Source organism: Lemur catta, chromosome 12 (genome assembly GCF_020740605.2).
Source record: "Lemur catta isolate mLemCat1 chromosome 12, mLemCat1.pri, whole genome shotgun sequence".
In the NCBI taxonomy this organism is placed as follows: domain Eukaryota; kingdom Metazoa; phylum Chordata; class Mammalia; order Primates; family Lemuridae; genus Lemur; species Lemur catta.
Window position 1 is genome coordinate 40,586,191 of NC_059139.1, and position 144,179 is coordinate 40,730,369.

The 144,179-nt window shown below is 39.2% G+C and overlaps 1 protein-coding gene, 1 non-coding gene and 1 pseudogene across 3 annotated transcripts; 2 read left to right on the forward strand and 1 right to left on the reverse strand.

Annotated features, from left to right (window-relative positions):
* Positions 1-3,999: 3,999 nt before the first annotated feature.
* Positions 4,000-101,502, forward strand: LOC123648650 (regulator of G protein signaling 7 binding protein). Of its 2 annotated transcripts, XM_045566589.1 has the most exons (6): positions 4,052-4,260; positions 5,186-5,352; positions 70,104-70,234; positions 87,412-87,559; positions 90,675-90,745; positions 99,211-101,502. In XM_045566589.1, exons 1-6 carry the CDS (start codon positions 4,096-4,098, stop codon positions 99,300-99,302), a joined length of 774 nt encoding a protein of 257 aa, XP_045422545.1. In that variant the 5' UTR covers positions 4,052-4,095; the 3' UTR covers positions 99,303-101,502. The 2 variants fall into 2 exon arrangements, with proteins under 2 accessions (XP_045422546.1, XP_045422545.1); XM_045566590.1 differs by lacking the exon at positions 99,211-101,502 and having other exon boundaries at positions 4,000-4,260; positions 90,677-90,749.
* LOC123648723 lies at positions 12,386-12,447 on the reverse strand. Its single transcript, XR_006738744.1, has one exon. It is a non-coding gene; the product is annotated as a U7 small nuclear RNA (small nuclear RNA).
* Positions 67,913-68,012, forward strand: LOC123648709 (annotated as a pseudogene).
* Positions 101,503-144,179: the final 42,677 nt, after the last annotated feature.

Below are 144,179 nucleotides of genomic sequence, written 5' to 3' on the forward strand. Positions count from 1 at the left end.
AGTGTTTATATTCTGTTTCTTACAGAGGGGCCCCCAAATTGTATAAACTTCAGGACCAACAGTACCTAGATCTGCCCCTGATAAAAACACTAAAAAATATTTGTGAAATTCGTAACTAAATGTTCCCAACATATTCCTTCCTGTTTTTAGTGGAAATAAATCATTTATTAGATAGTTTATTCACTAAATTCTTCACAATAACTTAATTTCTTATTTTGTGACACTGAAAGAAAATAACTTAACATGCCCTTTAGGTCTCCCCAACTTTAAGAACCCAGTATCTTAAGGTATTTTTCTCTGCCTCTGTCACAGACCCACTCAGATAAGACCCTTATTTATTTATTTATTTATTTATTTTACCTCCTTGAACTTTATTCCCAGATGAAACCTGCCACTCAGTGTCACCTTTCATGAGAGGCCAAGTTCGAGGTGATCATCTCGGGGTCCCACTGTAGTTCTTTATAGAACCAATATGAAGAATATTCGGGTGAATCTAGGATGTGACTCTTGTCAAAGCCATATACCTGTAGGGGACCCACTGTGAGGGATGCACCAAAATTGGGTCTGAGCATCCAGAAAATGTGCCCTTGTAGTTGAAATTTCCAACTACACTTTACCCTTCTACTTGGCAGTCAGACAGCCTCAGGAATGTAAATTCATGCCATTTCGAATGTGGGGGAAGGTGAGGGAACTAAGCCTGCCTGCTGCTATTCTGATTGCAGCATTTGTCACTGGGAGAGACAGCTCTGGGATTGATGCTTTTTCTCCCCTCTCAGGAAAATGGCTTGGGCTGTGTATCAGGGAAGGCCAAGGGGCACCTACAAATTACAATTTCCACTTTAATCCCCCAGCAGGTTTCCGAGTCTATAGTCCTTCAGATGTAGCATTACATTTGACCTATTTTATTCCTCCTTTTCCCCCACTCCCAGCTTCTGCAAGAAATATGGCATAGAAACAGGGCAGTGCAATTGTGTTGCTTTTTTCCTTTTAATTTGTTGAAATTGTCTCTAGGCAGAAGAAGAGGGTGGGTAGTAACCAGATGGTTGTAGCTGGAGTAGAAACCTACTACTGAGGAGCTTTGAGATGCTCAAATCTGGTGGAAGTCGCTATTTCCCTGAAGGGAAAGGAGATGAAACAATAGGCTAGAGCAGTGGCCAAAGATTTCCGGCAGACTGACCTCCAGTGTCCTGTTCTCTCCACCCTACATCCACATCCACACATGTAAAAGTCAGCCTCTTTTTCTTTAATTCTCCAAAGTACCACCAGCCATGGACTATAGCAGACTTTTCTTGAAAGTTGGGCAGAAGATGCGAGGATAAGCTAGTGGTCATGAAAGAGGTTTATAACACAGGACTTAAACCATTTTACCCATCCTTCTTTAAAGCCCCTTAGCCAGTTACCTTCCTCCTCACCATCCCTACCGTCCTCACCACTCACCAAATCCCAGGCACCTGATGTATCCCTTAGCCTCTTTGTCTCCCTACACATATGAAGTAGAGAGAAAATTGAGACTGAGGGAAAGAGGAACAGTCAGGGAGCTGGCTAAGGATTAAGGTCTGATATTTGGAGAGATTTAGCCAACAGGAGAGTCCTTTCATCCATGTCTCTGGGCTTTCTAAACAACTCGAGGGTAGCAGCACACAGAGGCCTGGGAGTAGGGGCTGATGCTTCCCTCCCCCAGTCCTTGATAGGTAAAACTGACTCTCAATCTTTTGTGGATTGCTATGGAAATGCAGTTGAATGTATATTCAGGTATCCACCTGTTAGTGGTTTTTTTCCTCCCTAACCAAATACAAGGTGTCTTTTCCAACACCACTTCTCCAATTCTCTGATATCAGCTATGTGTCCTACAATTCAGTTCACTCCAGCACTAACTACCTGGAGTTAACATCAGACTTATAGGTTTAAGGGCTCAGTCCCACAAGCCCAGTCACAAGCATGGGGTCCCCAGGTTACCCACCCTTCTATCCAACTTGGTTACAAATTTGAGGGTTCCTACAGCCACCCTCTCAGGTTTGAAAATTTTCTAGAATGACTCACAGAACTCAGAAAAGAGCTTTACTTACTATTACCAGTTTATTATAAAGAATACAACGTAGGAATCATCAAATGGAAGAGATACACAGGGCAATGTATAGAGAAGGGGTATGCCATCCTTCCAGTTCCTAGATGTCTTCCCCAGCCAGAAGCTCCCCAGACACCATCATTGTTTAGAGGTTTCTATGGAGATTTCTTTATGTAGGCATGATTGAGTAAATAATTGGCCACTGGTGATTAACTCAATCACTAGCCCCTCCCCCTTCCCCAGAAGTTTGAGGGTGGGGCTGAAAGTTCCAAACTTTTAATCAAGGCTTGGTCTTTGTGGTGACAAGATACTCCTATCATCCTTATCACTCAGGTAATTTCCAAGGGTTTTAGGAGCTCTGTACCAGGAACTGGGAACAAAGACCAAACATCTCTCTTATCATAGCACCCCATTATATTTACCTATCTTATAAAAAAGTTATTGGGCCACGCTCCTTAGGGTATTAGCCTTCCTGGCTATTTCTAGCTCTCCCTTTCTGTGTACTCTTCATATCCCTTTAAGAGATTGACCGGGAACCTCTGATTTGTTCTTCATTAGGCTTTTCGACACGTAACTGGTTCCCCTGTGGCAGACCACTTTATTGCTCCCCTCGAAACAAATCATTCGTGCGGAACAAGCATTCTCAGAGCATTAGAGTTAAACACCTATACCATTCCCTCTTCCTCCCAGAAGGATCTTAGCAGGATGTCAGTGGTGAGGGTGAACTTAAACGGCTGAGGACCTCACCCTTACCCTTTTCATGCAAGCATTCTCCCTACTTTACTGGCCCACCTGTCTTGACCTATGGGTTACTGATACCTGACAAAGGAGAAGACGGTCATTTTGAGCACCTGGGGAGGCCTGTTGGAGCTTTCTTGTTCAAATCTCTACTGGGAAACTCTCAGAGCTAGGTCCTGAGACCCTGAAATGCAAAACCAAGAGCTTTACTAGTTGAATGGGATGGGGATGAGGGCCAGTCTGAGTGAATGCCTCTGTGCATTTTGCCTAACTCCCCTTCCCCCCGTTAAACCAAGACAAAACAAAAACAACCCAAGAAAACAAAGCTTTCCTTTTAGGTTATCGAGAGATCTCCTTTTTGAAGCAAAAATCTCACTCCCTACTGTGGCCCCAGACAGTCTCGGTCTTAGATGGTGAGGGCCTCAAGCCCACATTGGTTTATTGAAATCCGTGTTTAGGTCCCAGCATGTGGCAATGTGCTCCACTGTGATGACACTTTTCGTTTCTAATAATAGAGCAGATGAAGTAATATTGCAATTGATGTTCCCAGGGATTTGATTGGATAAGTGCATAAACTGTGGATGGAGAAGAAGATTGTATGGACGGATCACATTAGTATTCCCGTCCTATCAATGTGCGGGCCAGAGAACAACGTCAGCCGGACCGATTCCTTGCGTCTGCCAGTCCCACCACGGATTCATCTGGGATCCTCAAACAGACAAGCCCTTAGAGACGCGGGATCAAGGCAGCCGATTAGAGCCAATTGCCTGCTTCGGGGACGGCCAGCCCTTCCAGGCCTGGCGACAGTGGAGGGAGGGGAAAGACCAACCGAGCACTGCTGAGGGAAGACACTGAAGCAAGAGCGACACCCCTTTCCGCCCCCCACCTTGCAGCGCAGGCTTTGAAAGCTGCTCCCCCACCTGAATGGAAACTCGGAACCGCCGGGCGGCGCGTTCCTTCTCGCCCAGCCTTGCGATCCATGCCGAGAGGAAAGCGGTGCGAGCCCGCGCCAGCGCCCAGCTCCCGGGACAGGGCCGGCAATGCTGCTGAGCAGAACTTGATCGCGCCCCTTCCTCGCTGCTAGTGGAAGCGATGCTGCACGGCACAGCCAGCGCTTCCCCGGCTCTCCTTCAAGCTGAAGGTTACCGACCCGCGCAGCCAGTCCCAACCCTGTGAACCGCGCGCCTCGCGTCCCGGCTCCGGCTGCTTGGCGGCGGCGCGCAGGGCAACGACCGGGCCGCCCGCGCCGGGGCGCACTGCACCAGCGGCTTCGGCTTGGTGGATGTGTATGCATGAGTTCTGCACCGAATGGGCGCAAAAAGCGCCCCAGCCGGTCCACCCGCTCCTCGATCTTCCAGATCAGCAAGCCCCCGCTGCAGAGCGGGGATTGGGAGCGCAGGGGCAGCGGCTCCGAGAGCGCTCACAAAACCCAGCGAGCCCTGGACGACTGCAAGATGGTGGGTAAAAACTGCGCCTCTTTTTCGTTTTTTATTTTGAGAGGGGGTGGAGGGAGTCGTGTATGTTAATCATTTGCATGAGTGCCAGCCACTCCCCCACCCTCAGCTCCTCCATGCCGATCACGTGCACATGCACTATTTTTAAATCTGCAGTCCCCCAGATTCGGGGTGACACCCGGGTCGTAATGGCCCTGCGGAGAGAAGTGCCACAGCAAGGGTCGCGGGGGTCAGCGGCTGTAGGTTGTACCTCGGTCCTCTCGAAGGAGAATGGTGGATGCGAAAGACACGATGAACTGGCTCGCTCACCAGGGAGGGACGGAATGGGGAGGTGGAGGTGCTGTTTTGTGGGGAGACAGTAGCAAACAAACCAAAACAGAGAGCACGGGGTGCTGCGGAGGGGACGAAGGTTCCAGCGAGAGGCTGTGGCTGGTCTTCCAGTCAGGCTCCAGAGCAGGAGAGGTTCAGTGGCCCGGCAGGAGGTGAATGGTTTGCCTATTCCACCCCACCTTTGGTCTGCCCCCCACCCGCGCCCCTGCAACTTCAAATCCACATCCTAGCAGACGGGAGCGTCTGTGGGAGAGTTCCCAGCACCATTCTCTGTTGGCCTGGGAGTGGCATGATCACTCTCCAAATATGCTCTTGCTCTTCAGAAAGAGTCTGAATGGGTGGGGGCAAGAAGGTCTGGAAATAGAGCTTCCATGACCAGGCTTGCCGATGAAAAATAAACACATGCTTTGGACACAGAGGCTTGCCATGTTTGTGCTGTAAGCTTTAAACCATCACTAGGCTCCTCGGCTGAAGATTTGGGGAGCTGGAGATTTGCGGAGGTGGCTCAGGGGTCAGTGAAGGGCCCTGTTTATGTACAACGAAATAGGAAACTTTCTGATGATAAATGTTTGGTGACAGAAACTCGCTTCTTTTCCAGCTTGTCCAAGAGTTCAACACGCAAGTGGCCCTGTACCGAGAGTTGGTCATTTCTATTGGGGACGTCTCAGTCAGCTGCCCCTCACTAAGAGCGGAAATGCACAAGACAAGAACCAAAGGCTGTGAAATGGCCCGTCAGGCACACCAAAAACTGGCTGCCATCTCAGGGTAGGAGACTCTTGGCATTATGTGGTTAATTCATATACATGATGCATGGATGCTGATAGAATTTTATGTGGCCAAGACCTCAGAGATGATCTGTCCAAATTTGAGATTTTAACCATCACCCTGAGGTCGGTATTCTCCAGAGAGCTATATTCAAACTATACACCACACCATAATTTGAAGGTTGTGAGATTCGTGTGTGTGTGTGTGTGTGTGTGTGTATGTATGTGTAGACACACACACACACACATATGATTTATGTATGATCTGGAATCGTTCAGTGATTTTTTTAAAAAAGTAATTTCTAATATACTGAGCACATACTGGAATTTGGAGCTCAAGATTTGGGGGGATGTTTGGGCATCAAACTGAAATTAAATCATCATGCCTCAAGATTATTTTGTCATCTGCTGCTGAACAAAAGGCCTGTGCTGTAGAGAGAAAATCTTTGCTAAATCCCAGATTTACTATTTATACCACGAGATAAATTCCTATGATATTGCCTAAAATAAAATCCCTAAAATAAAGTCTTGGATATAAATTACTTTCTTCACTGTAGTGATATGGAAGGGTAAGTTTAAACATAAGAAAAATTTTTTGCAGGTTGGGGAAATTCACAAATCTTGGTAAACCTAAACTGCTTTTGTCCCCCCATTTTTTAAATTATGTTTATGGATTCCTAAGCCTATGTTAGGTAATATACAGTGAGTGAAAACTTCTCTCCCGGGACCCCACCTACTCCTTCTTGATCTCTCAATATCTGGAGAAAAGTTAGCCATGGATTTGTTATCAGTTCCTATTTTCAAGATAAGTACTTAGAACAAGGAAACACAGAAATCCTTCTACAAATACATTAAGTGTTTGGTTCAATCTGGATATAGCCTTTATCTGTTTATCTGTGTGAGTGTGGCCTTATCACAATAATAGTTCAAATTATTCAGACTCACCTGATAATGTTGCAGATTGATCACATGTAGGAATTGCGTATTATTTACCTATTTGAAAGAATCACTCTTTGCCATCTTTAACGCCAATAATATATATAGTGACTATTTCTGGTATATAAAGATTAGAAAGCCATATGTTGCCTCTCAATAATTAGTTTATGTTTCACAACAGGCATTTTATACCATGAAAAAGATACTATACTAGTCTCCTTGAAGAGAGGGATAAACAAGATATGTTATGAACCTACTTTATTTAGTAAATATTGAGAAACCTTATCCTTTTCTGTTTTAACTATTACACTGTACTTGACAGGAAGAGAATCTGGAAAGTGCAGGGGAATTAAGTGTGTCAGGAGTTTGGGGAAGAAATGTAGCTGTGATAAATCCCAGACAAGGGGAGAAAAAACAATAAGAAACATGAAAGGGAGTAGTGGTGAATTTAAAAGTATAGAGAAATAATGATTCAGAAGGAAAAGCCGGTTTAGGACCGGAAATTTTATGCTCAGGGCTAAGGAGTAGCATCTCTATAAACTGTGTTCAAGAGTGTAGGGTGGGATTATATTTAGGATCCCTTAAATTGGAACTCAAAAGGAGAACATGTTCCAATCAGAGAAAGTGGACTGAAGAAATGAACGAGGAGTTCAGTTCAGTCTACTTTGCTACACACATGAAATTCAGATTCTTCTAAAGGTTCATGGAAGAAAGGGTCTGAAATTATTGGCTAAAAGTTGAGTTTTGAGGTGGACTTTTTTTTTCTTTTTTTGAGACAGGGGTCTCACTGTTTTGCCCAGGCTGGTCTTGAACTCCTGGGCTCAAGCAGTCCTCCCATCTCAGCCTCCCGAGTAGCTGGGACTACAGGTGTTTACCACCATACCGGGCCTGAGATAGAGTTTGTTTACTCAGGGGTTTGCAGCCCTTTGTTTCTTGCTTATGTGTTGTCTGAGGGTTGATATTATGGGGCAATTTTATAAGAATTAATGGGGAAATAAGGTATTCTCAGAGCCTTGCAACGGGAAGGCCAATTCCATAAAATGTTCTAGGATAGAATTTGACCCACTTTCTCCCTTAAAATAATAATTAAATGCAGTTTAATGTTCTTTATAAAAAATGACAGCAATATCATTGAAGGAAATCCCTTTAGTTTCTCACCATCTGGGCTCCATTAATGAAGGATGTGATTCCCTTTGGCGGAATTCCGTTTCTGATACTGCTTGTTATGTGGGTTCTCATTTCAAGCTTGATGTGAAGACTGGTAAGGAGGCTGGCAGATTCACTTTACAGTTTGGAGCAGGGGTGAGAAAAGCAAAGGCTTTGGGGAATTTAGAGAGAAGGACTGGATTTCTTAAGTGCCCACTCTGTGCCATCAGAATCTAGTTATTTCATGGAATAGTCCTCTGAGGGAGGAATCATTATCTTTATTCTACAAATAGGTCTCAGAGAGATTAAGGAACTTGCTCAAAGTCACACAGCTAAGAAGAGGCACAGCTTTGCTTCAGCCTCATGTTTGCACTGCTTCTGAAATTCATGCTCTTTCCTCTATATAACAGCACCATTCAAAAACGTGTCATGTAAAAAGGAACAAAGTACTGATACGTGCTAAAATATGAATGAACTTTTAAAAGGGTATGCTAACTGAAAGAAGCCAGTCACGGAATGCCACATATTATATGATTCCATTTATATGAAATGCCCAGAAAAAACAAATCTATGGAGACAGAAAGTGGATTAGTGATTGCCTGGGGCCGGAGGTGGGAACAGGTAGCGACTGCAGAGGAGCTCGAGGAATCATTTTGGGGTGATGGAATTGTTCCAAAATTGGACTGTAGTGATGGCTGTACAACTCTGTATATTTATTAAAAATCATCAAATTGCACACTAAAAATGAGTGAATGTTATGATACATAAAGTATACCCCAACAAATTTTTTAAAAGGTATTATCACCATCACTATGATTAACACTTGATCTTTTGTTGGCTTTATTATTTTCTATACATGCAGCTTTGATTGAAGGGTAAGAGCTATAGGAATGACAGAAAAATAAGACTTGGCTGTCTACGCATGCATCAACATGCCGCCTCATAGCTATCATCTAAGCACCAATGCTCTGTGTAGGAACACAAGTGGGGGAAAGGCAGGACTTGGAGTAAGTGAATTCACTCATTTTTTATCAGTTCAGACTGACTCTTCCTTGTCTCCCAGCTGGCTTTGGAGCCAGAGGAGGGAGAGAGATTTGAAAGGGGACAGGGTAAAAGGAATATGAGGCAAGATAGAGAGGAAGAGAACAAACAATGAGTTAAATGAAATGAGCTGCAAATGCTACATCCCTTTCATCCCTAACCAGTTGAAATCCTCAAGGAATGGTGTTGATCACAAGAGAAGGAAACTCAGACTGTGTTCTTCACTAACTGGCCGTGGGTAAGAAGGCCATTGTCACCAACACGATCAAAACACTTTTTCAAATTGTGTTTAGATCAGCAGAGTTCAGGCACAGCCTTTTCTTTCAAAGGCATTAGATAGCTGTCGCTGGTCAGATCTAGCCAGGTGAATCCAATGTCTTCTCTGACTGGCTTCATTCTGCAAAGTTATCACACCTTTACCACTCTGATCCTCTCCTAGATATTAAGGCTAAGAGGGGTCTTAAAGATCACTTGTCAGAGTTGTCCCCAAACTTTTTTTTGCAGCAAATCTTCCCTTCAATCTAAGTGAAGAGAGCCGTATTTATAAGGAAGGTCAAAGTGGCATTGCTCTGCACTGCTAGGGGGGAAGGGTGTGTGTGTGTGTGTGTGTGTGTGTGTGTGTGTGTGTGTGTGTGTGTGTGCGTGTGTGTGTGTGTGTGTGTGTGTGTCCCCGTGTGTATATCAGGAGTAGACAGCAGCCTGGGCCCTATCTGCTTGGACTTCCTTTCCCAAATGACTTCTGAGACACCTTCAAAGCATCCCTAGGGCTCCCTGGTACTTTATATTTGAGGAGTCTGAGATTCAGAGGATTTAAATGACCTTGGAGGCAACTTGGTGGAGTACACGTGCAGATATTGGAGTCAGACAGACTGGGGCTGAATATCATCATCAATGACCTTGATGGAATTACTTAACTCTCTGAATCACAATTTCTTCATCTGTAAACTAGTTGTCATGCCTGATCGTGAGGCAGTTGAGAGGATTAAGTGGGCTAGGTATCTGAAGCAGGGGGCACATGCCCAGTCTGTGGGATGGCACTCTGGGCACTCTGCCAGTCAGAGGCTGCTCTGAGACTGGAACCTGGGTCTCCTGCTCCCTGGTGTAATGCCTGTTGTATCAGCCACACCACCTAAGAATGAAGAGCCAGAAGCACAGCACACAAGATAGGGATGATTCAGAGGGGCTGACATCGTCAGGCATCTTCTGGAGTGAATGCCATGGCTGGCGTGCTGGTGGCTCAGACTCCCTTTCCTGTGCTGCTTCTGTGATGTGCGTGTTGGACTGGATCTTTCTCACACTGCTGCCTTCAGTTAGTGGCCGCTGAATAGAGTCAAAGTGTAGAAGGGTTGACTCCAAATCGTAAAAATGAGGTTTAAGCACAATAAACATGAGAGACAGCAGTGTGATGGGAAAGAGCATTGACTTTAAATCACATTATACCTGAATAAAAGCCTGGCTTTACCATTTCCTAAGGACACATATTCAAATTCATACACAGACTGCATATGAATGTGCTAAGTGGCAGTCTGGGACGGTGGTTAAGTACATAGACTTTGGGGCTAGACAGGCAGTGCTGCTATTCACAGGTAGTGTGAAATTGGGAAAAGATATTGTCTCTCTCTGCCTCAGTTTCTTAATCAGCAAAATGGGGTTAATAAATAATGGAACCAAATCATATGGTATTGTGAAGATTTAAATACTTAGAAGATTCTCTGGAATACATTAAATGCTGTTATTAAGGGGTTAGTGTTGGTAAAATCAAGACATTTAAAAATTCAGATTGTCAACATGCATTTATATTAAAAAGATATTAATCCATCAAATATTTTTCAAATAAATATTTTGGCTAGAATAAATTTCTTTTTATCTTCGTTTCTTATACTATGTTCTGAGAAATTTTCCAGGTTGAAGTTTCCCAGATAGCTATCAAAAGGCCTGTTTTTGAAAACCTTAAAAATGATGTGGAGATATGAAGGTTCAAGAGTAGTTGAGAAATATTTTCTCTGTATAAATTAGCCTAGATTCTTCATAAATCGTATAATATGTACAAAATTTTTTGGCCTAGTTCTGGTATAGGCTGTGTGATATTGGATAAGTCTGTCAAATTCCCTGCACACCTAAAGGAGGTTGCACCGAAAGACTTCTGAGTCTCCTGGTTTCATTATTTCAGTATTCCTTGTTAATTCATGTAGAATCACGTAGACTTTGTTTACAGAATTGAGCTACGAAAAAATAAGCACTATTCAAGAAGCTTGATGATTGAATTCCAGAAATAATGTCGGAATCTGAGCATAGCACATTGACAAGAAGAATCTAAATTTCCTAATGGCCTTCTGGAACAGTGTAATGTGCATCCTAGAGATCCACAACCACAGATTGCAGGATTTTCCCTCCAGCCATGATTTTCCTGACCAGCAGGCCTATGTTTCCTTTTGTTGCCTCTGTCTTTCTGTCTCTCCTCCTCCTCCTCCTTCTTTGGGGGTGTAGGGGGAGGTAAGGGTTGTTTTTGGCTTTGTTTGATTTCTATTTAATTTTTTTGCTCTGTCTTTTCCAGTCCCACTTCTAGGTGGTTGCTTGTCCATACCCTTGTTCTGTTTGCTAGGAAGCTGGGAGATGGAAGGAGAATAGAGAACCACAGCTTAGTCAATACTTTGGCTGAGATGGCAGCAAAGCCGTGGCAGGGGGTAGAGTGTGGAAAAAGAGCTTGGAGACCACGGAAGCAGCTCTCACACGATGGGGGAGGTCTTATGTGAGCAGGGACAGCCTCTGCTGTCAGGACAAGGGACCCATGGATGGCAGATAAGTCAGGCCGCCCACTCTGTGCTTTATTTTTCCTCCCTATTACAGGTATTTTGCTTTAAAATTTTTAACTTTCTCTAGTCAAATAGTGAAAGTTATGTCCATGCCAAAAGAATATGCTATCCATAAAGGTAACAGCGGAAGAACAATTTTACATTAGTTTGCTTCGGCTGTCATCACAAAGTACCACAAACTGCATGGCTTAAACAACAGAAATGTATTGTCTCACAGTTCTGGAGGCTGGAAGTCTAAGATCAAGGTGTCAGCAGGGCTGGGCGCGGTGGCTCACGCCTGTAATCCTAGCACTCTGGAAGGCTGAGGCGGGTGGATCGCTCGAGGTCAGGAGTTCGAGAGCAGCCTGAGCAAGAGCGAGACCCCGTCTCTACTAAAAATAGAAAGAAATTAGCTGGCCAACTAAAAATATATATAGAAAAAATTAGCCGGGCATGGTGGCACATGCCTGTAGTCCCAGCTACTCGGTAGGCTGAGGCAGGAGGATCTCTTGAGCCCAGGAGTTTGAGGTTGCTGTGAGCTAGGCTGACGCCATGGCACTCACTCTAGCCCGGGCAACAGAGTGAGACTCTGTCTCAAAAAAAAAAAAAAAAAGGTGTCAGCAGAGCTGGTTCCCTCTGAGGGCTGTGAGGGAAAATCTGCTCCCTGCTTCTCCCCCAGCTGCTAGTGGTTTGCTGACAATCTTTTGTGTCCTTGGCTTGGTGAAGCATCTCTGCCTTCAACTTCACATGGCATTTCCCTTGTTTGTGTGTCCTTGTCCAAATTTCCCCTTTTTGCAAGGACACCAGTCATACTGGATTAGGGGCCCACGCCACTCTAGTATGACCTCACCCTAGCTTAACTAGTTATACGTGCAATGACCCTGTTTCCAAAAAACGTCACATTCTGAGGTACTGGGGGTTAGGACTTCAACATGTGAATTTGGAGGGGATATAATTCAAACCATAACAAATTCCCTTGGCCCACCTGCAGTAAAATGTATACTTTGGGTTGTTTTGCCCAAAGTGGAGGTGGGCAGTGAAGATGGAGTTTTGTCTAGAACTGTACCCTCTCTATACTTTCCTCTTTTCTTTTTTTTTTTTTTTTAAGTTTTCTTTGGGGAGGGGTTTCCAGTGAAAACCAGAAAACCTGCTAGACAAATTCTACAAGAGCTGTAACACTCTCTACACTTTCACACATTGAAGTCCCAGTGTATTTGCAAGATTTTAGCTCCTATTAGGGGTGGAGTTTGTGAACATAAAATAGAATGTTTTCTGAATGAAATGGATTGCTCACAAAGGCACTGAGTCTCCAATATGGTTAGCAATTTATTCTAAACCAGTTACCAGTATCTGAAGGTGGAACAAAATTCTACCTGCAGGAGAGATAACTGGGGAAAGTAGATGAGGTATCTGACAATCCACATGGGGCACTCACTTTCCCTGATGTGCATGGGAGAATTGAGCAGGTGGTGGTCCCTCAGTGGTACTGATACTGTTACTTAAGGACCATTATGCATACTCTGGAGCAAGTGACAAGGTTCTGACTAGCACCAGATTAAAAAAGGGTGCTATTATTAACAACTAGACTAAATGTGATATAGAATTTAGACAAGTGTTCTCCCATTGCCTGTTGAAGTTTAGCCTTTTCATGTTTTGAACAGATTTAATGACTTTCACCTTGTTAGAGTCTTCTCAATAGATGTTCTAATTAGAGAGAAAATTCAATCTGAAATGAACTTTTGGAAAATTCATTGTCACTTTAATATTTATACTCTGAAGTGCAAGAGAGCAAGGCTGTGTTTCATTCATCTTTGCACCCTAACTAGCAAGCTCCGTGATGATATATGTGTCTTGTTTGTTCATTAAGTTTACTTGGTATTTTAAAATCTATTCTTAAAAGAAACTGTGTCTTGATACAGACTTTAGTAAGAATTGAGAGATTAGATTAGTTTATGTCTTATGACATTTTTATTATATTTAACTGCTATTATTTTCTGTTCTATAACTCTAAAACCAATATGCTGGTTTTTAAATAACAGAAGACTTGAAGAGCATACCTATGATCAATTTCTGAGGCATAGAAATAATCTGTTCATTATTACAACAGATCAGCAGGCAGTGTGTATTTTAGAATTACTCATAAAGTAATTATGTTTACTTTAGGTTATTTAATAAAATATCACCATAACATCTTTCTGCTTGGTGGCTTTATATTGAATAGTTAAATAATCATTTACCATTGAGAGCAGTTTTTAGAACTATTCTTTAACCTTCTCATCCCAGAAAGATATTTATATAAAGCACAGCTCCAGAGCAATAACTATGCTGCCTGTTTCTTGATTTCCTTTGCTTTACAAGACAGGACTAAAGAAAAAGAGTAAAACCTCATGAAAAACATTTAACTGCTTGCCTATATACGTGCATGTATACACATATATACATACCTACATACACACACACATAAATACTAAACTTATTTGTGAAATTGACTCTTATTAGGATAAAGCATTTGAGCCTTTAAATAGAACTTATTTAGCAAATAAATGTTTCTGACCTAATGGGAGACTCTAGGTACAATCAGGTTAACAAAAATCAATTTAACATTTGTAGCTGTAGATACAGAGTAAATAATCTACACCAATCTGACGGAGTTGGAGCAAAACGGAGAAATACACACTAACCCAGGGGAAGCCAAACTGATCGTGTATTCGTCAGTCACTGAGAATACCTTGAATCCTCCCACCCTGTACCCCATCAGTTGGTAATCAGGTCTGCAGCATTTTATCTGTTTCAGTGTCTATTGTGTCTCTGGGTTTTTTTCCCATTTATGTGGCCACCCTCTTAGTTCACGGTGTGTATCCCCTCAGGCCATCAGCGATTGCAGTGCCTCCCAATTGGTCTCCTTGCCTTCAATCTCTGGCCTCTCCTCTTCAATTTATTCACTAGATCCAGACTAATCCTCCTAAAACACTCCTCTGATCTTGTCACTTCTTTAAAACGTCCAAAGATTCCCCACTGCTTAAAGCAATGTTTCCTCAAATAGCCTGCCCGAATCAGAGTCACCTGACTGGGGTACCCTCAGACCTAAAGCACCAAAACCTCTGGGGGCGTGAGGCCTGGAAATCCACATTTTTAATAAGCACCATCATGTCCCTCGAGAGATTCTTGAACATGCAAAAAATGGGCCTATTGACCTAAAACCGTGATTCTCAACCTGGGCTGCACAGGGAATCACCTGGGAAGCCTAAAAATGTGCTGGTGCTTGAGTTCCATCCCTAGAGTTTCTGATTTAATTGGCCTGGGATACAGCCTGGGTATTGGGATATTTTTAAAAGCTTCCCAAGTGAGCATCTGTATCAAAAAGGATTATATTTGGCTACATTTAACAGAAAATTCAAAGTATCAGTTGCTTAAAGACGCCAGGGTTTATTCTCTCCCAGAACAAAAGCCCTAGAATGGGCAGTTCAGAACTGGTGTGATGGCTCCATGAGACTACAGTTCTGTCACCTATTCTCAGGTTGTGGCTTCCATCCTCAACCTGGCTTAACAATGCAAGATTAGTGCAGGAGCTCAGTCCAGGTTCCAGGCTAGGAAAAGGAAGAGAGGAGGAAGGGCAAAAGGCCACCCTGCCCAGTGAGGTCAGCTCTTGTTAAGCAATTCCAAACAAAACCTCTTCCAGAACTGCATCACATGGTCACCTAACTGCAAGCAAGCCTGGGGAATGTTTGTTTTTTTTGTTTTGTTTTGTTTTTGTCTCATTGCCACCTTAAATAAAATGAAGACTTTATTACTAAGGGAAAGGCTGAGAATAGATATTGGAAAACAACCCACAATCTCTATCATGCTACCCAACCTATCTTCCTGGACTTATCTTTTACCACCTAACTTTTAAATTTTCCACTTCCTTAAACTGCTCTACTTTTTATCCTTTAAGTGTATATAACAGGATGAGCCTATCCTATTTTTCTACGTATATAGTTTCTACATGCAAAGGTATACTCGTTAGCCAGGAAAAGAAATGATTTACTGCCCTAAATGAAAAGGTCTTACTTGTAGTCTCATCATAATCTTCCATGCTCCTCACACTGAAAACTGGAATAGAGGAAAGGGTCCCAAAAGGATTAAGAAAAAGATGTTGCTGCTTTTAAACTCATTCGTGAAAAAGACATGAAGTTCAGAAACCACTTGGGAGGGAAAGAAGTTAGGAGAGGTGCCTTTGAAAGGACTTGAGTATGATTTTCACAAGACAGGATGTGAAATGGGATAGGTCCTACAAGGAGTTATAGGCAGTGACACTCAAGAAGCCAATTTTTCCAAAATCTACCTGAGATTGAGTGGGACTCTTTTAAAAATTTTTTAAATATTCTTCAAATAAAGCAAAAAAAAAATTTCATCAGGGAGTTAAAATCTGATGAGCTGTTATGAATAAAAGGTGGAAAAGCAGCTGGACAATTCAGGAGACAGGGAGAGCTTTCTGGATATGAGTATAAAACTGCAAAATGATCTATGGTCAAGATTATAATGAGCTCATTAAGGGAAATTGAACTTGAAACTCATTATCCCATATAAACAATGTCACATATAGTAGGTCATAGACAGTATTTAACCCATAATTCACAAAATTATAAACCTTTTCAACATATATGACAATATTATCTATGGAAAAATATATTCATATACAACTTCCCAAGTTGTCTTTCTATCTGGGAACCTATTCAAAGTGCTCTTCTAGATACTGGAGCTAGAACAGCTCTGAATAAAACAGAGAAGGCCCCTGCATCCCTGATGTGTGTGTTGGGGTCGGGGGTGTGACTGAGAAGAAACAAGCAAGAGAGAACATTTCAGATGGTGATAACTGCAGTGGAAAAAATGAAACAGGATGACATTATTAAAGAATGATGTATACAGTGTGGGTAGTGATTTTCAGTTAGGGTGGTCAGAAAGACCCTCTGAGAAGGTGACATTCTAACCTGACATCTGACTTTGAGAAGGGACCAGCCATGTGATGATTTGAGAGAGAAGCATTTCAGGCAGAGGCAACAGCAAGTGTACAGGTCCTAAGAGTGAACCGAACTTGGCGTGTCTGAGGAACAGAATGAAGGCTAGATTATCAGTTTGGAGTTGGCTTCAGCAGCAGGTAATACAGGCCAGATATCAGTGACTCAAACACATGAGAGTTAATTTTTCTCACATAATTAAACACCCAGGGGTAAGGGGTGGCAAGCGTCGGCTCATGATTCAAGAATATCACAACTGAGATTTCTGTAGTTCTCTTCTTAGTAGCTGAGGAAACCTTAAAAACCCTCAAATTGGCTGCGTGCTGGCTGAACAGATCCTTGTTCTGAAATGCGTCCAGGGGAGGAGAGAGACTCTAAGTAGAAATAATAGTTTGTTGCAGTAGAAGGGAAGAAAAGCCAGTCCTGGGACCAGTCCAAGAAAGAAAGGGTCTGTCCGAGCAAACAGGCCTTTCCCTCAAGGTCTCAGGATTGCTGCTGCAGCTCCAGAGATTGTGTCCATGTTCCAGGCAAGTAGGAAGAGCAGAGAGCAAAGACATAAGCCAATTAAGTGCATCCCTTTGTAAAGGACTTTTTCAGAAACCTTACACAGCAAATTGCATGAATGTCTCATTGGCCAGAATCATGCCATGTGGCTTCTCTGACTGTAAGTTTTATGATCTGATTTACACATCTCTCTCTCCATACCAGCTGTCTAGTAGAACAAAAATTTCCTAATCTATAAGCCAAAGTGATGCTTCCTGAGGCCTAGGACAGGATCTCTAGCAAGACCGGGGAGATAGGAAAAGTAGGAAGCTTGGATGTAAGAAGTGAGGGAAGGGGTGCTGGAGTAGGAGAAAGAAGTGAAAGGTGGATCCATCAGCATCTTTCCCTCTTTTCTGCCCATTTCCTTCTTAGTTCATTTGTTCCTTCATTTATTCATTAAACATCAGGCACCTATGATGAGCCAGGCATTGTGCCAGGCTCCAGAAGTATAAAGATGAATAAACACAGCCCTTGCCCCTGAGGAGCTTATCACCTCGCATCTGTATAGACATGGGCATGTCACCAAATCATTGCAGAACAATGTGATCCATTCTGCAGTAGAAATGGGCAGAGGACAGAGGAGAGGCATAAAGGAGGCAGCAAGCAGCTGTGCTTGAGTGGTGTAGCCAGGGAAAAAGTCTTCATAAAGGGAATGATGCCTTGGGCTGAGCTTTGAAGAACAAATAGCAGCAATAACCTTTCTCTTTTATTTGTGTAGCCTCGGGCCTCCTGCCATAAGTAAACCTCAGGAGACACTTTTTGTATCTGTCCTGAACCAAAGGGAAACAAATAGTAGGTGTTAAGAACCTACTATGTGCTGTACCCTTTGCCCATATTACTTCATGGTTAAATGAGTTCATCTGAAATAACACTTACCAGTGAGATAATATTTTTAAAGGCTGTCATGTTGACAGAGGAGTGCATTTACCTGCAAATAACAGAGCATAGCCTGTTCATAGAGTAGCTTCATCATAGAGCCAACTATGTAAGTGGGTGGGACCTGAGATCATTTCACCAGTTCAAGAATGCCGGACTGAGGTTCTTGCAATTCTTTTGACTTTTCCCTGTTGTTCCAAGATGGTGATCCTATCCAGAGCAAATGAGGCTCCAGGGCCATCTTGCTAGGTGAGGCTCACTTGGGAGCTTTCCAGAGCACCCAAAACATTAGGTATTTTTTTTTAAGTCTCCGTTCTGTGGTAATCTGGGGTTCTGAAAAGTTGAGGTATTTGGTTAAGATATTTGGTGGGGCTGGGGTTGGAATGCTGGTCCCTGGTGCCAGAGTCTTTATTCTTGCTGCTATACTGGGCTGTTTCCTCAGATAGACCCTTTCTCTTTTGGACTGGTCCCAGGACTGGCTTCTCTTCCCTTCTACTGCCACAAACTATTATTTCTACTCATAGTCTCTCTCCTGGACACTCTTCAGAACAAGGATCTGTTCAGCCAGCACACAGCCGATTTGAGGGTTTTTAAGGTTTCCTCAGCTACCAAGAAGAGGAAAAGAGGCAGGGAGGAAAAAATAACAAAATTATGGCCTTGCTGAAGCCGTCAATGGATCATAAATGGATCTTGGCTCTACATTCTTGAAGCCTCAGCACTTTTCCCTAGACCCTGAATTTTTCAGACTTTCTTCCCCTATGTCATGTCTACTCAAATTCCTCCATCCTCAGGCACTTTCTTTCTTGGTTATTTGATTATGCAAGTCCCAGAAACGACACTGTGAGATCAGACTTTGACCCAGGTCTGGGTGGACTGAATGCTGGGTGTTTCAAGAACTGGCCTACTTTTTCCCAGAGGAGGACATTTTAGCAGGAGCAGGACACTCAGTCACCACAACGACATTGGCCACTCAGCTCCACTCCAAGACACCAATGAGCATAGGAAGGGAGGGTGGGAAAGGGCACCAAGTGCTGGAGAGATTCGAAGGAGAGACAGGAGCTTCCCACTGGGTGACAGGAGCACTCGTAATAAAGTAACATTGAGGCTGGGTGAAAAGATGGGAAGAACTCACAGAAAATGAGATTGGGAAGAGATTATCAGACCAACCTCAAAAACACTATTTCTTAAAACACTGAAATCCCTTGTCAATAAACCCACAAGAGCTCCTGCTCTCCCAGCAAATGGAGTTTAAAATCATAACGGTAATTATCTAAATTGTCTCCCTCATGGGATTTCTAGTTTTCAGCCAAAATGACTGATTGTTAGAGCTTCAGGCTCTGAGGTTTAGACTCTTTTATTCCCTTAGAGGGTCTAATTTTGAAGTGTTCATTTTGACTTGGAATTTTTATTTTCATTCTTGCCATCCGCTCACTGAGCTGAGGAAGTATGTGAACCTGGTGGATTTTTTTTTTTTGTCTCTCAGATATTCATTATCAGTAAACAGATAATTTCTGATTTTTCATCTTCAACATCATATTCCTATTTTTCCATTATTGTGAACATTTCTATTTGTCTTAGAATTAAGGAAGAAATCATCCTCCCTTATGCTCACCAAAATATTTCTGATATAGTTTAGGTAGAAATAGAAATTTATTCCCAAAATGGTCCCTGATGTGTAATAAGCACTTAATGTTTCTTGAACTGTATACCACAAACACTTTGGGTTTTTTGTCATTATTTCTGTTTAAAAAAAAAATAAAGTATTCTACTCTTGACTGCCCTATCCCGCTGTAACAAAAGGCAGGTGGGGGCTGGATAATTTTCCTTGGAGTAAGAAATGAGTAATTGGAAGGCAAGTCAAGATCAATCACCTTAATACTTTTATTCCTGTTCTCAGTAGCACTTTATCCACTTTTACAAAAATCTATTTATTTTGGTGTTGTGATAATCCTCACCTGGGTCCTGCTCAAAGATAGTGGCCAGTGTGGCAAGACTTTCCCTATGAGGACCACAACAGACTCTTGATCCTCTAGTGAGCTAGACAAGTCAAATGTCAATGGTCAGAATCTTTCTGTGACTGTGATTTGGGGATGTCCAGTTTGGGTGAGTACAGCTGTCCCCTCTATAGGAGAAAGAAAATCTCACTCTACTGAAGGGTAAGTGGAAGGTCTCTCCACACTTGGTCAGTTCCCTTGACCACAGCAGATGGCCAAAACCGCAGAATTCATCATTTTCAAAGAGCGTAGCCATGGGGAGGTCCCCTGTGGACATCTGAGAAGCCCGCGTACACAGCAAGAAGGGAGAGTTGAAGTAGCCCCTGCCAGTCAGCACAGTCAGGAGCCAGAACATCATTCAACCCTCACCTCACTGCAAGGGGAAGAACACAATTTGAAGGAGATTGCTGTATCTCCCAAACTGGGTGACTCCCATGAACAGTTTTCCACCATAAGCCACATTTTCTTACTATCTGAAGTTTGAGCTTGAATAGCTGCATCTGTTTGAGTACTGTATCATCGCTGAATAATAAGGAAACTGCTCAGATTATTTTAGGCCACAGCATGCTCCATAATGCAGAATCACTCAGCAAATGTTCCTTCCATAAAACAAGCCATATCAACTGTTTTTATATTCATAGATTCAATCTTTTGTTTTCTGAGCATGAGATATGTTTTAAGCTACCAAGTCTGTTCTGACTCAGAGTGGTTTAAATTATTCTCTAAATTTTAGTATTAGGTTATTGTACAGATGCTGTTGTAGATCTAATGTGAAAATGTGAAGCGAGTTCAGATATCCGTTTAGATGTAATCTTTCCAAAAGAAATGTGATCACAGTTCATTCTGGGAAAGTCTTGCTTCACGCTTCAGCATTCTAAAGGCATTCTCCAACTTCTGAAAAGGAAATTCTGTGGGATGTGAGGGGGAAAGAGGCAGGGAAAGAAAATGATTCAGCTGGAAAAGAGGAAAGAAAATGGGGAAGGAGGGTGAATTGGTTCTTTGGGAACCATGCTGACTAAGGAGTGGGTACTGCCAAGAGATAGAGGAATGAAGTTGAAGGAAAATAAAGGGTACTCTGCAGTCACAGGGTTAGTGTTTGGAGGCAGTGTGTAATTCATGGCGTCCAAACTGAGGTCCAAAGCGGTAGGCAGAGTGAAAAGTGAAGTGGACAAGGTAGGGTGGTGGCAAGTGAGGAGCTCATGCCTGCGGATCTGAAGCAAGAGGCTGCCACCCTGGCTTCACTGATTGCTGATTCCCAAGGAGAAATATGGGCCAAATGTGCCATTTTCGAAGGGCTTTTTTCTTGCTTAAGAGAATCCACAAATTCACATTTGTGAGTGAAATATCACCATTTTTATGTTGGCCAACAGAAAAAGTGGCCCTCAGCCATTGTTGTCTCCCTCTGTTAATTATCACCTGCTTGTTCACTCAGAATATTTGCAGACTGTTGGATGTGAATAATTAGAGAAACGCCTGGCTGTTTTATCACTTTGAGTTTATATTAGTAACTGTGACCTTTATCACCTTCTTAATTCCTTTGTTGCTTTCAGAATGGCATACTATGGAGTGTTAAAACTTGTCAATACCTGTCACCTCATTAAAAAAAAAAAAAAACCCTGCCAAATATAGGGGGAAAAAAAGGGAAATATGGTTTGTCTTTGAATTATTAGTTAGTAAAGCCCAAACCAATTTAATTAACCTTAGGAACATGTTAAACATTTCTGGAATTGAACATAAGAAATGATAATATTTGTACATTTGTTCTGAAGTCAAGTTACTTGAAAGACCCTCTCTTTTGCCAAGAAGACACATGCAAATTATCATATAGCTCACATAGTACTCTCTTGCATCAAACAGGAACCATTAATCTTATTTTGATCAAGATAAATAGCCTGTCAGGTATAGAACAGAGTCTGAGGTCTGCGTGCATGCTAAATATCAGGCATACATACTTTACTTTATCTAATTGAGGTACTAAGGGGGAGGAAATTTCTTAACCTGATTTCTTGTTATTTACATGACTTAATAACTGGCAGAATTTAACTGAAAGAGAACTCTGTATACAAAATAATGACAAATGTCAATCTACACAAAAGAATTATGGCCATTTCTAGATAGCTATTTCTGAATTCCTAGCAGAGTGTTCATTCTATGGTCAGTCTTTTCTGCTTACAAGTCCAGAACCTACAGCAAACATTCTCTTTCTACTGCTTGATTTTTCCCTATTTTCAGACTCAAGGTTCAATGTAGCCCAGTGGATCCTCTATTCTTCTCTTGCTCTTCCCTCTTCTATCCCCTCCCTGTTCCCATAAATTAGGTGAAATGACACTAAGGTGAAGGGGGTTAGGGCTAGCAAGGCATAGATGTTACCTATGGATGGGAAACAATGTATAGAGAGGAAATTTGTGCATTTGGAGAGAAGAGGGATCAAGTGACTGACCTGTAAGTTCATGAAAACGCTAAGATTCAGGAATTCTATGATAATCTAACATTTTCTTGATAGCTCCTTCTAGTTATAGATTTAGCACTAACACTTTAAACATCAGTACTGTATTGCTAATGCAATTACACCTGGGCTTATTGAGGTGAGTAGGGCCCCCAGTAGTAACCTTTCAGGTTCTTTAAAAATGTTTATTATGGTTTGTTTTCTGTTAGTCTCCAAAGAGATAGTGGACATGAGCCCACCAATCAGTCTGCAGCCAAAGGCATTGCACAGCAACCGCCACCCTGCTTTCTCTGTCCTGCTGCCTTGAGGTGCTCTGAGAACTCTCCCAGTCCCCAGAGTGTTGCCGGATTCCGTGCTAAAGTGGGAGAATGACCTCCTTGCCAGCTATGCTGTACTTGGTCAGCTGGGGCTTGGAAAAGCTCTGCTCACAAACTGTTGATGTATTTCTTACAGCTTCTGCCTCTACTCCATCTCCCAGAGAAGTCTGAGTTTATTCTAGGTTCCGGGTGGTACACAGATCCCATTCAACTCGCCAGAATCCTCTGCCTTCTTCTTGGGTCTACTTCCTCCCTCTTCTAGGGATAAAAGAAATGCCCCCAAGCATATCCATGGATGCAAACACTGGTGTTGGAGGGGGGGGATGGGATGGCAAAAGATGAAGAGATAAAGGAGGTGTCCTTGATATGGGAGCATCGCCACCCTAGCTCAGCAGTGCAAGCCAAGTAACCAACTGAAAGAACAGCTAGTAGGGCTGTACTCCTTCTCAGGTGTTCTCATGAAGTCCCTCCATCCGCCCTCCCGTTGCAGGGGCTTTTGGGCCTTCAATTTTAGAACTAAGAGGGTGCTGTACAAGTCCTTGATTTCTTGGAACTTTAGAGGCCCCTGAGAGACACACTTACCCTTTACTGAATAAAGAGAATCCACTGTCACTATGAATATTTCAATGCTTTAGAGCTGGGGATCCCCAGCTCCCGAGCCTCAGTCCATTATGGATCCCATGGCCTGTTAGGAAATGGGCCACTCATCACCGCCTGAGCTCCGTACCACACTCCCCCCAACCCACAACATCCCACCCCCCCATCCCCAGTCTGTGGAAAAATCATCTTCCATGAAACTGGTCCCTGGTGCTAAAAAGGTTGGCGACCACTGCTACAGGATGCAAAGTGTGCCCACAAATAGTATGTCATTTAATCCTTTCCACGTCTCTATGAGCTGGGAATTATTGTCTCTATTTTACATATGAAGAAACTGAAGCTCTGAGAGGTGAGGTGACTCACCTCAGCCACACAACCTGGGAACAAGAGAGTTGGAATGAGGAGCCAGGTCTCCCGACTTGCAGCCCACAGCCTTGGCCACTACACCACAGGTGCCCCTCTCCAGTCACCCTGTTATTTGTCTAAGGAATTTCTGAGTAAACAGAGCTGAGACCAAGCAGATTCTTCTCTCTCTTGCAAAGGGACACCCATCTCCTCCAATTTTATTCCCTCATTTACCTTCTGCAGCTGGTGTTCTGATGTGTATGCAGATCTGATAAATCCAGATCACTGCAGGGACAGCAGGGAGTCCCCAGGAGCAAACCCACCATAAGGGAGAAGGAATCTAGCACTTTGCTGTGGTTTCTGAGAGTGGTGCTCTGGGTAGAACACGGCACCTAAACTCTTCCCAACCAGGGCCCTGGGATGGAACCTGTGGGTGTGAATTGAATACTGAATTACTAAACCCTAGAGCTTTGCTGTCCAATTAACTTGGACTCCAGACACTTCTCCGAGTAAATGGGAGACACAGCAAGCAATTTCTTTCTAACTTGCAGTCTCTGGCCTGGAAAAGTGGTGGGTGAGCTCCATTTTCCCTAGCCTCAGGGTACAATCGATTCCTAACTCCACTGCAACAAGAAAGATACAATGGCAGTGACGGCCAAGTTCCAGTCTGATTGACACCTCTGTAGGACAGTTGGGGCCTGGGGCAGCAGATGCTTACGCCACCTTACCATGCCAGTGAGCAACTAATGGGACTATTTAGACACCTACCAGTATTTTATAGATATATAACCCTGGCGTTCCTAGAGATGCCCGAAGAGGCCGGCTACAGCCAAGCGGCTGGGGGCTCAGAGCCATTGAGATCTGCCGGCCAATGCTAACGGGCTCTGTAGCTGTGAGTACCAGTGAGAAAAGCCCGGGCCACTCCAATTTCCCTCAAGCTGCAGCTCCTCCTTTGCCCTCCTGCCCTTCCTTTGTACCAGCTCTAAAGCAAACATTCAGAGCTCTCTAAAACCTGAGCAGTTACTGGAATAGACACTTGTCTTCCAATGTATTCTTCCAAATACACACTTGAAACTTCTCTTTCAAGACCAAATACCCCGCAAAAATTGACTAGAAAGTGACCAGAGTAACTTACTCAGATGTGGTTAGCTCAAGAAAGAATCATTGTAGGATATTTTGAGAAGTTCTATTAAACCATTCTCTCTTTAACTTGCAGATGCTAATGCCAAGAGGGTCCTAGGACAGCTGTCTTGATTCCAGCAGCGGCTGGTGTAGGGCAGTAGTCCTTAACCTGCAGCACACTAAAGCCCTCAGGGGAGTTTTTAAAAATACTGATACCTGGGCCCCACCCCAGATCAACTAAATCAGAATGTCTGGGGTGAGGTGAGGACATAGTACTGTTTTTAAATCTCTGCAGTTGATTTGAGAACCTGCAGTAGGGGTTGAACACCACTGGTACAGAGGAAAGAGGCCAGGACTGGCAATCAGAAGATCCCATTTCGAGTCTCTGCCAAGCTTTTCAACTGGGTAATTTTGATCAATTCCCTGATCACTCTGGGCTATAGTTTTCATATCACTTCTAAATTTCCTTTAGGCTGCAAAAATTTGTATGTACCTTACAGCATTGCTTATAACAGTAAAATAAAGAAGAATGATCTAAATACCCAATAGAGGATTAATTAAATAAATAATGTATACCCAGGTGCTAGAATACAATACAAACACTTAAAATGATGTTAAGTGAAATAGCAGATTATAAAGCCGTTTTATTCTATAACCTCCTTTTTGAAACAAAATGAAAAAATTATGTAAAGATGTATATAATTGCAAGGATACACACCAAAATCTTTATAAATTTTTCTTTCTTGATAAGTGACTTTTTCTTCTTTTCACATATATTTTTCCTAAATATTCTGTATTAAATATTAAGGGAAAAAATCTATTCATGTATGTCAAGCCTTGAATAGCAGTCTTAAATTCAATTGTGGAAAATCTCAAAAGCAGTTATATCTACTTGGAAAGTTTTAGCTTTTGGATATATTAGGCAGCTATATGCAAAAACCTGCTGCTTTGCTTGTCCTCTAGATTACCTACAAAAATACACTAACCTTAGACTTCTTCATCTTCCTGATTTGGAGACTGAAGATCTAGGGAGAAGACTGAGAAGGTATTTCTCCTGCAGTTCTTGTTCTGGGTCCTGGCGGGGCTGCCCTTGTTTCATTGGAAAGAATGAGAGAGGAAGCAGGAGTGAGAAGGTCAGGAGGCCAGGGAGCCAGGAGAGAAAGCTCTCGATCTGTTTTTCTTCCCTAAAGTATCCTGTCATATTTTTTGCCTGGTCTATTGGTAGTTATGAAGATAAAATGAGAGATATCAGTGAAAGGGACTAGGACACATTTAGACACACATTTTAGGCTCAGTAAATTTCCACTCACTCACATATGACATAACAGCTACCTAACAAACCTCAAGGAATTATCACCTGCAACCCTCAGTTTCTGCCCTTGAAAAAGTGAGGATAATAAAGGCACCAACTTCACTGGGTTGCTGTGTAAGTTGCAAATAAAATGATGTGATGTAAGTAAAGCACTAAACAAAACATCGAACACATAATAAGTGTTCAGTATGGGCCAACTATCATTATTACAGCATATTCTAGTATTCCTTAACAAAAATACGTGCACTGATAACTTTCTCTGTAATCCAGAAAAAGAGAATTGTACAAACTTGTAGCTTATAACTTTAACAATTTAGTGTGGGAATGATAATAATAGCTTAGGAGATTATATTTTGATTAGAAAAATGAATTTTTTTGCCATTTGAATACTAAAAAAAAGATTATTTCAATTGTTCAAAAATAGTACCTCTGAGGTCTGACACCAAGAATAGAATATTTCATTTCAGAAAGAATGCTTTAGAGAAATGATGAGCCCCTGATAAAGGCAATTACACTAGAAAATGGGTTTAAGGCAAGTATTTTTCTGTTACAAAATTGATTAGGCCTTTAGAAATGTTTTCAGAACGACACAGTATGTGCACCTAATATAATGAATGTGCCTTGACTTTGTTGTCAGGCTTAAGGTTCAAGAGAACCAGAATTGAGCAGAGAAATAAGGAAAAGAAACTCACAGGTATGACTTGTTTCCATTCACAGGCTTTACTGAAATAAACAGGTTATGAGAACAACATAGACCAGTGGTTCCCAAACTTGTGATGCCCATTGGAATCACCTGGGGAGCTTCAAAACAATGCTAGTGCCTGGGTCCCCCCCCTCTGAGATTCGGATTTACTTGGTTTGGGACGTGGCCTGGGCTCCAGAAGTTTTTTAATACCCCCATGTGATTCTGGCATGCAGACAAGTTTAAGAACCACCGGCATAGACAAGGGATCCACTTGAACAAGCATAGCCCCCCAAAAGGGATGTCTTCCTTCCTCTTTCATCCAAGACTAATGACCAGATTTCAGACCATAATCCTTGCTGTGCCAGCAATGTGCTACTCCCATTTTCTGCATCTCTGCCTCAGTTTTCACAACCTTCCTTTAGCTGTATGCCTGCATCACATGACCAGAAAACTTCCATTTATGGCTACTTAAGAGCCTCCATGGGCAGGATTTTAACTCTATACTAAGTGACATCAATAAACCAGGAAAACATGTTTCACTCACATTAATTTTAGACAGAAGCCAAAGTGTTTGGATGGCAGCTTTGAAGGATCACCAGGCAAAGGAGCTATCGCCTGAACTGCTCTCTGTGCACATGCCTATCAGTAGGAAAGTGAGATAGTTGGGTCAAATATAAACTCAGCTTTTGAATTGAGAAACAAAGTCATCTACTCATCTTTTCAACATAGTTTAAGCTTTCTTGCTTACATTGGAAGTAATGACATAAGGTCTTTTTTAAAACTAGAATCTGAAGCCAAAGTATTTCATCTCCTAGGCTCTATCTGAAAAAGAAACTAGGAAATGTATAATGGATGTGGAGTGTGTGCAAAATGAGATTATATAGAAGAGATTTTGTTAGCCTGGAATGATAAAAATAGCTTCAAGATTTAAAAGTGCTTTCATGATAAAAATAATCTCACATTGTCCTTGAAACATACCTGTGTGATATTTTTATTCTTGTGTTCGAGGTGAGAAAATGAAGGCTCATGGAGATTAAGTATCTTGCCCAAGGTTGTATAATAAATAGTAGGGTCAGTGCTTGAACTTATATCCTCCTGATTCAAAGGCCCTAGACTTTCCACTGTGCCACAACTGGAAGAACACAAATGTGTCTAAATGTGGTTCAAATTTATTAAATAATTTATAATTTTTTGCTTTTCCTTTCATTTTATTCATAACTTCCAGGAATAGGCTCCACACTGTTATTGATCAGTAATTGAGGAGATGTATCAATTAGGGTATTTTTCCTTGCAAGCAAGAGCAGCTGGCTGTAGATGTATTAAGCAAATAAGAGGATTTATTTTAAGGTTATGGAGGGATCATACAATTAAATGGGGGAACAGGAGAAAAGGGCTTGGAAAATGAACACGAACCAAGGAGACTACCCAAGCTACGTAGCAGAAACTGGCTGGCCAGGATGTCATCCTAGCCAACGTCGCTGATGGATGCTACTACCCCAAATGAACCCGAACCATCCCTTCCTCTTGGGTTTTACTTTTCTCTGTGAAGCACATGAAAGTACACGCACTCTCCAGCTTCAAAGCTCTGGTAGGAATGCCCCGCTGGTCACATGCAGCATTCTGGCTGCAGAGATAGGGGGAGACAGGTTCTCCTCATTTTACTTTCCACAGTGGACATTGTGAACCCTCAATGCAATCAGTAATGGGGAATCTCTCAACAGGAAGAAGGGTTGAATGTTAGAGAGCCAAAGAAATGTCTCCTGCAGAACAACACTGGTTTAAAAAGATATATCGACATTCTTCTATTTTTCTACAGTATTAGAAAATCTCATAAAGGAGGCTTCCAAGGAAAATGGCAAGCTATTATAGAAAGAAGAATACTTTATTCATTCTTTTAATTTAAAAAAAATGGGTGGTTAATAACATAAAGTCATTGGGGACATCAGTCAGTTTGCACATGAGAAGAAAACAAAACTCCGCAAATGGGGAGTTCATTATTTGCCACCTCCCAAATTAGGGGGTCTGTGGGATTATACTCTCACTAGTTTTCCAGTCCAGCTCCTGTGCATGACAAAGTCACCCCATGCAATAGGGTCACAGCTACTCTAGGCCAGAGTCTGGAACATCCTCCTTGTTCATTTGTTCATTCATTTGCTTGTTCAGCCTACATTTATTTTGTACTTTTCTGTGTGCTAGGCGCTGAGATTTTTAGTACCTGGTTCTGGGAATGAGAAGATAAAAATTCATAGATCCTGATAAAAATTTCTTGTTTGTGCATGTTTGTAGTGGGCTTGTCCTTGCATAATGTTGAGTGTATGTTGCTATACAAGAATTAGCAATAATCTAATTTTTCAGGGATTTAGGTAATTTAGAGAACCTTTTTATCAATAATGTTGGCGTAGCAGATTTACTAATATGTTCAGACAGTGTTAAAATTTGTCATCATCTTGGAAGTTCACCTGCTCTAACCTTTAGTTTCCTACCTGCTAGAGTTGTCTCTCTCTTTTGCTATGTGCATACAAGCACAACTAAAGAATAAAAATTGCTCATTGCCTATCAAGAAGTGCTATTTTTAGAGAGAATCTTAGGTCTTGAAAGATTTTGTTTCATAAATCTTTTTGGCATGCTTACTGTCTTTCAGAAAATGAAAAGGAAGGAGCTCACCAAAAACAGATTTATAAAGTTAGGCTAATTTAGGTGACGAAAACTGAACCGGAGCCATATATGGGAAGAGCTGAACAATGAATTAATATTATCGTTGCTTAAATCTTTTTCTAAACAGTGCAAGTACCACAGTTTGTTGTAATATTTTTCCTGGAGCTGTACCTGGGTTGTAGCAGCTCAGTGTCTGTTTTCATAAACCCAAATAGAAAGAGCTCCCGAGAACAATGAGGCTTAAACTGAAAAGCACAGCGAGGCAGAATGGGCTTTAGAAAGAGCATTTATTTATTCTTAGGAGAAATTGTGTAAATACCTTTTCAAGTGTCAGAATAATAACCTTTTGTTTCTGGAAGTTGACTGTAGGAGCATCTATGATTGCTTTTTTAGGTATTTGAAAGGCCATTTCCATTTAAAAACAATAAGTAAAAAGAATGATGATCTAGTCTCCTACTTCACAGAGAAAGTAAAAGCATCGGCTGCTCAAATGCCTCTATAAATAATGAAACAAAGTTTCTCTAAATTCTTCAATTCCTGGGGGCTACTGTTACACTTAGTACCCAAGTACAATGACATGAGCCCCCAGCCCACATTCTTTGGGAAGCCTGGTGCTCCCCACCCACCACATCACCCTTGCCAGGCCATTCTGCTTGGTGTATTTGGGTAGCAGGGTGCTTGGTCCATACCCACTGCTGAGTCAGCCCATGCTGCAGCCCGAATCCCTCATGTTCCCACACTGCCCCCTCCAATATTGTTCTTGGCTCTGTGCCTCTGGCCCTCTTACCTCACAGTTTCATCGATATACACACTGATTGAAAGCTGGACTGCCACTCTTGTGCCTTCATTTCCCAGAGCTACTGCTCACACAAGGCTGTTGTTACCAGCCAACCTAGCTTCCTACCCAAGCGTCCTCTGGATGCTAATGCTGAGAACTCTTCCATCTGGGGATCTGGCCCAGGTGAGAACCATACCAGTTTCTGATTGAACCACATATGCAGCCCCGCCAGTTCTTTCCCGTTGAGTAGACCATCACGCCCCATCTGCAATCAGTTCTCTTCTCATTGCTTCTGAAATGACATCACACTTGTTGCTCTCTGGCTGTATCAGGCCTTCTCAGCTTTAGAGAAACTGATGTGGGTGGTGATACTGAAACTGGACCAGATGAGTTAGGCCTTTTCAACCCTGGCTGTATTAATGACTAAGGAGCTGTGGAAACCTCTAATCCTAGGTTTTCAGATAAATGCCTCTATTTTCCAGATTCTCTGAGCTTTGGAAACCGTATTTCATGAGTTCCAAAAATATCCCCTAGAACAGGCATTCTTAACTTTGGCTGCATATTAGAATCAGCTGGAAAGTTTTTAAACCCCCTGATGCTCAGGCTACAACCCACGTCAATTACGTGAGTATCTCTGAGGGCAGGGCCCAAGCTCCACAGGGGATTCCAGTGGACAACCAACCTTGGAAACCACTGCTCTAGGAAGTGTCAGGATGAGGAGTAAACATAAAAACCATCACCTGATGTTGCTTCTTCAATAAATGAACTTAGGTACCTACAAGAGACCTGGATTTTAAGAACAATTTCATATACATTCAGAGCTTTATGCCACTTTGTATTTAGACACATTGAAGTAAAACTCTGCTAGAAGTTTGGTGGTTCATCCAATCTCCCCCATGTCTATTTCTAAGCTACAAATTATTCATTCAACAAAGATTTATTGAGCACCCACTCGTGTACCAGGCATGGGGTAGGGGAGAGGTACCCCAGGAAATAAAGCAGATGTGACTTGTCCTCATGGAATTTATATCTGCCACAGGAAACATATGATAAATAAAAAACAAATAAAAAACCAGATAATTACAAAAGTGGAATGTGCACAAAGACAGCAATATAAAAGCATAACAGGAGAGCAAGCGTGCTGAGTCTGGGGGCAGAGGAAAAAGCAAGGGCAGCTGACTTAGGTAGCTGGGGGAGACATCTGAGGTGAGACCCGGACAGTAAAAGGAGCTAGCCAAGCGAAGATCTGGGGCAGAGCATGCCAGGCAGAAGGAGTGAGCACAAAGACCCTGAGGCAGGAACAAACTTGGCTACTTCCAGAACCTGACAGACTGGAGTGTGGTGAGAGGCGGGAGAGCAGGACAAGACAAGGTCAGGAGGGAGTTAGCAACCAGCCTGGAAGGGCCTTGCTAGGTCACTGGGAAGAGTGGATTTGATTTAAAATGCTGTGAAAAGTCACTGGAGGATGAGAGTTGTTTTTAAAGTGTGTAAGAAAAGACTGTACAGGGCAAGAGAGGACTCAGTTGCTCAGGTGATAGTGGCTTATTTTAGAAGTATTCTTTTAGAAGTAAGGCCAGCAGGACTTGCAGATCAGTTGAGGGTTGGAGGGGAAGTGAGGGGGATGAGGGAAAGGGAAGAATCAAAAACAAGCCCTTCTTTCTGGCCTGAGCAACTGACTTGCTGGTGGTGCCATGTTACGAAACAGGGAGGTCTAGGTGAGGCACCCTTTGGGGGATGAGAGAGCAAAAATCAAAAGCTGTGTTTGAACATAATAACTTGGCAATTCCTTTACGCATCCATTAATATCCATTAGAAGCTAATGTCCATTAGGATAAGTCTGGAGCTCAGAGGAAAGGTCAGGGCTGTAAATTTAAATTTGGAAGGCATTGGCATGAAGGTGGCATTTAAAACTTTGGGACTGAATGAGTTCATTCAGGGAGATAATGTAGATCGAAAACAGAGGAGAGCTAAGGACTGAGCACTGAGGTACTCTTAAAGTTTAGGAAGCAGAGAAAGATCCAGGAAAGGAGACTGAGGAGGGGCCTGGGATATAACGTCATAGGGCCCTGGAAATCAAGAGAAAAATTGTCTCAAGATGGGAAGGTGTGACACTTGTGTCAAATGCTGCTGAAATATCCAATAAGATGAGGACAGAGGTTCTTAGTGACCTTGCCATGAGCAGCCAGAGGAGCACTGGAGACAGAAGTGCAGATCAGAGTGTTGAAGAGACAGTGAGACATGAGGAAGTAGACACAACGGCCACTGACCCACCTACTAAGAAGTTTTGCCGTTCTTGGAAGTATGTACTCATTCCCTATCCTGATTTAGACCTCAGAATAGACAGATCTATTACAATGGGCACATTTTTCTTGTCATAGCAAAGGGGACACATTAGATTCCTAATCTCAGCTCGAATGTCACATATTCGGTGCACCCCCTGGTTGACATAGTAGACAGAAAAAGCTTGAATGAATGCTTAGGGTAGGACTGGCTCTGCTCTCACCCCAAGCATGAATAACTGCTGGAAAGATGCTTCCTGCTAGCCTTACCTCCCCAGCTAACCATCATAATCGAAGAGCAAAATGGCTATAAGTTAAGAAAGATTTATTACTAAATGACAGGAAAGGCTATCCAGCAGATAGCGCTTTAATCTTAAATAGCACAAAGTAACAATTCCTCATATTCCTAATCATTTCATATTAAAACCTGAATAAATTCATATGGCTTTTGGCTGAACTAGATTTTCACTTTCCTTCCAGAGCAGACAGGAAGACATACATCTTCCTTTATGGAGATTAAATAGTCCTGCCAGTACCTTTTAGAAGAAGCAACTGAATGTGTTGGAGCAGTTACTATCAGAGAAATAGCTTAATAACAGTTTTGCAAAAGATACAAATCTATTTTTTTAGAAGAGAGTCTTGGAAATCAAAATGGATAAAACAAAAAGGTCTCAAAAAAGACTTAGTTATCTGGGGTGTCCATGTTGACAAGCCCTTAGGGGTACAATTGTGATTGAAGTAAATTACTCTACAGGTGCCAATTTAAGTCTGTATTTTGCAGAGAAAGATAATTTGTAACTCTCAAAGTCAAAATACAATTGTCTTGCCCTGCATAGCAAAGCTTTCATAATTGGAGTCTGGAAGTCTCTTTGGATAGGTAATATCCTCATTAAACATCAAGGAACAGCCAAAAAGTAGCTCATGATCTTGGGGTAGGGCAGAGTTTGAAGACAGAAGCCTGTAGCCATAGCAGTAAAAGGAAGATATTTCTGATTTCTGTGGGCAAACTTCAGTTGGGAGCACGAAGTTGGTGAGCATGGTGAGGAAGTAGAGAGCATATCGGAAATTCTGAGATAGATCAGAGAAACCCAGTGGGCAACAGATATCCCAGATGAGGGGAGCATGAAGAAAAAGAAAGTGTTATTAACTAGGGCCATTGTATTATGTTCTTACTGGTGTTTATTGCAGTGCACATTTGCAATAAAAAACCCAAATACCTTTAGTAATAATAGTAGTAGTTGTTGTGGGGTGCATTCTTTATCCTAGTTGCACATATTCCTGCAATTCAGCTTTGTGTGCGTATCACTTTACTTTTCAAAACAAAATGTATATAAAGCATACATGGTGTCTGTGAACCAATAACACTGAATACCTACATTTCAGGTACTATAGGTATTCTTTTAACTGACCTACACTTAACTGAGTCACTGGATTATGAGAAACTCTCTATTCCCTCTGTAAAACCTATTGACTAATGCCCTGGTTAGCAAACTACTTCTACTACCAGCCGTGGACTTCGGCCCCACCAGTTGAGTTGTATACTTATCCAGAATCAGTTATGTTGGTTTTCAAACCTGTGTATGCTGTAATTTCGGTTAGGTAATTTGATGAACTATGAGAGTAAAAAGAGAGCTGTTAGTATAAAAAGTAATTTGATGCACTAATAAGAAAAAAATTGCTATCAAATTTGGTGTGGACAAGATAACTGTAAAAGACTATGAAAAATAATCATAAAATTCTAGAAGGAATCTGAACTTGGTATGCATACAAGGATCTTTAAGATTTTGCTGTGCTTTAAAGAAATTGAAACTGGAAATTGGAGATGATGATGTATTATGGGTGTTGTTTTTGTGAGATGAAGAACTCCAATCAATGGATCCATACTCAAAGAGAAGACCTTAGTCTACCACTAGAAGACTGTAGGTGAATATACAATTATGTGTCTCAGCTTAAAATAACAGTTTAAGATATATAGTGATAGCTGACTTATTAACCACCCAATTATCAGTCTCAGCAACACTGGCTAGGAGAGTTTCTGCTGTACCAGCTAGGGATGTTCATTTTGGACTCTCCAAGCTTTACCTCTTCCTAGAAGCTTGGCTAAAATCATTAATATTCAAGAGAGATAGCCTAGGAATATCAGTTTCCCTAAGTTCTATCCCTGGATGAAGACAGAACCCTAGAAAGCTACATCACAGACCGTTTTGCTCTTGATTATGATGGAAATACCTTCACAGATATATGATTTTAGTATTAGGCTCTTGACTTTTATTGAGGATCCATGAAAGAGACTGTCATATGAAGAATATCTCTGCTTGCTCTGCTATGCTGCTATAAACTTTCCATTACTCTATCCAAAGCCTGGTACATAAAGAACCACAGGATAAACTCTGTGTTAAATGCCTGCAGGCAGCTGCAATGGGGACACTGGGAAGAGTGGGAAAGAGAGACAGGAAAGAGAGAGGAAAGAAACTGTAACTTTAGACAGGACTAATGCCTCAATATTTCACTTAATGGTATAAGTAACTTCCCATATTTTTAAACTTAAGACCATGTATAGTGTGTTATAGAATATAATAATGTATCCAATCTTTTATCACTAATTTATTTTCATTTTTCAATTATAAATAACACTGTCAAATAATCCTACATAAAATTTTATAAATATTTTTGCTTCTTTCCTTTGTATAAATCTCTAAAAGTGTAATACAGGTCAAAGAGTATTACTATATTGACCTCCAAAAAGATTATACTAATTTACTTTCTTTAGTTCAGGTACTCTAGGAAAAGAAACGCAAGATATTTGTTGGAGGGAGCACTTGTAAAGGATGAAGGAGAGAGGGAGCAGTAATAGGATGGGCGAGCGTTCATCAGGACTGACACTTGTGAAAGAAGAGGGGGAAGGAAGGAGGATGAGGTCCCAATTGCAAAGAGCAGTGCAGCACCAAAAAAGCTTCAGCCAGGCCGATGGCAGCCCCTGAGCAAAGACTACCTGCTAGAGGAGTCCAGCATTGGGCAGAAGTGGCTCGGTTCTAGTGGCCTCGCCATGTGTGGTCATTGGCTGGTAGCTCTGGAGAGCTTGGCATTGGCATGAACACTTTGGTGGGTCCCCAAAGTGCAGCAGCTATAGGCAGGGAGCCCTGTACGCCCGACAAAATGTTCTTTCCTCCATGGCTGCCACATTCACTTCCCACCAGCAGTAGAGACGACAGTGACTGCCTTCCAGCATCCTGGTCATTATCGTAGGATATTCTCATCATTCTTAAGCACAGCCAATGTAATACACAGAAAATTCTGTCTCATTTTAAAAGAATATATTTTGAGTTTCCTGGATTAGTAATATAGTGTACTTATATTCATTGACATTTTATATATCTACATTTGGCAATTACTGATCACTTTTGCCCTTTTCCTATGGTAGCATTAATGTTTTTTCAGTGATTATTAACACTTAATATGCCAAATCTTCCTCTGTCAAATGTATTGCAAATATATTTCCCCAGTTTGTGTTTTGTCTACCAGTCCTTTCTCTACTGGTTCTTCTTTTGATTTATTTAATTTATTTAATTTATTTACTTATTTGCCTAGAAAGAGCATCCCTAAGTAAAAATCAGTAATAGTTTCATATACTTCCTGTTCTAGTTTTTAAAGGATTTCCCTGCCTTTTTTGTTCTAGTATATAATCTGTGATAAGAATTCTTAATTTCCAAATATTAACAAATTTTCACAGCATTATTTTTAAAAAAATAATCTATCCTCTCTGTTCTGCTATGCCATGTTTACCAGCTTCTTATTTCTCATATGTACTTGCTGTGCTAACCAAAGAGTTGAAAGTTCAAATAGACTCATGAGTATCATACAGCTTGCCCAATACCAGACTTTATGAATGACGCAAAGGATACTGGCAAGAACCCAGCACGGATGAGGCAGTCCTTTCCCAAGAAGCCAGAATCCATCAGACACAGCTTCCCAAAACTGTCCCCTTCTCCTGCATTAGGATATGTTCGGGTTTCAGAGCAACAGCTGAGTTCTGAACAATTTATGTGAACAGGTTGCTCTGAAAAAAATGGCTATTTTTGTTTTGGGCTTCCCAGTTTTTTTTTCTGTTTCTTTTTCTTTCTTTTTCTTTTTAAGAGACAAGGTGTCACTCTGTCACCCAGGCTAGAGTGAAATTGGCACTGATCATAGCTCACTGCAGCCTCGGCTCAAGTGATCCTCCTTCCTCAGACTCCCAAGTAGCTGGGACTATAAGTTCAAGCCACCACACCAGCGCATTGGGGTTGCCAGTTTTATACTCCTTTAGTTAGACAGAAAATGCTTACATGACTACCTCACAATCTTCAGCCAGCCATGCCCCATAAATCCATAAAGTGCTGCTTTATTTACTATACACAATCTAGACACACCAAGTCTATGCTGCCCAAAAGTATTAATTTAGGTAGGGACTCCTGGTATCTTTCCTAGTAAATATTGTTAGCATATTTACAAGGAGCCTGGCTGAAGTCACTCATTTTCCCCAAGTAAGGGGAAGGGAGTCTCAGGGCTGCTGTTAAACTTTTACATTTCCTGTGGACATCGATTGCTTTATCAATAAAAGGAAACATACATGATTTTCTTTTGCATCCATTTCATGTCTCTTCCAGCACCATGAATTGAATGATCTGAGTTCTACGTTTGGAATTCATCAGCATTTTATGGCAGCACATTTTCATCACAAGAATTAATGAATAAATAAACACAAAGTTATTAAGTACATGATGTTTGTCTCTCTTATAAGCAGCACACATCATCTCCTCTTGGCCTCATACAGCTCTGTGAAGTCAGTGTTGGGGTGGAACTCCTTACCCCATTCCAGAAATTTTCTTCCATGTGGAAGTAGCCTCATTAATGTCGTATTATATTGGAAGTCATGTGAACCATAACTGGAGGCATATCTTCATTTTGTAAATGGTACAACATTAATAGTTTATATTTAAATGCAAATGCTTAGAGTACATATGATATATGCAGGAAAATATGCAATTCTTTCAATAGAGCATGTCTTGATTGTAGAAATTCTTCTTTAGTGTGAAAAATACTCAAAACCTTTAGAATTCTAAATTAAGCAAAGGATTTGATTTTATATTCTATTCACTTTGTGCAAGAAGCATTAGTGTAAAAGTACTAGACTACTGAGGACAGTCAACATATATCAGAAAAATGCATTGAAAATAATCATCATTTTACAGCCACAACTAGGGTAATGACAGTATTTCACAAAACATTGCCCTCTGAACAAGAAAAATAGTGGAGGAATTAATCTGATGACACATACAGAAGATTTAAGTTAGGAAAGACCTCTGCTGGTAAAACATGACCATATTATCTATATTTTGTGTATTGATTACTTAGCCAGATTGTTGGGAGCTTTCTTTTAGTAGTGTCAGCAAAGACAGAATCAGAGGTAGAACATTTCACTCTAAATTAGACAAAATTCTTTTAGTTGCAAGTACAGAAACTAATGCTGAACTGAGGCCAAAAAGAGAATTAATTGGCACAGAATTTCATGAAAATGTTGAAACCAAATATGGGAAAGATAGAGAGTTGGGTGACCTTCAGGAATAACTGAATCCAGAACTTAACCAACACGAGGATTCTCTGAGTGACAGTTCGGTCCCTCTCACTCAAGACAGCTCCCTCCACCTGCAGAGAAAGTTAAAAAAAAAAAAAATTCCAGAAAAGGAACAGATTTGGTCCCATCTCTGGACTAATCAGTTGGAGGCAGGGGAGCTGGTACTATGATTGACACAACTTAGGTCTGGAGTCCACCTCTAACCAATCACCTGTGGCTAGGGAAGCAGGGTTATGGAAGAAAACAACAAGTCTGCAGGAGCTTTGTGAGTGAAGCAGGGAGTGGTAGTGTTCCCAGGGGATGCTATACCCAGACAAAGGTGGAGGGTGAGTAGGGCAGAAGCAAAGGGTGTCTATTCTATCTTCCTTGTAAAGAACAAAAAGAATGGGGAAGGGCAGATGCCATTAAAACATGGTCTTCAATCACTAACTTTCAATACTGAGTTCTAGTTTCTGTGACCAAAATAAAGTCCCTTGTATCTCTATACTATGGTAGATTTTGAGTATTTTAAAAAACATTTGAATAGAGTTCCCTTTCCAGAAATGCCAAAAAGATGATGCTTTAGACAACTTTTCATTTACTGATGTCTGTTTATTAACAGTTATACATATAAGTGCACTAATGATGTTTGATATATAGTACTTTAGAAATGGTTGGCTTATTTTTCATTCATTCAACAAATGCTGAGCCAATGTGTCAGCTGCTGTATTAGGCACTGAGGCACAGAAGTGAACAAGACACAGTCCCTGCCTTCAGCAAGCTTACACTGCAGAGGGGAAAGAGAAGCAAACAAGCAATAATAATTCAATATGATACATGTCATCCTAGGGATAAGTATAGGGTGTACTGGGATCTCACAGGAATGGTACTTAATGCAGGGTAGGGATTTTAGCGAGCATTTCCCAAAGAAAGTGATGTAGATATCTAAGATGAGACTTTAAGAATGTATAAGAGTTGGTAAGGAGAAAGAAGTCGAGAAAAGTGTGACAACCAGAAGAACATGTACAAAGGCCGTGGGATGACAGAAATCATGGCAAATTCTAGCACTGAAAGTAATTTTAATCCAAAGCTGTAGTGTAGTAATCAATGAGCAGAAGACTAGGCTGGTGAGGCCAGCAAGAGCCATGTTGTAAGACATATTAAAGAGCTGGCTTTTATCCTGATGGCAATGGGGAGCCATTGAGCAGTTTTAAGCTAAGGAGTAACATGATCAAATTTGCATCTTAGAAAGTTACTGTGGAGAATTGGAAAGGGGCAAAACTTAGGAGGATGCTGGTATAATTTATGCAGGCTGTGATGTGAACCTGAACTCCATTAGTATAGTGAGACTAGAAAGAAGGAGAGGAAATTAAGTATAATTCAGAAGATAAAATCAAAGTGGTTAATTGCATCTGAGAAAAGAAAGAGGGGAATAAAAATAATTCATAAAATTCTGACTTGGTCATCTGAATGTATGGGGATGCCATTCACTGAGGTAGGGCATACAAGAGGAGAAGATCTGGGATCAGGATAATAATACTGAATTTGGATATTTGTGGGAAATCAAAGTGGAGATGCCCAATAAACTGCCCGGTAAGTGAATCTAGACTTCAATAAAGTAATCTGGGCTGGAAGTAAATGCGACAAGTATTCATGGAAGTGACGGGAATGGGTGAGGTGGGTCAGGGAGAGTACGTCATATGAGATGAGGTACCCTGTGACAGAACCCTGAGGCACACCAAGATGAAAGAATGAACAGAGGTAAGCCCAGGAGACTAAGAAGCAGCACCCTGAGAGGCAGGAGTGAAACCAACAGCAAAACCAAGATAGGCAGCATCACAGAAACAAGGAGGAGAGACTTTCAAAGAGGAGCAAGAGGTCAAGAGTGTGAAATGCTCCAAACAGGTGATAAAATAACTGAAAATTGTCCATTAGATTTAATAGCAAGGACGTTAGGGACTCTGGAAAGGACTGTTTCAGAGGAGGGAAGGGGACAGCGGTTGAAGAAAGATTGCAAGATGAGAAACAAAGAAAGTGAACACAGACATCTTGGAAAGAACTTTGTAAAGGAAAGGACAGAGATAGGCAGATACTGGGAAGAGTCAGACACAGAGATAAGAATTTTTTTAAGATGGAGGAACTTGAATATATTTATTCCAACTTTCATGCAATTAAAACCATCAGCAGCAGAAGTTATTTTCTCTTATGAAATAAGCAGGATATACAGACAGCAAAGTGAGTTAATGCACTAACCTAAGTATACAGTTCATTCCTACATGTGTATGCGCTGTGTGACCACCACCCAGATCAAGAGCTAGAACCTTTCCAGCACCGCTGAAGGTTCCCTCATGCCTCTTCCTCATCACCCTCACCCCCAAGAGATAAAAAACAGTCACTCTTCTGATGTCCCTTACCACAGATTAGTTTTGTCAGCTCTTAAATTTCATGTGAATAAAATTATTCAGGATTTCTGTGAGATTCATCCATGTGTTGCAAGTAGCAGTTTTTTTTCTTTATTACTGTATAATATTTCATTGCATGAATGTGCTACAGTTTAACCATTTTTCTATTGAATGATGTTTCTAGTTTGGGGCTATTAAAAATAAAGCTGCTATGAACATTTCTTGTATATATCTTTTGGTGGGCATAGGTTTTCCATTTTCTTGGGTAAATGCCTAGGAACAAAATTCTGGATCATATGGCAGGTATATATTTAACTTGAGTAAAAAACAGCTTTTTAAAGGGGTAGTATCCATTGCACTCCCAAAAATTCTTCTTACCAAAGCTTGGTGTTTGTTGTCTGTCTTTTTAATTTTAGCTCTCTGGTAAGGAGACAGTTTGAAAGTCAGGTTTTCTGAGATTGTAAACCACAGCTTCTCATTTGGTACTTATAAAAATTTCAAAGCTTTCTACCTTAAGCATTTCCCATCATTGGCTACTGCCCTTCAGTAAACCAAATCTAATATTAAAAACAGGTAAACATAATTCAGGATGGTTTACAAGAAAGAAGTAATTTAATTCTCCTTTACAGTTAGCTAAATTATAACATAATGATCAGGAAAATCCTGTCAGAGTCTCCCCCCTAATTATGAATATGTAGGAAATATTACTATCCAATATATTAGTAAGAAGCAAGTGGCTTCTATGATGATGGAAATTCCTCACTGATACATCCATTCCAATTTACATTCTGTGTAAGCAGTGAGTTTAGAAGTAGTGGCTCTGTTTCCTCTCCTCATTTTCATTTTAATGCACTACATTTGAAATCATCATTCACTGTGATAAGAATTATGGACTTACTTTGCTAGTGGAACTTTTGGGGAAAAATAATGAAATAGAATAAATTATTGACATAAAATTGAATACTGATTATTTTATATTTTGACTCACAGTCTTTCTCTCTTTAATGTAGTTTGTATTTGATGCAATATCCTGACAAAGAAAATACATGACATACTCAGATAATGTTATCTATATGATTTATTGTTGTATTACATAAATATTTGTTCATGCTAATATTATGCATAATATTGCTTGTAAACATCAGCACTTAATAAATTATTTAATTCTCACAAGTATCACTGTGAATATATTTAGAAATCTGTTCACACATTTCATCAAAATAAGGTAGGTTACGGATGTAAGTGTAAAATCTGAAGTAATAAAATACTAGAAAATATTATTACATTTATGTAACTGGTGGGAAAGGCCTTCCTAAAAATAATACCAAAAACAGTGACCATAAAGAAAATGTTTGACACATTTGTCTACATAATAATTTAAGATTTTGGTATATAAATTAAGTAACACCACATAGAAACATAAATTCAGGATTCGAAATATTTTACTAGACAACTGACCTGCTCTCTTAAAAAAAAAACAGTCAAAGTCAAAAGTCCCTTGACTTTTCTTTCCTAATTACCCTAATTACTTCCCAAAGGCCTCATCTCCAAATACTACCACATTGGGGGGTTGAGGTTTCAATATATGAATTTGTGGGGGGCCACAAACATTCAGTCACAAACATTCCATCCTTGGCCTCCCAAAATTCATGTCTTTCTTTCATACAAAATACATTCATTCCATCCCAACAGCTCCAAAAGTCTTAACTCATTCCACATTAACTCTAAACTTTTTGAAGTACAAAAATCTCATCAAATATTATCTAAATCAGATATGGGTGCGATTCAAGGTACAATTCATCCTAAGGCAAAATTCCTCTCTAGCTATGAACCTGTGAAAAAAACAAGTTATGTGCTTCCAAAATACAATAGTGGAACAAGAATAGGATAGACATTCCCATTTCAAAAGGGAGAAATAGCAAAGGAGAACGGTGACAAGTCCCAATCAACTCCAAAATTTAGCAAAAAAATTCTATTGATCTTAAAGCTGGAGGACAATCCTCTTTGGTTCAATGCTCTGCCCTCCAGGCCCACTGGGGAAGCAGAGTCACCCCCATGGCTCTAGGTGGGGGTCCTGCCCTCATGGCTCTGCCAAGCCATCCTGCCCCCAAGGCTTCAAGCAGAGGCCATCTGGCCTGTTAAAACCAAGGCAGTGGCCCTGATAATCTCTGAATCACCTTCAGAGTCATTTTCCTTCTTCTTGAAGAATAGTGCACACAGCTGAATAGTTCTATCATCCCTTCCTGTCGAATCTGAGAAGTCTGACAGCCTTCCTTCATTTTGTCCTGTCTCCATACCTGTCTGTTCAAACTCGAGTGTTTCTGCTCATATAATCCCGTCAATAAACTCTTTATCGAGAGTCCAGCCACACCCTGGGGATGCTCTTTGGAACTAGCTTTCTCATTTTTTGCAATATGGGTAGACTGAGAATTTTTTTTCAAATCCTCAAGTTATGGTTCCTTTTTGCTTAACAATTCTTTCTTTGGTTCATCTCTCTCCTTTCACATTTTACTATAAGCACACAGAAGAGCCAAATCACTCTTTCGACACTTGGAAATCTCCTCAGCTAAATATCCAATTTCATCACTTGCAAGTTCTACCTTTCCAAAATTCAAGAACACAGTTCAGCCAAGTTCTTTGTCATTTTATAACACGGGATCCATCTTTACTCCAGTTTGCAAAACATGTTCCTCATTTCCATCTGAGACCTCACCACAGTCACCCCTAACATCTATATGTCTGGCGTGCACCTCAAAACTCTTCCAGCTTCTACCCATTAACCCAGTTCCAAAGCCACTTCCACATGTTTTGGTACTTGTGGCAGCAGTGTGCTCTGACTGCCATAACAAAATATGACAGACCAAGTGGCTTCAACAACAGAAATTTATTTTTTCACAGTTCTGAAAGCTGGGCATCCAAGATCGGGATGGTAGCATAGCTGAGAGCCAGGGCTCTCTTCCTGGCTTGCAGATGGCCACCTTTTCACTGTGTCCTCACTGGGTGGTGAGAAAAAGAGAAGAAGCTCTCTGGTGTCTCTTTTTGTAAAGGCATCAATCCCCTCCAACCAGGGCCCCACTCTCATGACCTCAGCTAACCCTCATGTAGCCTTGAAGGCTCTATCTCCAAATACCATCATGTTGTGGGGTAGGGCTTCAACATATGAATTTGGTGGAGGAAGATGTAAACATTTATTTTATAACACAGAACATTCCTCACTTTGTAAAACAAATGCATTTTTAAATATATAAAAAATGAAGTGTTCTAAATTATAAAAATAGTAGTTTCTAAAGTCTTTAACCCTGAATAAAATCATAGCAGCAATTTCCCAAATTGAATGCTGACTGAACTGGTATTTTATTTCACTGAAACCCCGGTTTCTGTATAGGGCTTTCTGATTATTTGTCACTCTTGTTCAAGAACGTGTCCCCTTCTGCCAACACATTATTAAAACGAACAAAGATTACTCTCTATAGAAGCATTCTGTTTCTTAGGAATGGATATAGGCGTCAGCCTGTATTAGGCCGATTGAGTGTGCTTCAATTTGTTTTTAGACATCAAGTATTTAGAAAAAGTATTTCAGAACAGCACTTGACTAAGGGATTTTTCCATGCAGCTTCTGATCTTTTTTAGGTCAGCAAAATACAATATGTTTTTCTACATTTTGTTGAAGTATTGCATCTTTTTTTTCTTTTTAAGAAACAGGGTCTCACTCTTGTTGCCCGAACTAGAGTGCAGTGGCATCATCGTAGCTCACTGCAGTCTCAAACTCCTGGGCTCAAGCCATGCTCCTGCCTCAGCCTCCCAAGTAGCTGGGACTACAAGGGCACACTACTGCACCTGGCTAATTTTTCTATATTTAGTAGAAACAGGGTCTTGTTCTTGCTCAGGGTGGTCTCCAGCTCCTGAGCTTAAGCGATGCTCCTGCCTCTGCCTTCTACAGCGCTAGGATTACAGCCATGAGCCACCAAGCCTGGCCTGTATCTTTCTTTCATTATGTGTTAAGCAGTTATTAATATTTAATTAGTTAGTCTGTTATACATTAATATTCTATTCTTTGTAGTTAAACTAATATCTTTTACTTTTTAAATTTTAAGATATTTTTTTCAGTTGTTCCAATTCAGTACCATCTGGTTCATATATAGTTTCCTTTAAAAATATATTTGTTTGCCTGAAATCCTCACAGGAAGCTTACCAGTCAGTATACCAAAATCAGAACCAGGCAAACTTACAAACTTAATGTTTGATATTTTACAAACTTGATTAGATTTTGGATTAGAATCTGGATATGTGCCTTTATCAAATATTTTTGAGAAATTAAAACATCTTGTCATTTTTTACCTATAGAATTAATTTTTCCTATTTTCAAGGTGCATTCTACAATGAATTTCCTCCAACACTCAATAAAATATGCCTTTGATGATCACAGAAAGTTGATAATGTGGTCTAATGTAAACAGTCTAGAAAAATTTACCCCCTAAATAACATTTCCTAAAATGATATTTTAAAATGTACATATTAGGAAAATTTCCTTTTCTTCTTATTTTAAGAAATGGTTGCTAGTTTTTCTTCTACCAATTCTGATTACTTCTTCCACAGTCAGTAATAGTTTCTGACTATCATTCCAAAATGTATTCAGTTTTTAGACTATATTAACTACTTCTGACATTTTCTTGATTATTTAGCCTATCAAGTAGAATGTATCCTATTGCACTTGAGAGATTTTTTTCTTTTTCTTTTCCTTTTTTCTTTGTCTTTGTACTAATTTCTCAACAAAGCAGAATTTTTCATTACTTTTGCAAAACAAAAATTTTAAAATATAACTGACCCAATCTACCTAATATATCTTCATTTTTAATTGCCTCTGTTCATGAAACAATTGTCTGACCTGATTCAACCTAATATGGAATGAGAATTTCTTCTCTCTGTCATCAACTCCTGTCACCTAGATCTGAACTTAGATATGGTTTTCTGGACTTTTACATGTTGTTATTTTCTTTCCACGATGTCTGTTGGCCACTTTGTTGATTCAGAGGCTTTTGATTCTGTTCTGAAGTGACATAGTACAGTTGTAAATACTCAGACAATCTGAAATCAGGGTATTTTTGTTTCATAGTCTTGTATTGGTCAAAAGGAAATCAATTATCACAATTTCCCTTTTGTCCTCCCTTAGTGATGTCTTCCACGGAAGAATCAATGTCAGATTCACACCTGCAACCTATTATCTTTAATGTTAGTCCTTATTAATGAATCTTTAGAATTCTTGGGATTTTTTTACCTATTTATCTTTTATTTTGGAGCTTTACAGTTGATCTTTCAGATGACTTAGCATTACTTGAATCTGTAGGACTTCTCTCCTTTCTTTCTTCTTTTCTATCTTCCTTCTTTCTTTCAAAATAGCAGCCACCACTCTACTGATAGGATATTTGCACTCACTGTTTAGCGTAGTATAATAGAAAAACCCTGGACCTTAGAGTAAGAGTTCTAATCCCAGCCTTGATAGATCTGTGATCACTGAGAATTAACACAGTCTCAGTTTCTTCATCTTTAAAACGTTCATAGTGTAAGATTGCGTGAGATAACTTGTGTCTTCTATTTCTGGCAATGCACTGGATTAGATCCCCCTAAAACATGCCCTATAGATAAGTTGTGAAAAATGTGCAAATACCCTTTTAAATGTATAACTGAGCTCACTCACAGGAAAGGAAGAGAAATCCCCAGGGTCAAAAATGAAGAGGGAATAAAAAGTGGGCCGGAAAGCAGCACAGACTGATGCTAAGGCTTCCCTGAGCAGGTTTGCTGACTCCATTAACAAGGGGCTTACAGTTGGAGGGCCATATGGGGACAGGAATTGGAACTGAGATACTCATATAAAGTCATTTGCTGGATGTCTGCTCTTTGGCCGTTCAGATCCACTCTTTGTTCTTCTAGAGCCTGTACCACTGGGCTCCCTTATCCTCTGGTTTCCAGCTGGGCTTAGTCAATGGATAACCCTGGAAGTACATTGGAGGTAAGAGAAGAGTGATTTCAGGCTATTTATTCTCCTGTTTCCCTCCCTATGAGGTTCCTTTAAACTGACTGTGTCCCATAACTATAGGTCACTGTTCTACCCAAGGAGGCCTGTGTTATACAATGCTTTCTTTTTTCAGATTCCAGGAACCTCTTCCTCCTCTCATCCTATAAGTCCTGGGTGTGGTGACAGCACCATTGCAGTCAACCTCAAGTTTCTTGTGGTTTCCATATGCCACCCATACCTTTGTAATCGATACCTACGTATATAGATGCTTCTCAAATCACATTTGTTTCCTGTGAGGATGCTGATTCAAACCAGGGTCTTCAAAAGGTTACATGCTTAGTGAAAATGTGGTCCAGGGAAAATGTCCCACCAGGACAAGAAGATAACTTCGCCACGTTTGCTTGACTTGGCCTCCTAAGAAATCATAACTACGTTGTCATTGTAGTCCAAAAGTCATACATCTCAGGAATCTACAAAGTCCTACTGAATATGAGATCACAAGCTAAAATTATGAAACATATCAGGAAAGAATCTAGCAAAGGTGAGAATGAACACAGAAAATAAACATCAGGATTTAACCCTCCAAGAGCTTTAGTTAATACCATTACCTGATAATGACTTAAAAATAAATATGTCTTAAATTATTAAAGACACAGGAAGAACTGAAAACATGAGACAAAAGAGAATATGTCAAAAGACCAAGCATTCTTGGGAAAGAACTCAAATAAATCCTAGAAATTAGAAAATATGATCATTAAAATTAAAACCCAATGGGTGTATTATACACAGCTAAAAAGAGTGAACTGGAAGGCGGATCTGAGGAAAATGCCCAGAATGCAATAAAGAAAGATAAAGATATAGAAAATATTAAAAAGGGTTACAAATGCATAACTAGAATGAGAAGATCCAACATATTTCTAACAAGAAATTCAGGGAAAGAAAATAGAGAATGGAATGATATTACAAAACACTAAGGAAGATCTTAAAAGCAACAAGGGAGAAAAGAAACTACCTACAATTAAACTGGAAACAAGTTTCTCTACAACAAAAATAGAAGCTAGGTGACAATGGAATAAAACATTTAGCAAATGACAGGCACTCAGTAAATGAGCAATACACCTCGTTGTACCTCTCAGTTGATTGTTTCCTTATGAACTAAATGAGCTCTTCACATTTTAGACAAATATATTTGTCTATTTTAACAAACACATTTTGTTTTATTTCAATAGTAGTTTAGTTTTTATATAGTTGAACCTGTTGATCTTAAGTTGTTTTAACCTTCAAACAAGAAACTGTAAGTAAAAATGCAGACATATTTTAATGCTTACTGAAAAATGCAATGGAAGAAATTGTACTGAAGTTCTAGGGGATATAAATTAGAAAGAAATTAATGAGTACAGAAAATTAGTAGGAACTATTGCCAGAAAAAAAAGGAAAAGATTGCCCGGGATTTATAGAAAAGATGTCAGCTAAAAATGGACAAAGAGTATGGACGGAAAAGTGAAATAAACAAACACAAGGAAGGATATTCAACTCTGTTAATAGTTGAAAAAGCTCATGGTAAAGCCAGAAATAGAATTTTACACATTGTAAATTAGCAAAATGTCAAAAAATTAAAACATTCAATTATGATAATTCTGTGGTAAAATTGGTACACATATATTGCTAGAGGCATTGAAATTTAAATTTGCATAATTAAAATTAAAAATTCAGTTTCTCCATCACACTAGCCCATTCCAAGTGCTCGATAGCCACATAAAGGTATTGGCTACCATATTTCTCAGCACAGGAGAATATTTCCATGATCGCAGGAAATTCTACTGAAAACAGTGCTGCTCTCAAGGATAGATGTAGAAGTAGAACTGATGGGTTGTTGAATAAGTGCAACTTCCATTCTCCTTAATACTTCAAATGTTCCACAATGGTTGTATCAATTTACCCTCCCAGTCAATGGGTACATTGCTTTATCTCCTCTAAACACTTAGTATTTTCATACTTTTATTTTTCTAATCTAATGATATTAAATGATATATCTTATGGAATTAAATTTGCATTTTCCTCATTCCTAATGAGGTTGAGTATTTTTGATGTATTTATTACCCTTTCTTTTTTGTGTTTCCTATTTATGTTTTTTTCCACATTACCATGTTGAAATTATTTAAAATGGGAAAATGTTTATGGTATGGTGGTAAGTAAATAAACAAAAACAAAAATACCCACAGAACTGGCCTACAATGATTTTAATTGAGTAAGAGAAAATATCTAGATGGTCAAAGTTTGGAAAATTTGTTATTATAATAGTTAACTTAGATACATTAAGATAGTGGGATTTGGAATAATTTATTTTTCATCTAAAAATGATTTAAAGTTGCCATTAATACTATTTTCTCATCTTCAAAAAGCAAAACAAATATAATTTTGCTTGAGGTTTGGGAAAATTGCCCAAAGACTTCTTACTCTTTGTTTTCTAAGTCTTTCTCTCGGCTCCTTGTAGACTGAGTGATTATTTTTCTTTATCCCTGCTATTATTTTTATTTGACATTATTCCTTTCTGGTAGAACACTGTGTGCTTGACCTAAAAAAAATCTGTGTGCGTGTGTGTGTGTGTGTGTGTGTGTGTGTGTGCGCGCGCGCGCGTGTGTGTGCGTAAAAGCAAGGATAGAATTATGAGAGAAGAAAGACATTTCAAGATTTGTATCTGTAATTAGACAACATGTTTAAATTGCAAAGGAGACTGGTTTTCATAATTCACAGTAGAGGGAAATGAATTTGTGTGCATCGCTTGGAGACTTCACTTATTCATATTTTGGAAATGTAGCTTAAGTACACACTGGTACTTGGACTTTCAAGTAGTTGACTTGGAGAAGAAATAACATTCTTCACAAGTGGAACTACATTGTTTAAAAAAAAGAAATTGTAGTGTAAAAATTAAAAAGAAATTAATTGCGGCCCACCTAAATCTTTGGGAAAGAGTGAGCTGTATTTGTGTTAGCAGCCAGCACATGTGAACTTCCACTGGCAAGATGTAGTCAAGCTCCCCTGACATTTGGTCCTGCCCTTCTGTTGTATTGTCAGCCAGGCTTCTTACTATTTTTCGTTCATTTCCTTCCTGGACCAACTTTTCCAATTTGCCTGCTACTCTCTGCTGAATAATGTTTCCTACCCCTGGTACAAGCGCTCTCTGCAGCAGGTTCAGACAGCACAGCCAGGATTTTTACCTTGAACGAAGACAGATAGGAGCTGTCTTTATACCTTTTCACTGGGACTGCAGGCTCCAGCTGATGCTGCAGCCCAACATCCTTCAAGTGATTTTCATCAGCTATAGGCACATTGAGTGTCTGTTCTGGATTTCTGGAATTTTAGTAGTGTGAGCAGGAATGTGCCTTTGTGTATCTGATGCCTTTCCCGGTTGCTTCCAAATAACTGATTTGTTTAGAGAGGGAGGCAGAAAAGCTTCTGAGTTTGTTGTCTTGTCCTTGCCTTTGCCCTTCCCTGGAACATTGCCCCTTACCAGTCATCTCACCATTTAATGCTCTTTGTTAACTCATAGGCTAATTTGTAAAGTGGGTATCGCTGCATTTCCTTCAATTTGCAATGTGATGTCAGTTCATTACTAAGACCGTTGTGACATGAGTTCAAGGACAAGAAATGGAAGAAGGCCAAAATGAAGCAAAACTTTTTAAACAAGGCATTTTAAAATTAGGATAAAACCTTGCCTAGTAAAACCTGGAGTGCAAACCAAATATGATTTGCAACCTGAATGCACACTCTCCAGGAGGCGTCCCTGAATAATCTGCCAAGTCATGCTTGGCTTCTCAGGGGTGCCTGTCATGTGGGATGCCATATCACTGTGGTCCTGGAGCCTCCCATTGTCCTCCATCTGCTTAAGTTTGAGCTAAGGTGCGGGTTTGGATCTACTTACTAAGATTTCTCTCAAGTGTACCCTGAATGGCATCTGAAAACATTTTTCTCTCCATGTGTTCTCTTGGAATGTGCGTGGATGTTTACTGAGGCTACTCTTTTGGTTAATGGAATTAGCGCTATGGCTGTGTGTTATGATTTAGGGGCACTCTCTAGGGTCATCTTCTTTAAATATCAACCTTACCACTGGCATGTCAACATTATGGCATCTTTCCTTGGGACACTGGGAGCTGGGTAATTTACACTTAAAATAATTCTTTTTTTAAACATAAATATTTTTGCTGGCAAACCTTATTTTAGCCTAACATCTCAGCTGATGTTAATGGACAGAAAATAAAAGCAGAACAGGACACAGGAACAGTGGAGGGAGTGAGAGGAAGGAGGACCAAAAGAAAACTAGGAAGAAGAGGGAGAAAGGAAGTTCTAATGGAAGAGGTGAACGAAGGCAAAACGAACTTTACCAATGCAATAATTTTGCCAGGTGCTGAACCTCCTTCCAATGATTAAATTTTATTTTGACACTATGTTGTTCCATTGACATACATGTGCATTTACTTGGTATTTACAAAATCAGACATAGAGATGGGATTGTAAAAAAAAAATAAATTGTCAATCAAAAATGTAATGAAAGGCCCTCCTCAAACTAGTTGGGCAAAAGACTGGGAAAACACTCATTTTAAAGAAGAACTGAATGGGTAAAGATTAACTGAAAGTAATTTATCATGTTTCAGACATTATTATTTGAGATAACCTGAATTCTAATATGTATAAATTAAGCCATGTTATATAAGATGTTCATCATTTGATAAGGCCCTAATATGTCACACTGGCTATTTCATGCAAATAACTCAAACCATGAAATTCCTACTTATAACATCAAACTGTAACTTTATCATACTCTGTCTCTATCTAGCATTTAAAAACAAATTTATTATGATGTGTTAACCAGGTTATGGTTGTAATAGGCTAACTGGGTAGTTCTCAAAGTATGGCTCCTGGATCAGCTGGGAACTTAATAGAAATAAAATTATCTGGCCCAACCCCAGATCCACTGAATTGGAAACACTAGAGATAGAGCCACCCAGAGTTCTGTGGTTTAAACAAGCCCTTTAGGTGATTCTGGTGCACATTAAAGTTTGAGAATCTCCAGGCTGAGTCTGTGAGCTTCAAACTGGAGTATGCAAGATGATCTGAAAGAAAATATTATAACTTAATATTTCATATTCTCCTCTTTTCTTTCTTTTTTTTTTTTTTTTTTGAGATATAGTCTTGTTCTGTTGCCTGGGCTAGAGTACAATGCAGTGACATCATCATAGCTCACTGCAACCTCAAACTCCTGGGCTCAAGCGATCCTCCTGCCTCAGCTTCCTGAGTAGCTGGGAGTACAGGTACAAGTGTATGCCATGACACCCAGCTAATTTTTCTATTTTTAGTAGAGACGGGGGTCTGGCTCTTGCTCAGGCTGGTCTCAAACTCCTAAGCTCAAGCAATCCTCCCTCTTCAGCCTCCCAGAGTGCTAGGAGTACAGGTGTGAGCCACCGCACCTGGCCTCATATTCTCCTTTTCTAAATTCTATTTTTGTACATTTAAAAATATCTACTAGTTACTATCATTGTTTATATATAATTTATCAACAAATGCATATTGTATACTAGGAGTGCATGTTTAATCTTTTTTGTATAGGAATGCATGATATGAAGTTTGAAGAACACTTATCTAAGTATTTAATATAATATAAAATTTTATGCTATAAATCCAACTGAGCCATTAGCCACTAACAATGTCATATATTTGCATTAGTGCATCTACTCACTTCTAAAATGCTTTGCAAGTAATTTTCAGTACTCATTTCTCCTCTTATACAGAGAAGTCTCACATCCCAGTCAAGTGCTGAAAGGAGTCTCTGCATGGCATCCTGGATTCTTGTCTTTCCTTGGGGAAAAGGGAGAATTATGATGGCCCATGAACAGCATCAATGCCCCTTTACTTTCCCATTTGCCCCTCAATGCATTAATTTTTGTGTGTGCAGAGAAGGGCACAAAAAGCTAGAAAGAGGGTTCCATGCCCAGTCCTTGCCACACCCTTTCTCCATTCTTATTGCTTCGCTTAGATAAAGGGATCCCTGGGGGTGGAGCACCCTGTTCTCTTCGGCAGTTTTCCCTACACCCCCCCATACACCAGCTGGCACTAGCCTGGTGGTCAGCCTGTGCTAGACACTTATGTTTCCTTTGTGTTGTGCGTTCCTCTGAGCTAGGCAGAAAATATCATTATGCACTTATTACAAATGGAAAAATGAAGGACCCTAGGTAGGAGTAGGGCCAACTTTTAAGCCACAATAATTTAGGGACTCAATAAATAAAAAGTTGAAAAAATGATTATTTTATTTCTAGCACAATATTTTGCAAAAAGTATGCTCTCAATAACTATGCATGGGATGAATGAACAAACCTATAAATATAGCTGAGTTCCTGAGCTCTCCGTCCTAGTGAGGTTATGTAGCAGTTAAAAGCATAAGTGTGGGTTTGAGTCCTACCACTGTGTTTACTCTTCGTGTGACCTTCAGCAAGTTTCGTAACCTCTCTTAAGCCTCATTCTCCTCAATCTGTAAACTGAAGATAAGGATAGCAACTACCTCATAGACTCATTATGAGAATTGAATGGGATCTAAATGCTTAGCATGGTGTCTGGCACATAGTAAACTCCCAATAAACATTATATTGTATTTTGCTAATTCTGAATTGAATACCAAGAAATAATAAAAGCATGTTCCTACCCTCAAGTTCTTTGTCAGTGAAGCTCAACAACCTTTTTTTTCCCTCTTGCTAAGGGCTAATGATCTTACATAATTTATGCTGTTTTGAAAATCAAAAGTGATGCCTCTATTGGAGAGACTGACCCAAACATTTGCTAAGCCCTATCTCCTCCTGCCCATATGTCTGTCTGCCTGAAGAGCTATTTCTGTTCTTGAGCTCGCCATTGGCAGATATGCAGAGTCCTTTCATTCTGTTTCACCTAATGGCACATTATACTTCATCATTAAGAAAGAAAGAAAAAATTATATGTGGATCTCCACGGTGGAACAATTTAGTTGAAAACATGCTGGCAGTAAAAGGATACTACATCAAGGAAGGTATAAAGGACTGCAAGTTTTCTATTACTGTTCAATTAGTTTGTCTTAGAGAAGACTTTACAATATGTTATCAACAAATAAAGACACCAAAAGGTAATAATGGAAGTTTTCATAAATTCTTAAGAAAGGACTCCAGAAAAGGTAATGTACTTTTTTTCCCAAAATCACCCTGGTGTGAATAGCAGGAACTCAATAGATACTATTTGAATCAATAATATAGAAGAAAGCCTGCAACAAAGGAATAAGAATATCTAGGCATAATATGCAGAAATGCCACCCTGGAACACATCCTCTATTCATTTGTATTTGTTATGGCCATATAGTTCCCATATATAATGCTCTGAAGTGGGTATTACTATCTTGATTCGGTCTTTGAGGCACTGAGAAGTTAACAAATACACCCCCAAGGTCACACAGTTATAAATAATGGCATTAAGATATAATTCTTAATTATAGAGGGTTATTTGACTCCCAATTACTTATGCTTCATTTGGAGGCCAGAAGGTGGCCTTTACGTTATTATAATATTCTTTCCTCCTTTTGAGAAAGTGTGAACTACTGCAGTTGTTGAGTAGACTCTCCTCTGCCTGTAGTTGCTTTCCCTCACCTACCTGAACACTCTGAAGTCACTAGCCTGGCCCCTTTGAAAATACTGCGTGTACCACATGGACTGAAATCCATGGTCCATCCAGCCCAGCACCGTTTCCAACACTGACGCCAGGTGGGCTGGCTGGTGAGCAGGGCTGGACATCTTCCACGGTGTCAGCCTTGAGTTCAATTTAATTCATTTCCACAAACATGGATGGAGAGCCCTCAATGAGTCAGGAAATATTCTAGGTGCTGGGGAAATAGAGATAATGAATAAAACTTCCTGCTCTTGGGGATATTGTAATCTAAGGAGTCATATCTAACAGAAAACAAATTTTTGAAAAGTATTGCCCTACTTTCTCGTACTCCTTTACCTATCTCTCCCACCACTCCTTCTTCTTTCTCTCCCTTTCTTATGTGGCCCTCCCTCTCCGGATTCTGATGAAAAGTTACTTTGGAAGTCTAGCACTGGTACATGTCAAATCTAAGATAATAAATTTCTTGATTACTTTTAAGAGCTGAAAAGGAAAGCAGGGTAAGCTCTTCAAAAACCTAGTGACCCGTAGTAGTGTATTACAGTTATAGATCTCTCATTTAAGAATCCATTTTTGAATCCATTTATACTTTTAGCCTGGACAATCTGGTAGGGTTTCTTAAATTCATCAACTGCTTTTTCAAGTAGCAATGCTTCAGGTTGAATTGTGTCCCCTCAAAATTTATATGTTGAAGTCCTAAACCTTATTTGGAAGGTGACCTTATTTCCAAATAAGGTCATAGCAGATGTAATTAGTTAAGATGAGGTCATACTGGAGTAGGCTGGGCCCCTAACTCAATATGACTGATGTCCTCATAAGAAAGGGCAACGCGGTCATACATACACACAGGAAGGCCTGTGTAAATGAAAGCCAAAGAACTCCAGTGGTTGCCAGCAAACTACCAGAAGCTAGGGGAGAGGCATGGAAGTTTCTTCCTCCCAGCCCTCAATAGGAACCAACCCTGCTGACACCTTGATCTTGGACTTCCAGCCTCTAAAACTGTGAGACAATACATTTCTGTTGCTTAAGCCACCTGGTTTGTGGTAATTTGTTATGGCAGCCCTAGGAAACTAATACACAATACCTTTACTTTCTTCCAAGTGTGTTTATTTTGAATCTAAAAGGGATTTTTAGAATTTCAAAAACATGTCTGTAGGGCTTCTTTGACATCTTATAAGGTGAAATTAACTTTGATTGCAGGACCTGACAGGCTCTGTCATTTTGGCCCAAACATTTTTGCGCTCCTTTTGTTTGTGATTATGTGTGTTTGCATCTCATTTTTCACTCACAGAGCAGTCCGTCAATACACTTCACCCAGAGGGTACTGAAACATCAGTTTCAGTGTTGTCTTAGTGTTACCATCACTCTTTATTTGAGTGAGTTAACTCCATGATCTTTCAACTTTAAAATGGAGAATTAAGTTATTCAAGATTGAAATGGCAATTTTAAAGTGAATAACCGAGAAATAACAGAGTCATTTAGTCCACAACCCTAACCCACTCTTAATTCAGTCCCATATACGACCCTGGCACTTGTCTTGTTCTACCTCAGTCTGCCCACCAACACTGCAGTCAATTTAGTAATCACCAAAGTTCTGTTTTTAGAACTATTAAAGATAATTAGATAGTTTCAAGGATCTTCGCTTGTTTTCTTTAATGTAATTTTTGGTTAAGTGATAAATATTGAATTTTTACTTCTTGGAATAAGATCAGAAGGCTTATTTTGTTATTTTTCAAATAATGTGGCTTATTTCATGATTTGGACGCTTGATTTTCAAGAGCTTTCAAAGCTTTTTAATAATACTTTCAGTTATAATTCACAATTTATTGAGAGTACAGATTGTGATGAACTTTTTATATCCTCTTAAGTAGTTACCATTTTTAAATCTCTAATTTTATGTTTCATATCAAAGAAAGCTTTTTTAATCTGGGAAATTCTTTTTTCTTCATATACTTTATTTTTTTTAATTTTTTGGTTCTAATTATTATGGGTACATAAAAGTCATATATCTGTATAGGGTACATATGATGTTTTGATACAGGCATACAATGTGAATTAATCAAATTAGGGTAATTGGGGTATCCATCATCTCAGGCATTTAACATTTCTTTGTGATAGAAACATTACAAATTCTACTCTTTCGGTTATTTTAAAGTATACCCTCATTTATTGTTGGTTATAGTCACTTTGTTATTGCTATCAAATATTGTTCATTCTATCTAACTATATTTTTGCACCCATTAACTATCCCCACTTTATTCCCTGCTTTCTCCTGCCCTTCCCAGCCTCTGGTAACCATCATTCTACTCTCTGTCTCCATGAGATCAATTGTTTTAAATATTTAGCTCTCATAAATGACTGAGAATGTGCAAAATTTGTCTTTCTGTGCTTGGTTTATTTGACTTAACATAATTTTCTCCAGTTCCATCCATGTTGTTTCAATTGACAGGATTCCATTCTTTTTTTTTTTTTTTTTTTTTTTTGAGACAGAGCCTCACTCTGTTGCCCGGGCTAGAGTGAGTGCCGTGGCGTCAGCCTAGCTCACAGCAACCTCAAACTCCTGGGCTTAAGCGATTCTACTGCCTCAGCCTCCTGAGTAGCTGGGACTACAGGCATGCGCCACCATACCCGACTAATTTTTTCTATATATACTTTTAGTTGTCCATATAATTTCTTTCTATTTTTAGTAGAGACGGGGTCTCGCTCAGCCTGCTCTCAAACTCCTGACCTTGAGCGATCCACCCGCCTCGGCCTCCCAGAAGGCTAGGATTACAGGCGTGAGCCACCGCGCCCAGCCAGGATTCCATTCTTTTTTGTGTCTATGTAATATTTCATTGTGTGTATATACCACAATTTCTTTATTCATTCATCTGCTGATGGACACTTAGGTTGATTCCAAATCTTGGCCATTGTGACTAGTGCTGCAATAAACATAGGAGTGCAAATATCTTTTCCATATACTGAATTCCCATCCTTGGGATATATACTAAGCAATGGGATTTCTGGGTCATATGGTAGTTCTAGTTTTAGGTTTTTGAGGAACCTTCATACCGTTCTCCATAATGGGTACACTAATTTACATTCCCACCAACAGCGTACAAGTGTTCCTCTTTCTCCACATCTTCTCCAGCATTTGTTATTGCCTGTCTTTTGGACAAAAGCCATTTCAACTGGGGTGAGATGATATCTCATTGTAGTTTTGATTTTCATGTCTCTGATTACTAATGATGTTGAGCATTTTTTCATATACTTGTTGGCCATTTGTATATCTTTTAAGAAATGTCTAATCATTTTTAATTGGATTATTTAATATTTTCTTATGGAGTTGTTGGGGCTCCTTATGTATGCTAGTTATTAATCTTTTGTCAGATGAGTAGTTTGCAAATATTTTTTCCAATTCTTTGGGTTGTCTCTTCACTTTGTTGATTGTTTCCTTTGCTGTGTAGAAGCTTTTTAGCTTGATATGACCCCATTTTGCTTTGATTGCCTGTGCTTTAAGGGTATTACTTAAGAAGTAAGTCCTTGCCCAGATCAATGTCCTGTAGCATTTCCCCAATGTTTTCTTTTAGTAGTTTCATAGTTTCCAGTCTTAGATTTAAGTCTTTAATCCATTTTTATTTGATTTTTGTATATGACAAGAAATAAGGGTCTAGCTTCATTCTTCTGCATACAGATATCCAGTTTTCCCAGCACTATTTATTTAAGAGACTGTCCTTTCCCTACTGTGTGTTCTTGGCAACTTTGCCAAAGATTAGTTGACTATAGATATGTGGATTTCTTTCTGAGTTCTCCATTCTGTTCCATTGGTCCATATGTCTGTTTTTTATGCCAGTATCATGCTATTTTGGTTACTACAGTTCTGTAGTATAATTTGAAGTCATGTCACGTGATTGCGCCAGTTTTGTTCTTTTTGGTCAGGTTGGCTTTGGCTATTCTGGATCTTTTGTTGGTCCATATAAATTTTAGGATTATTTATTCTATTTCTATGAAGAATGTCATTGGTATTTTGTTGGGAATTGCGCTGAATCTGTAGATTTCTTTAGATAGTATGGACATTTTAACAATATTGATTCTTCTAATCCATGAGTATGGAATATCTTTTGGTTTTTGTGTCCCCTTCAACTGCTTTCATCAAAGTTTTATAGTTTTCATTACAGAGATCTTTCACTTCTTTGGATAAGTTTATTCCTAGGTATTTTATTTTACTTATAGCTATTGTAAATGGGATTACTTTCTTGGTTTCTTTTTCAGATTGTTTACTGTTGGCATACAGATATGTGACTGACTTTTGTATGCTGATTTTTTTATCCTACAACTTTACTGAATATATTTATCAGTACTAATAATTTTTTCATGGATTCTTTAGGTTTCTCTAGATGTAAGATCATGTCATCTGCAAACAAGGATAATTGGACTTCTTCCTTTCCAGTGTGGATGCCCTTTATTTCTTTCTCTTGCCTGGTTGCTCAAGCTAGAACTTCCAGTACTATGTTGAATAACAGTGATGAAAGTGGACATCTTTGTCTTATTCCAGATCTTAGAGGAAAGGCTTTCCGTGTTTCCCATTCACTATGATACTAGCTGTGACTCTGTCATATATGGCTGTTACTATGTTGAAGTAAATTTCTTCTATACCCAGTTTTATGAGAGTTTTTATCATGAAGGGATGTTGAATTTTATCAAATGCTTTTTTCAGCATCAATTGAAATGATCACATGGTTTTTGTCCTTCTTTCTGTTGATATGATGTATCACATTGATTGATTTGCATATGTTAAACCATCCTTGCATCCATGGAATGAATCCCACTTGATCATGATGAATAATCTTTTTAAGGTACTATTGAATTGGGTTTGCTAGTATTTTGTTGAGAGTTTTTGCATCTATGTTCATGAGAGATACTGGCCTATAGTTTTATTTGTTTGTTGTTATTGTGTCTTTGTCTGGTTTTGGTATCAAGGTGACATGGGCCTCATAAAATGAATTTGGGAGTATCCCTTCCTCCTTGATTTTTTTGAAATAGTTTAAGTGGAATTGGTAGTAGTTCTCCTTTGAATGCTTGGTAGAATTCAGCAGTGAAGCCGTTGGTCCCTGGGCTTTTCTTTGTTTCCTTCTCTTTATTTCAGTGTGGCTTAGCGCAAACCCACATTGCAAAACAAAGTCCTCTGAGCTCTTCCATTTCCTTTCCTCAAGTGGAAAAAGACTCTCCCTGAGCTGTGCTGCCATAGTTGGGGAAGGATGACACAAGTACAAGCGTGGCCACAGCTGCTGGTGTCTCACTGGGTCATGTGCACCCGAAGTCCACTGGCTCCATGCTAGCACTGCCACAAGAACTGCTCAAGGACTGCAGCCCTTGTGGCCTGACTGCCTTACAAATTTAGTCCAGGCCCCAGGCTGCTCTTTTGCTGCTGGTGGTAGGTCTAGCTGGAATTTGAGCTTCAGGGCAGAGGATTTCCCTTTGGCCAGGCTGGTCAAAATTCTCCCTCAGTGGGCACTAGCAGAATTCTGCCCTGTGCTGTGTTCCCCTGTGCCAGGGCGGCCCTGAGTTCCAATGCAAAGCCCTACAAGCACTTCACTTTCCCCTGGGCACACAGATTCTCTCTCCACAGGGTGTGCTGGTGCAGCGCTGCCAGAGGATAGGGGATGGGTGGTGTAGGCAAGGCAAGACTGCCATTTCTGCACTCCTCAGTGCCTCTTTCTTTGATATAATGTTAAAACCAGGTAGTATGATCACTCACCTGATTTTTGGTTCTTCTGAAGGTGCTTGCTTGTGTGGATAGCTGTTGAATTGGGTGTTTGTGTGGAGGGACAATCCTGGAGGTTTCTATTCAGCCATCTTGCTCCTATCTGGGAAATTCTACTCTACTTAAATTGATGCAAGCACTTACTGCCTGCAATCTTGCCTCCTCCTAAAATGTGGTTGTTTGGAGAGTTCCTTTCATAGAGCATTTGTTATATATCCTAATTTGTTGGGCTCTAACCCAGCACTAGTAAATCCAGATGCAGCAGGAGCCACACTAATGCAGTAAATATGTGAAGCAGCGTGGGTGGGGGTCTTGCAAGAACTGGAGAGCTTCTGCTTCTCTACCAGGGTGGCTGCTCCTCAGCACTAACTCAGCGCTGCCATCCCAGAGAGCAGGCCCGGTGTCATCATCTTCTGACTTTAAGAGATACAGGAAATCCAGATACTGATGTGATTTCAAAAACAAAAGGTTGACCACTGTCTGCCAAACAAAACAAGTTTATGGGCATCTTTGGACCACATGCCTCCACTGTGCAATCTCTGCATCAAGTAAAAAAGTAACCTGTGACCACAGAGGAGGTCTACAGAAAAAAGATAAATTAAAAAAGAAGAAGGAGAAACTCAGGCAGGCATCTGGATGCATTCATCCTTTTCCATGCATGATCACGCTGGAGAGCTTATTATATACTGAGCCTTACATGGATAATTTCATTTATCATAACAAGACTATCAGATAGGCATCATTATTGTCATTTTATAGATAAGAAAACTAAGATTCAGAAGGGTGAAGTAACTTAGAAAGGTTAAGCTAATAGGTGATATGTTGTCAGGTAAAAAAGTAGATTCCAAAGTGATATGTATACTATGTGCTGCTCACTTGCACACGCGTGCACGAGCTCTCTGTTTTTCTCTGGTGCATATTTTCTAGGTGCATATTTGTATATTTATGTTTTTTAATCTGGAAGGAAATATACTAAAAGGTTACCAATGTTTACCTCTGGTATCAGTGTAAGTCATCTTTTTCTCTTTTTACTTATCTGAATAAAATGTGTGTTAATATGCCTTACTTTTATAAAATAGTTTTGTTTTTTTTTTTTAAAAAAAAAAAAAAAAAAAAAAAAGAGGGCTCCAAGAGAAGAAACTCTTAAGGAACAAGTCTCTAATGGTGAAATGGAGCTGATGATGGCAGAGCCAGTGCTGTGACCTCAGACTCTGACACCTCACACCACATAGGCACTACTTTGGGGAACTGCTTCATGGAGAGCTTACTATGCACCAGACAATCTGTTAAGTGTTGGGAATTATAGAGCTACATAAGATCAACTTTTTCCCCACAGAGAGTTTATAGTCAAGTGAAGAAACTCATAGTGGAATATAATATTTCCCATGTATATAGATAATAGCCTCTTCTGTTTGCATAAAGCATTTGCCTTTTTGTAGAAAATAGCTCTTGCATCTGTCTAGAAATGCACATTTCCATATTGGCATGAAGTGTCATCTTTTGACAGTTATGCAAAAAGTGGAAATTATCACTGCATGCCAATGGAAAGACACAATAACACCACAGAATCCTATTAGATATAATATTTACAGAACCCCTAGTGTTGGGTAGGAGTCTGAAGCTGCAAAAGGAGACTGCAAATGCTAAAAAAGAAAAAAGTTCTAACGCTTCTCTGAATTGTTCATATAAACTAAAGCGTGAACTGGAGAGCTAGGCTGGCAACACTGGAACTCTGGCACATAGTAGAAGCTCTCTGTATTTGCTGTTATAATTATTACATGATAAACAGCTGCTGCCTTTATAGCCTCTTCCTAAACCCTCCTCAAGGAACCTTTCTGGTTTAATCCTTTTGTGGGTCTAAAAAATGGGATTTCAGGCCTGTGTAGTCCATATTTTGGGGCCTTCATGGTCTTTTGTCACTCTGGACCCTCACTCCTGATAAACAGTCTCTTTCGTGTAAGAGGAGACCATTGGCTCTAGAAACCACAATGGAGTCAACAACTGGCTAGTCTATAACCATCCAACCTGTCATAATTAATTATTAAAGTATTAGTCAATATTTTGTGCTATTACAGCTAAATGAGATGATGAAATAATTTCTTTTCTATCAAAAGTTTCTTTCAGATTTATTGAATGAGTTAAATTTGTCAGCCTAGTTACCTCAGGTTGTTTGAAAGCTGTGTCATTGTTTTTGGCAACATGGATGAAGCCTGTAGCTTTACTGAAGAGAAATACAGCATCACCTAACTTAATTACATAATTAAGAAAGAAGAGCTAAATACTATTCAGGTAAACCAACAGTTCATGTTTTGAGCCCTAAATTTCTAGGGGATAAAAGTAGAAATTACCTGCATACTGCAATGAATAACCCAGACTTTGGATATAATGAAAATTAGCGAGTTGAATTCTTTCTGGTGTAACAAATAATAATTAAATGATAATTGAACACTGAAGATCATTGCTATCAGTTGAAACCAGTAAGCATCAGAAGTTGAAAACCTTGATTTTAGGTGCAAAACTATTTTTCAGGTTAAATGTGGAAACATACATATATTTCTTTAAATATATACCTCTTAATACATAGATATAAATATATATCTTTGAAAATAAACTGATCCTATTAAAAAGTTATATATATTATTTGTATATGTAAGTATGCAAATAAATGTATATGAATATCTATGTCTGTATATTTATGTATATTTTTTAATAAACTGATTCTAACTATATTCAGTGGGAAAGGACTGTCCTAACCATGTAATCCATGGTATTGTATTGGTTTTCATCCCAGCAGAGATTTAAGAATCCAACATTCAGACTCCATCAGCCACAGGGCTATCTCTGCTAGCTCTAAGAAACACAAGACCCAGTAAGATCAGGACCTAAGGAGCTGTTTGCAAACTCCCATATGATTCCCAACCAGAGACCATAAAGAGGACATTAAAGGCTGGGTGTGGTGGCTCACACCTGTAATCCTAGCACTCTGGGAGTCCAAGGCAGGAGGATAGCTTGAGGTCAGGAGTTTGAGACCAGCCTGAGTAAGAGTGAGACCCCGTCTCTACAAAATATAGAAAAATTAGCTGGGCATGGTGGCGCATGCCTATAGTCCCAGCTGTGCAGGAGGCTGAGACAGGAGGATCCCTTGAGCTCAAGAGTTTGAGGTTACAGTGAGCTATGATCACACCACTGCACTCTAACCCTGGACAAAGAATGAGATCCTGTCTCAAAAAAAAAGAAAAAAGAAGAAAAGAGAAGAAAAGAAAAGGAAAGAAAAGAAAGGACACTAAGAGATAATCATAGGGGAAAATGGAGAGGCCAAGAGACTTTCATGCCAAAAAGGGTAGGAGGTTGGGAAAAGAGACCAAGACAGAATAATAAAGTCATTTTTATTTTGAAGATTAAAGATATGTTGCTTTGTACACAGTCAATTCTCCTGGCCAATAAGTATATGTTTTAGAAGTGATACTTCTATAACAAAAACAAGAAGTCATGATATGCAGCCCATTAACTCCTTCAACCTCTAATGCCCTGGAAAATGCCCAAAAGGCCCCTTCAGAATCACCACAAATGTCACCACCAATTCCTAGCCCTCCCAGCTATTGCAGTATACAGTAACATTTAAGATAAATAAAAGATGATTTACAATTTAATAGTAATATATATTTTTAGTCTTCTTTCATTATGAGCATGGTGATGTCAGGAAACTGATGCCTATTGATTTAGGTGTATAAATATAGTTTTTACTTTTTAAATGGAAAAAAAGAATAAGGAGCTCGGTAATGCCACCAAGGTCCTGGCAGAGGGCAAACCAAAAGCAACAGGGAGATGGACACCAGAATGTCACCAGAAATCATAAGAGGTGCTGGCCCCTCTGAGCCCCGTTGATTTACATAAAGGTACCCAAAGTAGCCACCAAAAAACAATTCAGTTGCACTTCAGGTTTCCTTGTGCTGTTAAAAGTCAAGTTTTATTTCTGACTGAACCTAAATAGCTCCGGGGCAGAGTTTGATCCCAACTCATGTTCAGTGGCAAGGAAGTCACAGAGCCAGCCATATGTTCCCATGAAACAACACGCTGTGAAGTGAGGGGAACTACTGCAATTATTCCTCAAAGCCTCCTTGGGGAACCAAACTTGCTAAGACTCTCTGTGAAGAAAATACAGGAGGTTTCCACCTAAAGCACAAGTTTCATAAAAACTTCCTGCAGCACAATTATGATAAAAAATGGAGACATTAGGGGCACTCAGCTAGTATACGTATAGGTACCTTGAAAATGTCTTGCATGTATTCTCCTGATTAACTGGGCTTCTCTTTTTAGTGCAGGGCTTATTTGGTGTAAAATATGTAGCCAGATAGTTCTCCCTCACTGAAACCATATGAAGGCTGGGCTCTGAAGCTGTCACTGAAGTTGGCACAGAATTAGCGTGTATCTTTGTAAGTGAAATCCATCCGAGAGGAGCCAGTGGAGACATTTGAAAAGGTATCCTGGAGACCACTCTCCTTGGGTCAGTCATTTAATCCCTTTCCTTCCTAGCTATTTGCTCTGAGAAATAAAGTAAAGGATACTATCCCCTTCCCTCAACCTGTTTGGCTTCCTGAGTCTTTCCTTGCCATTTGGCTTAATGGCCAACAACAGAATTGATTCTGAAAAGAGAAACTTGGATATATTTGCTGGGACAGGAGTTCTGGTTTCCATCTCTGCTAGCTGGCAAACCCCAAGTGTTCATCTGGCATCACTAAAATCTGTAAAATGCTGAGTGTTTGTCAGTGGGGTCATACCTTTCTTTCTCAGCCCAATGGCATGTTTATTTAACAAAAGTCCACATTTAGGAACTGTGAGAGAATAAAAACTGTTATGGAATAGCAGGTAATTTTTATAACTAAAGATAACATAAGCATAGGCTAAATGAACACAACTTTGATGTGCTAAGATGAATTGCAGCCAGCATCTTATCATCTTTCACATTCTTTACCTGTTTTCCCACACATGATCTTATCTGATCCTTGCTGCAACTTTGAGGTACTTCGCATAGTTGTTATCTGTATATCACAGCTGAGGAAACTGAGTCTCAGAGAAGTTAAAGCAGTTTTCCTAAGATCACAATCCTAAGGGGGCAAACCTACGTTTAAATCTAAGTTTTCTGACTCCAGAACTCATTTTCCTTTCATTATGTCTTGGCTGCCTTCAACTAAATATATAAATCATTGCATTAGAAGCAGACTACCAAAACAACAAACATTTTTCTGGCTTTTAAAAAGCTATTAGCGGCTGCACAGACCACCAAAGTCTGGCAACCTCAGCAAAAAAGCAGACAGATTCAGGGCCAAGATATTTCATAACTCAAATCCCCAGTGTGTTAACTCCTGACCTTGACCTTACCAGTCATAAAGATTCCCAGTTGTTTTGTTAAAGTTAGCCCATGTAATTATTTGGGGAAATGTAAATCCTCAACCATCAAATAAATACCCACCACCTAGATTCTACAATTAGCATTTTATGATACTTGCTTCATTACATGTCTACCTGTCTGTTCATTCTGTTGTCCAATCGGCAATCCATATTATTCTCCCGAAGTTACAGACATCCATAAACTTTACTTCTGAACAATTCAGCATGCATATCATTAACTAGAGTTCAGTATTTGCTTATAGTTTTTTTAAGTAAAATTTTTTAAAGTAAAATCAAATCCACAAATCTTAAGCATAGCTTTCAGTAAGTTTTGCCAAATGTATACACTCATGTAACTAAAACCTCTGTCTAGATATAGAATATTACCCTCTTCCCAGAAAGTTCCTTCATGCCCCTTCTCAGTCAATTCCCCACCACTGTTCTAATGTTTTTCATCATCAATTAGTTTTATTTGCTCTAGAGCAGGGGTCCCCAACGTATGGTGAGTTGTATAATTATTTTGCTATATATTACAATGTAATAATAATAGAAATAAAATGCACAATAAATGTAATGCGCTTGAATCATCCCAAAACCAGCCCCCACCTCCCTGGTCCGTGGAAAAATTGTCTTCCATGAAAACAGTCCCTGGTGCCAAAAAGGCTGGGGACCGCTGCTCTAGTGCTTCATATGAATGGAGTCATACAGTATTTACTCTTGTGTAAGGATTTTCTCACTCAAGATAATGTTTTTGTTATTCATCCAGGTTGTTTTGAGTATAAGAAGTTTGCTCATTTTAATTGTTGAGTATCATTGTATTGCAGGAATGTACTAACTTCCTCAACCATTTTCCTCTTGACAGACACCTAGGCTGTTTCTTTTTTTGGTTATTCTAAATAAACACTATGAACACACTTGTAAAGATCTATTTGTGACTATGTTTTCATTTCTCCTGGACAAATACCTAGAAATGGAATTGCCAGGTCATAGGGTAGATGTATGTTGCCTTATAAGAAGCTTCCAGAACATTTTTTCAAAGGAGTTGTATAACATTTTAACTCCCACCAACAATGTATGAGAGCTTCCATTGCTCCACACCATCACCAACATTTGGCAGAGCGCCGGTTTATGGTACTCATGGTGAATTGATTAGGCGTAAAGTTTACTGATATCTGCAGCGTTAGAAGAATAATGTGGAGTGCCAGCTGGGCAGAGGGATGGACAGACAGGTAGGTATGTAATAAAGCAAGTATTGTAACATGTTAATTGTAGAATCTAAGTGGTGGATATTCATTAATACTTGATGGCTGAGCATTTACATCTCCCCAAACAATTACATGGCAGTCTTTTTAATTTTAGCCATTGTGACAGGTATTTATCATATTACTTTTTGAATTACAAAATAAGAATATTCACAAGAAAAAGAGGTTTCATTATCAAGAGGTGACTTAGGCAATATCTGCGTTTATGTTCTCTTCCTCTACTACAGCAGTTCAAGTTTCTTAAGCTATATGATTAAGTCATTAAATCCTGATTCTCACCTTTAAGGACTTGATTGAGCAGATTCATAATTTGGTGATTATTTTAAATGTTTTTGGATTCAACTTGAGCTCTAAATCACTGGAAATTGGTTGAAATTAATTTTTAAGATTTTTTTTCTTTTAATAGTAAGGTTTTGAAATTAAAATAAGCTTAGCTCTCCACTCAGACTCAATAGAAAAAATAAATAATCACAACCTAGTCACTAACTTATAAAATGTCTTTGACTGAATTAAATGAGTCACTCTTCGAATGACTCTTATAGACTTAGACTTTGATTAATAAGAGTGGTTCATTTTATACTAAGAAGTAATATGTGGCAAAGTTACCTCTAAATTAAGTTGCTTCCAGTTCTTGGACGAAGTCCACAAGTCCAATTTTATTTTAATGTAAATGTTTTCTTAGGTCTTATAATTTATCCCTAGGAAGTTTCAAGCTTTTAAATTGCTGTTTTCTTGGCCTTTCCTCCATTCGCCAATGTTTCAGCTCTTCCTCATTTGTTTTGAAAATAATCTAAATGCACTTAATGCTTCTCAAAAATGTATTCCAGTCCACTGCTCATAATATTAAATATATTAGAACTGATTTGACAGTTTTTTTTTCAATGAACTTTTAGCAATCTGTAACAATAATACACCTTAGAACTCTCAAGTGGAAGAAATAAATTGTACAAGGCCTGAGGTTAATGTAATTTGGCCTAGGCATCGTGAAACTCTAACATAAAGATACTTTAGCTTTTCCACTGTTCTTTAAAAAGTTCCTTTCTTTCTCTACACTTCAATTTTCTAAGATATTAAAGGATAATGTATGAGTGTATGTATGAATTATTTAACCAGAAAACCTATGATGCAACTTTAGCATCAATTAATTTTTGTCAGCCAAATTGTATTTCCGGTAGCACCTATTCAGTTCCTTCCCATAATATTTATGAGGGATACAACGATTTCACAGTTTCTAGAATCTCCATGGATTACAGAAGCATTAGAGAGATGGTATCCAAAGAAATGTTTTGAATTAGGCATTTTAATCTGTTTGATTTGCCTTTTCTCAGAAACACTTAATATATTGCTTTCTCTCTGTCTTTCTAGCTTTAAAATAATAAATAAAATATAGTGGCTCTTAAAATATGTTAATATGGTAGTCATTTGTTTAAATTACATAAAATGTCATCTATATATGAAGTTTGCTTAGTTTTGGAACTAAGCCACTAGGGACATATTTTGTACTTCTGAAAATAAGAATACTCCATGGCTTGGAATGATACTGTACTGGCTAATTGTCCCACTCATAAAATGTACAATGCATACAGCAGATTTATTATAAGGCTTTTTAAAAATCTGCATATGAGCATTTACTTTGGCAGCACAGACTCTTAAATTGAAATGACATAAAGATTAGCATGGCCCCTGCACAAGGATGGCAAGCAAATTCATGAAGCATTCCATATTTTCCAAAGTTAGATAGGAGGAATACGTTCTGATGTTGTATTGCACAGTAGGGAGACTATAGGTAACAATAACATATTTTATATTTCAAAATAGCTAGAAGAGAGGATTCTGAATGGTCTCACCACAAAGAAATGATAAATACTTGAGGTGATGGACTTGCTAATTACTGATTGGATCATTACACAATGTATGCAGGTACCGAAACATCACACGTACCCCATAGATATGTATAATTACAGTGTGTCAGTTAAAAATAAATTAAAACTTTGAGAAATCAGCACATGAGCCACCGGGGCCAATGTTATATGTAGGTGAAATAGGCAGCTGGTATTAGGATGATAAAGCAGCACAGGAAAGACCTGCCTGCCTTAAAATATTTTCCCTCTAGCCTGCCTTTGGAATAAGACATTCTCTTCAGATTTTTCTATGAAAATCAATGCATTAGTAGGTAATATACCAGGATCACTTTATATTATATGAACCACTAATGCCCAACATCTGTTCAGAATCTAGCAGGGCTGTGAGAGAATGGGACACAATGAGAGACATTTTGAAAGGTGTCAGATGATGTGAAATAATGAGAGGGTGTGTGTGTGGGTAGGTGGCGGGGTGGAGTTAGGTGAGGGAAACTCCAGGTAGCAGAAGGACAGCTTGAGGGTGGAAGGCATTTGTGGGAGGAAACTCTGAAAGAAAACCTGAGACTTTCCCCAGAGATACACTTGCCTCCAGTATTGACTTAGGGCTGGACCTTGGAGTCGCAAATGAAAAAGCAATGTCTTTTAACATTCAGATAAAGCCATATTTTGCACGTGAGCTCTTATGAGGCACTTTGTTCCATCTGACATAGGAAAGGCATAGGATGACTGTGCAGGCATCACTGATACTGAGGCAACGAATTTTGCATTTTCCTGTTATATAAGCCATATGGGTAGATATGCTCATGTACGAAATAAGTGTTGAAAATGAAAACCAATTATCACTCTAAAGTGCTGTGTACGTACAAATTCTTTCTACTGTGATTCCAGAACTTAAAAATGAAGCCACCCTTTTTGGTCTGATAATTACCCCTGACATTTTGCCACCAACCCACTTTACAAAAGAATCAAATCCAAATGCTACATAATTTAATTAGATTTCATTGCATTTTAAATGAATGGGGATAGAAGTAAAGATAACACAACACATTAGGGCTTTTGACAAAGTTCACTTTTAGGCTTTCTTTCATTTCTAACTTATCTCTAAACTTTACTCCTTTTCTTAGTTTGCTTTATTCAACACATGCTATTGTTTTAATAGTTGCATATAAAATTGAATATTATTTTTTCAACAACTAATTTCTTTCCTCTTAATCAAAAAACAAAAGTGATTACTCCATGTTTTATCATATTCACGTTTATATGGTTTGTTATATTTAACAGAGAAAGACTCAAAGACTTTAGAATACACTTTAGCGCATAAGTTCAGTATTTAGCTTTAGATTGTTAAGCATAATTATTAGAAATGTATTCCATTTCTTTTTTCATAAAATTTTTATTTTTTCATTAAAAACATTTGACCTTTTGTAAATTAGCCATAATAGACAATAAAGGAATATCCTTCAGACTGAGACAAAAAACCTTGATAAAAATAATTTGTAAATTGGCTCTCTAATCATATTATGCTGGGGCCCTAATATTAAAGAGCTGTCTTATAACTGGTAATTGAATAGCTCTTGTTAGTTTCCCTAAAAACAAGGGTTTTAATCTCTTCTTGCAGCCTATGAGATTCTTATGGTTTAAATATATTTTGCAAATTTGTTCCAACAGCTAAATTGAAAATGTCTGATATTTTCAATTACGTAAAGCATTTATGATTTTAAGCTCCCAGCAGAAGCCTGCTGCTGAAGGGGAAAAAAATTAAGAGCTGTTAGTCAGAAAGACACTTATGTAAGAACTGTCACATTGGTCATTGGTTTGAAAGCAGGAAGTCCTATATTTTAGGATCAAGGCTTTAAGAAATCTTTATTGAGCATTTTCCCCTCCCAGAGCTGAGACAAATGGCTGATGAGAGAAATCTGGAGAATGTTCACAGCTTTTCTCTTTCATTCCTTTGCAGCCCAGAAGATGGTGAAATCCACCCAGAAATCTGTCGGCTTTACATCCAGCTGCAGTGCTGCTTGGAAATGTATACGACAGAGATGCTAAAATCCATATGTCTGCTGGGGTCTCTTCAGTTTCATCGAAAAGGTATCCACATTCAATATATTGCCAGAAACACTGAGGAATGTTCAACAAAAACTAATCTTTTGCATAGTACCTATCTATGTACGCTAAATGACCGTCTATACACAATTAGAATGAATTTAAATGTTCAGGAAATGTTTGATTTATAAATGAATAAGAAGTCCATATCAGTGCTATCTACGTGCATAAGAATACTAATTGTTTTGAACAGAAATTGTGGTAGAAACAGCTCTCAATCAAATTTATTATTTTACCACTTGTGAACATGACTTTCATTAGAATCAGCATAAGCAGCAAAACTACATAATGCTCTTACCAGGGGAGTAAATGCTGTTCAAGAGTGCTGCTATTTCCCTAAATAAACTAAGTTGCAAGATGACAAATTACATATCATGTCCCAAAGATTAAAAATCAAGAGGAAGGCATATTAGTAATAGATAATCTCATTCCCTGTTTTAAACCATAAAGGGAATATATTGGCTCAAATGACTATAGCCTCCAGAGTAGCTGCAGCACGGTTTGATCAGATTCATGACTCCCATTCTAAGTGATGCCCTGCATTTTGGGCATTAGCTTTACCCTCAAGCTGTTTTCCCCCACATTAGCAAACTGATTGCAACAGTTCCAGTCATCACACTTGCACACCACACGGTCCATTAAGAACTCCCAACTATAGAGCAAAAGTCCTGAGCTTCATTCTGATTGGACCAGGTCTATGCCTGAACCAATCACTGTAGATCGAGGTGTGGAATTCCACTGACTGGTGTAGGCAATCAAGGCCCATTCCTGGAGCTAGGGGTGGAGTCAACCCCAGCAAACCAGTGGCTATTACATGATGGGAGAGGGTGGAATGGGATGGATGCTGGAGAAGAAGCCAAAAGTTTCTATTACTGGAGGATTGAACCCATATTTTCTTTATTAATTCATTAAACAATAGTTTATTGGGAACCTCCCAAAACTTTTTATACTTGAGCTCAGGAGAATAGGGGAGTGCATAGAAGCTTTCCTTAACTATGATTTAAATTCTGAGATAGAAAATGTCAGTGAACTTAGGAATACTCAGGGAATACCTTAGGGTTCTGAAGCTAGAGTTCTGTTAGGGAAGGAAAAAGAAAGATATTTCAGGTGAAGAGCAGTTCAAGTAAAGACTTGATATCAAACGAGCATTGCAATTTGAGGGGAACTAAAGGACATGATGAAGTACTTGTAAAAATCAAGTCTTGTGTGCACATATATGCACACAGCAGGACTAAAAACAAGATTATGCTACGTTACTCCAGACACAGAACATTTTTCTTAATATTTGAATATTATGTCTTACTCCTCTTGCCCTCTAAAGGCTATTCTTTCAAATGTTCCCATCTTTACTCCTGTTATTAATACAAAAGAGATTAGCTCCTTGACACTCCTAATGCCAGAAATGAATACTCAGACACACTCATGACATCCAAACAGGTGTCATTGGCCTGATGTCTTTACCTCTCTCTCTGTCTCTCTCTCTCTCACACACACACACTCACACATAAATACACATACAGAGTAGTATTTTCATTCTTTTTAATGATTAAGTAGACTGGGTATAGGTATTTTCATTCCCCAGGTCTGCACTGGCTATACCTGCAGTATTTCATGTCTTGTTGCCACGGGAATCTTCCTTGCTGATGGCATGTCCTTAATGCCCAGTGACCTTCACTTCCACTCAGCTCTAACTCCTTGGTATGCCACCTGGTCTCCTTCTGCCATCCACTCCTACTTTTTATCTTTTCACAACTGACTTTTGAAAGGGAAACTCTTCTCAGATAGCTCTCTGCTTAAAATTAAAAGGGATTTCCTCATCCAGATTGCCTCCTTGTTGTATTTGGTCATTTCAAACAAATGAAGATCATATCCCCCTTAACTGATCAGCTCATTTGGTCTTCACTGATTCCCATCTTCATTGTCAGTCTCTGCTCTGCTCCCTTCCCTGCTTCTTTTAAAAAAAAATAACTAAATAAATCCCTGCCCCTTGTTCTAGTGCCTAACCTTCTACATACAACTCTTAAAAAGAAAATACCTGATAGCATCTTTGATTTCTCTCCCATGCAGGATGAAATCTTCCCTTGGATTTCTCTCTTTTTCTCAAATCATTAATATTTAATACTTAAAGTGTAATCCTTAGAAAATCTGCTTTAAAATTATCCAGGATGCTGGATAAACATGCAGACTTTTGGATGCTATCCAAGGACCTACTGAATCCTAATCTCTGTGGGCCCTCCTGGTGATTCTGAGAATTGAGAACTGCTGCTCTACCTTTTGAAACAAAAAACTAAATCACACCCCACCCCACTCCCTTGTAAACAAAAAGAAAAACTTCAATCCTTTACCACGCCTTTCTCCTTTGCTACTCTCTACTCCCCTAAGTGCATGCTTTCAACATCGCTTTGTACTTTCCCCCACGCTGATGAAAAGCAAATACAAAAGTGATTAGGTGCCTCTAGTGAATGTGAGCTGTATGATGGCTCATACAGCATGTTTCCTTCGTGAACTCTTGACATGACCACTGAAATAAGCAGTGTTCTCAAAGTGTAGTCCCTGAACTAGCAGCATCAGCATCTGAATCATTTGTTAGAAATGCAAATTCTGGGTCCTCACCCCAGAACTACTGGATAAGAAACTTCTCTAAAGTTATTTCTTTTATTGCTGGAAAAAAATTAAAAGAGCAATTCATTGGGGCATTTCTTCAACTGAATGTATTTGCAACCTTCTGATCATCATCTGTAATCAGCAAACAGTAATTCTTTACTATTTTTGAAAGCATGTACATACCATAACTCCTTGCAAGCCTCTGTGTTTCCGAAATGCTTGTCCAAGAGCTAGCTGTCCTGTGGACAATTACCTTTGTCCCAGTAGAGTTAAGCCAATGAGGAGGAGACGTCTTTATTGGTGAGAAGTTCTCAGTTAAGTTAGAGTAAAAAAAATAGAAATATGTAAGATTAAAAAACTATACTGAAGATGGAGATAAATTGCTAGCAGTAAGCACAAAGGAAATATTTCTAGTGCATTAAATAAAGCACTAGAAAATAATACATGAAAACATATACTGGACAAATTTCCTGGAAATTTCTGGAATGTCAAATAAAATACTAGCTCTTGGGGGAAGGATGGTTCCATTAAGGAAATCATTTTTTATTTTCCAGTCCTATATTTGTAAAATACACCCTCTCTATTTCTTTATTCACTCCAGTAATTTCTTCATTACACCTAAGAGATTAATTCTATATTATTATTTTGGACTCCTCGCTTATTTGTGCTAATGCTAATTCATATTTCCACCATCAGGATAGCATAGAAAATGTCAGCTGGTTTTGCTTGTTTTTGTTCTTTCTTTGATATCATTGGAAACTGTTGAGTAACCTGCCTGTGCCCGGAAACCCCAGCTCATACACAAGCGTATGAAATCTGTTGCTGACTTGTTGGGAGGTCCTGGTTGGAAAAAATAAGGGTACTTGGCTCCAGTGACCACGGACTGCCAGAAATAAGTTCAGGAAGAAATAGGTCCACAGACCACAGCACAAGAGTATTAAATTTTAAGAGAAGAGTTGGATAAATTCTGCGTCTTGCCCTTAAAGCTTGGAGTCCCTACTCATAAAAGTAGATGGAGAAGAGTCAGCAAGCCTGAGAAACCTTACTAGAGCAAACACTTCATCCTCATGAAAACAAGAAATGGAGAAGGGATGGGGAGGAAGGCTTGCTAACGTGACTCAAGGCATTGAGTAAAGATGTGTGATGAAGGAAAAATACATATAAAGTCTAAGTGAGCAGTGAGTGGTAACTGCCAGATTTCAGGCAAGGTGGTAGAGGTGGCAGGAGAAAGCGTAGCTCAAGAAATCAGTCTCCTTTCCCCAGGATTGATATATATACATATATGGTATGAATATTTATATGATTTTTATATATATCTCATATCTTAGCAAAAAAGGACCATTTATCCACTAGAAGGAAATCTGTCTGCCAAGATTTAAGACGCCACGCTAGTTTTACAAGATAATGTACTCTTTATCCAAACAATGGTACCTCTGGTGGCCTTGGGCTAGGGAATGAGCCTGTCTGGCTGACCTCACTAAATCCTTCCCATGAGAAATCAAATAGTCCCCCAGAGTCTTAAGGAAATATTGATTCCCATTCTAATCTGGAACACTCAAAATTTCTATCTGCTTAGAATCTCTGTCTGGTTTGTTTCTTTTAATGCTATAACAAAAATTGATATTTTAATAACCTTTAGGTAAGCTTATTTCTTTTCTCCCTGTGTGAGTGCTAAAAGGTTTACCATTCTCCACTTGTTTAACATTTCTTTTCCATCAAGGAAAGGGAAGGGGTTGCAATTGAGTTAATAAATTTGGCTCTATATGAGAATCTCTGGTCAATTTTTTGTTGGGATTAGATACTAAAACCAAATTATTTCACAGTTATCTGTACATTTAATTTATTTTGTGTCTATCCACCTCCCTCGCTGCCACCAGATGTCCAGATAGTATTGTGTGTCTCAGTTTCATTATTGTATTGAGCAGTCATGACGTGAGTTTACTCTTGGGAGAGAAAGGGCATACAAGGTCATTAGAGGGGTTAAGAATATATTTTCTTTCCAGAAAAAATAAGCCTCAAATAAATGTAAAGCTCTTGCAGAGAGCTTCAATTCAGTAATGAACATTGTCCTCTCCCAATTAAGCAAATTATAATTATCTTTAGTTCTTAACAATATCTTCAATGGATCTTCATGCTCGTTTCATGCACCATGCTTCTGAAGTTTTGCTCTCTTAAGTCCATCGTTCCAATCGACTTGGAAATCTTTTATACGTTGCAAGATCATGCTATTGCCAAAGAAATGAAGAAAAACATAACTAAAATGATTTTTTTCCATGGCTAACAAAATTAAAGTAAATTACAGCCAGGTGAGGTAAAATCCACATTTAATAAAGGCTATTGGATTCTATCAGATACAGAGTGGCTCTGAAAAACTGTGTTTGTTTTAAGAAGATGACAGATGGGAATAATTTTAGTCATTCGGTAGTTCCATATTCTAACACTTTAAGTTGTAGATTGAAAGCATTACTTGACAAAGTCTAATTTCCATGTTTATAGTGAAAAATAGCTGTTCTCGAGTCTTCACAGTTAGTTAGGTAGGAAATCTTTTCCCATTACTGAGTCCATGTATCACATTGACCATTAATGCCGGTTTTCTGCCTTAAGATGAAATGAAATTGCAGGTTTCACTCACGTTGCTGGCAGAAAAGTGGAGCCAGATTTCTCAGGGAATTGGATGATCCTGCAATTTTGGCCACGGCTTTCCTCTCTCTCACTTTCTTTCCCCATTCAACCAGTTAAGGCACCATTCCTATTCTGAAAGGAGCAGAGAATAACAGAACCCTCCAGTCCAGCTCCCCATCACATCTGCACTCTCCCTTCTGTCTTTGTTCTCATCTCACCCTGCTCTGTCCTCTCTGACTGAGGCTGCTTGCCTCTCTGCCACAGCTTACAATAAAACCTGTCCCCAGGTTCTTTAGGGGTATGCCATCCTCCCTTTCTGCCCCTAAGATAAGATGAGTTCTTCCCCTAAAATGTGCCACCATGATAAATACAGAGATAAAACATATGCAGAAGAGATGTAATCCCAAAAGGGAAAGGATAGAGAAAAATGCTAAAAGTTGAAAAATCTTAATTCAGAATCTGCTGGGAGCAGAGAGCTCAAGATGCAGGAATGAGAAACTAATGAAGCACCATCCAGCAAAATACAAGATGAACTCAAGACAAAGAACAGACTATGAGCAGTAAAGACTCCAGTGTATTCAGCATCATATTAAGACATGTAAAGGAAATAATCCACACCAAACAAAATAAACAAGTAACATAAAGACAGAAATAGAATATGGCAATAAGAGCTTATGTATTTTCTAATGTAATGAGGCAATTGATACTAAAATAGAACAGTGGGTTAGAAGAAATGAAGCAGAATAAAACTTAAAATAGACTATGATTCAAATTCTGAGTGGAAACATGCATTTATTCTTTGAACAAATATTTATTGAGCACCTATCATATGTAAGGCACTGTTTTAGGTGCTGGGAAACTGTAGTGATGGAGGCTGAAGAGGTTCCTGACCTTATGAAGTATACTTTTAGTGCAGAGACAGAGAGAGCATGAAAGTGAGGGAAGGAGAGGGGGAAAAAGGAAGAAAGAACGGAAAGAATCAAATTTTCTAAAAATCCCAAGTACTTAAAAAGTACAATGCAGATAATTGAAATAGAGTCCATGATGTAATAGAAATTGACTAGGTGCCTACTTTCGATGGATGGTCAAAGTTCTCTGAGGAGATAACATTTAATCTGAGACTTGAATGACAAGAAGGAAATAACCTCATTGGTATTTGATGCCCAAGACCAGAACAGGCTTGTAGTGTTTGAAGAATATAAACATAATCAACTTCTACAATCCAAGGGTAATCTAAAACCTTCTATTATTACTCTACTTCCATGACTTCAAACACTATATTTGTCACTTTTAGTCAAAGTAGATGTCAGCTGAGGAATAAAATAATGGCAATGATAATAGCCTCCACTTACTGTGCAGCTTCTACATGCCAGGTGCTTTATACCTGTTATCTCATTGTATCCCCAAGTATATTTCCCCATTTTACAGATGAAAAACCTGAGGCTCAATGAGATAAGTTGCTCAAGGTCACATAGCACATTGGTCCCACTGCAAAGGTCGTGATTGTTCCACTGCACTAGACCATTCCCACTAAGCTACATTGGAGACGGGCAGAAGAACATATCAAATGGAGAAATGAAGGATAATAGCAAGGTTGGCTGAATTTTATCCATAGATTTGCCTTAATTAGTCATTAGTGAGAACACGGCAAAGCCATGCTTAATAGCTAAAATCCATTGCGTATTTACTTTCTTACCAAAATAACACCAAGTTCAGAGAGTTACTTTTAAGACTGAAAGGAATGTTAACTCCATAGATCATTTAACGATTTACAGATTATTTTACATTGGGTAAAGAAGTGTAATTCTGACCAAGAGATCATCTTATGTAGTAAAAATAAATAAATAAAATGAAACATGCATGTGATGCAAAACGGGCATGATTTCACCATGACACCCATTATGGAAAAGTTGGAATTAATTATTTATACAGTAAATACGTCTTGTGCATTGTTCTGCTCTACTTTAAGGGCTGCAAATGGAGCATTCAGAGCCCCATAAGGACCTTCTTCGAATGTGTCTTCTATCATCTGCACTTTGTGTTCCAAGGGGGCTCTGTGCTTCTGCTTTCTCGGGTGGTGACGCCACAAAGGTTGCTACTCTAGGGACAGTGATGGGATGTCATAAGAGCCCAGAAAAGGATGTAGGGTAGTGGAGGAGGACAGTTCTGTATCTCTTCTGAATTGGAAAATGTTTATATCCTGGTGCATGGGCAAAAATGGAGTTCTGTGTATGGTATAGTTATTTTCTGCCCGTGTATCTTATGGCACTAAGAATATCTTTTTACCATAGTGTAGGAAAGCCTTTGGAACTATTTTTTAATATGAGTAAACAACTAACGGAATTAATATAACTTATTTCTATTTAAATTACATGCTTTTTAGAAACATGAGAGAGTAAAAGTGGATTACTTAACAAACAGCCTACATTTCCCCAGTCCTTTTCACAGTGCACGGAGTTAAAAAGCACCTACCGGTTATGAAAATGCATAAGAGTGAGTATAGCTATTTGGATAAGCACCCATGTATCCGATGTAAGCCATTTTCATTTTGTTGTTCATACAGAGTCAGTGTGAAAACTTTCCTGAAAGCTTGCGCTGTGCATAGTATCACAGCAGGTAATGTTTCAGGAGCACAAAAGATGGAGGAAATTTATTCCTGCCGTCAAGGAAGTGATAGGGCAGACATACAGCATTAGCTCAGAGAGGACTGGTTTGTTTTGTTTTGGTTCCTGGAGAAATACACTCAAATGGATAAAATTGACTTTGCTGGACTCTAGAGACCAAACTAAGGACCTCCAAAGAGATATCGTCTATGGCAGTGGTTTCCCATTGCCACTGGCAGGCTGAAGACAGGCAGGAACAAGAAGGAACAGAAGTGGGAAAGAAAAAAAAGAATAGAGGAAAACATGAACAGAGGAGAAAGAGGATGGGAGAAATAAGAGGAGAAGGAAAGAGGTGTTTAGAGTGGATGTGATAAAGGACCCCCAGCCCAATCTTCCAGTGCTTGTGCCTAGGACTCCTGAGGCTGAGGTGCTCTATTGCACTCTTGAGACTGCCCCACAATCAGATGTGGTTTTGTTCCTCCTGAACAACCAACCATTTCTCACGAATGTAAGAATAACCAGCCTTCCAATCTGTTATGTGCTTCATGGGTGGTTTCCCCTTAACTTTTCCTCAAGCATGCCTGTTATATTATCCATAAACAAGCTAAAAATACGTGGAAATCCCCAAGGAGCTGAAGGCAAAAAGCTTTGCAAGACTCTAAGGAAAGTGGCCAAGTTTTTGATGTCCTAGTTCTAAACAGTGATGCAACCAGCTTGGTATGGTTTCGAGGTACTCTAAGGGCTCTCTTCCCCCCACCACCCCATCCCCTCCTGAGCGAATATTTGTTCACTGAGGCCTGAAATTGATTTTTCAGGGGACAGAAAATTCATTTCATAATAAGAAATAATTTCAAATGCACATTTACTCCCTTGGGCAAGCAAAGCATTGACTTGAAGTCACCATGTGAAAGCACGTGTTGACCCCTTTTCCAAGAACAGGGCAGGGACCCCACCTGAGGTTAGAGAACAAGTGCCCCATTGTGAGGACAACCAGTCAAAGAGGGGAAGCTGGGGACGGAGAACTGAAACTGGCCACTGGCCAGGTTTGTGGAGGGCTCTTCTGCTGACTCCTTAATGTGGCTCAAGAGAACATCCATGAACTGACCTTGCTAACCTCTCCATCTTCCTACCTCACCTCCAGTAACCCTCCCTCACCTAGCCTCCATACCCTGCCCTGCCACACGCAAGGCATCTTGAACTACTTTGAAGAACCTCAATTGGCAAGTTCTTTCCAGTTTTTCTTTCTGCCTGGGACATACGACCCATCCTACTGTACCCCACACCCATCCCCTTCACCTGGCCCATTCCTATACTTTCTTTGGATTATAACTTAGATTTCACTTCTTGTAGGAAGCTTTTCCTGACCCTCCAAGGCTGGGCTGATGCCCACTCAATGTGTCCCTCAGGCATATCCATGGCATTGATAATAGCACATGTTACGTTGAGGGGTTGTTGCCTGGTTTCTTTTCTGTTGTCCACTCTAGACTTTGATCACCATGAGTGTGTTCACCATTGCATCCCTAGCATTAGCACAGTGCCTGGAGCAGAATAAAGTTTCAACTAATAATTACTGAATAAGTAAATGAATTGCTTTCATCCTGCATCTATTGTCAAAAAAGAGGGAGTGTAATCAGAGGAAAAGCTTATCCAGAGATGTTGAACTGAACTCATGTGTATATTTCCCTTCCTATTGAAAATCCAATGAAATAACATAAAAACATATAATGAAAAGAATAAATCCATATTAATTCTTATATTGTCAAGGTAGGGTAACTGCTGTATGAGACAATAGCAAATCTCAATGAATTAGAACAATAAGAATTCATTATTCACTGATGGCATAGTCTGACAGCAGAGCTGGAGTGGAGTGGGCAGCTGTTCTTTTCTTTCTCTGTATCCATCCAATGGCCAGGGGCAGAGGGCAAGGAGGAAGAAAAGCATGGGGGATCCTACAGGAGGATTTTTAAGGGCCAGTCTGGAAGAGGCTTACATCACTTCTGCTCAGAGTCCATTGACCATAACTCTGTCACATGGACCCTTCTAATTGTAGGAAGAAAAGAAAATAGAGGGTGGAAAACACAGAACAGTCTCCCACAACCCTGAAAAACAAGGAAGGATGTCTTCAACAAACCAGAAATTTTAAGGAATTTCTCAAAGCTAGAAAGCAGTTGGGATTGGATTGGTATAAATAAATGAACAGAATAAAGCATAGCAGATGAAGAAATCAAGAACAAACAGGAGAAAATCTCTACAAAAATGAGATTAATTCCAGAGATGCTTCAAACTCAGAGTCAACAAATATAAATCACGGGAAAGATTTCTGGAACTGTTGTCAGGGAAATTAATGTTTGGAATTGCATACAGGAAAAACTGGGCTGCCCCACACTGAGCAAGAGAGACCATCAGTGCTTGCCCCAGGAGGATACCTGGTGTGTGTCGGGACTGGGCAGCAAAGCAGAAAAGAGTGTAAAATAAATCTGAGCCACCACAAGGACAGTCAAAGAAGAAAAAGAAAGTGAGCACATGACTACAGTGCTTTTTCACAGGCTAAATTGCCCAATAGATCCTACTGGAGTAGGAGTTCTAAACAGGAAAGTCACAGCAGGCATGAGACCTCAAAACAGGCAACTGATCAATGGAGGTAACTTATCAACAGAGATGGGAAACCCTTGCACCCAGAAGTATTTTAGATATACTTGTCTAGCCACATACCCCACCCCTTCTCCAGAAGGAAGGCACTGTTATTAGAACAACAGGCCAACAGAGATCCTCAAAGACAAATCTGAATAGACATCCAGGAATGACCATATTTTTAAGCAAAACCAACACTATAAAAGGGAGATACTAAATGTAATAAACAAACAACTAATACTTGGAGAACAAATTTTAAAGTGATAAAAAAATTTAAAATATATGTAATCAATATATGCAAAGAGATTGAAAACAATCATTGTCTGCAAGGGAAAGGAAGTCCCCAAATTTGTTGGAAATAAAAATGTTATCAATCAAATGAAAATTCAATAGATGGGTTAATTATTATTGGGAGACAATTCTCAATTGGTCTCTTGCATTCTGCACATCTTGCAAAGTGAGGCACTGACTGCTCTATGTTTTACACTATCTTTTCCAGGATGTTTATTTAGCAAATGCCTTGGGAAACAGAGACAGTGTCTTCCTCCAGCACAAGGCATGCTTACTATTCAGTGTAATGAAAATGTTTCCTGCTGGAGCAAAGGGCAACATGCTTATAAAAGGATCAGACTTCTCCTGTCACAGTCACACATCCCACTGTCTATGGAGGTATCATTTAACCCTTTTGCATCTCTCTGTGAGAATTAGGACTCAAAAAACAAACAAACAAACCCAGCACAAATGCTGATACTGCTATTTTGTGAGTAATAAACTATCTCTCTGACCCAGGAACCTCATGTCTTCCAGTATCCATGTAACTGTAACAGGCTAATTTGCAAGTAGGGTAAAAAAATCTCAAACCCTTCACAGTTCTTCACAATTATCATGATGGAAATACTGAGAGTTTAAAATGGTGAACTGAAATATCAAGTTAAGGTATTCTCCTAGAATTCAGCCCAAAAGATAAATATGGAGTATGGAGAATAGTTAAGAAATGTGAAAGATAGATCCAGAGACTCCAGTATGAAATAGAAATTCTGAAAGAACACAGAGAATTGGGAGATGTAGATAATCAAGAAAAATAGAAAAACTTTCCCCACTCCTAAAAAAAGAAATATTTAAATCAAAAAGATCATACTCTCTCAATAAATTACTTCACAGATTACCTAATAATAACAAGGGGGAAAGGGTTCATCTACAATGGTAAAAGCTGGCAGAATCCACCTTAACCAAACAATCAGTAATACTTAGCATCATTGATAATGGGACAAACTGACTCATGCTTTCTGACGTGATGAGCTAAGGACGCAGTATCACTTCTATAATATTCTTGCCAAAAATGTTTACTCTGAATCTAGGCATGTGGGAACAATCAGACAAATCCAAATGGAAAGACATTATATAAAACAACTGGCCCGGACTCTTCATTCAAAAATATCCATCACATGAAAGACAAAAATAGGCAAGGATGCTGTTCTAGATTAAATGAGAATAAAGAAACATCACAAATAAATGGAATGCATTGTCCTGAAACGGATCCCTCCTATAAAGGAGGAACAATTGGAGAAATTTGACTATAGACTACATATTAAATAATAGTATTGTATCAAATTATATTGAATCACATTTAAGCAAATTTAAAAAAATTCTTGGTGTGATAATTATTTTAAGGTTAAATAGGAAAACATCTTTATTCTTTAACAGATATACACTAAAGTATTTAGGATAAAGTGTCAGTAATGTCTACAACTTACTCTTAAATGGTTCACAGAAAAACTATACATATAATTTTATGCATAAAACATAATATATAATCTATATATTTTTCCAAATAAAAAATTGGAGAAAATAAATTATAGATGCCAATCAAATGCCTAGAAAAATTAATATAAAAAGACCCCGTACCTAGACATTTAGGAGTCATTTCAGAACTTAAAAGTTTAAAGGTAATATCCTAAAAATTTTTCAGAGAGCTATAAACAGTCTATCAATTGCCTAGAAAAATTAATCAATCAAATCAAATCAAATGCCTAGAAAAATTAATATAAAAGGACCCCGTACCTAGACATTTAGGAGTCATTTCAGAACTTAAAAGTTTAAAGGTAATATCCTAAAAATTTTTCAGAGAGCTATAAACAGTCTACATTCAAAACATCCTTAGGTATACACAGACAATAAGAGAACATTGTCATTCAAGTTCTTAGAGAAACTTAGTTTGAACATAGATTTCTATACCCCACCAATGAGCATCTAAGTGTGAGCATGAAGAGAGAGACAGAGGGAAAGAGGAGAAAATATATTTTCAGTCATATAAAGACTAAGAACGTTTACATTCCACAGATCTCTGAAGAAAGTACTCAAAGATATGCTCCCAAAAATGAAAACTGAATCCAAGCATGAAGAAGATGCATATGAAATCTAAGAAACAGTGGTACCCAAAGAAATCTGGAACCATAAATAAACAGCATTAGGGATATGAAACAATTACAAGAGAAAACCATATTCAACTTTATACTATTAAAAATATATTTAGTGTTTCCACTAGTTAAAATTGATTATTTTAAAAAAAATGTATTTAGTGGATGGTTTTATAGGACAAAGGAATTAACAAAATTAACTCAAAAAGAGCAAATATTTTAAATAAACCATTTAACCTAGACAATACTGAAAAGTAATCAATGATTCATCCTTATTAAAGGTCCAAGTCCCAGATGGTAGTAATTTATATTTTCACTTGCCGTAGATTCAAAAATTTCTGAAAAAGAACAAGGAAGGAAAATATTCCCTACCAAATATTAAAACCATAATAATTAAAATATCATGGAATTGGCACAGGATAAACAAATAAATATAAACTAGAATAGTGTGTCCAGAATAGACCCACATTTATATGGGAACTTAATATATTAGAAAGAGCAGTGAAGTCAATAGAAAAGTCAATAAATGTTGTGGGGGCAATTGGCTCTTCATTTGAGCTAGAAATTTAGATTCTTATATCACACCATATGCAAAATTAAATTACAGATGAACTATAAAGCTGAACATTTCAAAACTGTGTATTAGAAGAAAACATAGGCAAGACATAAAGCCAATAGACATAAAAGAAAATATGAACAGCTTTGACTATACAACTATTAACTTGTGACAAAATACATTATAAACAAAATTAAAAGACATATAATAGACTAAGAGATATAAGCAGTATGTATAACAAATGATCTGTATCCATTATATAGAGATAACCCCTACGAATCAACAAGAAAGACAACTCATTGTTTAAATGAGGAAATGAGATGAATAGGAAAAGTAAAGAAGAAACACAAGTGGCCAATTAACATGAAAACAAATTTAATCTCACTAGTAATAAAGGAAATAAAAAGAAGAGCACAATGAGATTCTACTTACTCCCATTAGATTAGCAAAAATTAAATGCTGATAATATGAAGTGCTGGCAAATGTGCGGGAAAATGCACCCTCTGGTTTACTACTGGTGGAAGTAAAGTGTAAATCAGCGTAGCCTTTTCAGAGGCCAATTTGGCAATATATATTAAAATATAAAATGTGGATACATACGCTTTGTCCCAGTATTCTGTCTCAAATGATCTGCCCTATACAAATATTGGCATATTGTAGAAAAAGAATAATTACGATCTGAATTCCTTACTATGGAATACTATGCATCCATTAGAAAGCATTCCATAAATCAAAATGCACTAACATGAAAATATCTCTAAGCTATACTAAAGTAGCAAAGCAAGTTGTATAACAACATACATAGTATGATTACTTTTTTTAAATTCTCTACATCTATTAAGATCCTACTGTGTATAAGGTTCAATCCTGGTCCTTGGTACCCAGGCTTACAGAATTGAAGAAAACAGATAAAGTTCCTGGCCTTACAGAGTTTACACACATAGTTTGGAGATGAGAGATGAGGGTGAGGCTGGGGAAGGCAAACAGTAAACTAGTAAGCAAATACATAAGCAAGATCATTTCTGACAGTGAACAGTTCTATGAAGGCAATAAACATGAAATGTGATGGGAAGGGAAGCCTATCATAAAGTCAGTGCCATCAATAAACAAGAGCAATTAGGATTCACTTGCAGAGTAAACTTGGCACCACATAGATTCTGGAATTGAAAACCCCTGAAATTCTTATTGATCTTTTCTGCCTTTTAAAACATTTCAACCAGAGAAGATACAGTATCAAATTTTTGCAGAGATTTTTGTGAGTTGACAGAAAGCCCTAAACTGAGATCCAACATTCCAGTTTTCATTCTGGTTCTGCCACATTAGCAGAGTTAGATCTAGAAGTCTCTGAGACTAAGGTGAAGGAGGCTATTATCTGCCATTAAAAGCCCATAGGGGTGTTTCAGGAACATCTTTGAAAAGATATTTTACTTTGAATGCTATGTGTCTTATATAAGTAGTAGAATAGTCACAGGCAGTAAGTGTAATCAAAGGTGTTATCCATTGGATGCTATTTATGCCTTTGCATGTAAAAGGTGTAATATGAGGGAGGTGGAGAGAGGACTCCTAGAAGGAACATCCCATTTCCTTGTGTCTCCCCTGTCCACATTGGAATAAAAAGTTCCATAGTCCTGATCACAGGACAGGGGATGCTGTGGCCCCATAGCCAGGCAAAGCCCATAAACTAGAGAATTCCATATTCCATGCATGTGTGAATGTTCTTCCCCTCCTCTTCACTGCGCAAACCATACTCCATTTGCAAGGCATTTCCAACCCAGGGTGGTGTAACAGGAGCCACGTATGCTTTCAGGTGGCCCTATCCTTCAGAGTTTCAGAAATCAGAGGACCATTTGGGGGGAGCCCCCCTTTTGCCCCTCCCCCGACTCTCAGTTGCCTTGCTCAAATTCACACCGTAAGGCTGACCCTGCCCAGAGGTGGGTGCAAATGGACTGACTGAATTTGCTGCACCCTCCCAGGAGGCAAAATTCAAATGCTTTTAAGAGGTCAGTGCCCTCCAACTGTGAAATGGTAATGTGCTAAACTATGTGCTTAATTAATTTCCACCTAACAGCATACAATAAAATTGCAAAAACAATTCCTCAGGCAAGTTCCATCACCCAGGATCAATGTGCATAAAGAACACAGAAAAGGATCAAAATTTCTTATCAGTAAACTTGTGTTTGTGCTTTGGCTGAATGTTTAGAGGTCCATTTCTACTCTAGTTTGATAAAAAGTGTACAGTTACCAATTAATTGTTTTGCTCTTTCCCTTTGTGTTGCTACCATATGGGTTAGAAACTGTAGGGATGAGATTTTTGCTAGTTCCCTGCAGATCATGAATCCAAGGAAAAAAATTCTTGTTAGATTTTACCATAAACAGCCATCTTCTTCACAAGTTTGTATGTTTTATTTTTTTGTTTATTTGTTTTCTTGTTAATGCAAGACAATCACACCAGGATTAGGGAAACTAAGTTAAGAGGTAAGGTGGTGTAGCTGCTACTTCATGAATGTTCAATAATACGGGCTGTACCCATTTCTTAACAACTAGTCTAGAGCTGTATCTACATAATAAAAATAAAACTGGATGAAAGAGTAAAAGATGCAATATAGCTATCCTTTTTTTCCAGACTGCATAATGCTATACCACAGCTTTGTAATTATTTGTGTAATTTTTTTTATTGTCTATCTCCAGCACTTTAAGCTCCATGAGACCAAGATTGCATCTTTCCTTCACCTCTATGTCTCTAGCATCAAGCCCAGTGCTTGGTACTTAGCTGACACTCAAGAAATATTTGTAAGTGAGTGAATGAATGAGAGAGTGAATGAACAAATGACAAAGCCAAAAACACCAGTTCTCAGGCCTTGTTAGCCATTCCCATGGTACTAGGATACCTCCTTATGGGTGCCAGATTTTCAACACAGAATAAAAGACATTAACAGAGTTTATGTAGGTCATGGACCATAACCTCCCACTTCATTTCATTGAAATTTATGCCTGAACCAACTTGGAGATTTCTTTCAGAACATACTGATTTATTCACTTGAAATCAGTTGTAGTAAATACGAGTCCTAGTGGGCTGCAGTGCGGTGCTGTGGAGGGCTGCCCAGTACTGGGCCTTCGCACCACACTTGGGTCAGTGGCGCTTTATGGTCTCAGCAAAGTGCGGCTGGATCTTAACGCAGAAGGATGCGCTAAAGGAGGTCGCAGAGCCAAGGAATTAGAAGGCAGCTGTACAATCTCTGCTGCAAGCTGAGAGAGCCAGCGTCTAGAATCAGAGAGAACAGCAGGAGCTCCCATTCTTCCCGCTGGGTGTCACCTGCTCCTGGCCCTTTTACCTGCCTTTGCATCTGAGGACCAAACCACAGCATGGTTTCACAGGCTAAATCGCCCCCTCCCGAGCTAACTTGATCTAACTCACTAAGAATGGGTTACAAAGCATCGATACTCCATCAAAGACAGGGGCTTTAATTTCATTTCGATCTGTAGGTTGCACTGTCCTCAAGCTATCGCTTCCCAGAGGGTTGGGAAAACAGGCTACACACAAACACACAATTTATACCTATAAATAGTATATCACATATATATAATTATTTTATTGCTCAGAGAGCTATTGGGGTTAATGGAGCATTTGACACAAAGCATAGCCAACCTTTCCAGTGACATCTTGGGTATAAAATTTGCACTTATGATTTCTCGTTCGCCTTCTCTCTACCAACATCCCCTCTCCCTTAGGAAAGGAACCTGGCGGGGCAACCAAGAGTTTGGATTGCAAAATTGAGGAGAGTGCTGACACACCTGCCCTAGAGGACTCCTCGTCATCCCCCATAGATAGTCAGCAACATTCCTGGCAGGTTTCCACAGACATCGAGAACACTGAAAGGTAAGTGGGAAGTTACCCTGAATAGACTGCCAATCCTCCTCCAGTTAATGCTCTTCGGGGCCACGGAGAGTCGAGGTTTTCTATTTCAGTTTCAGAAACAGAGCTCCCTTTGGTCTGCCAGAGAAGCACAGTGCTGGCAGGGACCTTCCAGACTGCCTCATTTGCAGATAGGAAAACTGAGCTGAGAGAGGGGGACGGTGGCAGCACCTACGGTAGGCGCAGGCCCCCAGGCCCCTGCTTATCCCACTCCAACACATGAAGTCTCCGTGGAAAATGAGAACAGTGAGAGAAAGTTGGATTTACATATTGTCAGAGTTCACCCACTGGGCTGGTTCCCAAAATTTCCATTTGTTTAAGGGAGAAGAATTCAAAATCACGCAGATGCTTCCAGTCAATTCAGCTGTAAGGAATGTGAGGCAAGGTGTAAGTCGATTTCAGGTGTAAAGAATGGCCAGCTTAGCTGCTGTTTGGAGCTGAGCATTCACTCTGTCCAGTTTACATGGGGCTTCTCAGAGTCCCCTTCTCTTTCTCTCCAGAATGTAGCTGATGGCCCCTTAGTGGTCAAAACAAGTTAATGCATTGTCTTAACAACTTCAGTAACTCTCTTCAAGAGAGAGAGTGAGTTTCTTTAGAAACTCGCTTCTGTAGAAACGAGATTCTACAGTGATTCTATTTTGTTTGAGAAAAGGGAATAATAATAATATTATAATAAATGCCGTGTCCCATCGAGATGCCATCCTGTGAGGCAGAAAGATGAGGCCCTTGTTTACTGGCCTTCACACTTATCTGTGCCCTTTGCCACTAATGTCCCCAGAGCTGGCACAAAGTGGCTGAATGACTACTGGGCAATTCCACCGGCTGTTCTGTGTATGTGAGGTTGAGTCAGTGACAAGATAATGAACATTTTATTTTTTTTATTTTTAGAAATGTAACACACAATGGCATTTATAGCCATTGTAGTTCTACTTTCAGATTGTAATATAATTCTAAAGCTAATTACCAAATTTCTGTGTTTATAGAAAATTGGAGCATGTGGTAATTATGTGCTATTAATAAAACTTGGATTTTGTATAGGCTTGGATATCCAACAATTCAAACAATAAAGCTGTTTGGCACAGTTTGTTAGAACTAAAGACAAATGATGAGGGAGTGATTTATCTTAATTTATAAAATAGAAAATTCTTTGCTCTGCTCCCAGGAAAAAAAATTATCTGGTGAAATGCCATGATCAGGGCATAAACCGCTGGCAAAGCCATTTTCCTTTTCAGACACCTTGTGCAGCAGCTCTATCCAAGCCTTGTAAGCTTGTAAGAAAGCAAGCTATCAAGGGCAGTAAGAACAGGACAGTACGGCCCACAGTGTTGGCGTGCTCTCAGTTCAACCTCAAAGCCCAGATTCTGGTCAAAGGAGATGGGAAACACAAGGGCAGTAGGCACAGCAGACTGGTCCAGGATGTAGCTGCCTCAGTTCTCCCTGGCTCTCTGCCCTAAGACATCATGCATGGGTCTCAAACTGGGTTGCACAGTTAAGTCACCCAGAGGGCTTAAAAACATGGCTGCCTGGACCACACCATGAGCCACCCGAATAGTGCTCTCTTGCTGGGGGTACCTGAGCATAAGGTGGTTCTCCTGGGCAGCAGCCGAGGTTGAGAACTGGTGCTTCACCAAGGGAGACCTGGCCTCAATCCCACATGTTGCATTCCTCGCCCTTGCCCGCCCATCCCCTTGCCCTTGAGCTCTTACATGAAAACAGACTGAACCCTTGCACTTCCAGATGGGGGGTCCTGCCTCCCTTCTCCTGCTCCCCCCTCACCTTATCAGTATGCAGTGCCCACAGACGCACCGTCACACCTCACACCTGCCATTCGGAATGTTTTTACAGGTATATTTCTACAGATCTGCAAGGCCACTTTCCCTGCCTTTTGCAATCAGGTGTCCCTGAAACTTGAGTTCCTTTTCACATAGCACTCAGTACTTGAGCAGGAAGCCCCAGGGGTTTCTGGCCTACCTAAGACAGTAATCCTCAAACAGTGCTCACCAGAGCAGTGGTGGTTTGTGAAATGCACCGAGGGGTTTCATCCCTAACATTAAATCGTCACTCTCTTCTCTCAAATGCCAAAAGGAAAATAAATTAGTAGATAGAATTTCTTCAACTTTAGGATGATCTTCCCCCTGAAACTTTCTTCAACCCGCGGTGCCTGCTAATCTAGGTTAACTAAAAGATGTATCTGGGGTTTTTTTGCACCAAATTATACATTTTTACTGTTTTAAATGAAATCTTCCACTCGTCCTGGGGTTTTCAGAGCACCGTTTCCAGTGCACAACCACCTGCTTGTGTGTGAGAACCACTGTCCAGAGGACTTGGAAAGGTCAGCTCTCCCCCTACCCTAACCAGACGCTTCCTGAGCTGGCTTCCTGCTCTGCATTTCTGGGGTTTTATGATCCTACGTGCTCCGAGATGAGAGAGGACATTGGATGTGTGGGGTGGTGGCCTTGCATGCTGTGCACTGGGCAGCCAGGAAGCTCGGAAGGACGGGCCAGTGGTTAGAGGGAGGCCCAGCTGTCCTTAGGTGGATTTCCCTCTCATCTGTTACTCTCCCATTATTCCAAGTCAATGTAGTTAAATGCTGGCTCTTGTGAATGCTTAACACCTGTGTTACGCTGAATTCCAATCGTGAGGAGGAGAGACTTAAAACCAAGCAGACAACAGTGAGTGAACCTGCACAGCCACCGCAGCCCCAACCCCCAACCTCGGCATTGCCCCGGGGAGCCCGGTGTTCCAGTTGTGCGTCTTTGGCCTCTCCTTGCAAACCTGCGGTACTGTCCTCATTACCAAAGGCTCTTCTGATCTCAGCCAGGTCCGACTGGAGGCGGGGACAAGGGCTCCTGCAGGAGAGACGCCCCTGGAAACGTTCGGCAGAGTGTTCTCAGGGCCAACCCATCTCACATTTTCTTCTCATAAAAGCAAAATAAATTCAATACTTGCCTACTGGAAACAAGAGCTAGGACAATTAGGCACAGACTCTCATCCTTCAGTTGTCTCATGGAACAGACCGTCTGAGATTTCATTTTGAAAATTTACAGCTGATTCTTCTTTCTTTTTATCAATTTTACAGAGACATGCGAGAAATGAAAAACCTTTTAAGCAAACTCAGGGAAACTATGCCTTTACCATTGAAAAATCAAGGTGAGTCTTGTCGTTTCTCTTTGAGGCAGAGGATGTTTTTAATGTGATAACCTTGGGACTTGTTTCTTGAAAAATTAAGGCGTTTTACACAAATAGAAGGCATTGAGCATACACGAGACTGGAGTCTCTCGGGTACCTGGTTTTGCTCTGAGGGAGGCCAAGATACACTTTGACATCCACGCAGACTCGTCTTTGATTGGCTGTGTCACACACTGAAAGCACAGTACCCGGCACGGCAAACACAAAAGGACTGAACACTAGACATGTACAGCCTAGCGGAAGAGACTTAAGAACACTTCCAAAGGAAGATTCCTGTCTTCTAGCTGTTTAATTAACTTAAAAAAAATAGTAATAATTAACATATATTGAGAACTTACAGTATGCCACCATCCTAAATACTTTATATTAACTGTATTAACTTATTTATTTCTCACAACTTTGAGAGAAATGCTACTAGTGTTTCACAGTTTATAGGAAACTGAGGCACAGAGAGGGTAACTAAATTGGCCCAGGTCACACAGTCTGTAAGTAGAAAACCTGGGATGCAGATCATCTACAGAGTGATCCTACAGGCATATACACCCTAACACAGAAATAGAAGGGGGGTATTCACTAGAATGAGGGAAGGACTTCTGTATACTTTTATTAACTATTGTCCCCAGTATCTAGAGCCTGGCACACAGTAGAATAACACCTGGCACAAACAATAAATGTTTGTCAAGTCTGCACCTACATTTGCAGCGCCATGGCCTGACAATACACACAAAGGACTAAAATAATCAGCACTGTCATTAAGCATGCATGGCTGCAGCAGCCATGGGTGAAGTATCAGCTTCAGAGAGGGCTACATGGAGGTAGGGGAAAGGTTTTTGGAGGCAAGAAAGAAACTCCTCTTGTTCCTGCTGAGCAAAGCCTAGGCAGGAGGGAAGGGTGCTGCTTGCCTCAGAGTGAGGAGGAGGAGGAGGAGAATTTGGCAGCAGAGCTGGAGTGCCTCTTGGCTCCAGGAGCAGCTCGGCAGAAGGTGGAGAGGTGGAAGTGAGAACACCAGGCAAGGCTGAGGGGTAGCGTGGCCTGAGCTGCACAGGGGCGGGGGTCAGAGGCAGGAACTACGGGACATCAGGTAACTCCAAACACCCCAAAGGGCCTGGTCACCAAGGCCAACTGGCTTGAGCCATGGGTGAAGTGTTTTGTAGCATTTTAAGAACGTAGACAACATGTTGTAGTGATGAGAGATTACTCTGACTACAACATGGAAGATTGTTGCTAGAAATAAGCATGGTGTTTAGGACCAAGGGCTTTGGATTAAGGCTAGCCTTAGGTTCAAATGCTGGCTCTGCAATAAATTGTTTAACTTCTGGAAATTTCAATTTCCTCATCCCTGAAAAGGGGATAATAATAGCACCTACTTCAAAGGGTTGTTGTGAGGATTAAATGAAACAATGCATCATATGCCTGCTAGCAACCTACAGAAAGCAAACACCTGACAAATGCTCAACTTTGCTCAGGAGAACCCCAAATCAACATCAAATAGAACAGTCCCGCCCCCACTCACCCTGCAGCAGACTATGTGTAGTGTCCAGGTGAGGTTGATCTTGAGCCTACAGTTCAGAGCACTGGCCCCTGGGCTTTAGGTTGGGAGCTCATGACTGAGGCTGTCCTCAGTGTCTTATTAGGTCCCTCATCAGTAGCACGTGGGCCTCTCACCCTGCCTCACATTCAGCTGCCCGGGAGAATGGCTGTCCAGGGTCGCCAGTCTGAACTTCATGGATGCATGTGACCTATATTTTAAATCACACTATCCTAAACATTCCCTCCACAATTAGTGATAATTCATGCAGCAGTTTTTAAATTGTACATTAATGGAAAGACAAATTTTATTTACTTTTGCCATTTTTATAATCATAAGTACAATATATTTTATATAACTGTGTTGCTTTTATAAAAAGAATAGAATTGTAATTACATTTTTAAAATATAAGAAGAATAAAAGGTTGATATTGTGAATGAAAATATGAGTGAAAAGGGAATAATCACTTGAATAAATGATAGCCAGGACTTGAAAACCCTGGATCCATCTGAAGAATAGAAAGGACAAAGCTAGGAAGGAGAAGGACTTATGCAGAAGGAAGTAGTGCAGTAGGATTCTAATAATTGAAAAACTGAGGTGAAGGATTGTGAGAAATTTGTACTTCTTCACTGGAGGGAGAAATGTGAACCCTTAGCATGTGACAGATGACATAGCTCTGTTCCCTATGTGTTTCGTACGTACTCACAGCCTGCTGTCGCTGTGAGCTGACCAGAGAGGGTGTGAGTCTGGTCTGGTCTAGAGAGTCCGGAGAGAGCCTGAGGAAAGCAGGTCTCTTGGAGTCTCTCAGGAAACATGATTCAACAAATGCATGTGGCACCATTTTAATGAACAAATCATCCAGGTTCTTCTCTCTGGCTGCATACACCCAGACAGACCACAGAGGCTTCCCTAAGTCACTCCTGGAACTCTTTTCAGGCAATTTGTTTACTCTATAGGTCTAGATTTAAATGTGCAGGACATGATGTGGGGTAAAATGTGGAAAAAATTGTTCCAGCTCTTTTCTGTAGGCCCTTATTGTCAATCAGGACTCTAACTGGATGAAAACCATTATAGAAAGCCATCTGTTTTCTTTCTGGCTTCTTATTTGCTTTCTCTTTTTATTCCATTTACATGGATGTTTGAAACAGAGAAAAAAGGGAAAAGATACCACTCCTGGTCTCCATTCTTCATACCTCAACCCCTCATGTGAAAATCCTGCCAGCTCAGGTTGTCCTGTGCTCCAGGATCCGTCTCAGTCCTCAACTCGGAAACTGTTCCGGGTTTATTTCAGCATTTAAAGATTGAATCATATCTCCCCCACTTCCTACTGCAATGAAAACTTGACTCAAAACAGTCCATTTTAAATCAATTTCCAGTGGAGAAGAAAGGAAGGTGGCCATGGGCAGGAATTTTAATGGTTATTGATTATGCTTTCATCTTAGACAGGGCCCTTCCTTTCCCACCCTTCCAGTTTGAGAGTGGAGGCAAAGAGACTGGCACAAAAGAGCAAGCCACCGTGTGCCACTGAGTTCCACGGCTGGCTCCGGACAATGGCCAGGTCTCCTGGCTCTCAGCCCGCTGTTCCTTCCACCGTGTCAGGGCTCCTCCTGTCCTACATTCTGGGTCACTGGCAGAGCTGTAAGGAGCTTCATTAATTATGATAGTCTTGCTGTGTCAAATGGATTACAAATGGAACCACCTGTGAAGAGCCGCAAGGTGACTAACAAAGGCTAAAAGGAGACTGGAAAGTGAAGGACAAGCATCTTCTGAATGCATGCTGTTGTCAAACAAAACAAATCTGCAGAAATTAGTTAAGCCTGAAAGATAGTTTCACCTTTTCCAAAATTCTGACTTAATGAATGCTATGGGATGTGTTGGTATTTAGTTGTATTCACTGTTGCATAGAATTCGGTTGTTGAACACATGCGTTAGAATCAGTCTGGAAGTAGGTAAGTTAGGAATCGAATCTGTGCTAGAATGCATTTCGTCCCCTCCTGTGGACAATACTACTCCAGACTAAATTAAACCTAGAAACAGTTCACCCAGACTCACACCCCGATCCTCCAATCTGGACACCCATATCCAGAACCAACCTGGCAGGAGAGTCAGGCAGAAGAGTTCTCAGATAGCTGACTAAAGAACTCTGGGCAGTTATGCCACCCTCTAGCCTAGAGATGACCCTTTAGATTCTTCCCCAAGGGCCTCATAAATAATTTCTGTGCTTCCAGCTGGTGTCTGAAGGTTATTCTGCATGGCCCCATCTCCTTTGTAATCTCTGCAACCTTTTGTCCAGGATTCAGTGTGACATATGTAGTCCCTCTCTCTCCTCCAATCTAATTTCTTAACTCATTATGTTGAGCCCCTAGCCACAAATGTGAAATGTCTACTCATTATCTACTGAAGGAAGAGTAGACTTCTCACCCTAGTATTCATTGTCCCCATCATCATCCAACGTGTAACGGTCACCTATGATGTGCCAATTTCTGTGCTAGGTGCTGGGGTTATCTCTCCCCCCTTTAGGCTGTCCCCTCTCATGGGGCAAAATTGGGTGGGATTCACCTGGGAAGCTTTTCCAAATGATGCGTGCTTTCCCTAGAAGAGACTATGGTGGAGCCTTCAGGGTAGGGCATGTGAATTCTGAAAAAAACTATCACACATGCTGATACACACACATGCACACACTCACACACACACGTTATTGGAAAGACACAGGAATGAGTTCTTACAATATAATAATGCTATAACAGACACAGGTTACCACAAGGGCATATTGGATTCTCACCTAAGCCTAGAGTTGAAATGGAGGATTATTAGGGACTGCTTTTTAGAAAATATCTGTGCTGAGATTTTTTGGGATGAGTAGGAGTAATCCAAAGAAAGAGATGGTAAAAAGACAGTCTAGGGATAAGATTTTTGACATTTAAAGGCATATGGGGACATGAAAGGGCAGAGCATTTTGATAAACTACAAGCACTTCAGTAATTGGGAAAGTTGTTAGACAAGAAGCTTAAGAGAGAGACAAGACAGGTAGGTTGGCTACATCATTAAGGCCCCTACAAGCCATCTTAAGAGATTTGCCCATCCAGGAGCCACTGGAAGGATTCAGTTAGGAGGCAAATGCAGTAATCCAGGTGAGAAAATGCTTAAGGTCTCACCTAAAGCTAGGAGATTGGAAAGAGGGTATGAACAATCGGATGTGGTGCATAAAGGAAGAGGCAGAATCAAGGATGAAACCCAGGTTCAGACTTGGAAAATGGAGTAAAGAATGGTGTCAGTCACTAAGTCAGACAGATCAGAGGAAGAGCAATAGAGGTAGAGAACAATTGAAATGCTGAATCTCTGACTCCACCGCAGACCTACTGATTCAGAAACTCTGGAGGTGGAGCCAGCAATCTGTGCTGTAACTAGCCCTCAGATGATGCTGGTGCAGCTAGCTAATGTTCAAGAATCACTGGGTTAAATGAAGTGCTCTCTCTCTCTCTCTCTCTCTTTTTCTGCAATACAGATTTGCAACTGCAGTCCTGTTATAAGCACTTCTCTTGACTATATCCACAGCTTTAAACTCAGTTTGCTATTTGAAAATTTCTCATTTTCATGTGCCCCTTTTCTCAACATGTCATCTATATAAGAAATCTTTTATTAGCAAAAGAAATTTGAGCAATAGGGAAGTGGTGTAATTGTGTCTTAAGGGATTCCAGCAGCCCTAGCTTTAGTAGCATCTAAGAATTAAACACTGAATGACTGAGGTTTGAACTTAGTGGCTAAATTTCCTACTCTTTTTTTTCACTTTCTCCTATACTTTCCTTCCTCTCTTTTCCTTTCCCACTTTTCGTTTTTGCATTTAAATCTCTCCTTGCTTATAGTTGACTGAGATTGTGCACTTTGGAGAAAAGATACTATAAAAGAGTTAATTAGCCACATCCAAACATTTGAAATAAAAATGAAATATTTCCCAATAAGTTCAAGTGGATTATCTCAGAAAATTTAGAATGAGTGGGAAAAACCTTCCATTTTGCTCACATTCTTGCAATTGAGCATTGATTGGGATCCTTCAGAAGCAGGATTCCAATCAATGTGGAAAGACATCTTTCCTTGGAGTTGAATTTGCTTCAAGCCATTCCAAGCATACTTACCACTTGGAGAATTTCAGCATTTACTGTAGGTGTCTACTGCCTGTGGTGTAGAAAGCTGTTCTGAATTTCTGCCAAGAATTTTTAAGCTTTTGTGTCACCTCAGCCCTATGTGATGGTCACACAAGCTCTGGGCTAGGCAAAGGTGTCACAAATGTGCAAAAAAGATGCTCCAAACCAGCAGTTGTCCTTAATAGGGAGCCTGCCCTTTGCTCAATGTCTGAGCACTTTCTCATCAATCTTAACACTTCTATTCACTTGTGATATATATCTGTGTGTGTATATATGGCACACACACATATGTATATTGTGTATGTATGTGTGCACATGTATATATGCTATATATGTATACACATATGTATATATAAAGAAGACTGAGCAAAGAGAATTTCAATAGCATAAAACGCTGTGCTATCAAAAGATTTTTTTGATTCACTGTAATGAATACACAGATAAAAGGGTCAGTCTTGATACAAAACTCATAATATCTGTGTATAATACCTGTTTGCTTTTAATATATACAAAAACAAGAGTGGTACTAAACATATGACCATAGCATACATATACACATTTTCCTTTATAAATAAAACATTGTGGTAGACATTTCCTCATGTAGTAGGAATGATACACATCAGAATTGCATTTTATAATATATAAAGACCAGTTAAATCCCTTCCCAAATCTGTTAAATGTTTGGGGAAAGGGAAGGAGACATAGAAATTTAGGAAATAGATCTTCGAGGTCTTAAAGAAATAGAGCTATGAAGATCTTTCTTCCCCATAAATATCTTTATAGTTTTGGTGATTCTGTTTCAGGGAAGCATTGAATTCCAGGTGAACCTGAGTTTCAGTAAGTGTAGTCAATATTCAAAGGTAAAATTCTTTAACCTACACAGTCTGCTATATCTTTGCCATATCCAGTTGGGCTAAGTTCATTGATCATTTCATGGTTAGAGAAGTAAGATTCCTAAAAATGATGAGAAAGTAAGTTATCATTTGTTTCTATTCCAAATATATTATGATTCATCTCTGAGAGACTGTCCTGAAAAAAGAGGCTAATATTTAGTATCTGACATTGCTTTCAGTGTCTTAACTATAAAAGAATGATGTTCTATTTTTGACTCTCAAAATGTTAACATCCAGATTATAGTAAATTATTTTTTCACTATGAAAAGGGACAATAATAGGCCTGTTTTTCTCCATATTAACAGAATTTGAGCTTTAAGAGAAGATTTTAATCTATGGAGACTGGGAGGGTGGACTGTGTTTGATTCATTTGATGTACCCAGCTGGGACACCTGTTTTTTTCTCCGGCTTGGACTTGCTACTCTAGTTCTATCTAAATATATAACAGCATTCAAGTGTTCCAAGGAACACTGTCAACCTTGGTGGGTGATACTAATTTACAAATAAGTATGACACATTAGAGCCTTTGGGAAGGGGAAGAAAAGCCCAGGCACTTCAATGACACTTTATGTAAGAGGACCGGAAAGCCAGGATTTATTTTCGTTCTTGATAGTTTCCTGAGCGTCCAGGCTCAGTAATCAAGAAAAGCAAACCCTCTTCTACAAACCAGTACTATTGAGGTGGGGCACATTCTTCACTATATCCATCTCTTCATCTGACTTCAGATTCTGTGCCCTTCGCAAGTCTCCATCCCCTTTAAGGGTAATGCAACTAGTGCTGCAAGAGCTTAGGCTACATAACAGTTGCCAGTGCCAACCAGCCATTTTGTCACCCCTGGTTCCAGTCTGGCCATGTCCTAGCACTGCCCCAGTTGGCAATTTCTAGGTTATTCCCTTGTCGTCCTTCACCTCTGGGACCCACACTGGCCACTTCTTCTTCAACAGGGTATTTCTACCCACCATCTCATTTGGCTTTTTTCTTTAAAAACCCAACTTGTTAAACCAGATTTTCTTTACTAGTTTATTTCTTCCTCTACTTGTCATCATGCTAAAAATTTCAACCCAAAAGTTATGAAATCAATAGCTGGCAATCATCTCTGAATGCTCTTATATACGGATATCCATAGAAAGTGCTGGGAAAAGACAACAGGGAACCATTGAAACTTCTTCCTAAGACGTGAAGTAGGTGCATGGAGCCAATATAAGGGTCCTATGTAAAGGAAAATAGTCAATAATAGCTATATGGAGTGCTTCCTCTACGCTAGACACTAAGCTGCCCACCCAAGCTAAATATTTTTCTTAGATCATTTAATCCTCACCTAAGGTAAGTATTATTAAATCCTATTTTACAGACAGGGAAACCGAAGCCTAGCAAGCATAAGTTATGTGTTCAAAGTCATGAAACTAAGTAAACTAAACTACAGGCAAGTTTAAAAAAGAAGCCAACCTTACTCCAAAGCATGGGTTCATTCTAATAAACCAGATATGTCTCCTTCCAAATGAAAGATTGCCTCTAAGCAGTTTCAATTTAATTCTAAGAAGTGGTTCTCAGCCTTGGGCTATTTTGCTCCTCCCCCAGGGAATATTTGGCCGTATCTGGGGACAATTTTGGTTGTCACAACTGCTGGGGGAGTAGAACTGGCATCTGGTGAGTAGAGACATCTAGTGAGTAGAGGAATACTGTTAAACATTCTGCAATGCTCGGGACAGCCCCCAACAACAAAGAATTATTTGGTCCAAAATGTCATCAGTGCTGAGGTTGAAAAACCTTGATTCAAACAATGGTGGAGTTTTAAAGCTACTTAGTAAAAAGCAGGTTGTTTTGTCTGTACCTCACTCATATATACATTCTGTCCCACCGCAGATGACAGCAGCCTTCTGAATCTAACTCCCTACCCCCTGGTTAGAAGACGGAAGAGAAGGTTCTTTGGCCTATGTTGTCTCGTCTCAAGCTAGGCGGCTCCTCTTGGAAACCCGCTGGGAACACCGGAAAAAAAAAAAAAAAAAATCACAAAACCTGAGGACCTCCAGACAGCTGAACCACACATTTATTGGTTTTTGACTATGTTTTCTATGCTTCCTTATTTTACCTGCTTCCCCCTGCCCTTTTAAATGATTTTACACTCGAAAGCAGCTGCCATCAAGGGGGAAAAAAAAAAAAACAGATTAAAAAAGCAGGCTGTTTTTAAAAAGAATTTTTAAAGCTGACATTGCGCATGTCTGCTCCAAACCATGCCGTGACAGATGCAAGAATTATGATTTTTAAATTATTTAAAGGTTTTTTTAAATGTATTATACAGAGAAAAATTATTTCATGTATAATAGTATATCTATAGCTCTTACTGATCTCATATTAACAATTTATCGTATACGAAAGAAGTCTTTAAGCATAGAAATCTATTTAAAACTACAAAACTTTGTTCAAAAATCCAATCTATCAGTATTAGAAATAATATTAGAAGCAAACATATACCACCTTACCTACTGCTTTCTCTGCATTCATTTACATTTAGTCTTCCATTCTGTCAGAATCTAAGTGCTTCACCATAAATATATCTTAATTTGTAATGCAACAAACACCACATATGAAAAGTACTTAAATTTTGTAAATATATAATAATCCTAATACCTTCATATAATGCATATGGGCAACTAATTTCCTTTTGATCCAATGGTGTCTTTTTCAGCTTCTTGGAGAATGAAGTAATCCAGTTAGGAAATGGTGTAGTAACATATACAACTACCCTCAAATGTAAAATTGAATATTATCACATTTTGTTCTAATTGAAATCTGAAGCATGGTGTCTGCACATCAGCATAGTGTTAAATCTTATAGGGCATGCTGGAATTAGCTCAGATCGTAAAAATATTTAACATTTTACATTGTTAATAAGATTTTTTTAGTTAAGCTAAGCTTGTCTCATTTTAGATGACTATGCAGATATGACTTTTCCAATGTGTACTTAGTGTCTTGTCTTATGCTTAGAATCTTGAAAGCAGGACACATTAAGCAATACTGTATTTTAGAAAAGAGGAAACCACATGCTTTGTTTTTCTGCTCACAGCTTTGTTGTGATCTTCCTCCACTAAACTTGTAACATGGTACAAATTTTGTTATATTTTCTCCTGTTCTTCCTTTGGCCCATTTCCCAGAAAGAATTTCCCATGGGTTGAGAGATCAAGTCTTTGCACTTTTTTTCTTGTTTTCCATAGTCTGAGAAATCTTTGAGTCAGACAGGAGGCACCAGTGCCTAGTACAATAGAAGGATGAGCTAGATGTCTATAAGTGGTTTATCCAAAACACATCCTTTGTTCCAACCCTGTACTTTCTCGATACTTATGTGCACAGGCATTTATATGTATACCAATAATTTGACCTAAAAACTAAATGTATGAAAGCCTTTAGCTTTAGTGAAGATGAAGAGAGATACAGATGAACTATTGGAATACTTATTGTATTAGGTTGAATTACATTAAATTGCTGTTATTTGACTGTTTTGACCTACAAAATGGCAGTTTCATATAGTTCAACCTAATATCTGATGTTGTGGAAATTACACTTGGAATTGTCTTCTAGCCCTTTTGATTGAAAGTGAAAGAATTAAAGGGTTGGAAGAGATCTCAAAAGCTATGCAGGTCTCTATTGAGATCATACCAGCTGCTTGTTGGCCTTATTCTTGGAGTCCAGACTTGTGTTCCAATAAACCATTAATTAGCACATGGTTATAGGTAGGCCTGGCTTTACAAAAAGAAGAACCCTTGAAAAGTTATATGAGAAAATCATAATTTGCTAAATCAAATACTTATAAAACAATTGTGGGAATGTGCTATTTAAAGACTCCTAGAGTGGATACTCCCATACAAAATGAGCAACCACTCCCAGACTTACCTGATCTGCAAACCTTGATTTTCATAAATCAAGTTTGATTAAAGCTTGATATCCTTTCCTGAATCCAGTTCATTTTCATCCCCTGAGGAGATTTCATTTAAGGTTCATTGTTTTCGAAATTATGAAGTAGCCCAGTTTGGCAGCTCTCAGCTTCCCTGTCTGCCTTCTTTCTCCCACACTTCAACTATGTTGAACTCTAGCTTCAATCTAGTTTCTACTAATCCATGCAAAGTTATTAACTGATAAGCCCAACCTTGGTGTTCAGCATGTTCTTCTGATGCCTGACCTAGATCACTTCTGCTTGGTTAATTGTGCTCACTCTCGCCTTAGTCTCAGTGTGAAAGTAACACTTACCTTATGTGCAATTGTCCTTTGTACAACTGAAGACTGTTAATAAATTCAAGTCTCACCTCCATGGCTGGGAAGGCTGTAGTAGCTATTCATGGAGATGGGAATTTGTCTAATTACCTAGCTAGACTTTCCATATCTAAGGTAATATATTCAGCCACCTTATCTTTTATTCATAGTGCCTGTTTTCCAGCCTTCGATCAGTTTTGTAGTTCCCGTGGACACACTCCAAGATTTATAGATCTTCTTTCAGTAGCATTTCTTAAAATTAAATTTAGTGCTTACAGTCCTGGTAACCTCCACCGGCTCAAGATTGCGGTAGGTTATTCACCGTCTCCCATTAGATATGCCAGTGCATTGTTTACGGGCTGCCCCACTCTCCTCCCACTTACCAAAGGACTTTCTCAGGTGTGGGTCCATGCGATGACGTTTTACTGTCTCGACTTCCTGCTGGTAATTCGCTTTCAGATTAGCAATAACACTGAGCTGATCGCTAAGGGTAAGAAGAGAGTATTGAACCCATTTGTTACGCACGTGGGCAACCAAATGGGTTCAATAAATCAAGTTTGTGGGTCCACGTGTCCCCACATGCTTGAAACAGAAAGTGTGTAAACTTTGTGGCACATACTCTCCCATTTTATCACCATATTTTTAATATCCTGTGTTGATTTTTTTTTCAGATTACAAAGAAAATACATGTTCTTTGTGGCAAATCTGAAAAATACCACTAAATAGAAATAAAACTCACCTGAATTCCACCACAATCATATTGTTTAAAACTGCATTTCTGCGCTTTAAATCAGTCAGGGGCTGGGTGCAAAGGCACTTTTGGATAAGACAGGTGAAGAAATGCCCACAAGGCTAAGGTGTCACTTTAAAAATATCTGTCCACTAATGTTTTGCATAGATCTTGGAACAGACTCTCTGCAAACTTCTGGTTGTGCCATTATTCAGGGGTACAAAGAAAGCTTTAGAAGTAGCACAGCCATGATGCTTCCTCTAACAAATTAAAGCTCTTGGGGGAAATTCTAAAATCATGCCAGACCATTTTGTTTCTCCATACTCCTGTAAAAACAGAAGGGATGCTAAGTGTTTGGCAATACTGCCACCTGCTGAAAGCTGAGCTTCAGCGTGAAGGGGGGGAAAAAAAGACACCGTATGTATAAAAGCATCTAATTTATTTTAGAAAGCAAACGAATGGGCCAGGTTAACAATGATCCCATCTGGATTTTCAGGCTCTGAAAATCTCAACATTGAAAGGACTAAGACTACCATCCAGCCTAACTTCCACCCTACACACACATACCCAAGCAATGCCTATCATTTGTTTGTATTCTAGAATGTCACCAAATGCAAAATGCTCAATTTCGGGTAACAATGGGTAGGATGAGAAAAAAACAGTGATACTATTGGCCTCAGAATAATTCATTAAAATTAAATACACAGTCCATAATCGACCCAAGAACATAAAAGAATTGAGTACGTTACAAAAATGACATTTCAAATCTATGAGAAAAGGTTAGATTATTAAGAAAGGTATATTGGGACAACTGGTTAGGCATTTTGGGGGAGAAATATTAGATCTATACCTCACAATTTTCATCAAAATAAATTCTAGATGAAGTAAAGATTTAAATGTTGAAACATATAATAAACATATAAAAGAACGAGCAGGCAATATGGATGAATATTTATGTAATTTTAGTATTAAAAAAAAAAAAAGCCTTTCTAACAGTGACACCAAAGGAAGAAACCAGAAAGAAAAGATGGATGGATTGACTAAAAATGCAAAACTCCTATACAGTAAAAAATAACACACCAAATTAAGAGAAAACAGTATTTGTATTATATGCAAGAAAGACTATAGATCTCAGATATATTTCAAGAGCTTAAACACCACCACTTTGAGGAAGTTTCCATGATCTACAACCCCCGTCCCAGCCAAGTGTTTCCACTGCATTCTTTCCCCATTGAACTTTTTCATTATTGCTTGTTTAATTGTCTGTTTATCCCCACTAAACCGGAAGTACAAGAAGGCAGCAAACATGACTATCGTGCTTACTGTTGTATCCACAACACCTAGCACAGTGCTAGACACAAAGCAAATGCTGAAAGCATATTTATTGAATGAGTGAATAATGAATAAATGCCATTTTATGACTCAAGAAGAATCAAACTTTCCAATAGAAAATTGAACCTAGGACACAAACTGACAATGTATCATAAAATAAACTAATCCACTAATAATAAATATGAAAGTACTGGAATATATTAGTAATCAAAAATGCAAATTAATATGGTAAACTCCTTTATACATATCAGAAAGGCAAAAAGTATAAAGAAAGTTCCCAAGGACAAAAAAGAAGTGTGGAAGTGAACATTCTCTTACAGAGTCAATAGGAATCTAAATTGATTCCACCCTTCTGAAAAATAGTTTGGCAATATATTTTTTCTGCATGCCCCAATAATTCCACTTTAAGGACATTAACCTTTAAAAGGGTCAGAAAAAATGAGCTAAGATGCATTTATTCATCATTCAAAAAGTATATGTAAGAAAGGATGTTAATAGCTGCATTATTTGGAGGAGAGAAAAAATGTAAATAAGCCTACATTATACAGTTGGTTAAATATGGTACATCCTTTCAATTAAGAATAAGCACCATATGTGTATTTATTGAAATGTACAAGCTATATTGTAAAATGTAAAAAAGGAAGTTACAGAAGAATATCTACAGTATGAACCCTTTTTAAAAATCTATGTATGCATGTGTGCATTAAAGAGTCTGAAAGGGTACTTGCCAAAGTGTTAACAGCATTTATCTCTGGGAGGTGAGATTTGGAGCAATTACATTTTCTTTCTGCATATCTGTAATTTCTAATTTTTCCACAATGAGCATGTAGTATCTGTATAATTTTTTCAGGGAATAAACAATGATGTTCACAATATATATTAAAGGAAAAACACATGTTACAAAACATTATGTATAGTATGACACAATATTTGTAAAAAAGAAAATTATATATAAATATATCTATGTATGTATATATATATGCATAAGAAAGCTAGAAGGACATACACTAAAATGTTAATAGTAGTTATCTATGGGTAGTGGGATTATGGATGATTATTTTTTCTTTTTGCTTTTCTGTGTTTTCTAATTTTTCTACACTGAATATGTATTACTTGTGTAATAAAAACTAATAATAAAAGTTTTAAAAAATGAAAGTGAGAGAGATATTTTCACTCACCGTTTGTCCCCTTCCCTCCCTTCCACCCCACCTCCATCCCCCACTTGGCTTGTTCTTTGGCAGAATGAGGGCAGTGGGGTGTGGAGAGGAAACGGCACAGCAGGGCACCACAGCTTTGAAGATAGAAGAGAGTGAGAGAGACACAGACTAAGAGGGTTGAGGAGGAAAGAAAGAGGAAGGGAGGGTGGGAGGAGAAAAGAAGGTAAGAGAGTAAGAAAGCAACTCTGCAGTGAAGTCAGTGGAGGAAGGATTAGAACAGGCTTTGGAAATTTTTTCACCAACAATAGCAATATCTCTAAATTTAGCTCAGGTTTTCTGCTAGCTTCAGCAAGAAAAAGAAATCCATTGAGTTAAATAATTTTATTTTCTAACAAAAGGATGCACACACGCACGTGCACACACACAGACACATTTGGAGAGACATCTAGGAATTAAATTCTGATGGGAATGTATCCCAAGAAGTTTTCTGAGGGGCAAACTTGTTGCAGTCCAGCTAGGTGGCAAGGGCCATGCAGGACAGCTTGGACTTCACAGACGTTTGTCTGAGTTTCAGACATGCTGTGACCAAGTACATGATTGTGGCTAACAGTTCGAATGTCCATTCTCTCTTTTTTCCTTTAGTATTAATAATAGAGACCCCAAATTTCATCAAGGCACTAGTCACCTAAAGTAAAGACTCCATTTCCCAGGTTCCCTTGGATGTGAGTGGGGCTATATAACTGAATTTTGGCCAATAGGCTATGAGTGGAGGTGTGTGATGTCCAGGTAACACCCTTGAAATAAGGGGCATGCGTTCCCATGCTCTTTTCTTCCCTCTGGGCTGCAATGAGAACGTGAGAATGGGAGCTGAAGCAACTCTATTGAATCCAGAAATGGACACCACCTGAGGGTGGCAGAAGTTCCCCAGGTCAACCTAAAATAACCAAAAGGTCAGAATCTAATATAAAAAGAGTTTATTCAAGCACAAAGTGTGAGGACGGACCACCCGGAAACACCATCTCCAAAGGAATGAACTCGGCATTCTGAATTCAGGGAAGTTAAGATTTCATTTATATGGGCAAAGATAGAAGAGTTTTTAGCAGGATTACATTTTTCATGCAAAGTTGGCACAGTTACAGCAATTTGGGTATAGGCAGTGTTCCTTTCTGGGAAGGGTACATTTAACATTTTTTTTTTGCAGAGGATGTAATAATCACGGATTTTTTTGTCATGTGGTCTAAGCAAAGCAGGACAACAAAGGGGAAGTTAATCTATAACAAGGGTCATTAATTAAGAAGAGAGGAGGTTTTGTCCCTGATGTCACCTGATTCTTTCTAGTCATTGTACAGAACAAGAAAAATTAAAAAAGCAAGTTAATCTATAATCTGAGAACAGACTTTGTAACCATATGTGTGACTCAGATCACAGTCACATCTCTCTGAAGGCTTAAAGTGTGTTTTCGGGGGTTCCAATAGCTTTTAAATTTTATTTATTTTCACACCATCAGCCCTGAGCCACCTATATCCATACTATCGCCTATGAAAATAATAAAATAAATTCTATTAATATCTGGTTTAAGGCATTAATAAGGTGACTGTTTATACAGAAAAACCTGTTGACTGAACTGATTAATTTTTCTATGCCTCAGTTTCCTCGGAGCAAAATGAGAATAATAATACCAACATCACAAGAAGTTCAACCAAATAATTGTCTAATTACTTCCTTAGAACTTGAGAAAAACCAAACAAATGAAACAGTGCATGATACTGTGTTGGAGAACATTAGGAAAAGAAAAATCTCTTACATAGCATTTTTAAATTAAATGATCAATTCATTTCAACATGGAAAAAAATTAATTTAAACTTGACCCCTGTCTCATACCATAATAAAAATCAATTCCAATTGATTACTGATATAAAGTTAAAAAGTAAAACAATAAAGCTTCTAGACTGGGCGCGGTGGTGGCTCACGCCTGTAATCTTAGCACTCTGGGAAGCCAAGATCGGACGATCGCTTGAGGTCAGGAGTTTGAGACCAGCCTGAGCAAGAGCGAGACCCCGTCTCTACTAAAAATAGAAAGAAATTAGCTGGACAACTAAAAATATATATAGGAAAAATTAGCCGGGCATGGTGGTGCATGCCTGTAGTCCCAGCTACTCGGGAGGCTGAAGCAAAAGGATTGCTTGAGCCCAGGAGTTTGAGGTTGCTGTGAGCTAGGCTGATGTCATGGCACTCTAGCCCAGGCAACAGAGTGAGACTCTGTCTCAAATAAAAAAAAAAAACAACAATAAAACTTCCAGAAGATAATATAGGAGAATATCTTCACACCCACAGAGTTGTGAAATAGTTCCTAATAGGACACAAACCACTTTGGAAAACTGTTTAACTTTATCTACTGTCATAGAACATATGTGTACCCTATGATCTAATAATTTTACTCCCAGGTAGAGATGCAACAGAAACATATATGTAGGTAAGCAGATAGGTAAAAGAATATCTATAGTGGCATTATTTGTAGTAGTCAAAAACTATAAACAATTCAAAGATCCATCAACAGAAAAATGGAATAAGTAAATTGTGGTATATTCATACAATTGAATGCTATGTAGCAATAAAAAAAAAAAAGAACTACATTACAGCTACATACAACCATACGAAAGAATATAACCATTATAATGTTGAATGGACAAAAGCTAAGTGCAAAAGAATGCGTACTGCTCTAGCAGCCGACATCCACAGCAGCTGAGAGACGATGCCATGGCAGGCGCCACAGCCTCCGCTACAGTTCACCCCTTGCACTGCTCACATCCACTTGCTTCTCACAGTAAATTTACTTCATCCAGGTATTCTGAATTCTATTGTCATAAGTCCTGGGGACATAAACAAAAAGGATAGTGGGACAAACCACAGCCCCCATGTATTCAGTTGGTCCCAAGACTATATAGCTTGTTCTCATCACCTCCCTTATGCATCACCCACTCTGGAGACCTTTGCACTAGGCTGGCACTTCTGGGTTGCCTGGTAGGGTGGCCAGGCCCTCACCCCACGGTGTTCTGAGGCCCTAGTTACCATGCCCTTATTGGACTGTGGTTGCTGTACCCTGCAACTTACAGTGAAACCTGTGCATGGGCATACCAAGAGATGACTCAGTGTGTCACCTGAGTACCAAACACTTCTCTATGTCTTAGAATCCCTCCCTCCTCATGACAATGGTAATTCTTTTATTTGCCTACTAATATACTGGCACGAGGAATCTAAAGTGACCAGGTAGCATCTGTAGCTCCACAGACTCTAAAGTTGTAGAGATGAGGAACATAAATTCCTCAGTGGATCACTGAAGCCATGCCTGCTTTCACCTCTTCATTTTTGGACCCCTATAGTCTATTAATATCTATTGGAGACACATCATATAGTGAGCATTGATTTAAGGAGTATAGTGCATCCCGAAGGATAGCACCCAGTGTTGCGAGGTGTCCTTTCCCTGAAGAGGCCATGTCACCCCTCCATCAGGATGGAACCTCTGCAGGGTAGAGTATGTGGTAGGAACAGAGGATCCCACAGTTGTGTTTTCACTAATAAACTCCTTTGCTATAGAGTGGGATGCTTGGTCTGAGGCAATGCTGTGCAGGATCCTATGTCAGTAGATCAGACGCTCATGAGTCCATGGATAATGGCACTGGCTGAAGTTTTACAGCTAGTAAGGGCAAACCTATATTCAGAAAACAGATTAATCCTAGTCATGGTAAATGTAATCAACTTGGCACCAAGTGGCAGGTTGTTCTCCTTGAGGAATAGTATTGTATCAAGAGCACAGTGTCAGGGTCTGTAGCTGACAAGTTGGACATTCAGCAGACTGAATGTCTCACAGCCTTGGAGAGAAAAGCCTATCTTTGTTTCCTCTTGCTGCTATGACAAATTCCCACATACTTTATGGCTTAAAACAACAAAAATTTATCAACTTACCATTCTGGAGGTGAGAACCAATTTTACCAGCCTAAAGCCCAGGGGTCAGCCGGCCTGCATTCCTTCTGGAGGCTCTAGAGGAGAATCTGTTTCCTTCCCTTTACAGCCTCCAGAGGCTTCCAGCATTCCTTGGCTCATGGCCCTTTCCTCAACTTCAAGCCAGCAGCAGAGCATCTTCCATTCTCCCTCTTTCTCCGGTGATAAGCCCTGCTTCCATCAGCATTTCTCCTTCCTTGACTCTGACCCTTCTGTCTTCCTCTTATAGGACCCTTTCTACACTGGCCACCCAGATAACCCAGGATAATTTTCCCACCTCAGGAACCTTAACATAATGAGATCTGCAAAGTCCCTTTTGCCACATAAAATAACATATTTACAGGTTCATTATTCTGTCTACCACAAACCAATGCTATTCAGTCCATTCCCAGCCTCCATCCCTGCCAGGACTTGTTTTTTGAATGGTATACAATTCTCTGCTGCAGATTTTATGGCCTTGTTTCAAAACCCTAAAGGTATGTGCTGTGACTCTTATTGGAGTTTTCCAGAGTGTCTATAGCATCCTTTAATAACCAGATAACTCTAGTACCATGGCCTCTACCAGACAATATGGCCCAAGTAACAGGGATGCTTATATTGCAGTCTACACCTATTGCAGAGCCCTTCCTTGCTCTTGAATCCACTTAAAACTAGGACTATTGCCTTTACCTGATAAATGGCCAGAGCTTTATCCCCAAGTGTGATATTTGCTGTATCCAAAACCTGCAGAGGCTGACCAAGCTTCACATTTCTTTCTTAACAATAAGAGCTTCAAGGGACAATAATTTGTTTTTACTCTGGAGGGGATATCTCAGTATCCCCCAGACCACTGGACCCCTAAAAACATCACTACTGTAGCAGGCCCCTTAATCTTTGCAAGGTCTATCTCCCATCCTCTGGAGTTTGTGTGTCTTACCAAGGCATTCCGAGTACTGCAAGCTCACCTAGTCTAGTAAACATTATGTCACCAGCTTAGTGGACAAATTTGATATTTTCTAGAAAGAACACTCAGATCAATAGACTCAGACTATGCTGTCATGAGGCATGGTGACTTTTTCTACAGATAGAAAAACCTAGTTCCAAAAGCTCATATGAGCAAATGGAATTATGCTATATCCCAGGTATCCCAACCAGTGATTTTTTTTCCAAATTATGCAATGAGAACATAGAGTACTGTAGATATGTGAGGTCTACTGGAAATAGAAAAGCCTGGTTCCAAAGAGTCATCTGAGGACATGGAGTCAGGCTATACCGCAGGTACACAGCTGCTGAGTAATAATATTACACAGTGGGAACACAGAGTTCTGTTCTCACTGTTAGATAAAAACCCATAACAATATGGCATAATTTATAATAGTGCACATGCACTTGCTAGTTGATAAAAGCTCATCCTGGGCTTTTAAGGATTCCTTCTCCACCTGCTCCCAAAAAACCTGCTGCTGCAGACACTTAAGGATAGTTGATTTGTTACAGGGAAGATAAAACTAGCAACTCTTATTGGGAACCTACAGCATCTCTAGGATCCTGATCCTCTTCAAATTTCTTGTATCTTTTTCTATAATAATTTATTTCCTTTTTTATTTCAGAATATTACAAGGGTACATATGTTTTGGTTACATGGATTGCTTTTGTACTACTTGAGTCAAAGTTATAAGTGTGCATCTATAATAATTTTTATTACAATTACAATTATCAGAGAGTTTTGGAATTATGTTAAACTGTCACAACACACATACCTGAGACTGTGTTAATCAGTTCTAGGAAAGATACCACATTCAGTACAGCAGCTATGATTGGGGCCTCTTGGATAATCTTATGGCAGTCTACTTGCTGCATTGCCATGGTCTGTCCAGTTTGTAAAGAAGCTAAACTAGTGAATTTAAATGGGGATGTGATAAGAACCACCACACATGAATCTGTTCCATTATCCTTGATATCTAATAATGTTTTTGATTAACTTTCTTAGTGAGGCTGGAAGGTTTAAGAAACTTCCACTAGACCTTTGCTACTACAATAGATCTTCCTCTGCAGATCAAGAAATCAATGTGATAGTACTGCCACTTCTATCTATTCCAATTATATATTTGAGAACAGAAGAGATCATTACCAGGTGGGCCCAAGGAGGCAGCTGACCCACTAGGAGGCAGATCCGGGCCAGGACTCCATTTGTTCTTTCTCTAACAGATGTTGGGTCCCTGGATATCTTTGTCAGCTCAGACCCTGTGCCCAAAGCCCTTGAAAGATTTAGGTATTCCTTTTTGCCCATTATTTGGTTACCTGAGTAAATGGCCATAGGCTTCTTTGGGGAAGGACTAGAGGAATCACTACCATATAAACTTTTTAAGCCTTGCAGGGACCATATTAATGGCCACATCACCTCTCATTCAGTAGATGAGAGTAGATAACTGACTCAGCTCTGAAAACTGGGTAAAAGATCATGATGTCAGCCTTCTACTCATCTTGCCTATAGGAATACCACGATCACCATTGTTATCCATCTCCAAAGATCCCTGTGGGTCTGCCTCTCCTGCTGCCATTCTGATCTTGTTGCCCACTACAGTAATTGTGCCCACCATGCTTCTGGTGGTTAGGCATTTCCCCTGCCTTTGCTAATCCAGGATCTCCATTGTTGGGATAAGCCCACTTCAATAACAGCCTCTCTTATAATCAGCCCTGTCCTACAGAGCATGGACACCATGGAGCTCCTTATTGATGTGGCTGCTCCCTACCAGTATTTTTCTTATTGTTTTGGAAAATAAAGCGTCTTCTGTGTCCTCCCAAGGAACAGAGTCATCCAGTGGGTTTTCCAGTCTCATAGTAGATCTATTCCAGCATACTCCCTTCTCTGAGCCTTTTAATCCCTTACTTTATATTCTGCATGGTAGCTCTGGCATCTCAGTATGATGCCCATCATTTTTCCAAGATTCCAAATGCCATAACAGCAGCATATTAAAATCATCTTTCAGGTCCCATACAAAAGTGTTAAATCCTGTGTCATGGAAGAGTATTCCTATATTCAGCTTTATATTTTGTCACCCCTTGCTCCAGCACCCTCGAACCATGCTCTTCTGGTTTATGATGCAGTTACATGTGAGTCAGCTCCACTGGTGTATAATTCATCACCTCCCTTCATAAGTCCAGTATATGCCCATTGTAGATCTGACCCTAGTTATTGGTATGACAACTACAAAAGGAAGTAGAGACAGACCCTGAGGAAGACAGGCATTGTCTTGTAAGACCCCAGTCTCATTTGAGGTATCTGCATTGTCTTCAAAAGGTGGTGGATGGGAGTTCTATCTTCCTGAAGGTGGAGTGGGCCATGTCTTCAGGCTTGGATGGTTCAGGAGAGTCTGGGGATTTAATGTGCTCAAGGGAAAATACTCAGAAGTTCCTTTCCAGATCTCTATCTCTGTGGGGGTCCTAACTCTGGTGCTGAGAATTCGGACTGCTATAAAATTCTGCCACTCTTACAATTAAGCATAGTGTCTGATCTTCAGGTATGTCTGCCCTCTAGCTACAGAAGGCCACTAAACAAACTAAATAAGGCACCAGTGACCAATCCAGGAGTGATGGAGATAGGTGACCTTTCAGAAAAAGAATTCAAAATAGCTGTACTAAAAAAGCTCAGTGAACTTCAAGACAACACAGAGAAGGAATTCAGAAGTCTATCAGAGAAATTTAACAGAGATTGAAATAATTAAAAAAAAATCAAGCAGAAATATAGAGCTTAAGAATTCAATCAACAAACTGAGAAATGGATTGGAGTCTCTCAAAAGCAGAGACCAAGCAGAATAAAGAATTAGTGAGCTTGAAGACAGGCTATTTGAAAATACACAGTCAGAAGAGAAAAGAGAACAAATAAGAATAAAGCATGCCTACAAAATCTAGAAAATAGCCTCAAAAGAGCAAATCTAAGAGTTAGTGGCCTTAAAGAAGAGGTAGAGAGAGATACTACTATAAAAAACTTATTAAAATAAATAATAACAGAGAAATTTCTAAACCTAGAGAAAGATATCAATATTCAGGTATAAGAAGGTCATAGAACACCAAGTAGATTTAACCCAAACAAGGCTACCTCAAGGCATTTAATAATCAAGCTCCCAAAGGTCACAGATTAAAAAAAAGATCCTAACGGAAGCAATAAAAAAGAAAAAAATAACATATGAAGGAGCTCTAATACATCTGGCAGCAGACTTCTCAGTGGAAGTCTTCCAGGCCAGGAGAGAGTGGCATGACATGTTCAAAGTCCCGAAGGGAAAAAAAAAAAAACTTAACCCTAGAATATTATATTCTGCAAAAATATTCTTCAAACATCAAGGAGACATAAAGACTTTCTCAGACAAACAAAAGCTGAGGAATTTCTACAACACCAGACCTGTCCTATGAGAAATAGTCAAAAGAATTCTTCAATCTGAAAGAAAAGGACATTAATGAACAATGAGAAATCATCTGAAGGTATACAACTCACTAGTAACAGCAAGTACACAAATACAGAATACTGTATTACTATAATTGCAGTGTATAAACCACTTATGTCTTGAGCAGGAAGACTAAAAGAAACCTATCATATAACTACAACAATTTTTGGGGAGATAGGTAGTATAAAATGTCATAGATGGAAACAGCAAAAAGTTAAAAAGCAAAGGGAGATGGAGTTAAAGTGTAGAATTTCTGTTAGGTTTCTTCTTGCTTATTTGTTTGTTTGTAAGCAGAGTTTTTATGTTTAAAATAATTGGTTATAAAATGTTTTTTGCAAGCCTCATGATAACCTCACATCAAAAAACCAAAACAGATATTCAGAAATTAAAACACATTATCAAAGAAAACCACTTTCAACAAAGGAAGACAGGAAGAAAAGGAGGGAGGGAAGATGGCAAAACAACCAGAAATCAAATAACAACATGGCAGTAGTAAGGCCTTACTTATCAATAATAACATGGATGAAAGATGTCTGTAATGAATTTTTTAAAAATTAAAAATGAATGGGCCAAACTCTCCAATAAAAAGACAGAGTGGCTAAATGGATTAAAAAAAAATAAAAAAAACAAGAGCCAAATATCTGTTGCCTGCAGAAACACACTTCACCTATAAAGATATACAAAGACTGAAAATAAAGGGATGGAAAAAGATATTCCATGTAAATGGAAAACAAAAAAGAGCAGGAGTAGCTGTATTTTATCAGATGAAATAGACTTCAAGATGAAAACTGTAAAAAGAGAAAAAGAAGGTCATTATATAATGATAAAGGGGTCATTTCAGCAAGAGGATATAACAATTCTAAATATATATGCACCCAACATTAGAGCAACCAGATATTTCAAGCAAATATTATCAGAGCTAAAGTGAGAGATCGACCCCAATACAACAATTGTTGGAGACCTCAACATTCTTCCACTTTTGGCATTGAACAGATCATCCAGACAGAAAATCAACAAAGAAACATTAAACTTAATCTGTACTATAGGCCAAATGGATCTAACAGATATTTACAGAATGTTTTATCTGTATCTACTGAATGAGGAAAAACTGAAAGCATTTACTTTAATATCTGGAATAAGACAAGGATACCCACTTTCATGATTGTTATTCAACATAGTACTGGAAGTTCTAGCTCAAGCAATCACACAAGAGAAGGAAATAAAGAGCATTCACGCTGGAAACAAAGAAGTCAAATTATCCTTGTTTGCAGATGACATGATCTTATATCCAGAGAAACCTTAAGAATGCACAACAAAACTATTACAACTGATAAACATATTCAGTAAAGTTGCAGGATATAAAATCAACATACAAAAGTTAGTCACATTTCTATATGCCAACAATTGTATGTCTGTTTTAAAACATCACATGTACCCTATAAAAACATATAACTATTATATACCCATAATAATTAAAAATAAACTTTTTAAAAAAAGAAATCTTCAGTGGAGGTAAAATGCAGATAAGAGGGAACTGAGGAATTGAAATGTGACTGCTGTTCTTTATTCTAAATTTCTCCCTGAGAGAACTGGAGAAAGTCACCTCACCTCACCATTCCTTTCAGCTAGTCAAAAAATCTCTGAATCCACCTATGATCTTCAAGCCCCTTCTTCAAGATATTCAAGATATCAAACCTTTTTGGGCCAGACCAATGTATAAAGTCCCCATATTGATTTACAATTTTTGTCTGCGACTCCGGCTGTCCTGAAAGGGACCCCTGCCTTTAAAAACCTTTGCTTACAAGCCATCAGGGAATTCAAGTCTTAAGCATTAGCTGCCCGTCTTCCTTGCGTGATGTCATGCAATAAAAATGGCCCTTTCTCCTGCTACAAAAAAAAAAAAATATATACTCTTGAAATTCAATAAGAAAACAAATAACCCAATAAAAATTATTGGCAAAATATTTAAGAAATATTTCAGCAAAGAGGATACAGAGATGGCTAATAAGCATAACAAAAAATAATGCTCAACATAATTAGTCATTAAGGAAATGCAAACTAAAACCACAATGAGATAACACTATACACCTATTAGAATGTGGGAAAGAAAACAACCCCCTGAAGTGACCCCCTAAGGGAGGTAGCGTGATATAGTAGAAAGCATTAGACTGTAAGATGAAAGTTCTGGGATTTGATTCCCAGCTCCACCTATTGTGTAGCACCAAGTCACTGAACTCTGTCCATAATTTCTTCATTAGCCCTGTAGAGATAATAATATTTGCCCTGCTGATCTCCAGAACTATTATGAAGGTTTTGTAAAGGGTAAAATTTCATACAAATTTAATGAACCACTGGTAGGAGAAATTCATCAAACACTTGGAAAAAGTGGTCTAAAGGATATTTTGAGAACTTCGCTGTATGCAGTCATCCTTTGCTATCCATAAGAAGTTCGTTCCAGGTACTTTCCCTCCCCTCTCACACAGATACCAAATCCCTGTTCAGCACTCTTGGGAGTGGGGGCAGGAAGACAACAATCCCTTATATAAAACGGCACAGTACAGTATTTGCAAAAACTCCTATGCACATCCTTCCATACACTTTAAATCATCTCTAGATTATGTATAATACCTAATACAATGTAAATGGTATGTTTTAATAAATAGTTGTTATATTACACTGGTTTTCATTTGTATTTTTTATTGTTGTATTTGTATTTTTTATTATTTTCCTCCTAAATATTTTTGAACCACAGTTGGTTGAATCCATGGATGTGAAACCCGTGGGTACGGAGGAAGGGCCGACTGTACTTTGCACATACCATCCATGACTGAGAGGTGCCTGCTCTCAAGCAGTTCACCATGCAACAAAGGCAGACAAACCCTGAAAAGAATAATGAGTTGTCAACAATAAGCAACCATTTAAATAATTAGTCAGATTGCCTATTGTGGGGAAGAAGCTACCTTCCAATCCCAGGAATAAATGTTAGATAGATCTGGCAGGGCAAAAGAAGACTATTTCCATTCTTCTCCGACCTGCTCTGTACCCCAGCAGAATGAACCATGTGAATTTCATCAATGGGCTCCCTTGTCCTTTGGCTTCCAAATGTGTCTGTAAAAGGGCATCTTGGCAGGAGGGAGGAGGGAAGAGAAAAAAGTCAGGGTATGTATCACAGTGACTCACTGTCTTCAGGGTCACAGTGGGCTGGCTACATCCTGTGACTGAATGTCACAACTCCTGACAGATGGCCATCTCCATGCAGCTCTCTCTCTAGGTTATGTTCCCTAGGGGTGGTAAAGGCATCCCTCTGTTACTAGCCCTGGGTGCCACATTATCTCTTGTGGTTTCCCTACATTCTGTCCACACTCTGAGTCCTTTTATTAAACTCTGTTCAGATCACCCATCTGTTTCCTATAGATACACAGTTATAACAGATGGAATGGCCAAAGAGAGGGTAAAAATGTTTTCTGTCTCTTTAAAACTCCTCACCCCTTTTTGAAAATTAAAACCTGCATTCCTGCCTCAGGTCAATGGTTGAGAGGGACAAGGGAATGTCCTTTGTTCTTTTTACCATAGGAGAGAGGTCAATGTAATTGTCCAGGCAGAGGTCTGGGAGGTTCTGGCAGAAGTCCAGGAGGTCTGGGCAGGCAGAGGTCATGAGAGATTGTCTTCAATGGAGGTGGAATGGATTAAAATCATCAACTCAATAGCCTGAAGCTAAAAACCCTCCCTTTAAAAGCTCCATATTTCTACTTATGATTAGAATGATGACATTTTAAGATGGGAGTCTCCATCCTCCTCATTTGTCAATGAATTAATAAACCTCCCCTTTTTTCTCCTTAAATCACTGTCCTCCTTCTTCTGATGCAGCCTTGGGAACAAGTGCCAAGCTTTCAGTAACACAGTGATTTTGTGTGTTATACGCTACAGTTGACATTAAGGCTCTCATGCTAAAGGCAGCATAAAACCTTCATTCATTCAACAACTATTCACTGAGAGCTGCCTTTGTGCCAGGTCTTAGGGAATAGAGCAGTGAACAATGTAAATAAGTCTCTTCCCTCTACCCTCCTATGAGGTGATTAAGGAAGGCTTCCTTGAGGAGAGATGACATGGAGACAGAGTCCAGGACAATTTGATAAAGCCAGACATGAAAAGATTTTTAGGAAGAACTTTCCAGGCCCAGGGACAAACAGGAATAATGACTCTGAGGCAGAAACAAGGCTGGCCTTTTGGGGGATACACATAAATCGATGTGGCTGAAGCAGACTGAATGAAAGGAAGAGTGGTGGGAATGGTAGGAAACATGAGACTACATACGTCATATTAAGGAATGTGGATTTGACCCTAGGTGTTATGGGATGCCTTGGGGGGAGGGGAAATGGTGGTGCTTAGGAGCAGCACCATCTCATTTATATTTTAAAGATTCATTGGCTACTGTGTGGGAGCAGACTGTAGAACAAGTGTGAAAGCCGAGTTAGGAGAGTATTAAAATAGCCAAGGTGAGAGACAATGGTGGCATGGATCAGGCTGGTGGCAGTGGGAGATGGGGAGAAGTGGTGAATGGGATATGAGGTGAGGAAAAAAGAATAGAGGATGCTGCTAAAAAGTCTGATCTCAGTGACTCTGAGGCCATTTACTAAGACATGGAAGACTTGCAGGTTGCAAGTTGCAGGATGGGATGGTTGTGGAGAAATAAGAATTTGTGTGCCTGTTTGAAACCCAAATTAAGAGATGTTGAAGAGGCAATGAAATACGAGCATGGCTCTCAAAAAAGAGATTAGAGTTCAAGACACACATGTGTGAGCCACCCACATAGGAAACAATGAGATTACCCTGAGGAGCAGTGTGGCTGGAGGAGATTAGAGACAGGGCCTGAGCCAGGGGATCATCTGGGGTTTAAAGCTTGGGAAAATAAGAGACACTAGCAAAGGAGTCTGAGAAGAAACACTATTAAGGAAGAAAGATGATAGTGATGGTCCAGCCTAGTGAAAGAGTGTTCAAAGAAAATTCAATTGTGCTAAATGTTGCTAAAAAGTAGAATAAGTCAAAGCTTAAAATGAAATTACTGGGTTTGCCAACATGTAGGATGTTGATGATTTCACTGTTGAATGATAAGAGACAAAAGTCAATGAGACAATTGGAGGTTACAGAAGAAACAGCCAGTACAGACTACTATTTTTTGCTGTAAAAGCGGCAGCCAGAGGGAAAGGTGGAATGAAGGAAGAGTTTTATTAAGACAAGATACTAGAGCTTGTTTGTATGCTGGTGGGACTAATCTAAAAGAGAAAAAAAATTGATCGTGTAGGAAAGAGGGTAGACCACGGTTTTGAGAAGGTGAGAGTAAGACCCACTCTGTAAGTAGAGGAGTTATCCTTCAATAGGAGCTTAAACATTCTAAATTCCTGATTCTAAATGCCATCTGTATATTAGAATCCCTTGAAAATTTTTTTTAAACAAAAGAGTAGAAAAGAAAAAAGCTGTCTCACATCAGATTAACTAAATCGGAATCTCTGAAAGTGGGATTTGGGCATCACATGTTTAAAATTCTACATGTAGCCCATGTCGATAATCACTGATACATTGAAACAGGAGTGAAGGCAGGTTGCACGAGTACAAATGTAGGCAGCCTGATCAACTTGGGGGTGGGAAGATGAGGCAATTCTATTTTGATTGCTGGTATTTTCTCAATGAAATAAGTAACAAGGTCACAGCTGAGAGGGTGCTGTTTATTTGAAAAGAGAGAGGGTTAAGGTATGAAATAATTTTAGGAAGTAGGAAAGCAAATTTACTCATGAAATATAATAGGATTGTAAGGATTTCCAGAGGGCCCACTTGAGACTTGTGGGGATAAACGTAATGTGAGACTAAATTAGCACAGCTGTGCTTTTTTTCCTCCAGCCACATCCATCCGGTTACAGACAAGGAGTAGGTGGAGATGTCCTTTTGTGACATTTGAAGCAGTCGTCACCACTTGACTCCTGAGTAAAGTTACAAAGTGGAGGCGGTTGCCTGGGGAAATTTCCTACCTCCTGCCTGCTTACTAAAGCGACTCCAGGATGACCTAACCCCACCAGTATGACATAAAGAGTTAGTGAACCAAACTGGAATTCTAATTGGTAGAAAGGTGGAGGGAGAGGAAAGGAGATTTTAATAGTTCCTTGTCGAGCCATAATTTACATGAAATAAAAAATGTACAAACTTTATGTGTACCACTTAAGAACTTTGCAATTTGTGTACACCAATATGTGATCACCACTAGATTAAGATATAAAAACATTGATATCACCTTACAAAGTTCCTCTTATGCTCCTTTAAAAGTCAATATTCCCCCACAAAAGGTAGCAAATTGTGATTTATCTGGACATAGATTAATTTTGCCTGTTCTTTAACTTGATGTAAATGGAATCATACAGTATGATCTCTTTTGTATCTGACTTCTTTTGCTTAGTTTAATGTTCTTGAGAATAATCATGTTGTTTCATGCATCAGTAGTTTGTTCTTTTGTTATTGTTGAGGAGAATTCCATTGCACAAATATAATACAATTTGTTTATCCATTGTCCAATTGATGGATATTTGTGTTGTTTCCAGTTTTTTGCTTTTATGAATAAGGTTGCTATATACATTCATGTATCAGTCTTTTGTGGACATATGTACTCATTTCTTTTAGATATATATCTAGAAGTAGAATTGCTGGGTCATAGAATAGGCATGTGTTTAACTTTGTTGGAAACCCCCAAACAGTTTTCCATGGTGGTTGTACCATTTTACACTTCCAATAGCAATGTAAGAGCATCCCAGTTGCTCTATGTCTTTGCCTGTAATTGATATTATGTCTATTGAAGCTGACAATTAAAATTTTAGTGAGTGTGAGAAATAATATTTCTAAAGAAGACATTCAGGAGCCACTTGTCTACTCTGGACCTGCCAGATCAAGCCATAGCTCAACAACTCCAGACAAGAAGGGACTGGGACTTAGAACCTTCATCCTGAGGGGAAGCTGGTGTATCCTAAGGAAGGTGGCAGGATAAAAGGACTCTGTGCAGATTGGGAAGAATGGGAGAGTTGGCAGAAAAGGCAGCCACATGCTCTGAAGTTTGTAAAAGAAAAAAAAATCATTCAATGATACACAGTAAGGCAGACTTGATTCATGACCATCACGATAGGTACAGGGACCGCTGCAACTGGGTTTTGCAGTGGGGGAGAGAGATTGGGCTCAACTCTGGATACAGCACGAACAAGTGAGAATTTATAGCCAAGGAGCAGGATGTGGATCAGAGGATGGAAAATTACTAAGAGGAAACATCAGTGGTAAGGGGGATTCTGGCTAAACCAATCTAATAGGATTCTAGCTGAAGACAGGCTAGGGTGAGAAGACATCACCTGGGGGGTGGTGGAGGGTAAGGAACCTGATCAGGTATCAGAGATGATCAGAGAGTTAGCAGGGTTCTTTGCTAAAACTGGATTTTTGCAAGAAGTGCACAGACGGACCTAGGAAACGGTGCAGAAGCCTAACTAAAGTTTGGCCAAGCAAAGAATCTTTGTCAAGTTCAAAATGTCATTGAGTGGCACAAAGGATGGAGTTAGCTAAACAAAAACACGACTCTTGACTTTTCCCTTTCCACCTCCTCTCCTCCTCCCCAACACACGTACTCAGAACTCAGTGCTGCTTTGACTTTCTTACTTGAATTTGTGGTAAAATAATTGCTTAGATTCCTTAACAGGCACAGCCTGTGCAGCCAGAGGAAGCCAGAAAATGTTTTAAAAGGGGTTTCCTCCAATTCCAGTCTTCTGAAGGCTACCATCCCATACCATCCGTGCATTATTAGGTAGAGGGATACTGGCCAGCACTCCTATTCCCAGGATGAGAGACTCTAAGGCTACGTCTCTGATTTTCACCTTCAACCCAGACGGAGCCCAGGGTCAGAAAGGAACAGGCCCTGACACAGAGTTTGTTTGTTTGTTCAGTCATTCATTTGGATATAGGTACATATATGATACATACATGTTGAGCCTGGATGTTTATTTTCTCTCTTTTGTGCCAGAGATTGCCTATCCCCTCTCTTCCTGGGCACCTCCCAGAGCTGAAATCTGCTACTCTTCCTGTTAATAAATCCCCAAGTGAGCTCAGGGAAAGTAGACAGGAAGCCATCTGCAAGGACTGGCTTCTAATGTCCCTTCCAGCTTTAACAGCTAATCACTCCAGAAGACCAGCCTCAGTTCATAAGCATAGCCTTGTGATAAGTGTGAGTCATTGTTGAGTCAATTCTTTATGAGTGATTAATCTAGTAGCTTTTAAGTGAAGCCTTCAGACTCTTCACCAGTGGCCATAGTCACTGTTGCCGATACATTTAAAACATAACTACACTGCTTTTGAAAAACAATTTACTTAAACTACACAAGAGTGTAGTTCAAAACATGTCCCAAAGATGGCAGTAAAATAATACCTTGTGCTCCACTGTCTTCAAATATTTTTAACTCTGCTAAATCATAAAACATGTTGAGGGGAAACTTCATTGTGAGAAATTAGGGAAAAAATGGAAATTTTTGGTTTCTAATATTCTGTTATTCGTATAGGAACATGTCTGAAAATAGTACCTCACATCTGCATTGTACTTTAAAATATGCAAAACACCATCTCTCATGTTATTTCACTTAATCCTCGCAAAGAACCTATATGATGGTTATTTTCATTTTATGCAATCAGATTCTGAGATTAATTATGACTAACTCATAAAGCAGTATGAGTTATATGCAGCTAGTAAAGCATCGGAACCAGTTTTCCACAGACCAGAATTCTTTTCTGTACACATCTGCTTAGGGAAAAGTATCTATAGGACCAATAATTTACTTTAAATATCACAGTTTATTATGATCAAGTAGACATTTGAAATTAAAATCATAAAATTTGGAGCTGAGGTTGTCTGATAGGTAGGGTGACCAACTCATCCTGGTTTGCCAGGGATGATGCCAGTTTTAGCTCCTGGGAACCCCCTCAGTCCCAAGCAAACCAGGACAGTGGTGATAAGCTCCCTGAGCCACCTGTCCACTGGTTACCTGGTAGTTGTCCAACAGTTCTGTAAAAGCTCTGCCAGGTGATGCCCAGCACACTGCCTTGCCCTTAATACTATTCAACAAATATTTGTGAAATTGTAATGCAGCTTTGTAGTTTTGCTTAAGGGAAAAAATGTCTTTTCTGCTGTTTTTTTAGATAAGACATAATCTTTGAACTCACTCTTGTTGATTCCAGACTCCACAGCTCAGCCCATTTTGGCATCAATTTCCCCTCTAGTCTCAGCTTGGTTCAAATGTCCTTGAAGTGCTAATATTCTGTTCAGAGGAAGCTTTTTGAGAGGCGGCAGCAAAGTTCGGCTGTGAAAGATATGCGTGGGAGAGAATGACTTTTCTCTACTTATCTCCACTGCAATGTGACATAAAGCAAAACAGCTCTTTCATATTTCAGACACGTAAGCACTTCATCTATATTGAATGTATGATACACAAGTGGTCAGTCTTTCATTTCCACTTGAGCTATCTTGAAGACTAACAAGTCCTGGGAACATAAACACAAAGTGGGGTCTCAGAGGAGTTGAAGTAGACAGGGAGCAGGTACGTATGAACATGTTCTCACACGAGACAGGTGGTAGGCACACAAATGTGGGAAAACAAACCCAGACATGATTCCCCAGACACCACTGTGATTCTGCCTCCTTCTCTCCTACTCCAGAAAGCAAAGTCATTAATTAAGTGCATGAGGAGAGCCAATAGACTGGGTGCGAAATACTTGGAAATAAAGAAACCAACCCCTCATTTAAAAAAATCTTTGATATCTGTGACATGTATAATATCCAAGATATTTTTATTCCAAAAAGTACACTGAATATTGGGTAGCATCTATGAAAAGTGAATTGCTAGAAACTTTTAAAGTAGCTGCACAAGTTCACTCAAACGACTTCCAAATATGAAAACTAAATGTAGCTTCTTTATTTTTCTAATCTTCGCCCACCCTGAGATATCTTAATCTCTGCCTCTCAGATGTTCCTCCCCAGCCTCATCACCAAGACGGCGTCCCCAGGTGTATCCCATCTGTGGCAAGCCGTGGTGGCGTCACATGTGACATGACTTGTGGCTCTCCCACCAACGTGGTTCTGCCCTCATGTCACCGCTACGGAGTCGTGGCTGATGAATTTGTGTGGGTTCCCGTGTTCCCCTCTCCTGATGTGACCTCACCTCTCTGTAACCTCCTAAAGTCTAGCTGTAATTCCTGTTGGCTCCCTCAACAGGCAGGCAGCAGGCAGATCTAACTCTGCAGAGGAAGGAGATTAGCGAGGAAACCTAATGAAAATGAAGTTTTGAAAATTTCAAGCTGATAGGTTTTTTTCCTTTCTTTGCCCCAATAAATTTTCAGGCAGAGTTGTTGTATCATTATAGCCCCCAAAGAAGGGTGGAGGGGAGTGAGAAAGCCCCGCAGGAAGGAGGACAGGATGGAAGGGAAGTTGTAACAAGCCAGGAAGCCGTGGCAATTTGGCCCCTTTCAGCCTCCAGGAGATCACAGGGAGGAGAAAGGACAGAAGTAGAGAAACCAATACTTGGGATATTTGCTGTCTAACTTCTGATTTCTGGGCTGATATCACAGGAAAAAGAGCGAGTTATACAGGCTGAAGAGAAAGTGGCACACTCCACAGAGCTACGTCAGGACCCTGGCCTGGCACAGTCTCAGGGCCACAACCAAGTGGACGGCCCTCTCAGCAGCTCGAGGCGGCTGCTTTAGAGTAGAATTGGAAGCGCTGTGGCATTACATGGTGTGGGGGGTTGCTGGGTCTTCCTCAGCTCCTGATGCCATGGAAAGTTGCTGGTAGCTCCTTTGTGACCTGTGGTGGAGCACAAAGGGGTTACTGTTGCTGGCTGGTAAGTTTCTCAGGGCCATCGTGCAGCAGGAGCCATGCCTCCAGGACCACTACCCAATGTGAGAACCAAATGGGAGCTCACAGCCAGATCTCAGGGGGAATATGCACCCCCAGCAGCTGAGCGGGGTCTGAGTCATCAGGCAAGACTACTCAAGAGAAACTAGACCACAAGTTCTCCCGTGTCATCAACAGACTTCAGCAACAGGAGACAGCAAGGAGAGCAGTCGCAAGATGGACAGGGAACATTCTTTCCACAGAAACCAGGGAGGAGCACACAGATCCACTCACAGACCAGAGTCCCCTCCCCTCTCCCACCATTGCCTCAAGAACGTGGTAAGGCCAGGACCCCAGAAGCCACCTTCGTCAGGGACAAGATGTGGGGTGAAGAATTGTGACAGATTAGACATTTACTGAAAAGGCAGAGACTAAAAGGAAACAGTTGAAGTCAGACTATAATGATACATCCTTACTTGAAGTTCCCTGGCCCACACCACAAAATAGGTAGGAATGGGGGAGGGGGGTGTTTACAAAAAAGATTAATTTTTGAAAAATAAAATAGCCATATTTTCTTTGCACTTTTGTCGATAGAGTAAACAAGCCCTTCTGCTGTAGTAGTGAAAAAGTGTTTAGTGTATTGATAATTCAGCAATTAGGTCTTTTAATAAATTACTCAATCAGCTAATTGCTAGTCCATAAATCACTATTTGGCAAACTGGTGCTCAGCAAATTGGTTTTTCAGTAAACACATCTTTTGATAAATTGCTTTTCAGTGAATTGATCTGTTTCAGCCTCCTGGTAAGAAAACACAGAGAATCTCCACTCCCCTCATGTTTATTTTTACTCTAGATGGTCTTAGCAACTCAAGTTTTGTACTAGTTGAAAACGTTTTAAGATACACTTATATTGCTTTCATATAAGCACCTGCAGCTCCACCATTTTGGCATAAACATGAAATCTAATGAACCATGCATGACTAGTCACAAGTCTGGTGTGAGAGGCTCTCTAAATACAGTTCTAGTCTTTTCATAATCCTTCCATGTATGACCAGAATGCAAAAGAGGAAAGGAGGAAAATGGGATGGGGGGGGGCATGGGGGGTGTTGAATGATACAAATAACCCTGAAGCAACCTGAGCTGATGCTGTGAAAGTTCACAGAAAGAGTACAAGTCTTTCTTGCCTGAAGCTTGCTTGCCTGGTGCTCTCTTTGAGTTAACCATCTCTACTTCAAACCACTTTGTATTCCCACGCAACACAGAACTCTTTCTCATGGTTAAACTTTGTTCGTGCACAGTATGTAACATTTTTTTCTAAGGTCTATCTTCGCAAAAAGTTGAGTCTTGTGTGTCCTCAGGAGGGTCTGTGGTAACACATCCTTGCAATCAAAATCACCCCAATATTATATGCCACAATAACCCTATCTGTTTGGTTTGATTCTAGCTCTCTCTGCTCCAACTCAAAGTAGGCAAACCGTTGTCTTCACTGTCTCCCAGCTACCCCTCTAACACCCCCTCTACTGTTGACTTCTGCCACAATTCAGCATCCTGGTCTGACTGCTCCCTGCTCAACTGCTCATTTGTCAAGGCTTTCAGATCTAAACAACTGTATGGACCTGCCATCACCTACCCCAGCCCACACTGATTTCTCCATTTTTTGGAAACCCTCTAAGCATTGCTTGCCTGCATCACTCATTTTGGCTCCAACTCCATACATCTCATATTTTACTTACATCACATATGTGTTACTCCAAACACCATAAACTTCTTGAATAGAGATGTCCTGTCTTACATTTCAGCACCTCCTTTTGTGATAAGGACATCCATATGCACTCTAATAAAGGCTTGCAGAATCATACAGAATTTTCATCTGTAACTTTGCTCTGATTTAGAAATAATTGTGCTTGCTCATGATGCTCAAAATAGACACTGTACCGAACCATTTGGTAGAAAGAATGCTTTCAAAAGGATTTTTGTAATGACGGGGAAATATGGTATTCAGATGTGGAACTCAATTGGTTCTTTGAAAAACAACTTTGGTACATAATATTCTTCTTGCAAATTTACTGAACAAAGCCTACAGACCTAGAGTATATAGATATTTCTGGAAAAAAATGTGGTATTACATTATGGAATAAATTTAGAATACAAATGAGATAATACAGAGACAGAGTAGTTTACTTGAGAGAAAAAAACCTTACAAAATGCAAGGTAAGAAAATAGAGAAATAAATTATCTTCATGTTACAGTAAATCATAAACTGAATATGGGTTTTTTTAAGAGTAAATATGATTTGGATTAGAATGAATAAAGTATATGGTAATAAAAGCAGATCTGAGAACAAAATTTTTGACAAAAAGCTTATTTAAAAGTCTATATATGGTAAGTTTCTTAAAGTTTCTTTAAATGAACTTAAAACAACATCATCAACTTGTTAATGTAGTTTGTGCATATCTCAAGAATGCACCTATTAAATATTTGTGGGCATTAAGATACATTCTTTATGCTCTACTATGATTGGTTAATCTTTAAGGTATTAAATTTTCATTTGGAAACCTCAACCACAGGTGGGAAGAAATTGGTGTGAAAAAGCAAAAGAAATAAAGTCTAAAAATAAAGTCTAAAGCTTTTATAAATATGGTATTTATATTACTGTTGTGAATATCCTTGATGTATGAGGTCTGTCCAGAAAGTATCCAGCCATTGTTAATATAATGAGAACGGTTTGTGTGACATCAATGTAACCTGACAGCCAAGGAGAGTGGTCTGTAATGCACAATCGTAAACAGTGAGGACCTTACTGTACTAGTCAGTGGGGCGCTAGATGCCTTGAGTGAGCATGTGTAGTGTGTGGCCATGGCATTCAAAATGACTGAGCAAGTAGAGCTACGAATCGGCATCAAATTTTGTGTTAAGCTTGAACATTCCTATTCCGATGATTCAGAAGGCTTTCAGGGATGATGCAATAACTGCCACACAAATGCAAGCGTGGCACAAATGCTTCAAAGATGGTCGAGAATCTGTTGAATGTGATCCACATTCTCGAAGGCCTACAACAAGCAGAACACCTGAGAATGTCTAACATGTACGGGGTAGATTATGAGATGCTGGGAGAACTGTGTGAGGTCCCAAGGTGCTTACTTTGAAGGGGACTAAGGCATCATTGTCCTCTGCACAATGTTTCTTGTATCTTCTTCAATAAATGTCTCTATTTTTCATATTACATGACTGGATACTTTCTGGACAGACCTCATATATATGTCTAAATGTTAGCAGTATATATTTAGAACTATAAAAACCAGAAGAAACAGCTAAGGTTTTTGAAAACAGTACCTCTGTGGAAAGGAAAATGGAAATTGAATAGAATAAGGACCAAGGACTATTTTTTTTCATCATAAGCATTGTAATATTAACTGATTTTTGAAACTATTCATCTATTATTATGAAAAAAATAAAATTTAACCAAAAGTGTGAAATACTGAGAGCTGATGGAGGGTGTGCAAGCCTGGATGCAGCTCCTTGGAGTGACCTTGAATCAGGGTGATTGGGTTGAGGGCTAGCCACCAACCCACCAACCCCTGCCCCAGCAGGGCGGCCGGGTAGTCTGCGACCCTTACTAAATGTAGGTCTTTTCTCTGAGGCTGTTTTCTACATAAAAATCCTCTGAAGGAAATTAATAGTGTCTACAGTTGTTCAACCAAAAGTTAAATATAAGCATCTTTTTTAGAGATTCGGAGATTATCCCCAGAATTAAACAGGCTTGGCCTCTAAGAAGGATGGTGGTCAGGAGGGTAGAAGAGCAAACGGTCGCTTTCCATCACAAGCGCATTTTAAACATGTGCACGTACTTAGGGGAACCCTTAACAAAGTGAAACCTTTTCTACTGCAATCCCCTGTGAATCCTTTCCAAAATGTAAATAAGCACTTCCCACAAGAATAGTCCCCTTTTCATTTTTGTTCCTCCCGCATGAAAGTCTGGCCCTTTGCACATAGTAAGTGAGCAGTGGGTGTTGAATGAGTTCGTGAACCTTGTTATACACATCTGCTGCAAATTCCCCTTGTGCCTATCCAGCCTCACACATCTGCTGCAAATTCCCCTTGTGCCCATCCAGCCTCCTGTCCAGCTGCAGCCACTCTGTTGCCTTCCCATCGGTTCAGTCCATGGAGGCCCTTCCCAAAGACCAAACCATGGGAAGAGTAAGAGGTCAGCGTCTGCTCCACCAGCTCTCTCTTCCTTTCTCTAGGTCACAGTTTGGCAGCGACTGCGTCGCTCTACCCAAGTTCACAACTCTTGCTAGGCAGCCTTTTTCCTACAGCTACAGCTCTGGTGAGATTCCAGCAGCTACTCCCTCTCCTTGTCCCTTTCAGACCTCCGGGAGGTTAACAGCTTCCCGCTTTTACTAGTAGTCCCTTTGGGCTGCTATAACAAAGTACCATAGACTGGGTAGCTTATAAACAACAGAAACTTTTTTCTCACAGTTCTAGGAGACAGAAGTCCGAGAAGAGGGTGCCAGCACGGTTGGTTCTGGTGAGGGCCCTCTGCTGGGCTGCAGACTGCTGTCCTGTATCCTCACATGGCAGAAGACGAGGGGTCTCTTTTATAAGGGCACTGATACCATTCATTAGGGCTCCACCTTCATTCCCTAATCACCTTCCAAAGCCCCGCCTCCTATTACCATCTCACGGTGCAGCAGGGAGGGGGGAGGATTTCAACATGAATTTGGGGAGAACACAAACATTCAGCTCATAACATCCTTGCATGCTTCACCACCTTTCCTTAACCCACATCTTTGAAAAAACGTCTTTTCTTTACATTTCTTCTCTTTCCTTCTGATTCTTCTTCTGTTTTCTGCTCAAACCTTGACAGCTGCAGCCTGTATGTACCTCAAGTCCTCAGTCACTCCACTTCAATCAATATGAAGGGGACAAGGCATTGCGCAAAGTAATGTGGGATTACAAAGTCTTGCCCTTCAGTTGCTCAGCTCAGTAAGGAAAACGAGAAGAACTACAAATAATTATATATTGAACATACGGATCACGTTTATTCCTCACAGAGAAATGTAAAATATTAGAATAGAGAGAGGGGGCAGAAAACTTTGAAATTTGTTCTTTTCCCCATTTTTTACTAAAGGAGCTCTTTAAGGGAAAATGGGGAGGCATAGATCTGCTTTACCCTTTGTTATAATTGAGTTAGAATAATTACCTTAGTAAACATGTTTCCAGACCTGGGATGCATTCCAGCACCTCTCTGATATGTATTTAAGATGTTTGACAGTTAGTGAGAAGCATCAATATGTAGCAAAGGCCTAGATACTTTAATGAATGTATAAATTTTATGCTAGAAAGCAGAAAATACCAAGAGCTTAAGGATTTATAGACTTAGAGACATGCCAAGACAGAGGGAAAGAAAAAAGTTTTCCTGATTTTGTTCTCTTTTGTCTACCGTCCTCAGCTTTGTCATGTGAGTGGTTACGGTATTTTGTTGGGGGAGGAATGAAGTTTATAGACCAGGATTTTAAAAATTATATAGTAGCACTACAAAATTCATCCATCTACCAAAAAACCACTTATAGCCTCTAAATCTATTGCAACAAAAGATTAAATAAATAAGTAAAATTTATAAAAATTATGTAATAGACAGTAAGGCTCACCAGGTAAGAGCATGTGTGGATTTTGGAGCCAGGACAACTGCTTGGGTTCAAATCTCGGCTCTGCTACTTCCATAGCAAGCCCTTTAGCATGTCTGTGCCTCAGTTATCTCATCTATGAAATGAGGATAATAGTAATCGTATTTCATAGGATCACAGTGAAAATTAGAGGAGTTAACATGAGCAAAGAACTTGCATGTAGCACATGCTATACACATATTAACTGTTGTATTTTGGGCGTATGCAAAATCATTATGAAATCTTTTAATTAGGCTTGTCCTGGCACATGGACCAGCTTTCTGGATGTAATGAATTCCATGTGGCCAGTAAAATTTCTTGAAATCCTGCCAATCAAATGACTCTGTCTTAATTTATATTTCCCAAGATGCATCCTGATTAGATATAACACTATGAAACATAGCAAAATTTCATATTAACTTAAAAACTCTTCAAATAATAAGTTATGCAGGGCTCAAGGAAGAGATCATGCTGACTGGGAAGAGATTAGTAGATGCTTTATGAAGGTGAGTATTTGAAACGGGACATGAAAAAAATCAGTAGGACTTAGAGGAGGGAGAAAAAGAAAAGTACATCTGTCCTCTTAGGAAATCATTTTTAGTTACCAGATTGTGCTTGTCTTTTGTTTATACCAGGGTGCACTTTCTAAAAGCACTTAATCTTGCCAAGGCCAGCACTAATAGGCTCTGATGTTGTCTATTCTGGAAAAAAAAAAAGAAAGCCAAATAAAAGTTATATAACCATGTTACAAATGTTAATGCTTTGTGTCCCTCTTTGCCAAAATTTCACTAAAGACTGTGAAGTCACTATAGGTGGTACCACTCTCTGGGGTGTGTGTGTGTGTGTGTGTGTGTGTGTGTGTGTGTGTGTATAATCCACATGCCAGCCCTTCTCTCTCTGCTGCTAAAGACCTATTCATCTAGTTTATCTGGAGGAAAGGAGGGTTTTTCTCATTCCTGTTCTGAGTCAGTTTCATGCCACAGCTGCTTCTTTCTGCCTCTGTTAGAGTCCCCATGGGCCACCATTCGCTTTACTGATAGCTGCTGCCAGGACACTTGGCCTATTGCTCCCTCAAAAGGATGTTCCTACCCCATACGGGTGTCAGCAAAGGGATGAGTATGGAACTGGCATTTTCATTGCTCTAACTTTTTATTTGCCCTATCACCAACCCACAAGATTATTCTAGCAAATCAAATTTATACTGAAGATTTAGAGTCAGAGGGAGTTTTCTTCATAACAACACGTTCACAATCAAATACTAAACATCCTTGGTCTTAAACATCTTCTGGACCTTCCACCACTGAAAATTTCCTTCCTTCTGTCTTATTGCCAGACTTCTCTCTCTTTCTCCTTCCCAAATCCTCTACCCTTCTTGATTCATCCCAGTATAAAATCTTTGTTTATTCTCATGCAGATCAATTTATCCATCTTTTTGTTTCATCTTCCCCTTTAAATACATGGCCTTAGGGTCTTTTGTACCCTTAGCTCATCAAGGTATTTTGCTAAACAGAGACATTCTCCTCCCCAAGACAATGCTAGTGCCAGGTGTTCAATGCTAAACATGATGAGATGGAAAGAAGTTTTCGGAGAGGAAACCTGCAGTTGATATGAGAGAATCAGCCTACACAGTTACTCCCCTACTGATGTACTAGCAAAGCTATAGACAATAGCAAAGTGAAGACTATCTTTGTTTATTTGAGTTAAATGTTGGTTGACTACCTTAAGTTAGAGCTCCTAGAAACAGAACAGAGATGCAGATTATTGTGCAAGCCTTTTGCTGAGAGAATGTCCTCAGGTGAAACCTGTAGATGAACGAGGAAAGCAGGATGGGGCCAGAGAAAAGGCCAAAGGTGTGGTTTCTGTCAAAATCTAGATGATCCCACAGAGAACTTCAGAACATGAATAACATCACAGAGTTATCCTAACTCAAGACAAGGAGGCCAGGCTGTTGTACCCACATAGACTGGGGGCCACCCTGAGTGGAGGCTATAGTTTCCCAAGCATTTCCAAGTGAGCTGGCTCCTGTTGGCAGAGGGTAATTCTTGGGAGAAGGGTGCACCTGTGAGCTGTTACCTGCAAAGCAGCTGGGGACTGGGTACACCAGCCAGATAAGGAGGATGGGACTGAGGCAGCAATAGCATCCACTACAATGTCCAACATCTCACAGCAGAACTTACTGTCCCAGTGCCCAGATCTAGAACTGACAGGAGCTCTGGAGCTGGCCAGACTCAGGAGAAGGTCAAATAAAGGCCAAATTGCATTCAGCTGAAGTCACTTTCTTCTGCATTTTTTTCCTTCCATAACCCAAATCAAAATTTCTATCCCCTTCATATTTTTATCATACTTCATATTTTCATTTTATTATGACTCACTAACCATAGACATTTACCATTCTCAACTTGTGTGTGTTGCTTGGTTCCACAATAAGTACAACCACAGTTGAGCTGTCAAATTCTGATAGACACCATTAATTAGACACATGTGTGGGGCTGACAAAGGACCAGGGCATTGCTGGGTTTTGATTGGTTGGATTGCTTTTAAATGGATTGATCCAAATCTTAGCTAAAGAGACCTAGGTCCACAACAAATATCATTGCTCTTTCAAAAGAAATAGATGTTGTATTTATTTAATATTTTATATACAGTTTTTTCTTAAGCAAATATTTGGAAATATCCTATTAATATGATAATGGCAGATAAAATAACTTAAAACAAAATGGTTTTCTATAACAAAAAAGAATTAAAAAACAATGTGCACAATTATACTATACAGTATTAGAGCCAAGATTTTCCAGTTGCAAAGAACAATGAAACTAATTCTACTAAAGAAAGAAGTTAATTGCAAGCATATAGAAACTTCACAGACTCCAAGGACAGGAAATGAACAGATAGCTGGAATTTCAGAAGGTTTCTATTTCTTAGCGATGGTATGGTCTCCTTCATCCCTGATTCTACATTTTCCTCCAATTGCCATGGTCTCTCAGTCATCTTCCTTTACTTCCTCACCTTGTACATAGCAGTCAGACCCAACTCTGCATTAGACTACTGATGACTGAAACCTCCCTCTAGGGCTCTTGGTTCAAGTCCTTGAGAAAGGGAATCTGACTGAGTGAAGTGACTATTTCTAGAATAGTGAACTCTGGACAGGATGGGAGGAGTCCTGTTACCTACTGTCTGCTCAGCAGGGCTGGAGCAAGAAAGTTTCAGCCAGAAAATAAAATTGGGTGATGGATACATTGGTATTTATGGTACATAGAGTTTTATACAAACCATACATGTTCACCTCCATTAACTGGGTATTCTATGTTCTCCTGTTAAGGCCAGGGCAGAGTTTATTCTGGGATAGGTTTAGGCCTGGAGACTAATAAAGCCCTTGAACGAATGAGCTTGTTGCTTAATTCATCTTGGATCACTCTATACAAATTCTGTGTGTGGAGTAAACCAGGCAATAAAGAGGACACCTAGAAGAAGTTTTAGCTTTAAACTATATCTGTTCAATGACCCAGATGGGGTAGGAAAGGTAGGGGGAAGAAAAACCTAATTTTCTCCAAAAATCATTTTTGTTTTAGGGTACGGACGGTGACTCTAAGATGGTAGATTCTGCTCTAATCAGCCCTTCTCAGTCTCATCCAGCTCTCTGAAACTCCAAGATGGTATTTAGCTCACAAGCCAGCCTTAGACCTTCCAGAAGGGTATGACTACTGCAAAAGGTCTCTTATAAAAAGCTGATAGTAATGTCTAAAATTTCATTATTAAAGATTCACCTGTGCCCACATGGGTTTCTAAATACCATTCCCCTTTAAAAGAAATAGTACACATTGGAAAATGGCTGATTCCACAGCAAGAGCAGAGAAAGGTCAAGGTGAACCTGGACATATTGTTATCTCACAAAGCAAAGAAGTCCTCAGACATTGATTGGGTCATGTCAACAGGACCTAACATCTGACTTATAGGAATTTCTCTGTATTTGGAACAATTTGAACTTTAAAAAGAATAATGACAATAATTGATTATAACATCTAAAAGTCTATAATTATACTTAAGAGAGAAGAAAAGCTCTTCTTTATTAAAAAATGCAGCTAATAAAGGTAGATAAAATGATATAAGGAGGAAATCACCATTTTGTAACTCAATTCAAAATATAATAATTGATCAAAACACTGGATTCTAAAACCATGGGTGAAAAGACATTGATTGTGAAAAATCCATGCCAAAACATAACCTCACAGATGACTTACTAATCAAAAATGAAAATATCTGGCAGTCAGCTCCGTAATCAAGTGATCAAACTTATTAATTATTATCAATAGTGAGGCAATCTTGCATTATGTACATCTTGATGTGATGCATCATGAAATATAAAAATGTTTTTGTCCGACATATTTACCTGAGGTTAATCAAGCCTCTAGACCTAACTTAAAGTTTATGGGAAACACAGAGAAGAGAGGAACAAGTTAAATTATACCATGAGGAATCATTCTACAAATCAACTAGCTTCATTTCTTCAATAAGTCATGAAAAAAAAATGTCATGGAAAAAGTGAAGAAACAGAAAAACTGTTCTGGATTAAAAACAAGGAGGGACATATCAAACAAATGAAATGTGTGAGCCTTGATTGAATCCTGAATTAAAAAAAAACAGTTACAAAAGATATTGTTGGAAACATTGGGGAAATCTAAGTTAGATATTAGGTGACATCATGGAGTTATTGTCAATTTTCTTAGGAATTGTGCCTATGTGGGATGATACTTTATGATTAGGTGATTCATACTGAAGTATTTAGGTGTGTATATCACAATGTTTGAACTTATTTTCTTATGGGTCAAGAAAAAAACCATATATACCACCATAGAAAGAAAGTGAGATAAAGTAAATGTGGTAAAATGTTAACAATTGATAAATCAAATAAAGGATATGCAGAGTATTCATTGTACTAGTCTTTTAACTTTTTGTAGTTTTGAAATTTTTAAAAATAAAAAATTTGGTTAAATATTGGAAGTAAGCATTTTAAATGTAAATTAGAGTGAAAATCTCCTAAGGTATTTTTGAATGTGGATCTTCTATCAGTAAATGGAAGTATAAATACATGTTTATTATTTCAAGAGTAAAAATGCTTTAATACTTAAAACAATTAATTTTTCTGGGTTTGATGGTCACAGGATATTTCCAGAATGAATTGAGATTTCTAAGGAAGAGAGGGAATGCTCCAGAGGCAGTCCCAGGCAGTGGCTCCTGTCTGGCCCCCTCTGAGGCTGGAGTCTGGTAGGGGAGGCCCAAGAGGAAAAGCATATGGGAAGATGCTCCCAGAACAAGTCTCATCTCATCCCCACATAATCCTGCCACCATGATCACTTGCCTGAGATACCAAATCATGCTTCTCCTGTGCATGAGTTCCTGTGGACTAGGGGCCTAGCTGACCACGTAAGAGGAAACCCCTGGCCTTGGTTCCCAAATCAACTGCCCCAGTTCATCATCCCAATGTACCTAATAATTCTATTGCTTCATTCAAATGCAGAAAGCTCTTCACTTTCTTGACAATATCCTTTGATACCCAAACTTTTTTATTTTGATGAAGTACAATTTATCTATGTTTTTTTTGTTGTTGTTGCTTGCATCATGTCTATTTCTCAATTGTTTTTGACCTTTCTGATTTTCAAGCAAAAATATTGAAAGCTATAAATTTCTTCTTAAGTATTCCTTTAGCTGTATCCCATAAATATTGACATGTAGGGTTTTCATTACTATTTAGTTCTAAGTTGTTTATTAATTTTCTTTTTAATACAAAGATTATTTTTAAATTGTTATTGAGAGTCCTAGTACGTATTTTTAAGCTATCCTTTTGTTTTAATATAGTCAGTATAACATTAATCCTTTGGAATGTATTGAGTTTTCTATTGTGACATATGTTGTGGGGAAAAAGACCACAGGTTCAAACTTTTGAAATATTGCTCTTGTCATTTACTGCAGATCTTCATACAGAAAAAAAAGAGAGTGACCAAAACTCAGCCAGAAGCTAGAAACTATCGCCTTTCAGTTTTTGCCATATATATTTTAAAGATTCTCCTCTATACAGAAGTAAAATGCTAAATTCTCCCACATACACCTTCTAGGAATTACTTTGAGATTGTGAGGATGAGAGGGAACTTCTTCTTTGACCCAGAAGTTTCACCAAAAGATCAACTCACATTAAGGCAGATTAATAAGAGAAAGAGATTTATTTACCCTGCACACAGGGAGAACCACAGAATGATTACCCAGTGTTCCTATGGGGTCCAGAAGTTTATATACCTCATTTTAGAGGGTAATGAGGGATGAGGAATACAGGTAATTCTGTTGAGCGGCAATAAATGGTTATCAGGGAGGATGAATAGATACTTGGGAGAATGAATGGATGGGGGGAAACAGATTGACTTGTAAATGATTCTCATTGGAAATTAAATTGACCTGAGAAACAGGTATTAAATTTAAAATGATTTGGGCCAGGTCTGGTGGCATTCTTGATCTTCTTTCCAGCAATATATTGAGATAACAGGGAGGGAAACGGAAGTCAGTTGTTCTTTTTGATGGGTCTGGTTTTATGCAGATAGAGGGAAAGCCCCTTCCAACACTTATTGATCCCTAAGGGCCTTTAATTCAAAATACTCTTTATACCAAGGAGTCATATTCTGGGATGAAATTTCCTGAGTTCCTTCAAGCTCCACTGGGAAGAGAAGACATTGTTTTTGCAGGTAAACACACGTTTACATGTAATTTTTAAAAAAGGAGAGTCCAAAAAATAAAAAAATAAAAAGTAAAATATGGAGAGTCACACTAAACTGTGTTAAATATACATTGGCAAAGATACAAAGTATTTGTCCAAAGGAACAAATGGGAATGTCACTGAAGTTCTATAAAGAGCTATTGGTGATTGTTCAATGAGTAAAACATAAAGAATAGCTTTATAAATTACAGTTTAACTTTTAGAATACATTATGTAAAATTCGATTCATGCCTGTTCATTTATACAACGTATTCTTATAAATATTCTGTGAGTTCGTAAAAAACGATGTATGTTCTCTGTGGGGTGCAAAGTTTTCTATACATCTAATAGTTTTCATGGTGTTCTTTGATATCAATGCTTAGTTTCTCTCCTTGATCTTTCTGTTTCTTACAGTGTATTAAAATCTGCAATAAACTGGATATCTATCCAAAGGCGAAGTCATTGTATCAAAAGATACTGTATGTTTCTTGCAGCACAATTCACAATTGCAAAGATATGGAATCAATCTAAGTGTCCATCAACTGATGAATGAATAAAGAAAATCTGGCATATATATATATATTTGTATATGTGTATATGTATATATATATGTAGATATATATATAAAATGAAATACTGCTCAGCCATACAAAAGAATGAAATAATGTCTTTTATAGCAACTTGGATGGACTGGAGGCCATTATCCTAAGTGAAATATCTCAGAAACAGAAAAATACTACGTGTTCTCATTTATAAGTGGTAGATAAGCTATGGGTATGCATGGTCATATAGAGTGACGTAATGGACATTGGAGATTCAGAAGGGGTAGGGTGGGAGAGGGTCGAGGGATGAAAAATTACCTATTGGGCACAACAGACACTATTCATATGACAGGTACACTGAAAACCCTTACTTCACCACTATACAATTCATCCATGTAACAAAGAACCATTTGTACCCCCTAAATCTATTGAAATAATAATTTTAAAAAAGAATATGAACTAAAATATGCAATAAAATTGTTGATTATCTATTTTTCCCCTGCAGTTCTGGCAGTTATTGCTATATTCCAAGGCTGTTGCTAGATGTGTATAATTTTTTAATGGTTATTTTATGATCCTTTTGCCAGGATATAATGCCTTTTTATCCTTTATATTTTTCACCTGAAATTCCACTTTCTAAATTATTAAAATTTCTACCTAGGCTTCCTGTTGTCTCGTATTTGCCTGGTGTATATATCTTTTCATCTTTAATGTTCTTGTGACTTTTTATCTTAAATGTGGCTCTTATAGACAAGGTATTAGTGAATCTTTTAAAAAATCTAATCTAAATCTGTCTTTTAATAGATTTAACTATTTACACTATTTCAGTTCTTAATTTTTTGTTTTTTAGAGACAGGGTCTCACTCTGTTACCCAGGTTAGAGTGCAGTGGCCTGATCGTAGCTCACTGTAACCTTGAACTCTTGTGTTCAAATGATCCTCCTACCTCAGCCTCCTGAGTACCTGGGACTACAGGTACACACCACCATGCCTGGACAATTTTTTTTTTTTTTTTTGGTAGAGACGAGGTCTTGCTATGTTGCCCAGGCTGATCTGGAACTCCTGGCCTCAACCAATCTTCCTGCCTTAGCCTCCCAAAGTGCTGGGATTACAGGTATGAACCACTATGTCTGGCTGCACTACTTTAATATATTAGGATTGTTTCTATTATCTTATTTTGTGTTTACCATTAACTATCCTTTATTTTTGTTTTGTTTTTCTCCTTTGTTGTTTTTCATTAGGAAGTCTGAATGATTTTTCTTCATCTAATTGTTATATATTATATATTCCTTTTCTTTTGGTGGCTGTCTTTAACTTAACACCCATACTCAAGTTTATTTACCTCTGTTGTTTTCTTAAATTTATCAGTATCTATAGTTTAATCCCAACAATAAAAGTAGTTTGACATGCTCTCATGTCCTTGTAGTACTCTCCACTTTATACCCTACTTACCACGTTGCTAATATCTGGAATTTTAATTTTTGTTTATTATGGATATAATTTTTAAATTTTTCTTCAGTTCTGGTTTTTAAAAATAAAAAAAGAGACCTTAATAAGTTATTTGGTCACCATGCTTCCTGTGTCTCTTGCCCTAGATTCCAGATTTTGTGCTCTTTCTCCACAAGCGGTTTCAATAAGAATCTGTGTGTGATATACCTTCTGAGGCTTGTACAACATAAGAATATTTTTATTATACTTTCACATTTGATTGACAATTTGGCTGAATATAAAATTCTAGTTTTGAAATGCTTTCCTTTTACTACCTCAAAAATATTACTTTATTGCTATTTTGCATCTCATGTTGCTTATGAAAACTCTGATGTGAATATTATTCCTATTCCTTTCTGTTGATCTGTTCTTTGCCTTTATAGTTTTCCTCTTTGTCTTTGATATTCTTAAACTTCATTATCATGTCTGGGTATTTCTTTATTTCTCTTTTCCATCTGATGTCTTTCATCTTTTTAAACAATGTATCTAAAATTATTTCTTTAAATATTTTCTCTTCTTCATTTTTTTTTCTCCTTTTGTGTCTCCCATTACCTGGATGTTGGTCCTGCCTGTCTAAATTTCTTGGTGTTTCCTTTTATGTTTTAATTCTTTATCATTTCTTGCTGCTTTCTCAGAAGGTTCTTCTGATTTTCTACTTCACTGTCTTGCTCCTTAGCAATCTATATGGGTATCTATCTCATGCTTATTTTAAATTTTCAGGATTTGTTTTAATATTTCTAACTCAGATGATCAGTATTGTCCAGTTGGTGGTATTTCTTTTGAGATAGTTGAATTCTTCAGCTATTAGTTATTTTGGCCTTTGAGCTTATGGGAGTATCAGCTATTCTTTCTGATAATATGTATCAGTGAACACTCAAAGTCTATGTCAGTCCAGGTGTGTTTAAGGACAGGAGAGATGAGTAAAGGATGGAAAGCCTCAGGCACAATAGAACCACGACTGATGCCCTACTGCTACGTCAAGGCTTTCCTTTGAACCGTAGGGAAGAGTGGCATTAGGATAGACTAGGTTGAAGTCCTAACCCTAACCATTTAAGAGAGTAATGCTGAAAGACAGACATTGACCTGTTCCCATTAACACCTTTTTCCAGCAGTACTTTAACAATACCCCGATTTTGACCTCAGGGTACCAGTGTTAAAGGTGAAAGGGCAGATAGTGATTATTCCAAGGCAACTCAAGAGGGGAAATTGCAGAATTTATAAAGCTTTCTTCAACCTGTCCTCCCATTGCCACATGCAGCAGCCCTCCACCCCAGGGTGAACCATACAACCCTTCATACTGTTTAGGACAGGCTCAGTCTTCCCAGGCATTTTTCACTGATTATTATTGTTAGTGTTGGTTCCTGGAATCCATACCTCTCTCCCACTTTTATAGTTACTCCAGAGTAGCTTTTAGGGGTTAAAATCTACAACCCAGGCTAGTCTGTCATCTTGGCAGAAAGCAGAAACAGACATTTTTATAGCTCTTGGTCTATAGCACCAACATAGGGTCCAAAAATATTGAAGTAATTTGTATAGTCACTAGAATGTACCATAATGTCCACTCTTTGTAGCCTTGCTAGCAATTTGTATAATCATTATATATTTTTCTAATTCAATAGAAAAAAAAGTGCATCTCACTGGTTGATCTGCATTTCTTTGTTCATTAATAAGGTTGAAATGTTTTCCCATGTTTATTAAATAATTGACTCTCTGCTCATGAGAATTGACTATTCATGGCATTTGCTCATTAGCTATTCAAGGCTTAGTGGTTTTTTGAATTTATTCAATCTTCCATAATTTATTTTGATTTATGATTTATTCATTTATTTTGATTTGTACTGAGGATTTTTTGTAAAGTGTATTATAAGAGGTCTTTGTAGGATAAGAGCAATAATAGATCACTGTGATACCACAGTGAAGGGATTTTCCTCCAAGAGCTCTCTATAAAATAAACTTTAACTCTTTTTTGTTTTTTATGTGCAAATATTATTTTCATGCATTGAAATTGGTCAATATTTTTCATTATTTTATCTATTGTTTCTATGTTTGTTGTTTATAAAATATTTTTTCACAGCCTGCAAGCTGTTAAATTATATTTTATTATGATTTCTAAGCTTTGGTATTTTATTAGACAATCTTTTAATCCACCTAAAATGGATTTGGGGAATGAGGGAAAAAAGTTTAAAATGCAAAAATTACAAATTGACTTTCAAAATGGACTTTCTCTGTACCTTTTATCCAGCTAAATTATTACTAGAGTAGATGCCTATGAATATAGGAATTGCAGGGAAGATAAATACCCTGTTGTCAAAAAAAGATTGCTCAGCCAAAGAGAATAATGACAGAGAGGAAACTCATAAAATGTCCTTAGAGAGAGAGTGTTTTGGTTCTGTTTTGCTGTTCTGATAGCTTGATTGTTGGGGGCTGGGGTGCAAAGGGAAATAGAAAAGGCCAGCCTATTTTAACTCTTTATCTTATTGCAAAATTGCCTGATGCAACAGCAAGCTTGAATTGCTACAGCTGGTGCCACTTAGACTAAACCACATAGAGTTTCAGGGATGAGCTGAGCCATGACTATTATAATAATACTTTGCTGAGCCAATTATCCTTTTATTTCCTGAATAAACTCGGTACTTACAATTTACTTCTTTTTTTTTTTTTTCAGTTTTCCTTGAGTCAAATATTAATGAATTTATAATGTATACACTTTTATTCTTTGATGACAATACTGTTTTACAGATCACACTAAAGTCCATTCACCTTATAAGTCCTGTGAGTTACTCCAAATGCTTATCTTTGGCTTCTAGGCAGTCTTTGTAAAACAAGGGGAAAAAATCACATGGTGCCTTTTTGCTAATTGTCTGGAAAAAATAAGATACCTAGATGACAAACTTATCCTCGGCACACTTCCTGTGTGCATTCTCCCTGTGGAAATAATTTGCTTTATTGAATTTATACAGCTCTTGCCTTCATCCTGGTGGAAAGCATTTATCAAACTGCATTCAGACTTCACGCCTGGATAATTCTGTTGCTTGAGCTCTTTTGCACATTGGTTGTCAAAAATAACTTGAACTAAGTCATTTTCCTCCTTTGTACCTTAATGTTTTCATTTGCAATAATATGTTGCTGCTACCTATTTGTGGATTAAATTACTCAACACATATTTGTATAAATGTTTGAGGATCACAGTTGAATTTCATAATTCAACGCAAAGGAGAAGTTAGAAAAGAAACAAGAGGAAACATAATTTTAACCTATCTACTCCAATGGGCAGCAGAAGCTGCTAATTTTTAAAGTGATCTTATTGTCCTTTGTTTTAAATGTATTTTTGTTGTTTTGTTTTTTAAGACCACAGTGTCTAACATATGTAAGTTTTCCTTAAATAAATGAATGAATAAAATCTAGCAATCCAAATCCTAGACTCCAAAATTAACTAAAGGATATTTGGCAGCCTAAAATCAACCCATGATAGCAATTAATTTAAAGAAAGTACATTAAATCATTAGACAGATAGGTCTTTTCTTCATTTGAAAAAAATGTAATTCTAGTTTACAACTTTAAAAGCTATTATTGTGAGAAGGCAATTAAGAACAGCTCTGTGGTACTTTAATTTATTTTGGCCTGTTTTCTCATTCTATTAGAAACAGCTGATTAATATGCCTGCTGGATGTGTGTAATTCAGATTAAGTGAAGAAAAACAGCACACTTTCATATTTCAAGCTCTTTTTGCTATATGGTGAGCTCTGGCTTCTACTGACCTTGTCTACCCAGCATGAGAATATGTACCTTTCTTAGGTGGATTATACTCAACAGAAGCTGCCATCAAACTATTATTTCCCAAGCTGGAGTTCTCTTATTAGAACAGCTATTCTGTTCTTACCCCATCAACTTCTTGAGGGGATAGGCTCAACGTGGGTAAAGTGTCAGGCAGATGAGGGAGGCAGGGAGAAGGGGAAAGGCTGGGGCAGACAGAAGGTAGCAGGAAGGCCACTGGGCATCTGTCAGGGGGTGCTGGGAGAATTATTAATATAAAGGAAATGGGGAAACACCAAAAGCATAAGGGAGAATTTAATTTCACCTAAGACTATCTTCATTTAACATTCATTTTTGTTAACCAGTCAACCAACATTTACTGAGCACCTGCTGTGTTCTAGCACTGTGCCAGGTTCCATGGCAGCAATGTAGTTGTCAAAAACACAGCCTGTTTCTGTTTTCAAGGAGTTTATCATCTAGAAAAGAGACAAGAGGAAGACACAGTGATGACAACAGAAGGTATTAATAGAATGAGATAAAGGTCAGAGGGCTTCATGCATTCACTCATCCTCCAATTCCACTCCTTCCGTTTTCTCTTAACCCCACTCTAAATGGGCTCTTCTCTCTACCACCCCTCCAAAACTGCTTTCATAAGGGTCACCAATGACCAATGACTAAATTTAATGGCCAGTTCTCAGTTCTTATCTGACCTATTCACAGCATTTGTCACAATCCACCATTCTCCCTTGAAATACTGACTTCCCCTGGCTTCTAGGACAGCACACTCTCTTGGTTGTCCTCCACTCTCACTCCAGTCTGCCTCTGTATCCCTTATTGTTCATCCTCTTCTCTTAGATTTCATTATGCGGGGGTGTCCCAGAACTTAGTCCTTGGTCCTTCTCTCCTCTATCTGCACTCACCCCCTTCATGGCCTCATCTAGGCTTATCACTCTAAGTACTACCTTCTTGATGATGACTCCCAAATTTATCTCCAACCTAGACCTCTTTTCTGAACTCGAGATCCATTTGTCCAGCTGGGTTCTTCACATTCCCACCTGAATGCCTAATAAACATCATTTATTCAACATGTCCAGAACTGAACTCCCTATCTTCCCTCCTCAAAACCTGCTTAACCCACAACTTTCCCTTCTCAGTTTATGGCAACTCTATCCTTCCATTTGCTAAAAACCTTGGAATCATTCGTGGTTCCTCTCTTTCTCTCACATCCCATATGAAATCTGTCTGAAGATCTTGTTGGCTCTACCTTTTAAAAAATGCAAAGTTTGGCCATTTCTCACCATCTCCACTACTACCTCTCTATTCCAAGCACCCTGATCTTTCAGCATTTCCTACCTGTTAATTGTTCTCTCTGCTTATGCCTTTGCCATCCTCCCTGGTACTCTAGAATCAACCTCGCTGCCAGAGTAATTCCTTTAAAATATAAGTTAGATCTTGTCATTCTTGGGTTCAAACCCTAAAATGACCTCCCTCTACTCAACATAAAAGCCAAAGTTCTTAGAAGGGTCCAAAAGTGCCCCAGATAATGTGCTATCCCTTCCAACTACCCTCTCCCTTGCTCACTCTGCTCTAGAGACACTGTCTGCTGCTGTTTCCCCCAAACAGCAGGAATGCTCACATCTCAGGGCCTCTGCACTGGCCTTTTCCCCACCTGGAACACCCCTCCCCAGAAGTCCGCCTGACAAACTCCCTCAGCTCCTTCTGGTCTTTGCTGAAATGCCACTGTTGCAATAGGACCCATCTGACCACCATATTTAATAGGGCAGATTGTGCACCCCCTTTTTTCTGTTTTACTTTTTCATTTTTCCACAGCACTTATCATTTTCTAACATATTAGTTTACTTATTTTT

Bases quoted from the DNA above. Each gene is read 5' to 3' on its own strand.
- LOC123648650 (XM_045566589.1), top strand. From the start codon at position 4,096: ATGAGTTCTGCACCGAATGGGCGCAAAAAGCGCCCCAGCCGGTCCACC. The intron at 70,235-87,411 runs GTATCCACATTC...CCTCTCCCTTAG, and splicing joins TCTTCAGTTTCATCGAAAAG to GAAAGGAACCTGGCGGGGCA. The intron at 90,746-99,210 runs GTGAGTCTTGTC...GTCCCACCGCAG, and splicing joins TTTACCATTGAAAAATCAAG to ATGACAGCAGCCTTCTGAAT.